This window comes from Humulus lupulus, chromosome 3 (genome assembly GCF_963169125.1).
Source record: "Humulus lupulus chromosome 3, drHumLupu1.1, whole genome shotgun sequence".
Lineage (NCBI taxonomy): Eukaryota > Viridiplantae > Streptophyta > Magnoliopsida > Rosales > Cannabaceae > Humulus > Humulus lupulus.
Genome location: NC_084795.1, coordinates 253,202,401 through 253,346,579, shown reverse-complemented (window position 1 = coordinate 253,346,579; position 144,179 = coordinate 253,202,401). Strand labels below are relative to the sequence as shown.

The following is a 144,179-nucleotide window of genomic DNA, read 5'->3' as shown; positions in this document are numbered from 1 at the left end:
GTTAAATCCCCAGAAGTGCACTTTCAGAGTTTCGTCGAGAAAATTTATGGGGTTTATAGCCAATACAAGGGGGATAGAGCCAAATCTAGAGAAAATCATATCGTTGTTGGAAATTACTTTGCCTCAGTTGCGCAAGGAAGTACAAAGTTTAATCAGAAAAGTGGCGGCCTAAACCGCTTCATTTCAAAATCCACTGACAAGTGTCTCCCATTTTACAACTTTCTCAGAGGAAATAAGAAGTTCGAGTGGATCGAAGAATGCGAACATGCATTTCATGACCTGAAAGCTCATCTGGCTAAACCCCATATACTATCAAAATCGACGTATGGGGAATGTTTGTTTCTATATCTGGTCATGATGAAAAATGCGGTTAGTTCTGTGTTAGTTCGAGAGGAAAATCGGACGCAGAAACTAATGTATTATGTAAGTAAAAGACTTCTCGGAGCTGAGTATCCATTAATAGAAAAGCTCGTGTTCTGTCTTATTTTGGCTTCAAGGAAGCTTAGAACATATTTTCAGTCCCACACTATCCACATCTTAACCGACCAACCTTTAAGGCAGGTTTTGCAAAAACCTGAAACGTCGGGACGCATACTAAAATGGGCCATCGAACTCATCCAGTTCAAAATATTATATATGCCACGTACAATAATCAAGAGACAAGCCCTCACTGACTTTGTGGCTGAGTGCACATGTTTTCAAGATGAGCCAATAAGAGAACTGGTGCAGGAATTGTGGAAAATATTCGTTGATGGATCCTCTAATTAAAACTGATCGAGAGCTGGGATAATTTTAATCTCACCTGAAGGGCATTGATTCCATACAACTCTCAGGTTCATGTTCAGGTTCGAAGCATCCAAAAACGAAGCCGAATATGAGGCCTTACTGGCAGGATTAAGGGTGGTGAATGAGCTAAAAGCAAGGGTGATTCAATGTTATAGTGATTCCCAGCTCGTAGTCAATAAGATATTGGGAGAATACCAAGCTCATGGTATCAAGATGGAAACCTACTTAGCCAAGGTTAAAGGCGAGATGTCCGAATTCAAGTTTAGCTCCGTTGAACAAGTACCCCACGAGCAGAATTCCAATGTTAATGCTTTGACTCGACTTGCTACCACCAAAGAGGCAGATACACTGAATGTAGTTCTGGTGGAATTCTTGGAAAGCCTGAGCATAATAGAAGAAACGGCTAAGGTCGTAATGTTTGACATAAAACCAACCTAGATGACCCCCATAGTGGAGTATCTCACAACCAGAAAGTTACCTGACGATCGGAAGGGTGCAAGAAAGCTGTTGTATCAAACTCCACGATATGTTATGGTTGAAGGATTCTATATCGACGAGGGCATTTGCTACCTCTCCTACGATTTCTTATGCCTGAGGAAGCATAGAATATCTTGCAAGAAATACATGAAAGCTTTTGTAGAGACCATGTTGGGGGCAAAACCTGGCTCTGAATGTACTGAGACAAGGCTATTTTTGGCCCACACTGACAAAGGGATTGATCTCGTATGTGCATAAATGTGACAAATCCCAATGCTTTGCCATAGTTGCTTGAGTAGCTCCCATCGAGCTAACCATGATCTCATCCCCTTGATCATTTGCAATATGGGGAATTGACTTGATTGGTTCTTTGCCAACAGGAAAAGGAGGAGTTCGTTATGTTGTTGTTGCCATCGATTACTTCACGAGTGGGTGGTGGCCGAACCTTTGGTAACCATCACCTCGAAGAGAGTCCTGGATTTTGTCGTAAAAAATATCATATGTCGATTTGGACTCCCAGAAAAGATCATGTCTGACAACAGAACACAGTTCGATAGTGATCTCTTCACAAACTTTTGTGAAAAATACGGCATAACCAAGAGTTTTTCGTCGGTAGCATACCCGCAGGCTAATGGGCAAATCGAGGTCGTAAACAAGACTCTAAAGGCGAGCTTAAAGAAGCGATTAGATTAAACCAAGGGACTATGGCCCAAGCAGCTCCCGCAAGTACTCTGGGCCTATAGAACCTCACAACGAACCTCCACGCGCCATACCCATTTTTCTCTGACCTTTGGAAGCAAAGCTATGCTCCTGATTTAGGCATTGGTGACGACCCACAGACAGAAGACCTTTGATCAAGATCACAACCACGAGCTACTCAGTGCATCCCTTGATCTAGTCGAGGAAAAACGAGAAGCATCACAATTACAGCTCGCCCATTATCAACAGAAAATCACTCGTTACTTCAACTCGAAGGTAAAATGACACAAGCTTGGACTAGGTGATTTGGTTCTCCGGAGGGTGTTTTTGGCAAGTAAAGATCACAAGGACGGTGTGTTAGGGCCGAACTGGGAAGGGCCACACCAGATCGTGGAGATTCTGTGCGAAGGGACCTTTAAGTTAGCCTGGTTGTAGACGCTCAATATTCCGCGCCCATAAAAGAACCAAGCCCCGCGAGACGGCCCCGCGTGCCCAAGCTCACACCCCAGCAGCATCGACCTCGCGGCTAAGCGAGGCCCCACCTCCTCCTGATGCGCGCCCCGCCTCACGTCCGAGCGAGGCCCCTGATGCACGCCCCACCTCGCGTCTGAGCGAGCCCCCACCTCGCGTCCGAGCGAGGCCCATGATGCGTGCCTCGCCTCACGTCCGAGCGAGGCCCCTGATGCGCGCCCCGCCTCGCGTCCAAGCCCACGTGGCCTTGCTAGAGCACCCTCGGCATCGCGCCCCGGCACCGTAGCCTCGCACCTCAGCAGACGTTCGGCCCCGCGCCCCGTCATCAATAGGCCTTCCAAAGGGGCCTCGCGAAGGAATAGGAGCCACGCCACCTGGTGGCCACGCGAGTGAAGCCATGCACCAAGGGAGTCGCACCACCAAGGGGGTCGCAAGGAAGGCGTCTCGCCATACATCCTTAGACATCCGTCAAGGCCACATGCCTATCGCCTAGGCTCGTGGGTGACCTCAGGGTGCTTCAGGCATCTCGTGCCAAGGACCCGAGACCCCCACCTCACGCCACGACCATTACACGCACCAAGAGTCCCATTCCTTACACCTTGAGACCCCAATGCTTAGAGGCTCCAGTACGAGTTGAATGGGACATACTTGTACGATCTAGTACTGGGTATGGACACCTGTACCAGTGGGAGAGTGGGAGTGTTGGAGTAAGAGTTATGGCCCGTACGTCTACGGCTAGGAGTCAGAGCCGACACCACTACCACCTGCGCCACTATGCCTGTCACCACTCCTCAGACATGGGTACGGACAAGTAGTGGAGGCATCCTCCTGACGCCTGCCCCTGTACTGGATGTACGACCACAACCTATGATGCCATTCTCCTGACAGAGTACTTATGTACCCCTTTGGTCCCCAGGACCACCATGTACCCAGGGCCATTAGAGCCTACTATAAAATGAACTCTAACCCCACCTGAAGGGGGGTTGGAAAATTTACTGTAGCAAAGGCTTGAGAGTGAATGAAAGATTGATTTCTCCATTGCTATTCTGTCATTGTTTTTGGGTTATTACTTAGATTTCTACAGCTCTTTTATTGACGATCCTTACTTGATAATTTTTTCCAACTCAACTTAGTTGACGAGTTCTCACCGTCAACACTGGTTAAGTGGAGAAATAGTTCCACAGACCTGGAATGCCCTACACCTCAAAATGTACTACCAATAATTTTGTTGTCTTTAATGTCTTTGGAATTACTGCTTATGTAAGGCTTATCTATAAAAGCCATTTCATTTTAATAATAATTGGATTGTTACGTAATCAATTTTATCGTTTTATTATGATAGGCTCACTTTCTAAAAGCAACCTAGAACATTTATAAGTTATGGTTGCTTAGGGGGCACATAACCCAAGAGAGCTTTTAAAAGAGTTCAGCGTATTCTTGGACAAAATCTAAAACTTAGAGTTTGGAAAAATTTATTATTCAATGGCTTTTAAAGCCCAGATTTTCAAATTTCGAACACGAACTAAGATTGGGAAATTTCTAAAACAAAACCCCTGGATATAACCAGGTCCGAGGCCAGATTCTCAACAGGTACAATGCTATTAAGCAGACTAAAACCCCTAGATATAACCAGGTCTGAGGCCTGATTCCTAACAGGTACCATGCTATTAAGCATACTGAAACCCCTGGATATGACCTGGTCCGAGGTCTAATTCCTAATAGGTATAACGCGATTAGGCAGGAAAAATCTTGGATACAACTAAGATATCGACTAAAATTAGTTAGTCGAGCCATAAAAAATCTATCTCGACCTAAATACAACCCCTAAGATTTCAAGTGTACAAGAATCCAAGAATTCACAAATATGAGAAAACAATAGACTAAGGGGAACACGGATAAATCACAAGTTAAATATGTATTCAAAAGCATATAGTTTTCTTGAGGAAAGAAAAAGCCTCGATCTGAGCCCGAAGGCGATTGTTTTAATCGCTAGTGACTTAATTAAAAATGTAAAATAAAGGAAAAAAATCATTGAGCTCCGTCGACTCGCTCGGAGGATGTCACTTCCTTGCCATAACCTTCAGCAGCATCAAAAGCCTCAACGGTCTCAGAGGGTTCTTATGAGAATCAAATCTTGAATTTGGCAAGATAAGGTTCCCAAAACCCTGGCTGCATGAAAGTGAAGTTCCCGCCCTAGTTGAAAGCCCAACACCGGTAAAGCATTTCCTCCATTTGATTCGACGACTCCACGATCTCTGACCTCACCCTCTTGACCTCATCCTTGGCTTTGGCCTTGACTTCACCAAGCTTATTTTTGAGGCCATCATTCTCAACCTGCAGCTAGTCCAATCGACGGCTCACCTCCACGTCCCGAGTCTTACCAATCTGCTCGCCTTCCTGGGAAGCAGTCAAGGCAGCTTTTGCAGACCACTCACTCTCTTGGGCGGCGAGCAGGGTGGCTTGGAGCTCATCATGCCTAGCTTAGACCCAAGCAATTCTGTAGAGTTGAGCAAGGACAAACTACAAAAGGAAAAGGCAAGTCAAGGTTAGTAAAAACAAAAGGGAGAGAAGGAAAGAAAAAGAAATGATCGAAGAATGAGAAGGGCTCATAGTGAGGTTCATGCCCATGGCGGACTCAAGGAATCCTTCGGGAGTACGCTCCTCCATGGCCCTTAGATCCTTAACATTGGCTCTATATGCATGGCCCACCATATGGCTTGCCATCTCGTATACAGCCCCCCAAAACGCTTCGGGGATCCTTGCCAGCTCGAGTGGCTTTACTGGGATTTGAACGGAGGGAGCTTCGCCTTGGATCACTTGAGGAACCAAAGGAAGTACATGTTGAGGGAGAGGAGGAGGGGCCCCGAGAAAGGTGACTATGGTCATCGGAGCTAGGGGATGAGTCTCTTGTTGCTACTTCCGGGCAGAGCTGGCACCTTTGTCTTTGGCTGGAGACTCGGTGGAAGTTCCAGTCTTGGAGGCATGTTTATTTGGCAATCTTGGCCTCTTCACCACAGGCCCAACTCTGACCCTGCCAACCTTAAAGGCACCCCTTAAACCGGAGGCATCTGGCAAGTCCATCTCTTCACCTGAAAAAGAACGAGCAGAAGATTCAGATACAAGGGATAATTAGTCAAAGTAATGCAAGGACAAGAACAAGAGCAAGAACCTTACCCTCTGATATAGGGGAGGAATGTACTACAATCAGCTCGAAGTTATGAACCGGACTAGGTATAACCTCTAACTCCTAGACTACTAGAGGTGGGGGAGAGTCTAGAGTTATTACATCTTGGGTCCTAAGGGGTTTAGGCTCTTCTTCCAAGCTAGACTCATCTATAGGCTGCCTAAATCCGGGGGCGAATACACCTCGACGTTAGGAGGGCCATGTCCTACGATTTTTCCCATATTCTTAAAAAATGGAGGACCTAAAATGGAGGGTGTTTTCAACCACAATGGTGCATCTGGGATAGTTATGGTCATAGCGTATCACCAGATGATCCACACACTAAAGGATTGTTGTCTTCAGGTCCGACTCAGTAGGATGTTGACTAACGAGCTGATGGGGGTTGAAGCGAACTAGCCTAAAACTAGCAGCAACCCGATCTAGTTCTCTATATGAGTTACCTTGGTCGGAAGTGCCGGCTGCTGCCCCGGATGCAGCTCGCTCTGGATTAGGACCCTGATCATCTTCAGGAACTCTCTTTTTGTGCACCAGTGGTGCCAAGTATTCTTCCTCCTCAGTGTCTTCAATGGTGGGCAAGACTTCTTGAGGAGGGGGGAGCTCGGGAAGAATGGGAGGTGGACCTCGAGTCTTGATAGCCAGCGTCTGGCCTTTGCTGATCAGGTCGCAGACCACCATGGTAGCATCATTCACTACCTATCAAAAATCCTTCTCCTTCGAAGGAAGATGGGACATTGTCTCGTATTGACCCACCAAGGGTCTCAGACCGATCTGTCCTCTTGAATATAGTTGCACAAGGAACGAACTCAGTTAGAGGAATTAAACTCAAAAAAAAAAATGAAAGTGATAAGAGGGTTCGCGTACAAAATTCAAAAAGTTAGGACACTTACAAGGGCGGTTGAAGTATCGGTGATTGCAGTTCTTGAACCCATTTGACATAAAGAACTGGTATTTATAGTCATTTGGGTGGCTGGGGAGGTCGATAACGGAGGCCAAGCTGGGGAAGTGAGTGAGGTAATAAAAGTCATCACCTCACCTCTTCTGATTAGGACTGGCCTTGAGGCAAAAGAAGAACATAATATCTGATGGGGTGGGGACCTCCCACTTGTGCCTCAGAAACAGATATTTCAACCCCGCCAAAGTCGATACGAGTTCAGGGGGAGCTGGAACGGAGCCAGTTCAACATAGTTCAGAAAATCTACGAAGTACTGGTCTATTGGGAGGAAGGCACTTGCCTTCAGATGCTCATCACTCTAAGCCCCAAAGTCATCTTGCAGAGGGGTGCAGCTCCGCTCTACTTCCAATGGAGGTCGGGCGAGGAGGCCATCAATTCCCATCTCGATCCCATGGCTCAACTGTATTTTGTTCACTTTCCCCTACGACGTTATTTGGGACATGGTGTGTTCAGCCTTGAAAAAAGCGTTAGGGTCGACAACAAGTTCCCTCTCCACCACTAGGTCGAAGTGAGGAATTGGAGGTTCAGCCATGATCTGTTTTCCCTTATTCTTATTCTGTGTATATGAGCTTGCAATGTTTTTCTTTGGTGGGGCCATGATCTAGCTCACCTGACGACAAAGCGACCTATTAGTGGCGACCTAAGACAATTATTAGCTACAGCGATAAAGGTATGATGACCCAAGGGATTGAGTGGTTTACTTTTGGTGATTCAAAATTGACACGAGCTAGGATATGTCCTAGCATCAACACATGGTTCCACACGTAGTCCTAGGCCACGCGCTATGAATTCGGGAAATTCCCTAATACTTCGGGATTCGTGTGTCAGATTCGTTAGACCCACTACTTTTCTTTTGAAAGCAGTTTAATGCAAATCTGCTTAAGGAATTGTGACCCTTAAGCTACCCAGAGACAAACCTAAAAACCTCTCAACTTCTACACCCAAACAAGTATCCTAATCGATTCATTAGTTACATTTTCCTTGCAAAACCCAGAAAATGTGCCCAGTTTTTGAATCTCTTATTTCTAAACAAGTCTAAGTATCACTCTTTTAGCCTAAAACGGACCCTATTTAAACTTAGACATGGCATACTGAACAAAAAATGTTTTTTGAAGTAAAAAGCTCATTGGAAAATAAAGAGGTGAAAGATTCAAGTCAGGTGAGGAAATACTTGCAGTTTATACGTTTGTTTGATGAGAATGATTGATGCATCCACATGCAGGAACTTGAGAGCTTCTGAAAACTGAAGGGTGATGAAGGTTTATGGAAAATGTTTGAGAGAAAAAAGGGATTTTTGTTTCTGAAAGGAAAGTTTTTGAATGCAAAGGTGGTAAGGTTCAGGTTTGACCCCCTATTTATATGTAAACTTTGGGAATTAATTATGACCATCTGATTGGGTCAGCTCGAGATCCAAAGGCCAAGATTAAATGACCCGAGCGGCAGCAAAAAGTTGACGGGACAGTTGTCACAATCGTTGAAACCCGAACAGACATCAATTACAGATGGCCACGTGTTCAACACTCGAGTAGTAGGCAGGCATGATTTTACTTGACAGAATCCTAAAAGCTCCTACTGTGCATGTCAGAAAGTGATGATGTCAAGCACGAGCCCGAGCTTGGGGGGAAAATGTTGTACCCTAAAAATTAGCATGGGTTTAATCACTTAACTAGGGGTACAGTTGGAAGATGAATATATGGAAAAAGCAGACGAGTAGAACATCTAGCTAATGATGATGTGAGCAGCTCGAGTTAGGACTTGACAGCATGACATTCAGGTAATTGGTAGATCGCCTCTTAGGATGATGGTCCAGTTCGAGACATGTAGCGGGAGGATCCCTTTTAGGGCACTTTGAATATGTTCAAATCATGGAAACCTGGTCATGATGCATACTGAAGAATCCCAAGAGACTTGGAGGCACTCTATACGCTCATTAATGCCTAGGCTGTATTGAACATTTATTATTTATTGTCTGAGAAGTATATTCTGTTAGGCAATCATAATCCTATGTAAATGGGAACTATCTGTATTAAATGCATACCATATTTATGCACACGGTTACCCAAACTTGTCTAGGAAATTCTACTATAAATATCATCGATAATGGACAGAAAAAGGGATTGCCTTTTTGTAATACTAAAACTCTGCAGAAATTGTGAGAGAAGATCAATAATATTGTCTCATGGACTAGGTGGATTTTAACCACTGAACCATGTAAAATTGTGCGTGTTCATATAAGTTCATTACGGTTTGCAAATAAGCACTAATACTCTTATTATATTTCTAAATCTACTGTTGGAAAAAAACCGCATCAACAGTGACAAATGAAAAATGGCCAGATGATATCGCTAGTTCTAGTCAGAACAATAGAGAGCTTCGTCAGAGTGGGAGGGTTGGTAAACAACCAGTATGCCATGAACATGAAGTTCAGATGCTTGTGTCTAACACAAATAAAGATGATCCATTGACATATAGAAATGCAATGGAAGACTCTGACAAAGAAAAATGGCTAAACGCCATGGACCTTGAAATGGAATCGATGTATTCCAATTCTGTCTGGGCTCTTGAAGATCCACCTGAAAACGTTAAACCTATTGGCTGCAAATGGATATTCAAGAAGAAGAGAGGAGCGGATGGGAAAGTAGAGACTTTCAAAGCAAGGCTACACACAGAAAGGAGTTGATTATGAAGAATTTGTTTTACCTATGGCCATGCTCAAATCTATCTGCATACTCTTATCCATAGCTTCTAGCATGGATTATGAGATTTGGCAAATGGACGTTAAAACAACTTTTCTGAATGACTATCTTGACGAAACCATTTACATGTCTCAACTAGAAGGGTTCGAAGTTAAAGGTTAGGAGCAAAAAGTTTGCAAGCTTCTTAAGTCTATTTATGGACTTAATTAAGCTTTGAGATCTTGGAATCTTAGATTTGATGAAACAATCAAAACGTTTGGTTTTGAACAAAACGTTGATGAACCTTGTGTTTACAAACAACTCAAATATAAGATTGTGGTATTCCTCATTCTTTACGTTGATGATATTCTACTCATTGTGAATGACATAGATACATTATCAAAAGTAAAGAAATGGTTAGCTGAGCAATTCCAAATGAAGGATTTGAGAGAAGCCAAATATGTTTTGGGAATTCAGGTCTGTAGAGATCGAAAGAACAAACTTTTGGCACTATCTCAAGCAACTTATATTGATAAAATGCTAGAATGATTTGGCATGCGAAACTTCAAGAAAGGCACTATGCCTACCCAATCAGGAGTTAAATTGTCTAAAGAACAATGTCCACAAACACCTCAGGAAGAGACGGACATGCGACAGTATCCCTATGCCTCTGCAGTAGGCAGTCTAATGTATGCAATGTTATGCACCAGACCTGACATCTGTTATGTAGTAGGGATAGTCAGCTGTTATCAATCTAATCCTGGATTGAGTCATTTGATAACAGTAAAGAATATTCTCAAGTATCTGAGCCATACTAGAGATTACATGCTTGTGTATTCAGGTGGAGACCTGAACCCCACTGGATATATTGATTTTGATTTTCAATCAGACAGAGATAGTCAAAAGTCAACATCTGGATCAATTTTCAAACTTGGAGGAGGTGCTGTAGTTTGGAGAAGTATTAAACAATCCAATATTGCAGACTCCACCATGAAAGCCGAATACATAGCAGCTTGTGAAGCAGCTAAAGAGGCTGTATGGCTCAAGAAGTTATATATTGGTCTGGAAGTTATTCCAGGCATGGATCAACCACTTGTTCTGTATTGTGATAACAGTGGGGCAGTAGCTAATTCAAAGGAACCCAGAAGTCACAAAAGGGGAAAGGACATCGAGAGGAAATATCACTTGATCTGAGAGATAGTCAACCGAGGAGATGTTACTGTCTTGAAGATTGCCTCTGAAGATAATCTTGCAGATCCGTTCACAAAGACTTTACCTCTTAAATCTTTTCAGGGTCATGTAAGAAGCATGGAGTTAAGGGAAATGCCTCATTTGCTTTAGGGAAAGTGAGAGATTGTTGAGAATTGTGCCCTTAAAGCAATTGAAGTTGACAATGGTTTTAATGAAATAAATGAACGAATTAAATTATTGTATATATGTAGCTTATGTCTTATATTATTGTTAATAATATTAAGTAAATATAAAAAAATTCTCAAGTTCATCTATATGGTCTCAATCTCATATTGGTATGAGATGATCAAGATTGAGATAATGAACTTAAATAGTTCGCAGTAAAATAAAGTTATGGAATCATTAGATTAATTACTGCTAGTACGCTCCACTAGTATTATGAGTACATGTGACCTAGATCTGGGTTACTAGTGTAGTAGGACACTTTAGTGGAGGTGCTTTGCATGCTGAGAGTATGTAGAACTGGACCAGATATGATTTAATAATACTTGTTTAAATACCGTTTCGTAGTATTATAAAACACATTAACCGATGATTATATACAAACTGATCTTAATCCTGAAGTTACTATGAACTCCTATATATGTCATTTAATCCTTTGATTCATGCGTTACGATTTGTCAAAATGATCAGGCTAAGAACTATTGTTTTGGGGACTCAATGATGTATAACATACATGGAATCTATACCTTCTTATAGATTAAATGATGGTCCCCTATTGGGTTGACTTTTGGAACTGAAAAGGTTATTGACGTCAAATTCATAATTAGATTATGAATTAACCTTCTCTAGTAAAGTCAATGGTACACTAGGAATCAAGATATAATTAAAAGGGTAAAACGGTAATTTTATTCCCACTTAATTATGAATCATCAATAGAGGATTAATTTGTATGTAATGATTATATCAATGGACAATTTATTGTTACAATAAAGTACTCAGTAAATATATGTGTTTAATTCTCAAGAGTGAAGTCTCATATTTATAGTGGAGTAATCATGAGATTAATAAGTATGATTATTGAATCAAAGAGTTTTGGTTAATAATCTTTTATTTAATAGAGCTTGGAATTATTGGTCCATAGGTCCACGTGGCGGCTGTATCAACACTATTCAAGGTAAGAGTTGATACAAGGGTCAAACTGTGAATGAACTATTTGAGAGAATATATATTTTTCAGGATAAATATGCAATTATGTGATAAATGAAGTTGCACAATTTATTATTGTATTCGTGCAATTTTCGAAATTGTGTAGAAATAAAAGAAATTGATTTTAATCAATTATTTTATTTAAGTATGAAATGATAAATATGGATAGTCAAAATTGGTTTTGATTATTATATTTATTTAATTAATAATAGATGATAATGAAAATTCAAAATTTGAAATTTAAGTTGTTATCTTTTCCTTAAAAAGATGATACCTTATTTGAATTTCTAATTATTAATTAATTAAAATAAAAATGCATAAAAAAATTAAATCCCATTTTTCAAGGAAAGTACTACACGCATAGGGCTTCTTGGACTGCCCTATGCGTGTACCACTACTGATGGTTATCAATTATTTGTTTTTTATTTAATTTAATTAATTAATAAAACATTTTGAAAAGAATTTTAAAATGGAATGTAAGACTTTGTCTTTAATCATATTCATTATTATTATTATTAAAGAAGATATTATTATTATTATTATTATTATTATAATGTCTATATATTCTATATGATTAAAAATAGAAGATAACTTTTTATGAAAACAGAGAAGAAATATTGATCATCTTTTTAACACAAAAAGATAAACCTTTCTCTCTAGCCTATAATCAAGAGTCTCGTGTGTTGAGAATACTTTTGATTCACAAATATTGATTTCTTTCTCTATGTGCCCACCCACATCTTGAGGTGTGTAGAACGTCTTGGAAGATCTAGGTGTGAGTACTCTAGCAAGGATAGGAAGATCGAAATATATACGAAAAGATTCAAGAATTCTTGATAGGCTACAAGAGGTAAATCATTTCGTATTATTATATACATATACATATTATATTGATTAACATATTGCATATTAAAGGATCCTCATATAAAGTTGTTTATATGAAAAAAATTTGTTGTATACAATACTACCATTACCACAATTTCCGCAATGCACTAGGAACTATTCCTAACAGGTTGAGACCCATATTATTTTTTGGAAAACTGTAATTATCTTTTTTGATGCCCTTGGGGCTTAGACAATTTATAGCTCGAGTTTGAGCTACTTATATTATCTTGTGAATGTTCATATAACTTAATAGTAGTTTTTATGTTTTCAATTTTCTATCCCGAAATTCTTTTCGCACATTATCTACTTGTAGCTTTTTGCTTTAATATTATGCATCATATTTCCATATCGAAATATTTCAAGCTTATTACTAAGGGCTTGCTTTTATACTTGTTTACTCACACAAGTACTTGTTTGAGCTTAAGTTCAAACTTCCATATAATCATACATAGTACATTCGATCGCTCATTTTCAATCTCGTTATATTCATGGTTGAACACTACTTATACCATGTATTTTTGCTTTTAAAAAAACTTTTGGCTTGTAGTCTCATTAGTCTAGTTATTTCATGCTTAGTGATAGTAACTTTTTATCTTCCTCCAGTATGGTTTCAAGGTTGCGAGGTTGAAACTATTTTGCAAAAAAAATTCCATCTCTATATCAATTTATGACTATTGTTAGTTAATCTAGAATTCCAACTTTATCCTTGTATCGATTTATTTGTGTTGGTTAATCCAAACTCGTTATTGAGTTAGGCTTGTGCTTGGTCATTGGTCCATGCACTTAAATTTATTTTTATTTTTGCTATATTTTTCGAGCTTATGGTATGATTATATACCACTTATGCCCCCTTAAATTCCTATGATTAAGAAATTTTAGGTTATTAAATATTGAGAGCTTGCAAAATATAAAAAATAAAAATAATGAAAATGAATAACATTTTATTGATTAGAAGGCCTCATTAAAACCTTCAAGAGCAAAGCTTGTGCGAAATTCTCCAGAAGGAAAAAGAGTGCATTTGGGAAAATACAAGCTTGGTCACAACTAAATAAACATCATTCCATAATTTATTGATAATATGGTCGTAGATGTTAAACGTTCCATTCTTGTGGGACCAATTCTCCATTTAGTCGAGCTAGTTTATAAACTTCAAGTCGAATGATGGATTCAATTTGGTAAGGTCCTTCCCAATTAGGTCCGAGCACGCCTGCTGTTGTATCACTTGTGGCCAAAAATTCTATTATGAGTACCAAGTCTCCCAATCCAAAGCTACTGTCTCAAACCATCTTGTTAAAGTATCTTATGGCACGTTTCTGATACGCAACATTTTTAAGCTGAGCTTTGTCTCACTTTTCCTGTATAAGATCTAACGATTCTTCGAGATAAGATTGGTTTGAGTCTTGTGTATACGCCTCGCGTCGTAGTGATGGAACCTTGACCTCAATCAACAACATGGCCTCGCAGCCGTAAGATAACGAGAAGGGCGTGTGTCCAGTCGAAGTATGAGCTATTGTTCGATAAGCCCATAACACTTGTGGTAATTCTTCTAGCCATCTTCCCTTTGCCTCATAAAGTCTTTTATTTATCGAACACTTTAGGGTCTTGTTTACAGCTTCGACCTGACCATTTTCCTGCGGATGAGCTACTAAGGAGAAGCTTTTTATTATCCCTTTCCTTTCATAAAACTGAGTGAACAGTTCACCGTCGAATTATGTCCCGTCATTCGAAACTATCCTCCTTGGTACCCTAGATAGGCATATTAAAATTCTTACCACGAAATCAAGCACTTTTTTTCAAAGTGATAGTGCGTAGAGGTTCAGCCTCGGTCCATTTGGTGAAATAGTCCACTGCCACAACTACATACTTAACAACACCTTTTCCCGTTGGTAATAATCCTATGAGGTCTATCCCCCGTACTGCAAATGGACATGGGGAGCTCATCATGGTGATCTTGGTTGGTGAAGCTTGTGGTATCGACATGAACATTTGACACTTGTCGCAACACTTTACATCCTTAAACGTGTCCACCTTTAGTGTAGCCCAGAAGTACCATTGCCTTATTACTTTTTTGGAGATATTGTGCCCCCCATCGTGATCCCCGTAGAACCCTTCATGAATTTCTTCAAGGATTATTTTGCTTTAGGTGGAATTACACATCACAATAAAGGCATGGAATATCCCCTCTGACACAACTTTCCTTCCAAGATAGTATATCTTGGTATTTGATAAATTAACTTTCGAGCTTTATTCTGGTCATCTGGGAGATTTTCAGTTTGGAGGTAATCAATTATAGGTGTGATATCGCCCAATAACTCCTAAGCGGTCGCAGTAGTAATTGGGCTATGTCGTATCCACAGAGAGGTAAAATACAAGTAAAAAGAAAGATTAGTAAATAAGAAATAATAAACTTTGAAATAACATAACGTTGAAAAAGAGTATAAACATTAAATGAATAGAATCGAGGAATTAGAATCATAAAGAAAATATGGAAGGCCTAAGTTACATTCATGCAAACATATATATATTTTAATAAAATTGATTCATTATACTCAACTATAATTCTACACCATTAATTATAGTTGGAAAATATATATAATAAAGCTCACCTTAAAATATGTTCTTTAATTAAATTATACTAACTTCTAATTTTAAAAACCTATCATATTATATACCTTAGAGCGACAAAATACCAATGACAGAATGCAGTAAAAAGCATATAATATAACAAATATCCTAAATTAAATTAAAAGCCTAAATTACATAAGAAGAGCATGACTAGACTTATGTAAAAGACACTAATAAATTTAGAATAAAAATTAGAAGAAAATAAATTTAATTGTAACAAATATATAGAAATGAAGAACAAAATAAAGAATCAATATATTAAAAATATAATGTGGAACATGAACTTCACTCTAGCCTTTCCACAAGAGAATTTAGCCTAAAATAGGCATTGTTTTCACTTAAAATAATGTAAAAGAAATGAAAGAAAAATAAGAAAAAAAATGATTTTCTCTCTCACTATACTCTCCACACTTAATTACACCATCTGATGATTTTTTACTCCATTTGGTCCTCTATTTATAGTGTAAATGAGACTCAAAAACGTGTAAAGCAGTGTACAAAATAATGGGGAAAATGGCTGCAAAATAGGTGCAAAGTGGGATAAGTGGGGACAAATGCAGCAAACACGTGGCCACGTGTCAAGCACCGATTGGCTCAGCAAGGTGTACGTCAGGCGCGTGGGAGATAGCAGCTGATCGTGGCAGCTAACCGGTCGGGTGCGTGGGGAGCATAGACTGACGAGTGGGACATGTGTCCTTCTGTGGTTGGCTCGGCAGCTGGCGTCGTGTCAGGCATCAAGCGGATGGGACGTGGCGTCAGGCTGTCAGGTGCGTGGCTTGGCTCGGCTGGCAGGCATGTGGCTCGGCTGGCCAAATGGGGGGCTGCCAAGTGGCAGCGTGACACTTGCTGAAGGCTTGGCTGGCTGAATGGCGGGCGGACACTTGCTGAAGGCTTGGGCCTGGGTGATTTGGGCTTGATTTTGGGCCTATTTCTCCTTCAAAAATACTATTTTATCATCATTTTTTTTTCAATTATATTTCTTTCTTTCTTCTTTCTTTTTGTTTGTATCAAAAATATATTTTATTTCCTGAAAATTAAACACAAATTTAAATTAAAATTAATATTTTCAAATATAAAATATATGACAATAAATCCATGAAAATATTAATTAAAACTTAATTAATTTTACACTTTTAAGACTAATAAAATGATATTTTTTAGCACTAATCACAACCCCCAACCAGCTTATTGCTAGTCTTTAGCAATTCAAGCGAAATGATAAATGTCAACATGATATATTTCCGGTCAAAAATTATAAAACAACTTAAGTATTAACACAAAATGTTAGTAATAAGTCAACAAGAGTTATCCAGTTTACTTCAAATAAATCTAGAGTTGTGAGTGTGTGCACCAAACTTGAACCTTCTTACCGCAAACTATAGCACATAAAGCCTTCGAAATTATGCCAAGTAAAGGTCTCAACTCCATTAACCTCTCATGTAATTGAAAATATTTAAAGTTTAAGGGTTTCACTCATGGAGTTGGAAAAGAAGTAAGCACTCATCAAATGAGTATATATTTAGGATAAACTCTTAAATAATTATTGAAACGAAGATAGGAAATAAACCATTTGGACAACCACCATAAAGAGTACCGCAAAACCAGTTTTTCGGGATTTTAAAGTTAAATAGACAATCTTTACATTTATTCTAAGAGCCATAAAATAAAACATGAAATTAATAAACACACATTTTTTTTTTGGACACAAGAGACAACATAATTGAAAATGATAGAAATATTGCTCTTATGTCTTTCTCCTTTTTTTTTTCTATATTTTTTTTCTTCTTCTTTTTTTTTTTTCATTTTCTTTTTCATGAACAACATAATAAAAGGCTCTCTAATAAGATTTTTCTATAGAAAATATTATCCCTAAAACATCATCCATTCATACCACAATACCTTGTCCAAATAATTATAACCATTTCTAAGAATCAATAAAAATTTATTAAAAGTTGTTTTCTCAAGTCTCACTTCTCACACAAAAGAATGAATTACTTAAACATGGAAAATTTCTAAGCAAATATGTGCTAACAACCATCTTACCACAACATTTGGCATGTGCATTAGGTAACTCTAGAGAAACTCTTAGTAATATAGATAACAAAAATTGACTTAAAAGTAACATTTTGCAAGAATAAATAAGTAATTTTTAAAAAATTTGACCGTGAAAATATTAATATGACAAAAAATCAACATGAATGTGCATGAATATGCTCACCACCCTCAACCAAAATCTGACAGTGTCCTCAATGTCTCAAAAGATAATAAATGTAAAAGAGTAGGGAAAGAGAACACCTGGATAGCGAGCGTCGAGTGACAGAGCGAATATTGATTCTCTAAAACATGAAAAATTGAAAACACGAAATGATAACAAATAAAATAAAATGACAAAAGGGAAATAAACAGAAAACAAACCTATGTACAAACAATTTGGAACACTACTCAGACTTGGTAAACCGGTTCCACAAGAGTGACTTCTTCAGGCTGGGTCACCCTCTCTATGTAGTGTTTCAGTCGCTGGCCATTTACTTTGAATTCTCTCCCATCAGTTGGGTCTATGACCTCAACAGCACCGTTGGGAAAGACAGATTTCACAACATATGGGCCAGTCCACCTTGATCTCAGCTTGCCAGGGTGGATATGCAGACGAAAGTCATAAAGATGCACTCGTTGGTTTGGCTCAAATTATTTTCTTAGGATCTGCTTGTCATGGGTCACTTTCATTTTAGCCTTGTAAATCCTAGAGTTGTCATAAGCATCATTCCTTAACTCTTCAATTTCTGACAACTGAAGCTTACGATGAGTCCTGCCACCTTGAGATCAAAATTTAGGCTTTTAACTACCCAATAAGCTTTGTGTTCCAACTCAACAGGAAGGTGGCAGGCTTTACCATAGACTAACCTATAAGGAGACATACCGAGCTGAGTTTTGTAAGCAGTGCGGTATGCCCAGAGAGCATCGAGAAGTCGTGAGGACCAATCTTTGCGGTCAGGATTAACTGTCTTTTCTAAGATTTTATTAATTTCTCGGTTGGCTAACTCAGCTTGGCCATTTGTCTGTGGGGTGATAAGGCAATGCAACCTTATGAATTACACCATATTTTTGCATTAAGGTCTCAAAAGAATAGTTGCAAAAATGGGTGCCTTGATCACTTATGATAGCCCGAGGTGTGCCAAGCCTAGATAACACATTTTCCTTTAAGAATTTCACAACAGTTGTGTTATCATTATTTTGACAAGGCACAGCTTCCACCCATTTTGAGACAGTCTATGGCGAGGAGAATGTAAAGGTAGCCAGAAGAAGGTGGAAATGGTCCCATAAAGTCTATCCCCCAACAATTGAATATTTCTATTACAAGAATTGGGTTTAATGTAAGATTTTTGCAATAGAAATAGAAATACAATAAAGACCACACTGTAAGATTTTTGCAGCAGTCTTTTTCATAGAAAAATGACCACCACAAGCTTCATTATGACAAAAGTTCAGAACACTAAAAATTTCATCATCTGGAATGCAACGTCTCATAATTTGGTCGAGGCAATACTTGAAAAGATACGGGTCGTCCCAATAGAAGTTACGAACCTCGACCAAAAATTTACGTTTATCTTATGCACTCCATGCAGTTGGAAGTTCGCCAGTCACTAAGTAATTAACGATATGAGCGTACCATGGCAACTTAGTGACTGCGAAGAGATGTTCATCAGGGAAATCATCTCGAATGGCAGGGCCATCAGCGGAATCTGAAAATTCAAGACGAGATAAGTGGTCCGCTACCACGTTTTCAACTCATTTCTTGTCTTTTATGGTCAGATCAAATTCCTGTAACAGAAGGATCCACCTAATTAAACGCGCCTTAGCATCCTTTTTGGAAAGGAGGTATTTTAAGGCGGAATGGTCCGTAAAGACTGTGATAGGTGAACCAATCAGGTAGGAACGAAACTTGTCAAGTGCAAATACTACAGCAAGTAACTCTTTTTTAGTAGTAGAATAGTTCATCTGAGCACTGTTAAGAGTTCTACTTGCGTAATAAACAACGAAGGGCTTCCCTTCCATTCTTTGACCTAAGACGACCCCTATAGCATAATTGCTAGCATCACACATGACTTCGAACGGTAAGTTCCAATCTGGTGGCTGAATGATAGGGGTGGAAGTGAGTTTTGCAACGAGCATTCGGAAAGATTCCTCACACTCAGGTGTCCAATTGAACACAACATCTTTTGCTAGGAGGTTTGACAAAGGGCGAGCAATTGTTGAGAAATTTTGTATGAACCTCCTATAGAATCCTGCATGCCCAAGAAAAGATCGAATGTCTTTAACAGTCTTGGGGGTGGGCAGCTTTGATATGAGTTCAATCTTTGATTGATCAACCTTAATTCCTCGTTCCGACACGACATGCCCCAAGACTATGCCTGATGGCACCATGAAATGACACTTTTCCCAGTTGAGTACCAAGCCCTTTTCTTTGCAACGTTTAAGCACAGACTCTAAATTGAGAAGACTTGATTCAAAGGAATCTCCAAAGATTGTCAAATCATCCATGAATACTTCCATACATTTCTCGATCATATCACTAAATATGCTCATCATGCATCGCTGGAAAGTGGCTGGAGCATTTCACAGGCCAAATGGCATGCGGTGAAAGGAAAAAGTACCAAAAGGACAAGTGAATGTGGTCTTATCCTGATCTTCTAAGGCAATCTCGATTTGGTAATACCCTGAATAACCATAGAGAAAACTATAGAAAGGATGACCTGCCACACGTTCCAATATTTGATCGATGAATGGAAGTGGAAAATGGTCTTTGCGGGTGGCTGCATTTAACTTTCTATAATCAATGCACATGTGCCACCCAGTTGTGACCTTGGTAGGAACAAGTTCCCCTTTTTCATTTTGTACCACTGTTACCCCAGATTTCTTGGGAACAACCTGAGTTGGGCTGACCCATTTATTGTCAGCAACAGGATAGATTATGCCAGAATCCAGAAGTTTCAAGACTTCAGTCTTTACTACTTCCTTCATCGTTGGGTTCAATCTTCTTTGAGGGTCATGACGCGGTATAGACCCGTCTTCCAATTGAATGTGATGGGAGAAAATTAAAGGACTAATACCTTTGATGTTAGCTATCGTCCATCCTAATGCATCTCTTTGTTCTTGCAACACATTGATGAGTTGGCGTTCTTGTGTGGCATCGATCTTGGAGGATATTATGACAGGAAAAGTGTTGTCAACTCCTAGGAAAACATGCTTAAGACCGTCAAGAAGTTGGGCCAACTTTGGTTGAGGAGCTTGTTCAATGGATGGTTATGGTGTTTCTCGATCTTGAGGGAGTTCCTCAAAGATTGGATTCCAAAACATGGTTTTTCTAGCTTGTGAGTGTTTGCCGATTTCAGGGTTGATTGCAGACTCATCAGGCTCAGAACTTTCTGAAATTTGGAAGAGGTGATTAAAATAACTAGAAGTGTATTTTGATTTGACCTCTTTCCGAAATAAGTGTATCGATCAGATAGGATTGGAAACACTCATCGTTATCAGGTGGTTGTTTGCCAATGTGGAAAACATTTACTTCTAGAGTCATGTTCCCGAAAGAGATTTTCATGAGACCATTCCTACAGTTAATGAGTGCATTTGCTGTTGCGAGGAAAGGTCTACCGAGAATTATGGGAATTTTGGACTCTATACTCACTTCAGATTGAGTGTCCAAGATGAGAAAATCAACAGGGTAATAGAATTTTTCAATTTGAATCAAAACGTCTTCTATTATTCCCCGAGGTTTCTTAACTGATCGATCAGCCAGTTGTAGCACCAAAGATGTGGGCTTGAGTTCTCCTAGACCTAATTGCAAGTATATTGAATATGGCATGAGATTTACACTTGCTCCTAAATCTAGAAGTGCTTGACCAAATTCATGTTCCCCTATTTGGCATGAGATGGTGGGACAACCAGGATCTTTGTACTTAGGCGGTGTTTTGCAGTCAATTACCGCGCTAGCTTGTTCTGCCAAGAATGCAGTTTTCTTGACATGATGCTTTCTTTTACCTTGGCATAAGTCGGCACTTGTTTGATCACATGAAACAATGGCAAGTTGATCTTCACTTGTGTTAAAAGGTCTAGGATTTCACCATGATTTTCCAGTACCTTTCCCGTGGATTTCAAAGCTTGAGGAAATGGTGCCTTTACTGGAATGCTTATTGGCACATCATCATCTGGAGCGGGCATTGACGTACTCGTTGTCTTAGTTAATGGTGAAACCGTACTTTGACCACTTCGAGTAGAGATGGCATTAACCTCTTTGAAATTTGTATCTGTAGAGGAGGAGGTTTGTGCCATGTGTTGCCCTTTTTGATGGATTAGAGGTTGAGCGAGAAGTCTCCCATGCTCTTGAATCGCCAAAGTAGTGTTTAGCTTTGTCATTTGGATTTTCATGTCCTACATTTCCTCTACCATTTGTGTGAAACAAGATTTGAGCTCTTGAGTTGAGGCTATCTAAGTTTGCGCAAGCATTTGTAAAGTATTCTCAAGAGAATTACTTGACTGCATGTTATTTTGAGGAGCAATGTATGATTTTGGTGGTTGTTGCTGCTCAGGCCTCCATTGGCTTCCAGATGCTTGGTTAGAATCCTTCCAGCTGAAATTTGGATGGTTGCGCCAACCAGGATTGTAAGTGTTTGAGAAAGGGTTATAAGGCTTCTTATAATCCCCTAAAGCATTGCAGTGTTCCTCATTTCCTCCTCTTAACTCACTAAGAGTTGGGCACTCTTGCGGTTGATGTTCCGTTCCTCCACAGATGAAGCATGGATCTCGTGTCTCTACCTTTGCAGCCATGTGGATTCCTTTACCTTCTTGAGATTTGAAAGCCTCGAATTGTTGTCTCAATGATTCAATTTGGCTTTTGACATTGTCATCTTCCCTTAATTGGTAGATTCCAGTTGATCGTGGCTTATCCATAGGACTCGGTCCATTCCATGTGTAGGACTTTTTAGCAAGATCGTCGAGGTACTCGAAAGCTTCATCGGGATCTTTTTGAAGGAATTCTCCATTGCACATCATTTGTATGAATTATCTTTGTCTGGTTGTGAGACCGTCATAGAAATAGCTGATCAGACACCAGCTTTCGTATCCATGATGTGGGCATTGATTTATCAAATCTCTAAACCTCTCCCAGACCTGATGGAAAGTTTCATGGTCTTTTTGGATGAAGGTAGAGATTTGCCTCTTAAGGCTGCTAGTCTTATGGGGCAGGAAATATTTGGCAAAGAATGCTTTTGTCATTTCGTCCCATGTTCCGATAGATCTAGGCCTTAAGGAATACAACCAGCTTTTTGCTTTGTCTTTGAGCGAGAAAGGAAAGAATTTCAATCTCACAATGTTGGTGACATCAGCTCGGTTGTTGAATGTAGCCACCACCTCTTCGAATTCACGTATATGCACGTACGGACTCTCATTTTCCAACCCATGGAAGGTTGGTAAGAGGTTAATCATGCCGGGTTTGAAATCGAAATTTGGAATATTGTTGGGATACATTATGCATGAAGGTGTGGCTGTACGCATAGGATGTAAATAATCCTCTAACGTTCTTGGTTGGACTTCATCTTGATGAGCCATCGTGGGTGGTTCAGGAAGTCTCAGTGAATCGGGAGTGTTTGAACGAATGGAAGAAAACGACGAACTAGGAGAGTTTTCTAAAGTTTCTACTTGTTGTCTCACAAATCTCCCTAGTGCGTCTCTGTTTCGTGGCATAAATATATTTTTTTATTATTTTGTAAGTATTATAAGCGTAAGTGTGTAATAATGTAATAAGTATACACCAAAATGTTCCCAGGCCAATTGAAAGGCTGCCAAGGTACCACTTTAGGCCCAAGAGCTTTTCTAGAACTCCCCGAGGTTCTTAGAAAAGATTGGAGGGTAACGCTAACACAGACCTTATTTAAGAACCAATTTTTCTAAGACAGAACAAGTTTGGTTTTTACTAATTTCCAAAATTACACAAATGTTCTCAATACTTTGTTTGATTTTTTTTTTTTTAAATTTTATGATTTAAAATTTTATGCTTTTTTTTTGGAAAAAAAACCTAAATCTAGAAAATAAAATTCTAAACTTAAAAATAAAATTAAAAAAATGAATAAATAAAATAAATAAATAAAAAACTACTAAGGAAAAATAAAATAAAAGAGAAATTAAAAATTATACTACTTTTTTTTTAATAGAAAAAAAAATAATTTACTATGCAAACCTTTAATTGTAGAATTACCTCCCCGGCAACGGCACCAAAAATTGATATCGCCCAATAACTCCTAAGCGGTCGCAGTAGTAATCGGGCTATGTCGTATCCACAGAGAGGTAAAATACAAGTAAAAAGAAAGATTAGTAAATCAGAAATAATAAACTTTGAAATAACGTAACTTTGAAAAAGAGTATAAACATTAAATGAATAGAATCGAGGAATTAGAATCATAAAGAAAATATGGAAGGCCTAAGTTACATTCATGCAAACATATATATATTTTAATAAAATTGATTCATTATACTCAACTATAATTCTACACCATTAATTATAGTTGGAAAATATATATAATAAAGCTCACCTTAAAATATGTTCTTTAATTAAATTATACTGACTTCTAATTTTAAAAACCTATCATATTATATACCTTAGAGCGACAAAATATCAATGACAGAATGCAGTAAAAAGCATATAATATAATAAATATCCTAAATTAAATTAAAAGCCTAAATTACATAAGAAGAGCATGACTAGACTTATGTAAAAGACACTAATAAATTTAGAATAAAAATTAGAAGAAAATAAATTTAATTGTAACAAATATATAGAAATGAAGAACAAAATAAAGAATCAATATATTAAAAATATAATGTGGAACATGAACTTCACTCTAGCCTTTCCACAAGAGAATTTAGCCTAAAATAGGCATTGTTTTCACTTAAAATAATGTAAAAGAAATGAAAGAAAAATAAGAAAAAAAATAATTTTCTCTCTCACTATACTCTCCACACTTAATTACACCATCTGATGATTTTTTACTCCATTTGGTCCTCTATTTATAGTGTAAATGAGACTCAAAAACGTGTAAAACCGTGTACAAAATAATGGGGAAAATGGCTGCAAAATAGGTGCAAAGTGGGATAAGTGGGGACAAATGCAGCAAACACGTGGCCACGTGTCAAGCACCGATTGGCTCAGCAAGGTGTACGTCAGGCGCGTGGGAGATAGCAGCTGATCGTGGCAGCTAACCGGTCGGGTGCGTGGGGAGCATAGACTGACGAGTGGGACATGTGTCCTTCTATGGTTGGCTCGGCAGCTGGCGTCGTGTCAGGCATCAAGCGGATGGGACGTGGCGTCAGGCTGCAGGTGCGTGGATCGGCTCGGCTGGCGTGGCTTGGCTGGGTGAATGGGGGGCTGCCAAGTGGCATCGTGACACTTGCTGAAGGCTTGGGCCTGGGTGATTTGGGCTTGATTTTGGGCCTATTTCTCCTTCAAAAATACCACTTTATCATCATTTTTTTCAATTATGTTTCTTTCTTTCTTCTTTCTTTTTGTTTGTGTCAAAAATATATTTTATTTCGTGAAAATTAAACACAAATTAAATTAAAATTAATATTTTCAAATATAAAATATATGACAATAAATCCATGAAATATTAATTAAAACTTAATTAATTTTACACTTTTAAGACTAATAAAATGATATTTTTGAGCACTAATCAAGGTGTCATCCATGTCGTTTGTGCATCAATCATGTTAACCTCATTGGCTTCAAGCTCGGTGATACTTGGTTGTGGTAAAATCTCTATTGGGACCACATTGAGCATGTCGACCTCCCTGGTTGTTGCAAGGCTATTGGCATTTGGATTTTGTTCTCTTGGGACTTTTTCGATTGTATAAATTCGAATTGGCCGAATGCTATTTTTTTGGGAATAGTGCCCTGAAAGCATTTGTATTGGACAATATTTTTAATTGAAATAAATAAATGGATTGAATTGTTATGTATATATTTTATGTCTTATATTATTCTTGATAATATTATGTAAATATCATAACATTCTCAAGTTTTTCTATGTGGTCTCAATCTCATATTGGTATGAGAGGATTGTGATTGAGATAACGAACTTAAAATAGTTCGCAGTAAAATAAAGTTATCAAATCTTTAGATTAAATACTACTAGTATAGTTCACTAGTATCATGAATACATGTGACCTAGATCCGGGTCACTAGTGTAGTAGGACACTTTAGTGGAGGTACTCTATATATTGAGAATATATAGAGCTGGACCAGATGTGTTAATTAATACTTAATTAAATATTGTTTCATTGTGTTAATTAAACACATCAATCGATGATCATATACAAGCTAATCTTAATCCCGAGGTTGCTATAAACTCTTATATATGTCATTTGATCATTTGATTCATGCATTAGGGTTTGTCAAAATGACCAGGCTAAAAATAATTGTTTTGGGGATTCAATGATATATATGGTTGGGGACATAGTAAACAAAAATTGAATCTGTACATTCTTATAGATTGAATAATGGTTCCCTATTGGGTTGACTTTTGGAACTTAAAGGTTATTGACGTCAAATTCATAAACATCATATGAATTAACCTTCACTAGTAAAGTCAATGGTACTCTAGGAAACAAGAAATAATTAAAATGGTAAAACAGTAGTTTTATTCCCGCTTAAATATGAACCATTAATGGAGGATTAATTTGTATGTAATAATTATATCAACAGACTTTACGGTTACAATAAAGTACTCAGTAAATATATGTCTATAATTGCAAGAGTGCAATCTCATATTTTTAGTGGAATAATCATGAGTTTAATAAATTATGATTATTGGGTTAAATAGATTTAATTAATAAGCTAAATTTATTAATGCTTGGAATTATAGGTCCATAGGTCCCCAAGGCAGCTCTATCAACACTATTCAAGGGAAGAGTAGATACAAGGATGAAAATGAAAAATACTTTCTGAGAGAAAATTTGTTCTTCAGGACAAATATAAAATTATATGATAATTGAGGTTGAATAATTAATTAAGAATTAATTAGTGTAATTTTAAATAATTAAGTGAAATTAATTTATACACTAAATTTCGAAATATATAAATAAAAAATGAATTGGTTTTTAAAATCAATTATTTTATTTAGTGGGAGTAATTAAATATGGTAAAAAAATAGTTTTGAATTATTATATTTATGTAATAAATAGTGATGAATTATTATATTTATTTTATAAATAATATGGCAGGGGGAGTCGCGGCTTGAGCTCGCTGTGCTGAGGCTGCCCTGATCTCGCTGGGCCTGTCCTTGGTTGTTTCTATTTCGGACATACTGTCCAAGGTAACCCCTAAAGATCAATCATTTGATCTTGTCCTTTAATTGTCTGCATTACTTAGTTATGTGACCAGCGTCCTTGTGGAATCAATAGTATTTGTTTTGATCTCATTTAGCACATTGGTTGCGCATCGTTTCAGGTCGTCGAAACGGGACCTGTGTTTCATTGGCTACATATATGTTTTCTCGAGTATCATTTAATTCAGTGTATACAGTGTAGATCAAGACATATTTATCCCCTTTTTTCTTCTTACTCCCTTCGGTCTCGGGAGCACTACCTTCATTCTTTTTCCTTTTGGAAGAGTTATTGTTTAAAGGATAATTCATGGCTGGTGCTATCGAGGTTGTCGTAGAACTGATGTTTGTCGTTGTAGTTATGAGGGCAGGAGGTGCTAACTGTAGCGCCTAGCCTCCTCTACATTGATAAACCTCTGAGCTCGGAGAGTGAAATCAGTGATAGTCCGCATTGGTTTTCTTTGTAAGTCGTCCTAGAGGGGGCTTGCTAGTAATATTCCGGCTCCAACATCCATTTAAGTAGCTGTTGTCATCGACATTTCGAGCCCTTGCTACCTCGATGCTAAATCTAGCCATATACTTTTTTAGTGATTCACCCAGTTGTTTCTTTAAGTTCGCCAGAGAGGATGCATCAGGTTTAATGTTTTTTGCAGCCCATAATTGCTTCTTGAAATCTTTTGATAATTGTTTCAATGATGAGATTGAGTGTCGTTAGAACTTATCGAACTAGCTCTTTGCCACTCTTGACAATGTTTTAGGGAAAAGCATGCACCTGAGCTCGATACCAATATTACTGGCTCTCATGATGGTGTTAAATGTGCTCAAATGACTGCTCAGGTCAGTATTTCCGTAATATGGCACTATGAGTGGTATATTAAACCCTTGGGGAAAAGGTGTGCTCAAAATGTGAGGGGTGAAAGGCTTGAGTTCCTCATCTGAGTCATACGCCTTTTCCGTATTTTTCATCTCGGAGGAGCCTGAACTGTTCCTGAAGTTGCCTTATCCTTTCTTGGACCAGATCTACCACGGGCGGAACATGTACTACTGGCGGCTGGTTATTGTTCATAGGAACTCTAGCTCCTTGTTGTAGTATTGGGTTATAGTTATTCCCGTACACAAGCTGTAAGGGCTCCTTTTGGGCATTTAAGTGTGCCCTTAGATACTGGTTCTAGGGGTTGTATTGCCCCCAGTTATGGTTCAAGTGATCTCGAAGATCTGGATTATGATTAGGACAATCCTCATAATACTCTGGGCTGGCCTTTGTGAAGCTCCCTTGTCAGTTCGCGGTCACTAGGCGCCTATGGCGGTACAACCTGAATGGGTGATGGATGTCTGATAGGAGAAGGAGGATGCATGATTGGAGATGGAGGTGGTCTCTCATTGTTCGTAGTTGCCCTCGCTGGTTCTGGGTTATTTATTTCGGGGTGCTTGTGGGGCAGCTCGGTCATTCCCAATGGTTACTGGAACCTCTCTTGGATGGTTGGTTCGCGAGGGGTTTCGAGATGATACCCTAGTCTGGTTGATTCTAGTACTCCCTCCAGATCTTGTTACTTGACTTTGTTGGGCTCTTTGTGTTGGGAAAACTTATACAAGATCTTATTTATTTTCATGTAGATCTTATATTAAACAAATTAATATAAGAAAACCTAGAACATGTTTCTAAAATTGAATTCATATAGAGATAATGATAAGAATACTTACATTATTGTGCAGCGGAATGATTGAGTCATTCTTTCAGTTTCTCTAACCCTTGTATCTTTTCTGTCGCAGGGTATCACCAAGAAACTGAACCGTTCTTCAATTTTCTTCACAGCCTTCCGAAGTATCCTTAGAATCACCTGGACTATAGTGGGCAATTCTCAACACATGAGATAGATACAATAAGAAGAAGAATATTAGAGAAAATTTGAGGCTTAGAAAATGACTTATGCTGTAGAGAGAATCTAAAAACTAGAGCATCAATACTAGATCTTTTGATCTTCTAAAAAACTTCTTATTCAAAAATCTGATTTCAACTCTCACTTAGCATTCCTTTTATAGGCTCAATTATGTCATTTATTTAATTAAAAATCAATAAAATAATAGCCAATAATCAGCCCTAGGTCGAAATTATTATGGGCTTTAGGCCCGTGAAATTTCCATTTTAATTACAAGTCTGTTGTACTTAAAATCAAGGCATGCATTATTTTCTATTGATTTAATTAATTAAATAATTATTTAAGTCCTTTATCAAATTAATTATTTATAATTTGAACCTTGATTAAAAATTATTTATTAATTTAGATACCAATTTATCTTAATTAATAAATCTGCCATAATTTCTCTTTTCTTCTCTAAATTACATAACTCTGTGAAACTATTCAAAATTGACCTGGTCAACTTTAATAATTCTAATTGATAATTAAATCAATTAATTGAGATTATCTAGGTGATTTTATCTAAGGTACAATGGGGACCACTGGCCTATGAATTCAAGCTCCAATAAGTTATCATAAATTTAACAAATAAATTTATTAACTTATTAATTTCTTGTGACTCCACTAAAGACTCAGAATTGCACTCTTGAATTCATAGAACGCTCTATAAGAAATGTAGATACGTTATTAATTATCTATTGTTACAACCATAATTGTCACTCAATCCTCTATGGACGATCTACAATGAGATGGGACTAAAATACCGTTTTACCACTCATTGTATTTTATCCTTAAAAACACTTAGTTCTTTGTAAATGATATTTCATTAAACTAATATTAATTACTGAAATGAGATCTCTATCATTTAGCACCTTGAACCAAACTAAAAGGAAACCATAATTTCACTTCTTCATCAGAAGCTATAGATGTTCATATCTATGATTAACACTCCCACTCAATTATACTACAAGTTCCCAAGATGTAAGTATGGGCTAGTCCGTAGGGTAAGTTGGTAACGAACAAGTCAAATAACTCAAATAATACACTTAGTTAGAATAATAACCACTCAGAATTGAGATTGAATTGACCTATGGTAAACTATATGATATGAATAGAATAGATAATAACAGTATGTGTACTTATCCTATCTACTGTCAATATCGGTCCAGTCCGATGTAACAAATACACCCGGTCTTATCTACTTTGCTAATGTTCTGGAAAGAACATAACACTACAATGTGTAAGTAGATCATATCCTAGATTGGCAAGTCAGTGTAAATCTTGTGCACTTAATAATCTTAGGACTAACTTATATTTGAACATATAATCATATTTATATTCTACTGTGATTACGTCACTATAAGTACGATTAGCTATATGATCGGGATTTAATAGAAGTTTATATTAAACAAATAATCATGAAAATAAAACACGTGAGCAAAGTGATTGACCAAGTCAAAAAATGATTTCAATTCTTTTATTGATAATAAATGAGATTACACAAAAATTGAGTTTTAATTAGGGCATAAAACCCCAACACTTTGTTCGGTTACCCTTGCTGCAGTACTACCTCAAGGACATCCCCTAGTTCGCCGTGGGGGCACGTGCAATTATGTAGCCTTCCTCATCATCTCTTCGTTCAGTCGCGTGGCTTCAGCCAGACTCTCTCGCAACCTTTGGTTCTCCAATGCCACCATTGGTACGTATCTCTCGCGATTATAATAATAACCTTCGTTAGGCAGTCTAGACCCTGAACAAGATCTCGCGGGGTCGATGGCGCACTCCCTTCAACAGGAGTTTCTTAATTCATTGGTTGTTTGCCAGGCCGTTGGGGATGTTCTTCTTTTTGAGGAGTATTTTCATCGAGGGTTCTGGACAATGGTTGAGCATTTCCAGATCCAGGGATGTTGCCAGCGGGTGCATCCATTGTTTGTTCAACGGAAGGTTTGAAAGAACAAGAATGCTTAATGCTCTCAATGAAAGTACCAAGTTGTTGACGACGTTTTTCGTCAACTAAAAACAAGAGCAATTAAGCAAATGTATAATTTAGAAATAAAGGAAGAACAAAGATTTTTTACGTGGTTCGATAGTTAAAATCTATCTAGTCCACAAGTCACTTTTTATTTATCTTTCTGTGTCAAAGCTTTCAGGCAATTTCACAGTGTTTTTGCATCAAATAATTGAGTGTGTCCTCTAAGGACCATCGTCCACACTATTCATAGGTATGGTACATCCAAATGTCCTCCCTTAATCTTAGGGATATTAAAATATATCAGATTTGAATTTGAAATACACATATGTACATTAAAATACAATCAATAATCAATTGAGTTGATTATACAGTTTAAATTAAATCCCCATGATTGTAGGGATTTTGCAGCTGCATACGCATTTTTGAGCATGCTTTATGTATCGAGCTCAGCGTGACTCTAATGTAAACTATCGAGTTTTCGAGACTACCATTTGGAAGAAGTCTTTGCCCTCGAGCTCACCTTAAATGCTCGGGTATGAATGATGTGGCGCCTTAACACGACTAACTATTAGCGTAAGTAGTCATGCCGACTACCCTGTACATATTTAATCTTCACACTTACGAGCCTACATTTCGATGTTGCTTTTTATATCTCAAAATTTATGGTGTAACATATATTAATATAGTTATTAAATATGTAATTTTATATTAAATGTTATTATAATAATGATATTTTATAATATTTAAATTTATATTAATATAATTAATAAATATCTATTTTTAATTGATTTTAAAGGAATTAATATGTAATTTTATATTAAATATTATTATAATAAGGACATTTTATAATATTTGAATTTGTATTAATATAATTAATAAATATCTAATTTTAATTGGTTTTGAATGTATATTCTGTAAACTATTTAGAATATTCCATTAAAGCTAACAAAAGAAACCGTTAAAACCAATAATTTTTATTTTTAATTGGTTTTGTATTAATATAAAGATATGGTATATTCTAATTTTAAAATTAAATACTTTATTTTAATATTTTTTTAGAAAAAATACCTATAAATTTCAATATAATAAAATATTAAAAAATTCAAAATTAAAACTATGAATTTAAAATTTTATTTGATCAAATTTTAATGCGAACAAAAAGTTATATATAAATATACATTATAGAATTAATGGCTGGAGAAATTAAAATAAGTAATTTCTTATTGAAAAAAATTAAACTACAAAATAAGAAAATATGTATATTTATTTTTTATTTCACTATTATATATACGTTTGGATAAACAAAATATGTTAAATGACAAAATAAATAATTAATAAAAGAAAGAAAAATAAATAAATTTAAAAACATAATTTTTTTCAATTATAGTTTTAAAAACATAAATGATAGAGTAATTTAAATACTTTAATATGAAATTTTAAAATATGCGATAATAAATGATTATGACTCATTTATTAATTTTAATTTTATTTTTCAATTTATTTACCTTTTAGATGACTTTATTATTTTTTATTTTATTTACCTTATTTAGACAACTTTAAAATTAATTAAAATAATAAAAAATTATTAAATCTAACGGAAACAACAAATTCCGTTAAACTCACCTTTATAATATATAAAGATTTATGAATATTTTTTCTATAATTATAATTATGTCAGTAAGGTGATTACATTTTTAGTGTTCTGATATAAAAAAATTAGGTTATCAATATAAATATTCTTATTTTAGATTTTAATTTTAGAATATTATTTATTAATAAAGGTAATTGTGTGATTATAATCTGAATAATAAATGTTATCCCCATTTCCTGGAAGGGCTTTGGGCCTTCGCCCTGGCCCGCGGTCAGTGGTCCGACTCGGCATTTGGGTCCGGCCCAGGAACTCCAGATTGGGCCCGTTTGGAAGGGTCCGGGATGTCCCTCCGGGTTCATCTTCAGCTTGGAATGTCCCGAGGATGTCCGGGGCGCCCGGAGCGTCGCGGCTTACGCGTCCCCGTCCCGGAGCCTGGAATGATCCGGGCCCGAGGTAAATGTAGCAAGCCAAAGGTAAACGGACCTGGATCGCCTCCTCCCCAGTTGAAGGGCCGGGCGCCCAGGATCCTGAGACCGCCTCAGTTCGCGTGGGCATTGTCCCCCCACTTTTCGCCTGCAGAAAAGGCAGCATTGGGATTGTCCATTGATGTGTCAGGACTGTGCAGCCAAGTACTCTGACCGGTCTTGTCTCCTGAATCAGCCTCGTGGCTCGAAGTGATCAGAGCCCAAGCGCCGTTTTGTCGGGCGAAGGCTTGTGTCTCAGGTCAACTAATTGGGCCTTAGCTGGTTTGTATTATGTGCATTGTATATCTTTTTGTATTGGGCCTTCACTAAAAAGGGCCCCTCTACACTTTCCTCTGATGGGCCTGGGTCGGATGCGGCCCAGACCCGATGACCCCCTCAGCTTATAAATAAAAGCTGAGGACAACATGAAAGAAGAAGAGAGAAAAAAGGGCATAGACTCTGTCTAGATATTGTTAGAAAACTCCATTGTAAAAGCTTCTTCTCGCTCTAATATATGGACTCGTGGACTAAGGTTAGTTAACGCCCCAACCACGTAAAAACATCGTGTCGATTTCCCATTTTCATTATTATCACTAGCAAATAGTATTCATTAATATAGTTGCCGAAAATCTCGGTTAACAGTTTGGTGCTTTCATTGAGAGCAGAAGGAAGCTAGCGCCAACGTCAGGCCTTTTACAGCGATGGTGAACATGCGTCACACCACCTTCGACCCTACCAACCCAGAGCAAGGTAACGGAGACCCGCTGCCTTCTCAGCCCATTCCTCAAGACCTGCCCCCTCAGACATCTCACCAAGATGAGTCGCAAGACTACGAGGGCGAGGCAGAGTACGAAGTAGAAAACGAAGAAGAGTACTACGAGGAGGAGTATCACGATGAAGCCGCGGACCCCGGGGTCCCTCGCGACGATCAGCAAGACTCGGAGGTGACTAGACTGAGGCTAAAGATCCTGGATCAGGAAGCCAGGATGGCTGAGCAGGCGGAGGCGCACCGCCGGGTGCAAGAGTCCCTGCGAGCCCTGCAAGCACTGATGGCCGCGCAGGGTCCGGCAGCCAACCCAACAGCTGGCCCGCAATCAGAGACGCAACAACCCGCTCCCCAAGCGCAAGCCGGGGGCCCCAGGGGTGCCAGCCCGATCCGTCCCCCAGAGCCTTTTCCCGACACGGCTCCGAAAGTCCCGGACAAGGGGCGACGGACGACCCGGAAAAAGACCACCCCCGTCGATAAAGCCGGGGCACGTTCCCAGCCGTTACCTAGGAAAGAGAAGGTGCGCCCTGTCCCAGGACGAGGCCGCCCAATCGATCCGCAGGGAGAACGGCCGCGGAACGATCATCCTCGGCACGCCCCAGGGGCGAACGGGCGGGAAAGGTCTTTGCACCCAAGTGCCTCGGTCAACAAGAACCGCCGGGACCGGTCTCGCCACGAGGATTGCCACGCTCTCAGCTCAGGAGACGACACTTCCCGGGTAGATCTACGTGACGGACTGAATGCCCGGAAAGAGCGGGCCCGCAAGGAAAAAATCCTTCCTCGAGACGGCGACCTCAGGAACGACATCAATGACAGGAGGAACGAGAGAAGCCCCCTGGATGATAACACGGCCAAGAGGCTCATGGAGCAAATGGCCGCATTAAAAAAGGTCACTGATCACTTGGTCCGCAAGCAGGAAGGCGCGGATACTGACTCTGACGAAGAGGATAAAGAGTCGTGCGCGAGACGCATCCTGGACGCCGTACTGTCCAAGGGGTTCAAGATGCCAAGCCTCACCGCGTACACTGGAAGCACAGATCCTAGGGATCATCTGTCCCGGTACAACCGACTCATGACCGTGGCCCACGTCAGCGACGACGGCAAATGCCTCTCATTCTCCATCACGTTGGGCGGTCCCGCCGAAGAGTGGTGGAAAAGGCTTAAACCGGGGTCCATCCAAACATGGTCCGGGCTACAGTCGGCGTTCCGGAAGCAATTCGTGGCCGCCATGAGGATGGACATGCAAATCAGCGCCCTCGCCAATATTAAGCAACTGCCCGCGGAGACGTTGAGAGCCTATATCCAGCGCTTCGCTGAAGAAGCCTCCTAGACCAAGGTCGATGACGGACAGCGCCTGGTGGCACTGCAGTCTGGGGTCCGGGCCGGGTCCCCACTCTGGGACGACATGCAGTGCAGTAAAGCCACCACTCTGGAAGAATTCATCAGAAGAGCCCAAGGATTCATCAACTGGGAGGAGGCTCAGATCCAGGCCTTCGGGTGGCCGCCGGCTCCTCACCCCATCCCTCAGACGATTCTGGGTGGTGCGGGGCAGTTCCCTGCGCAATCCTACGCGACCCCCCCCATGGTCCCGGGGGCGGCCGTCGCGCCCGGTATCAGTTACACTCCTACGGTATACGGCCCTGCTGCTTCGGGATACGCCCCGGCCCCATCGACGCATTTTTCTGGTTATGGCGTCGCGCCGGCGGGGCACGATGCGGCCCCCATCGTAGCCCAGCAATCGCAGACCGGAATAACCGAGGCAAGTGTGACTCCCTCCCGGGGGAAGCGGTCCGGCAAAGGCCAGAACCGGCCGGAGCTGGCCAAGAAAGGGAAGCAGGGATACGAGCCCCAATATTCGGAATACACCAACTTGGTGGACACCCGGGAAAACATCTACCTGGCCATAGAAAGAGCAGTCCACTACCGGAAGCCTAGCCCCATGTTTAAGGGGGGAAGGAATCCCAAAGACACCAGCAAACGATGTGCCTATCACAAAGATGTGGGCCACACCACCGACGAGTGTCGACAGCTCAAAGATGAGATTGAGAACCTCATCAAGATGGGACACCTCCATCAGTGGGTAAGAATGCCCGGGGGCATCCCGGGCGTGTCAGCTATCCCCGGACAGTCCCCGGTGCCAGTGACGACTCATGCGTACCCGCCCCAGGGAGGGTATGCACCAGGACCCCCGGCGCAGGCCCCTCAGGGGATTGTCGCCGCGCAGGCCCCCGGCTCTGGCATGCCCTACCCTTCCGGAGCGGCGCCCCCTCGAGTGGACGGGCACGTCGCGACCATATCGGGCGGACCCCACCTTGGAGGACCTTCGAAGAAGGACCAAAAGCGCTATCTGAGCGAGCTGGACCACGACCAAGAAGTTTGCGCCCTTGTCCAAGTCCCGGCTCAGCGCCCTAAACTGATGAACCTCCCCATCACGTTCACGGAGGACGACGCCCGCAACGTCCATTTCCCGCACCACGACCCGCTGGTCGTAGATGCCCAAATTGCCAACAAGCTGGTATCCCGCGTGTTGGTGGATGACGGAAGCTCCGTCAACTTGCTGTTCAAACCAGCATTTGCCGCCATTGGCCTGACGGAGGCCGATTTGGCGTCCTGCCCGACCCAAATCTACGGCTTCAACGGAGACGCGCTCCTCCCCATGGGAAAGGTCCAGCTGCCGGTGACGCTGGGGGATGAGTTGCAGCACTCGTTCAAGTTCTGCACCTTTGTTGTGGTGGATTGCCCAACCGCTTACAACGTCATCTTTGGCCGGCCGACCCTAGTCGAGTTCGGGGCCATAACCTCCATCCGCCATCTATGCATGAAGTTTCCGTGCAGCAACGGAGGAATAGGGACTGTCCGTGGAGACCAAAAACGCGCTCGGAAGTGTTACCACGTCTCTGCTCGTCCCGTTTGTATGGTCCGGGAGGAGCCCGTCGAACCTGCCCTCCGCCCGGTCGAGCGAGTGGTCCAGGATGAGGGCGATCTGGACCCGCGAATAGGAGACGAGCGTGTCCTGGAGCCAATGGACGAAGTAGAAGAGGTACGCATCAGCGAAACCGACCCGACCAGGGTCATCCAAGTGGGAAAGAGCTTACCGGCGGATATCCAGGCCGCCATTATCGCCTGAGTCCAGGAAAACCAGGATCTTCTGGCGTGGTCCCACTCCGATATGACCGGGATCGACTGCAATATCATTTGCCACGCGTTAAGTATTGACCCAAACGCAACCCCGGTCCGCCAGAAACGCAGACCTTTGGGGATGGAAAGGGCCGAGGCCCTCAAGCTGGAGGTGGAGAAGTTATCTTCCATCAATTTCATCCGCGAAGCGGTATACCCCGTATGGTTGGCCAACCCGGTCTTGGTGCCGAAGCCCAACGGAACCTGGAGAACTTGCATCGACTTCACGGACCTGAACAAAGCGTGCCCGAAGGACTGTTTCCCGCTCCCCCGAATAGACCAAATGGTGGACGCCACGTCCGGTTACGAGATCTTAAGTTTCATGGACGCATACTCGGGCTACAACCAGATCTCCATGCACGTGGCAGATCAGGAGCACACCAGTTTCCAAACCGACAAGGGCATCTATTGCTACATAGTCATGCCTTTCGGACTCAAAAATGCTGGAGCAACTTACCAGAGGCTCGTCAATCGAATGTTTCGGGCCCAGCTGGGGCGAAACATGGAAGTGTACGTTGACGATATGCTGGTCAAGTCCAAGACGTCGGGGACCATTCAGAGGATTTGGCGGAGGCTTTCGCGATTATCCAGAAGTACGGGATGAAGCTGAACCCTAAAAAGTGCATTTTCGGCGTAGCTTCCGGGAAATTCTTGGGCTTCATAGTGAGTTTCCGAGGAATCGAAGCCAACCCAGAGAAGATCAAGGCACAGATCGACATGGCCTCTCCCCGGAAGCACAAGGACGTTCAAAGCCTGACAGGGCGAGTGGCCACCCTGAGCCGTTTCGTTTCCAAGGCCACGGACAAGTGCGTCCCCTTTTTCAACATCCTTCGGGGAAGCCAGCGGTTCGAGTGGTCACCCGAGTGCGAAGAAGCCTTCCAGAAGCTGAAAGAACACTTGGCCAAGGCCCCCCATCCTGGCGAAGCCAGTCGAAGGAGAACCTTTGTACCTATACCTGGCCGTGACCGAGCATGCCATCAGCGCCGCGCTGGTACGAGAAGAGGAAAAGACACAACTCCCGGTATACTACGTGAGCAAGCGGTTACTAGACGTCGAATCTAGGTACCCGCTGATCGAAAAGCTGACTTTCTGCCTATTGATGGCATCCCGGAAGCTTCGACCCTATTTCCAGGCTCACGCCATAAAAGTCTTAACCAACCATCCCCTGCGGCAGGTGTTGCAGAAAACTGAGTCGTCGGGAAGACTCCTGAAATGGGTAATGGAGTTGAGCCAATTTGATATATCCTACGTGCCTCGGGTGTCCATAAAGGGACAGGCCCTGGCCGATTTTATCGTCGAATGTTCCGGGATCCCCCCAGAAGAGAGTATCCCCGCATTTTCCGCGGCGCCCATTTGGAAAATCTTCATGGACGGAGCCTCGAACGAGAACGGGGCCGGCGCCGGGATTATCTTGGTGTCACCACAGGGGCACCAGCTACAAAATGCCCTTCGTTTCCAGTTCAAGGCCTTGAACAAAGAGGCAGAGCACGAAGCTGTCCTAGCCGGCCTGCGTCTGGCCCGGGAAGTAGGGGTCGCGAACCTCGAAATTTACAGTGATTCTCAGCTGCTAGTCAGACAGATTTAAGGGAATATCAAACCAAGGGAGAACGGATGGCGGCATACGTATCTCAAGCGAGGGAGATGCTCCAAACGTTCGCGGCGCATACCATCCGCCAGATTCCCCGGGAGAAGAACGTGTTCGCGGATACGCTAGCGAAGCTGGCAACCGACGTAGAGGCCGAACTGGCCGGACTGGTTCCCGTCAACCATCTCCCCGTTCCAAGCATCAGGGCTCCCACCGTCAATACGGTCGACCACTCCACTTCCTGGATGGGACCGCTGATCTGATACCTGTCCACCGGGGAAATTCCGAACGATCGAGCCGCGGCCAGGAAACTCCTATACCAAGCCCACCGGTACGTCATGATGGACGGGAAACTCTATCGCCGGGGACTGTCTATGCCTTACCTCAGGTGCGTGTCCGGGACCGAATTGGGAGCCATTATGTATGAGGTCCACGAAGGCTTTTGCGGAGATCACACGGCCGGGCCCAGTTTATCCAAGAAGATTCTGCGCCAAGGATACTTCTGGCCCACCATGAAAAAAGACTGCATAGACTACGTCCGTAAGTGCGAGCAGTGCCAGAGGTACGCGAATATCCCTCGGGCCCCCCCGACAGAGATAACCTTGATGAACAGTCCCTGGCCATTTGCAGTATGGGGGATCGACCTTGTGGGATCCCTCCCGACCGGAAAGGGAGGGGTAAAATATGCCATTGTGGCGGTAGACTATTTCACAAAATGGGTCGAGGCGGAGCCCATGAACACGATCACGTCCAAGAAGGCCCTAGATTTCGTCGTCAACAACATAGTGTGTCGATATGGCCTCCCCCACAAAATCGTGTCCGACAACGGGAAGCAATTTGACAGTTTCCACTTCACAGAATTTTGCGAAAGACACGGTATAGTGAAGAGTTTCTCGGCAGTCGCCAGACCGCAAGCGAACGGGCAGGCCGAAGCCGTGAACAAAATCCTAAAAGGGACGCTGAAGAAAAAGCTCCAGGCCTGTAAGATAAAATGGCCCGAGGAACTCCCACGCGTATTGTGGGCCTACCGAACGACCGAAAGGACGTCAACCGGGCACACCCTCTACTCAATGGTTTATGGATGCGAAGCCGTCATACCAATTGAAACGACCGTCCCGTCCCATCGACGCAACACGTACGATCCTGCCCAGAACCACACCTTGCTCCAGGAATCGCTGGATCTTATTGAGGAGATCCGGGAGGAATCGCAAGTGCAGTTGAAGATGTACCATGGCAAGATCACTCGGCATTTCAACTCCAAAGTCAAGAACCGCAAGTTCGAAACCGGCGATCTAGTCCTGCGGAGGGTCTTCCCCGCCACTCAGGATCCGGGAGTAGGGATTCTGGGCCCTAATTGGGAAGGGCCGTATGAGATCCAGCACGAGGTCTGCCCCGGAATGTACCGCTTGAAGCGGCTCGATGGTTCCGCGAGCCTGGAATGCAGAGCATCTCCGCAAATACTACCAGTAGCCTGAGGGCTCGTCCCAGTTTAATGTTTACGCTGCAACATGTACGCCTTAGGGCTAATTCCCTTTTTGAACAATGAAAATGACGTGTGCAAAACGCATAGAGGGCTGTTATTTCCATGAAAATGTGTGCCTCAGGGCGAATCCTTTTCGAATTTCTTTCTCAAGTGACCCCAGACCAATCTCCGCTCACTTGCGGGGGGTGTCATCCCAGGCGCAAATATAACAAAAAGGGAACCGAGCTCAAGGCCAGTCCCACCTCGGACGAACGATGTCCGGGAGTAAAAATAAGAGGACCGAGCCCAAGGCCGGTCCCACCCCGGACGAACGACGTCCCGGGGTATGAAAAAGGGAACCGAGCTCAAGGCCGGTCCCACCCCGGACGAACGATGTCCGGGGGTAAAAATAAGAGGACCGAGCCCAAGGCCGGTCCCACCCCGGACGAACGACGTCCGGGGGGTATGAAAAAGGGAACCGAGCCCAAGGCCGGTCCCACCCCAGACGAACGATGTCCGGGGGTAAAAATAAGAGGATCGAGCCCAAGGCCGGTCCCACCCCGGACGAACGACGTCCGGGGGTATGAAAAAGAGAACCGAGCCCAAGGCCGGTCCCACCCCAGATAAACGATGTCCGGGGGTAAAAATAAGAGGACCGAGCCCAAGGCCGGTCCCACCCCGGACGAACGACGTCCGAGGGTATGAAAAAGGGAACCGAGCTCAAGGCCGGTCCCACCCCGGACGAAAGATGTCCGGGGGTAAAATTAAGAGGACCGAGCCCAAGGCCGGTCCCACCCCGGACGAACGACGTCCGAGGTTATGAAAAAGGGAACCGAGCTCAAGGCCGGTCCGACCCCGGACGAACGATGTCCGGGATTAAAAATAAGAGGACTGAGCCCAAGGCCGGTCCCACCCCGGATGAACGACGTCCGGGGGGTATGAAAAAGGGAACCGAGCCATAGTCCGGTCCCACCCCGGACGAACGATGTCCGGGGGTAAAAATAAGAGGACCGAGCCCAAGGCCGGTCCCACCCCGGACGAACGACGTCCGGGGGTATTGAAAAAGGGAACCGAGCTCAAGGCCGGTCCCACCCCGGACGAAAGATGTCCGGGGGTAAAATTAAGAGGACCGAGCCCAAGGCCGGTCCCACCCCGGACGAACGACGTCCGGGGTTATGAAAAAGGGAACCGAGCTCAAGGTCGGTCCCACCCCGAACGAACGATGTCCGGGAGTACAAATAAGAGGACTGAGCCCAAGGCCGGTCCCACCCCGGACGAACGACGTTCGGGGGTATAAAAAAGGGAACCGAGTCCAAGACCGGTCCCACCCCGGACGAACGACGTCCGGGGGTATAAAAAAGGGAACCGAGCTCAAGGCCGGTCCCACCCCGGACGAACGATGTCCGGGGGTAAAAATAAGAGGACCGAGCCCAAGGCCGGTCCCATCCCGGACGAACGACGTCCGGGGGTATGAAAAAGGGAACCGAGCTCAAGGCCGGTCCCACCCCGGACGAACGATGTCCGGGGGTAAAAATAAGAGGACCGAGCCCAAGGCCGGTCCCATCCCAGACGAACGACGCCTGGGGGTATGAAAAAGGGAACCGAGCCCAAGGCCGGTCCCACCCCGGACGAACGATGTCCGGGGGTAATGATAAAGGGAACCGAGCCCAAGGTCGGTCCCACCCCGAACGAATGACGTCCGGCGGTATGAAAAAGGGAACCGAGCTCATGGCCGGTCTCACCCCGGACGAACGATGTCCGAGAGTAAAAATAAGAGGACCGAGCCCAAGGCCGGTCCCACCCCGGACGAACGATGTCCGGGTGTAAAAATAAGAGGACCGAGCCCAAGGCCGGTCCCACCCCAGACGAACGACGTCCGGGGGTATTGAAAAAGGGAACCGAGCTCAAGGCCAGGCCCACCCCGGACGAACGATGTCCGGGGGTAAAAATAAGAGGAACAAGCCCAAGGCCGGTCCCATCCCGGACGAACGACGTCCGGGGGTATGAAAAAGGGAACCGAGCTCATGGCCGGTCCCACCCCGGACGAACGATGTCCGGGAGTAAAAATAAGAGGACCGAGCCCAAGGCCGGTCCCACCCCGGACGAATGATGTCCGGGGGTAAAAATAAGAAGACCGAGCCCAAGGCCGGTCCCACCCCAGACGAACGACGTCCGGGGGGTATTGAAAAAGAGAACCGAGCCCAAGGCCGGTCCCACCCCGGACGAACGATGTCCGGGGGTAAAAATAAGAGGATCGAGCCCAAGGCCGGTCCCACCCCGGACGAACGACGTCCGGGGGTATGAAAAAGGGAACCGAGCTCAAGGCCGGTCCCACCCCGGACGAACGATGTCCGGGGGTAAAAATAAGAGGACCGAGCCCAAGGCCGGTCCCACCCCGGACGAACGACGTTCGGGGGGTATTGAAAAAGGGAACCGAGCTCAAGGCCGGTCCCACCCCGGACGAACGATGTCCGGGGGTAAAAATAAGAGGACCGAGCCCAAGGCCGGTCCCACCCCGGACGAACGACGTCCGGGGGTATAAAAAAGGGAACCGAGCCCAAGACCGGTCCCACCCCGGATGAACGACGTCCGGGGGTATAAAAAAGGGAACCGAGCTCAAGGCCGGTCCCGCCCCGGACGAACGATGTCCGGGAGTAAAAATAACAGGACCGAGCCCAAGACCGGTCCCACCCCGGACGAACGACGTCCGGGGGGGTATTAAAAAGGGAACCGAGCTCAAGGCCGGTCCCACCCCGGACGAACAATGTCCGGGGGTAAAAATAAGAGGACCGAGCCCAAGGCCGGTCGCATCCCAGACGAACGACGCCCGGGGGTATGATAAAGGGAACCGAGCCCAAGGCCGGTCCCACCCCGGACGAACGACGTTTAGGGGTATGAATAAGAGGACCGAGCCAAAGGCCGGTCCCACCCCGGACGAACGATGTCCAGGAGTATAAAAGTAAAAGGACCGAGCCCAAGACCGGTCCCACCCTGGACGATCAACGGCCGGGGGTACACAATTAAAACGACTGAGCTCAAGGCCGGTCCCACCCCGGACGAACTACGTCCGACCCGGACAGGTCGATCTTCGGAGTACAAAAGCATCCGGTCGACCCTAGGGCAAAGCCAGGACCTAAAATTTAAGGAAAAACATGCTCCGGGTTAAACAAAGTCCCAAGGGCCCCGAGCAGTGCCGAGACTAATCGTTGGGTCCAGTCCTGGCCGTTGGAACCAGGACAAAACCCCCTGCAATCAGTTAGTCGCGACAACTTCTTACTGAACGGTGAAAGGAAAGATCTCTTAAAAACCAAAGGAAGAAGCAGTGTCTTAAAATTTAATTACAGGCTAAGAACGTTGACAAAAGAACGAGGCCGGGACAAGGGCCTACAGCGCGTCCGCCCGGAGATCCGCATCTTCCCTCTCCTTGGCCTCATACTCGGCACGCTTCGCGTCGGGATCAGGGAAGACGAGGAGGTTCATGTTCTTGTCCTTGCACCAGGCCATATAAATGGCCTCGTCAAAGGTGACATCCACTAAGTTTTCGGCCTCCTCCTTCTCCTGACGGGTGGTTTCGTGCGCCGCCTTCTCCTGAAGAAGGGAGTCGCCCAGCTCAAGGACTCGGGCTTTCAGGATCCGGATCTCCTCCTTGTCCAGGACGGACTGTGCCGCGGCCGTCTCCAAGAGAGTTTCCCTTTTGTCAGCAACTTTTGTTGTCCGGGACAACTCCTCTTCCAACCCGGTCTTGGCGCGGCTAATTTCCTCGCGCTCCGCCTTCGCGCGGGCCAACTCTTCTTGGAGGTGGGCTGTCTCCCTGCTCAGAGTCTCCTTGACGGCCTCCCTCTAGGTTCACGGCCGCCTCTATTTCCAGCTTGGCCGTCTCCATCTTAAGGGCAAGCTCGGCCACCAAGTCGGCACTCCTTTGAGATAGCAAGTCAACCTGGAGCAAACAAAAGTTAGAAAAAGAAATCGCCGCCAACAAGTGACCAAGGTACATGAGATGAAAATTACCGCGGTAGCCTGGTGGCGGAGAGCCTGAGAGATAAACAGCACATCCGGATTGGCTATCGTGGCGTACCTCTTCACCTGGAGGTTGGACATAGTGTTCCCAACCTGATCAAGCAGGTCAGCAGCCATGGGGGCAATGTCCTGGCCCAGCTTGGGGCGGAAGCCCATCTCGGCAGCTAGCCGATCCACGATCGGCTGAGGAGCGCTGAACTCGGCAGGACGATCCAAGAACTCGACCTGACGACGGATCGTCAGGGCCTTGTAAGCATCGTCTCTCCAGCTTCGGCCGGTCTCCCAGGTCCGGTTGACCAGCCGGGACTGCTCGTCCCACAGAGCAGACTCCCCCTCCTCGAGAAGGGTTGGGCGGAGGGGAAGAGCATGCGGAGCAGGGATCTCCTTCGTGGTTAGCCTGCTCTCCCCATGTGACTCCTCGGCTGTCTCTGACAACGTCGTCCGAGGCCTCTTCCCGAGTTTGCCCTCCCGGGCATCATCTCTCGGGCCTCTCTTCCCTGAGCTCCGGCTTGCGGCTTCACCCGTTTCCAAATCAATTACCGGAGGCTGATCCGAGGGGCCGTCTGCGGTCGGTTCCACGGCCCGGAATGGAACCACGGCCAGTGCCTCGCCTGGGCCGGGCGCTGTCCCGGGTTTTTCACTGGTGGGGGGGAGCTCCGTGCCGGCTGCGACATTTGACCTCCTGGCCAACTTCAAGGTCGACCTTTCCTTGATGAGCCTCCTCATCTCGCTGGCCGGATCAGACATGTCGGAATCCTCTGCAAAAATACGGGAAAACGAGGTTAGTATGGTAAGCCAGACGGGAAAACACAGCAGTAAAAAAGAATAGCCCGGGACGAACCCTCATCTAAGCCCCGGGCGAGACTCAATTCCCTTAAAGCGAATGAGTGTATCCGGTCTCCTACGTCATCCGGGGTTAGAAACCCCCCATACTGGAGGAACCCGGACAGGAACATTAGCGTCCCTGATCCCACAGGGACGGGAGATGAAGGCCTCATCTCCCCATCAGCCCCAAACACGAGGTCCAGCGGCTCTAGCCTATCCCTAGCTAAGTCCCCGACTTGGGGAGCATAAGTTAAGATTAAAGGGGAGTTACCTCGCCCCGATACACTAGCCCCGGGAGTCCCGACGTTTGGTAGGGCGTCTTCGAAAAGCTCCTCCAGCTCTTCCGAGTTGGCCTCTTCCGCCGGAAGCTGATTCTTCTTATGCTGGGCCGCCGTGAGCCGCGCCGCTCTCACCACCTCGGCGATGTGGTCGAGGGCCAACTTCTCCCGGACCTCGTTATCTTTCTCGCACGGGATGCCCCGGAAACTCGGGACGACGATGGTTTGAGTGGCCGCCAGCAACCCTACCAGCCGGAGGTTTTTATCAGTGACATAGCCCCCAACGTCCAGCTCCTCCGCGGTCAGCTTGGCATAGAACCTCCTCCTTTCCAGGAGAAACTTGGTAAGGGGGGTTTGAATGAAGGGACCTGCGACCCGGACGATACGATAAGAGATGGAAGCAAAAGATGAATAAAAGGGGGGGTCCGGGAGAATACTTACCCACTAGCTGGAAGTCTAGCAACAGCGTGGGGTTCTCGTCAATAAGGAACCCGGATGTCATGAACCAGTAATGCCTGACATCCGGAGGGTGCTTCCAGGTGCTGGTAGGAGCAGGATAGGCACTCCGCGGCTGAAGCCTGTAAAAGCCGTCCAAGCTCTTGTTTTTAACACTGACTTGCGGCATCAACTTGTAGAAGTATAAGACTTCTGCCGGAGTGGGCTCCGCGATCTCTTTCGCGACACAAAACACCTTCCACCCAGCAAGCAGACGGTACGCTTGCGGCAGCAGTTGGAAGGGTGCGATCCCCACGTATGTCAGGAACCGCACGGAGTAGGCATGAAGCGGGAGCGTAGCTCCCGCGCTAATGTGTCCGGCGCTCCAAGCCCCGAATCCATCCACGGACGTATGCGCCCGTTTCTCTAGCCTAGCCATGCGATTGTGGAAGAGGCCCGGAGTCGATTCAATGCCCAGCCTCGTCTCCAGGAGCAGCATCATCCGGTAGTTCCGGAACAAGTTGGCCGTCTCGTCCATTTCCCACCTGTTGCCTGTGGGCATCTTGGATCCGGGAGCGACCACAGGGGCCCTATTGACCTCTTTTTCGGAATGGAGTGTAACACCCGTGGCCATGATTGACGATCTGGGAACAGAGAAAGAAAGACCAAGTAGTCAGTACCTAAACCCAAAGAAGTCGGTCAAGGTACAGGGAATCTCCTAAGGACTGCTTGGAGTTCCGTCAGACCAGGCCCGGGACCCCAAAAAGCCCCGGGACCCTGATCGGGAGAGAAGGCTACTAAGGTCCACCCCTCGTCTGGGAAGCATCCGAGAACGGTGCAACCCGAACCAGACAGCCTTCCTAGCAAATTCTAAAGCACAGAGCCTAAGTACATGCGTATGGAGAGCCTAAATTCACAAAGTTGGCAATAGAATTAAAAAATGCTTACTGTGTGGTGTCGACGGTTGAGGCTGGCGGTTGTCCGATCGTAAGGATGGCAGGACCTCGTTCTTGAAGTGGCGCAGCCGGTGCAGCAGTTCGTCGGTGGGGCAAATCCAAGAAGCGCCGTCAGGTCGCAGAACGAAGGTTGAGGCCCTGGGAAACAGGCGGTGGCGCAGAACTATCAAACGGTGGAGTATTTCGTCGGCGAGGTTGGACATGCAAAGCTCTAGCGAGCGTTCTGGTTTTTCTTTTTCTCAAGCTGGTTCGGAAATGGAAAAGTGCCGAATGTTTGTTCTCAGAGTCTTTATATCAGCCCCCAAATCCTGGGCCCCGATCCAACGGTCTGATGCCTCTTCATCCGACGACCGAGGATCGCGCAGAGGACATTTATGAGCCCTTTTTGGTCTGGATCCTCAGCACCTCTAATCCGACGGTCCAGGAGTAGCGGATGCCAAAGGACGCCCCATCCTACGATCCAACTCGTTCCAGGGACATTAATGATGACTCCCCCCATGTGGATGTGACGCCTCGTGACGTGCGCTGACGCCCTAGTCTAGGCCTAGCAGCCTTTGGGAGGCCTAGGCGACCCTTCGAGGCCCTTGCAACAATCACATGGCGACACGTGGGTCGCTTTTTCCCAAAGCGGGCCAAAGGTAAACGTCCCCGGATCACGGCAAACGACCCGGGCGAAGCCACCTGCCACTGCCGCGGCCGTTCGGCCAAGCTTCCTAGCCCGGACAGGAACTAGGGAGACGACTTGGCGAGTGTCGCGAGGGTGGTGCAACCCTACTCCCGGATAGCCCGGGTGAAGGCTTGGGGGGTAAATGTTATCCCCATTTCCTGGAAGGGCTTTGGGCCTTCGTCCTGGCCCACGGTCAGTGGTCCGACTCGGCATTTGGGCCCGGCCCAGGAACTTCAGATTGGGCCTGTTTGGAAGGGTCCGGGATGTCCCTCCGGGTTCATCTTCAGCTTGGAATGTCTCGAGGATGTCCGGGGCGCCCGGAGCGTCGCGGCTTACGCGTCCCCGTCCCGGAGCCTGGAATGATCCGGGCCCGAGGTAAATGTAGCAGGCCAAAGGTAAACGGACCTGGATCGCCTCCTCCCCAGTTGAAGGGCCGGGCGCCCAGGATCCTGAGACCGCCTCAGTTCGCGTGGGCATTGTCCCCCCACTTTTCGCCTGCAGAAAAGGCAGCATTGGGATTGTCCATTGATGTGTCAGGACTGCGCAACCAAGTACTCTGACCGGTCTTGTCTCCTGAATCAGCCTCGTGACTCGAAATGATCAGAGCCCAAGTGCCGTTTTGTCGGGCGAAGGCTTGTGTCTCAGGTCAACTAATTGGGCCTTAGCTGGTTTGTATTATGTGCATTGTATATCTTTTTGTATTGGACCTTCACTAAAAAGGGCCCCTCTACACTTTCCTCTGATGGGCCTGGGTCGGATGCGGCCCAGACCCGATGACCCCCTCAGCTTATAAATAAAAGCTGAGGACAACATGAAAGAAGAAGAGAGAAAAAAGGGCAGAGACTCTGTCCAGATATAGTTAGAAAACTCCATTGTAAAAACTTCTTCTCGCTCTAATATATGGACTCGTGGACTAAGGTTAGTTAACGCCCCAACCACGTTAAAACATCGTGTCGATTTCCCATTTTCATTATTATCACTAGCAAATAGTATTCATTAATATAGTTGCCGAAAATCTCGGTTAACAATAAATAATTAGTAACATTTTTATTTCCTTTTTGTTTTTTGACATTTTAATCCTAATTTAATAATATTTAACTTTGAAATAATTAATTCTTGTTCATATATATATATATATTTGCAGTACAAATAAATATATTTTTTAAAATTCCGTTCAGTACACAATTTTGGAAAAAACTATAATGTACTCTCAAATTTAAGAAAACTAGTGTTTGGACGTTTGAGGACTTAATTGTCCATGACCAATAAACTATTTTTAACCACCTAATTGAGAAACCTCATTCAAATTTTAGATTGAGACCAAAGGCAACACTACAAAGTAAATATCATTTAATTGTTTGCAACATGCAACTTTTTTTTTTCTTCGTGAAACAAATGAGCTATCAAACAACAACTTTTTTTTTGTTATGAAACGGTATAATAATTTTAAATATCAAAATTATAATTTTGCTTTTTTTTTTTTAAATTTATCTCTATAAATATTTTGATTGAACATTTTAAATAAATCAACACTAAATGATGTAACTAAAAATATTTACTAAGAATTTAAATCTAAATTCTTTAGATTAAAAACCTAATTAAAAAATAAAAATAAATATGAATTTTAATTGCAAAAAGATTTTTATCTAATATTTCATTAAAAGATTTATTTTTGAAATAAGATAAATTTTACTTAACATTCTTTTTAAGGAAGTAATACATTATAAATAAATACTATTTGATAAAGTTAATATCAGATTATAGGTCATTAATTAATGTTCATTAGTTTTTTTAGTCAATTATAAAATTAATCATAACCATTTACTATCAGTAAAAATAGACACTAAACCATATATTTAGTTATGTATATTACCAACGTGCAATATACTTTTTTTTAGTTTAAAATTATAAATATTATTTATAATTTTAATAAAAAATTATTCACAAATATATAGTAGAATTAATTATAGTTCTATATTATATATAAATATTTATATCAATAATTTTTATATATATTTATTTTTGTTTATGTTTATATTTGTTATAATTTTTGAATTTGGCAGTGACAACAAAAGATTATATATTATATATTTACTATAATATTAAGTTTAATTAAATTTTATTTAAGTTATAAAATATATAGTTTTATTATTTTTAAATAATTATCTTTGTGAAATATCTCAAAATATTATATTTTAATTTATTTAATTATTCATTTATTTAATTTTATTTAAGTTTAAGTCATATTTATAAAAATATCCTATTAAAGTTAACAAAAAAAAATAAAAAATGATTAAAACGTTATCTGCACACTTAAATAAGATATATTCCTCAATTATTCAATTTTTTTTTTGATGATTTAATGCTCAATTATCTTTTTTTTTTTTAATAAATATGATATGAAATTTTAAGAATATAAATTTCTCCCCCAATATGCACCTATTTCTACAAATGAGTGAAATGTTCAAGTTTGTGTTCAAAATAAATAAACACCAATTCCTGTTTTTAATATATGGAACTACTTTTTGTCTATATTTGGGTTGAATAATTTTGAAGAAAAGATTGTCTTAATTTTTTCTAAATTTTTTTCTTCTCTAATTGATATGTTTGAATTGACTACTTTGGTTCATATGCATATATATCCCGAAAAGGGTTGCTGCCGACTCTTTTGATATTTGGGTTCAATCACCAAGAAAAGGACCCGAAACTTCCCATCCAATTTTATATAAAAAATATAATTTAAAAATGGGATATTTCTGTATTAAATCTGAAAAACAAAACCACCTTTTTTTAGGTATTGCTACTATTAAAGGAATATTCAATTAAGTGCTTTTTCACTCTATTAAGTCACTGTTATAAGGAGCAATGGGTAAAACTTTATTACTAGAAAACACTTAAAAATAAAAATAAATAGTGTACCATGTGAACTGACCTACTTAGTGCATGAACATAATTACAAAATACCAAACGAATAAATACATTAATATAAATAAATACATAGGATTATTTCACGAACGAATACAGTCGGTGTTAATGAAGGGTAAGAAAATGTGCGGTTGGAGGCAAAATAATGTATTAGGTTACATTTTATATATCATTCAAAAAATCTCGTATAAATTATATATGTATATATTAATAAATCAAGTCCTTGAAATTGAATTTGGATGAAATAGTTCTAAGAAATTTTTGATGAAGTACATATACATATTACATATTAGGGTAATCCAATAACTAAAAGGGGAATATAATTATTTGTATATTGTGTGTGTTTTTCTTGACAAATGGTACTTTGTGTTTTAGCTTAATACATTTTGGATCATTTGTTATGAATAATAATAATAGGTATTTTAAAATGACAAAATTTAAATAAAATAGTACCTTAATGTTATACCTCATTTTATAGGCGAATAAAATCAGCTTGGAATAGAGAATGTTACACAAACATGTACAACATCAATTGGATAAATGATAGACTGATACGTAAATAGTTTGTTAATAAATACCAACTCGGTGTGATATCTAGAGGTTTAAATGAAGGTTGAACGACTTGGCTCGAGAATGATTCACAACTTCAGCTCGAAGAAGTTTTATGTATATGAGTTAGCTTGAAAGAGCATTAGAAGCACAAAAATATCATAATGAATATCAAAATTTAAATAATAGTTTCGCTTTTAAAGGAATCTGATTAAGATATTTGTATAATGTATTTATATTGATATTTATTTTGTAATTCAAAAGAAAAAGTGATACTTTGTAACCTTCACATCTGAGGCCAGTACTATAAATAAGACAGATCATGAGTCATTTGTTTTTCATGCTCATATTTTGTACTAAAATATTATGGGAAAATAGTTTGATAGTTATAGTTTCAAAATATTCAATAAAAGTGACTCATAAATATATGTAGATTTTAACTATTATCGACGTAAAAAAAAATTTGTGTTCAATTTTATTAATTATTTAAATTGCTCTTGTTTCAATTACCAAAAATTTGTGTCAACACTTAAGTTCGATCTTGGTCAATAAATTTTTAATACTAAGTTATCTTTAGCTATAAATAATTAAGTAACAATTAAAATATTTGTTTAAAAAAATCCTAACACTTATATTATTGTTTTTTTTTAAATAACAGTTATATTATTCTAATTGGTCTAACTTATAATTTTTTAAAATTAATTTTTAAATTAATATAATAATTAAAGATATATTTTAATTCATAAAAAATAAAAAAAACTTAATTAGTTAATCAATTAATTAGATTTAATTGATTTTTTTTTCAAAAAAAGAAAAAGAAAAGAACCTCTTTTCTATCCTCTCTCCTCCCTCTCCTTCTTTATCTCTTCTTTTTCTCTATCTTCTCCTTTCCATGATAACCCAACTCATGCTTCCCAGCAGCAAGAGGTGCAAACAGCAATATTGGGGGAGGAAGCTAGGGGTTCGTTAGGTGTAGAAGGCCAAACATAGTGGTGAGAGAAGCTAAAGCCAACAAATGATGGTGAGGGGTGGGTTTGCGTAGGGTTGTGGTCGACGATGAATGACAACGAGGGGTGAGTTGGCAAAAGGCCATTCCAAATTTTGAATGTTTTGGATGTGTCTTATATTTTTTGAGATATGAGTTTTAAATTCCAATTCTTTGAATTTTTTAATGTCTTTTGAGTCCAAATATGCTTATTGAGATAGTGTAATTTTTCAATATGCCAACCTAAATAATCCTTACATTTGTATGCCCCAACCATCCTTTGGTTCAAAAAACCCCTCCCATTTACAGTCAATCCATTTCTCTATCTCTCTCAAACTTCTCTCAAACTCTCTCAATCTCTCTCCCTTTCTCTACCACCATGGCACCACCATCACCACCTTCCCACAGTGGCAGAGCACACCACCTCCCCATGTTACCACTATCATTGACGTCCCCACCTCTCACCATCATTGAAGCTGCCATCTTGTACCACTATTGAAGCACTCCATTGAAACTCTTTCTTCATTTTTTTAAAAATTTTATTGATGAAAAATCCAATCCAAAACATTTTTTTTCAGATCTAAAACTTAAAAAATTACAGAAAAACAATGCCTAGCGATTCATTAATGATGCATATGCGATGGTGGCTTGAAAACATAGTTTTTAGGCCAAAAAAGTGATGCTTAATAATTCATAACGATGCATTTGTGATGGTGTGTTGAAAACATAATTTTAGGCCCAAAAATAATGCTTAACGATGCATTTGCGATGACATATTGAAAACATAGTGTTAGGCCAAAAAACGATGCTTAACGATGCTCTACGCTGAAATTTGATTAAAACTTTGATGATGCATAACTTTTCACTCGGATGTCAGTTTGAAGTATTTTAAAGTCTAAATTTGGGACGTATAGAACACAAAAGTTTAATTATTAAAGTCTCAAAAAGTATTTGAAACTTTAATAATTAAATTTTTGTGTTCTATACATCATAAATTTGGACTTTTAAACATTCCAACACATGTAGATATAAAAAAAAAATACTAAAATTAAAAAAAAAGTACCTCAAATTGACATCTGAGTTAAAAATTATGCATCACCAAAGTTTTCATCAAATTTCAGCATAGAGCATCGTTAAGCATTATTATTTTTTGCCTACATTCATGTTTTCAAGCCACCATCATAAATGTTGTGGATGCCAAAAATCAACCAAAAAGAAACTCTTTAGTCCTTGATTGGAACATAGGGATAAGGGTCGCTTATTCATGCTATTGGGCTCGAGCCTGTTGGCCTTGTTGAATACAGGAGATCATCTCATGAGAAATGTTGATGCTCATAATCCCATCAAGAGAAAGTATGAGGCCGAGGCAAGGCCCTAAGGCCACCGTCGTCTCGGGAAGCCATCGCGCCATCACAACACGAGTCTGGGTTCGTTTCTCGTGGAGTCAATGCCAAGTGGCCCACGTTGGCAAGGCATAGGTGCCAAGACTCAGTAGCCTCGCGAGGCCCCTCTCGCCCATGCACTCGGCCCCACGGCCTCGCCCCATGGCCTCGGCCCCATGGCCTCCTCCATGGCCACGCCCATGGCCTCCTCCATGGCCTCGCCCATGGCATCCTCCATGGCCTCGCCCATGGCCTCCTCCATGGCCTCGCCCATGGCCTCCTCCATGGCCTCGCCCATGGCCTCCTCCATGGCCTCCTCCATGGCCTCACCCATGGCCTCCTCCATGGCCTCGGCCCCATGGCCTCCTCCACGGCCTCGCCCATGGCCTCCTCCACGGCCTCGCCCATGGCCTCCTCCACGGCCTCGCCCATGGCCTCCTCCATGGCCTCGGCCCCATGGCCTCCTCCATGGCCTCGGCCCCATGGCCTCCTCCATGGCCTCGCCCATGGCCTCCTCCATGGCCTCGGCCCCATGGCCTCCTCCATGGCCTCGGCCCCATGGCCTCCTCCATGGCCTCCTCCATGGCCTCGGCCCCATAGCCTCCTCCATGGCCTCGCCCATGGCCTCCTCCATGGCCTTGGCCCCATGGCCTGCTCCATGGCCTCGCCCCATGGCCTCCTCCATGGCCTCGCCCATGGCCTCCTCCATGGCCTCGGCCCCATGGCCTCCTCCATGGCCTCGGCCCCGTGGCCTCCTCCATGGCCTTGGCCCCGTGGCCTCCTCCATGGCCTCCTCCATGGCCTCGGCCCCATGGCCTCCTCCATGGCCTCGCCCATGGCCTCCTCCATGGCCTCGCCCATGGCCTCCTCCATGGCCTCGGCCCCATGGCCTCCTCCATGGCCTCGGCCCCATGGCCTCCTCCATGGCCTCGCCCATGGCCTCCTCCATGGCCTCGGCCCCATGGCCTCCTCCATGGCCTCGCCCATGGCCTCCTCCATGGCCTCGGCCCCATGGCCTCCTCCATGGCCTCGCCCATGGCCTCCTCCATGGCCTCGCCCATGGCCTCCTCCATGGCCTCGGCCCCATGGCCTCCTCCATGGCCTCGCCCATGGCCTCCTCCATGGCCTCGCCCATGGCCTCCTCCATGGCCTCGCCCATGGCCTCCTCCATGGCCTCGCCCATGGCCTCCTCCATGGCCTCGACCCCATGGCCTCCTCCATGGCCTCGCCCATGGCCTCCTCCATGGCCTCGCCCATGGCCTCCTCCATGGCCTCGCCCATGGCCTCCTCCATGGCCTTGCCCATGGCCTTGGAGGTGAGAATACTCACAAGGGGCAAGGTACACGCATGAATATGGAATGTACCTACGAACCTAAAGAAGTCAGAGTACGGATATAGTACCCCTACCAGACAAGTAGTGGGAATGCCTGGAGTGGGTATGCAAGGATAGGAGTTATGGTCCGTACATCTACGACCATAGGTCAGAGCCGACACCACTACCTCCTGCGCCACTACGCCTGCCACCACGCATCAGACAAGGATACAGACAGGTAGTGGAGACATCCTCCTGACACCTGCTCCTGTACGGGGTGTACGACCACAGCCTCTGGAGCCACTCCCCTGACACAGTACGTATGTACAACTTGGTCCCCTGGACCACTATGTACCTAAGGCCATTAGAGCCTACTATAAAATGAACTCTAAAACCACCTGAATGGGGGTTGGAAAATTCATTGTATGCAGAGGCCATTGAGAAATATACATTTTTTTACTCCATATTTCATCTGTGTTTATCCTTTCATAAGTTAATTCTAAGTTCTTATCTAGGGATCGCTGCATTTACCTTTGAGTTTTCTGACCTAATTTCGTTGACGAGATTTCACCATCAACAGTTTGGCGCCGTCTGTGGGAAGAACAAGCATCAAGCCAGTGTCCTTCCATTATTCCCAGCAAAGAAAGATGCTAAGACGTTCAAAACGCCTATGGCAAATACAAGATGATGAGGTTCTCCGGGATGAAGTAGAGCGGAGGGCTACCCAGAAAGACCCCCCTCCGCCTAAACATGGAGGCAGACCGGAGGAGTCTCTTCCCCCAAGGGAGGAGAAGGAAGCCTCATCTCCGACCATCTGGCCCGACGGAGGTCATTTGGAGCCGCCAGTGCATTCACTTCATCGACCTCCTGTAGCACCACGCTCAGGCCACCAAGACCTAGGTCCATCAACGCACGGGCCAAGCAAGAGTCTTGGGGTACGCTCGGTAAGTTCAGGCTCAAGGACTCGCCTCTATAGGGATGAGATTCAAGAGTTACATAAAAAGACTCGAAAGCTGGAAACCCAGATAGAGACCATGCAAGAGGTTTTAAATGACCTATTGCGAGGAAAGTCAAGCGCACCCCCTCCTGCGCGTAAAGGGAAGGAGCATGAAAAATGGGAAAGCACTGTCCCCGTAGATGATGGGGGAACCCAACTTTCCGCCAGTAAAACCCCCCAGACAAGGTATCAGGGGGGACCTAGGCCAACGAAATGTCCCCAGAAGCAAAGGCGGAGGGAAGGTGATGGTCGTAAGTACGAGGCCAAAGTCCCCTCAAAAGAAGCACCCCGTGGCCTAAGAAAAGAGCCCCATGGAGAGAGGTCATAAGTATGAGACGTACCCCCCGCGGTTCCCCCGAGGGACACAACCAAGGCAAGGGATCAGCCCGAGAACCTCCAAAACTCCTTATACAAAAAGAGGAGGGGACGAGACACTGAAATACGAAGCCCTCGAGGCAAGATCACCACTGCACTTGGGGGGCACATGGATGACAAATAATTTGACCGTGATATACCTTTCACAAGGGAGATTCAGGCTGAGCAGATGCCCTCTGGCTTCAGAGAGCCTCGAATGACTTCGTACGAGGGTACTACTGACCCAAAATATCATTTAGACACCTTCAATAACTTGATGAGGTTAAGAGGGGTCAACAACAGGGCAAAGTGTCATTGCTTCGTCGTTACACTTAAAGGAGTGGCGTACAAGTGGTTCAAGAGGTTGAGGCCAGGGACAATTGAGTCATGGCAACAATTCTCTGATGAATTTCTTCAGCAACACCATATAGCCTGTGATTACGTCATGCCAACCACCAGCCTCGCTAACATAAAACAAGGCGAGAATGAAAGTCTGAAGGACTACATCCATAGGTTCAGTATAGAAGCAACAAAGGTGAAAGGTTTAACCAAAGCGGAGCACAAGATGGCTATTACAGTTGGAGTTCGTCCAGGAAGCAAGTTGTGGGGGAGCATGCTCAAAAGAGAAATTTCGAATTTGGACGACTTCGAGAGAGAGCACAGAAGTACATACGTGTGGAAGAGGGCCATAAGAACTTCTACGTGGAAGAAATAGAACCTTCCTTCAGTTGCCCTACTACCAATACGTATGAAGATTCCATATAGAATGGGGTGTCGTGCTAGAGGGGTCGCTGACCAAGCTCGAGATTGAACGAAGACCATCTAGCCATGAAAGCCCCGACCCGAGGGGAGATCAACTCAAAAGTTGCAAAAAGGGCCTTCAAAGTAGGCGCCTGCAAAAAGGGCCTCCAAAGTAGGCGCCTGCAAAAAGGGCTTCCAAAGTAGAGGCATGCAAAAAGGGCCTCCAAAGTAGACGCCTGCAAAAAGGGCCTCCAAAGTAGGTGCCTGCAAAAAGGGCCTCCAAAGTAGACGCCTGCGAAAAGGGTCTCCAAAGTAGACGCTATCGAAAAGGGTCTCGAAGTAGACGCTTCCGAAAAGGGCCTCAAGGAAGACGCTTGCAAAAAGGGTCTCAAAGAAGACGCTTGCAAAAATAGTACTATGCCTAATGACGAGAAGGACGCTTCTCGCAAGATATAATAAGCGCGCGCAAAAATATATAAAAGGATAACTAGAACCCAAGGGGTCAATATATCCTTATAGGTGCAACCAAGGTGCACCAAAGAGAGACCTATCGAACCCCCTTTCGTGTGGGTTCCAAAGGACCTTGAGCATAAAAAAAAAAAAGAAAAAAGAAAAAAAAAAAGGAAAAAGAAAAAAATATATATATACACAGAATAGAAAATCAAAAGAAAGAGAAGAGTCTACAAGAACACCTAAAGGCCTCCCTATAGACTGGGGGGCAAGTGTGGATGCCAAAAATCAACCAAAAAGAAACTCTTTAGTCCCTGATTGGAACATAGGGATAAGGGTCGCTTATTCATGCTATTGGGCTCGAGCCTGTTGGCCTTGTTGAATACAGGAGGAGGCCATGGAGGAGGCCATGGGGCCGAGGCCATGGAGGAGGCCATGGGGCCGAGGCCATGGAGGAGGCCATGGGCGAGGCCATGGAGGAGGCCATGGGGCCGAGGCCATGGAGGAGGCCATGGGTGAGGCCATGGAGGAGGCCATGGAGGAGGCCATGGCCGAGGCCATGGAGGATGCCATGGGCGAGGCCATGGAGGAGGCCATGGGCGTGGCCATGGAGGAGGCCATGGGGCGAGGCCGTGGGGCCGAGTGCATGGGCGAGAGGGGCCTCGCGAGGCTACTGAGCCTTGGCACCTATGCCTTGCCAACGTGGGCCACTTGGCATCGACTCCACGAGAAACGAACCCAGACTCGTGTTGTGATGGCGCGATGGCTTCCCGAGACGACGGTGGCCTTAGGGCCTTGCCTCGGCCTCATACTTTCTCTTGATGGGATTATGAGCATCAACAAATGTATAGTTAGATTTTGTTTTATTTGTTTTGGGTTTGTTTATTGTTCAGATCTGGTATAAATTGTTTGTTTTCCAATTTTTTTGTTTTAATTCAGACCTATGAAACAATGGGGAAAAGGAGAAAGGAATGACAATGAAAGAGAAGGAAAATAATTTAAAATATATATATATATATAATAAATTAATTTATTTAATAAGTTTTCATTTAATTTGAGAGTTTTCTCTATTTATTTTATATATTAATTTTAATTCATAAAAAAACATCATAAAGAAATTAAAATCATTACAACTAAATGTAGTTTGGTTATATTGAAAATTTGTGGATGAAAATCAAGCATGAGGTACTATTTTATATCAATTTTATTATTTTAAGATACTATATAAGTATTATTCGTATCAAAGAATCTAAACGGTATTACGTTAAAGTATAGAATACCAAATAAATATAAATCTATTAAAACATAAAATCATGACAGTAGTATAAGCATGAGCGTACTCAATGAGACTGTGGGATACAATTTTTTTTAAAGGTAAATGAAATATTCATTAATAGCTCAATCAGACAAAATCTATTATAATGTGATAGTGCTCATAGAGCAAAATCAACCAACATAGGCATACCAAGCCGTTTACAATAAACAAAAGAAAGAAAACCCTAACAACCACTTAAAATAAATGTCTAATAAGCCACAAACAATCAAGCATCCAACGAGTGCGAAGTGAACTAGATATCCTCTTCAAATGAGCAGTTGATAGATCATTCCCATCAATGACTATCAGCCAATGATCTTCTGATAATAATTGGAAAATAATAACCCCGTTATTTAAATAAGAAATAAGGGAAATAAAACAACGACCAACTAAGTTCAAGAATTCCGACCACATAGGGCAGGATACCATGAAACAAATGGTCAATAGAGATTGGGTCCACCAAGATAATATCCACAACCTGTTAACAAAGAAGACCGACCACGAACAATCTAAGATGAACACACCAACCAGGATAATCTCCACCAAAAACATCATTAGTCCCACCAGTAGACAAATGGAATGACGAAGGTTGTATATCAACATTATTGGGAACATAAAAGCAAATAATATTAAAATAAACACGCAAAATGACAAACTAGGCAAACTAGAAATCAACAACGCATGATCCAACGACAACAAAGTCTCAACAGCCCCAAATGATCACCTGAACCCTTGGCCCCATACGAAAGCCAAGAGGTATATGATCCAACCCAATCCTCCCAGTCCCTTGCTTGAATCGCAGACCCCGCTAGAGACACATAGCCTCCACCAGAGATCCACGCTAATCGTGAGGTCGTGAGGGAGTCCATTGCCGGAGCACCATCCTCTGCTACAGGAAGCCTGGGCTAAGACCACCAACCATCATGGGTTGTAGATGCCACACAGAGACGAGGAGACCTGACGCCGGGAAACAGAGCGGGCGTTGTTATGCAGATCAACAAAGCCTCTCGGTCGAAGCTTTACCGAACCCGGAGGCAGTCCAACAAAGCCCCAACCGAGAGGAAAACTATACGGTGACTAGGGTTGTGTGTAGGGGTATTGAGTTATATAACCTTCTTCACCGAACACTTTAACAATATAACCCTCTTATGATTCAAATATATATATATTTTTATTAATTTTTTTTACGACTTTAGTAATAAAATTACTAATATATCCCTACTCTAAAAATTAATATTAATATTAGCATCTCACACAACGCCAAAGCAAACTCTCGGATCATCTCATTCTCTCTATCTCAGCTAACTCAAGTGCTCTCCATTTGAGCTAGATTGATATTTTTTAAGAGTCCAAGCTTGTCTAGCCATTTGATCACACTATTTATCTCCTTCAATTGTTTTTCTTCAGTTTTTCTTCAAACAAATGTATGTAATTTTAAATCTTAAATAAGAACAAATTATAACTTGTTTCTACAAGTGGATTAAAAAAACTTGATAGACAACTACTTTGATTTTTGTTCTTTGCTAGAGTTTTGCTATTAGTGGGTAAGTTTGTTTTTTTCTTTATATATTCTTAATGATATTAAAGAATGCAAACTATATGTTTGTGAAAATGCTTCAATGAACTAACATTATTAAATTAGATTGAGATTTTCAACTCATATACAATATGTGTTGTTGCTTATGGTTTGATATTTGAAATGAAATTTATATTATTTGTACTACTTCATTATCTTTTTTTGTTAAAAAAATATATTGGATATGTGATGTAGAGTGTACATATTAGCTTAGTTTTATAATTGATATGTTAACAATTGTTTTTATTGAAGATTTCAGTCATGGTGCATAATCACTTCAAGTCAATTTCCTTAGACCCATATATTTAAATAGATCTTATTATAGTGTTTGGGTAATGATATTTTTTATGTAATTTGCTTTCTATTAGCGTTTTTAGGTGGATCTACTATCCAATTACCCAAGCTCAACTCTTATACACTCTATTTCTTGGATTCCATGGCATGGACGAAAGTACCAAACATTAGAGATCCACAACAATCGATTCAACGACGGTTGATTATTCACGAATCTAGTCCGGAGTCGTGCTCAAAATTGTCGAATTCTAGTGTGCCATCAATACCTCCAACAAACACAACAACGACTCAATCAAATAATGAGGTAAATGAAGTTAAATACATTTTTTTTCCATTCTTGTACTTTTTTTATTAGATAATATATTTAATTGAAATCAATTGGCTATAAATTTAGAGCACCAAAAGGCATGATTTGAAAAATATTGGTCTGAAATGTAGAACTCAACCAAAACAAGTAGAGCTTAAGTGGTTATGGTCGAAATTTTAAAAAATGCAATGAACTTTCAATTTAGAGCTCGACTAGCTTGAGTCGAGATTTGCAAAGTCTAATTGATAGAATAAAGCTCGAACATATATAGTTGAGATTTCCAAAGTCTAATCGATAGCATAGAGCTCGATCGGTGAGTAGAACTCGACCATATATTGTTGAGATTTCCAAAGTCTAATTAAAATTATAGCATAGAGCTCGACTGATGTGAGTAGAGCTCAACCGATGAGAGTAGAGTTCGACTGATGAGAGTAGAGCTCAACCATACAATGTGGATATTTCCAAAGTCTAATTGAAATTGCAGAATGGATCTCAACTAGTGTGAGTCAATAAATACCATAAATAGTCGAGATTTCCAAAACATAATTGAAATTGTACCATAGAGCTTGACTAGTGTGAGTAAAGTTCTACAGATGTGAGTAGAGCTCGACCATACATAGTAGAGATTTCCAAAGTCTAATTCGTTGTAGAAAAGAGCTCAACTGGTATGAGTAGAGCTCGATTGGTGTGAGTAGAGCTCGACCATACATAGTCGAGATTTCAAGGCTTAAGTAGAGCTCTACCAAACATGGTTGAGATTCCAAAATTTTAATGAAATTTTCATAGGTCTTCTCAACTGGAGTAGGTAGAGCTCGCCTAACATGTGTTTCACTTTATTGATTAAAATTTTATCTTTCTCTTGTATTTAATTACTAGCTACATAATGAATAAGAGTCAGTGACATGTTCTGAAGAACAATCAGAATCACATGTTGATGAACAATCAAATTCTTCCTCTGTGTCATGACAGAATACACTTCTATTAAGTTTTATTTTGTAAAATATTTAATTTTTTATGTTATTTATTATTGAGAAATATGATATTTAATTTATTGCAGATCGAAAAGATTCCTCGATTGAAGCCTATATTAGAGGAGAATGAACACTTTGAGTGCAAGATAGGAGACAAAACTTATTGAATGATGTGTTAGAGATTGGAGGTACAATTAATTGGGCCGATGACACTGATAGGCAAGACACTTGTGACAATGTTGATGTTACAAATGAAGGTCAAGCTACAGAAATTGGTAACAAGAATCATGTACAATCTATTAATGAAGTCATAAGAGATGATACTGATAGGCAAGATACTTGTGACAATGTTGATGTTATAAATGAAGGTCAAGCTACAGAAATTGGTAATAAGAATCATGTACAATCTATGAACGAAGTCATAAGAGATGATACTGATAGGCATGGGACTTGTGACATTGGTGTTACAAATGAAGATCAAGCTATTGGTCAAGCTACAGAAGTTGGACCAGAAGAGAGACAATGTGACAAATTTGACTGGTTTGCTCTCAAGGCTCACATAGATCAACAATTTTCATTGATAAGATCTGAAATTGCAATGTAGCCTTCAAAGATAATTTTCTTACTTCAACAACAAAATATTATACCAATGCCCCAATGTGATGATGGCCATGGTGGAAACTGTACTGGTAATTTGTATATTTTAAAATGTTTGGATAGTTTGCAGAATGACAATGTTTTAAAAACTTTATATATAGTTGAGTTCTACTAAGATCATCATCATGACATACAGTAAATGCTCTCAAAACTCAACCATGTATAGTCGAGCTCTACTCATATCAATTGAGCTCTACACATATCAGTTGAGCCATATTATAAAGGTTCTACCAAACTCAACCATGTATAGTTGAGCTCTACTCATGTTATTCGAGCCATGCAGTAAAGGCTCTCAAAACTCAACCATGTACAGTCGAGCTTTACTCATATCACTTGAGCTCTACTCATATCAGTTGAGCCATATTGTAAAGGTCTACCAAACTCAACCATGTATAGTTGAGCTCTACTCATGTTAGTCGAGCCATACAGTAAAGGTTCTCAAAACTCAACCATGTATAGTCGAGCTCTACTCATATCAGTTGAGCCATATTGTAAAGGTTCTACCAAACTCAATCATGTATAGTTGAGCTCTACTCATGTCAGTTGAGCCATATTATAAAGGTTCTACCAAACTCAACCATGTATAGTTGAGCTCTACTCATGTGAGTCGAGCCATACAATAAAGGCTCTCAAAACTCAACCATGTATAGTCGAGCTGTACTCATATTAGTCGAGCTCTACTCATATTAGTTTAGTCATATTGTAAAGCTTCTACCAAACTAACCATGTATAGTTGAGCTCTATTCATGTCAGTCGAGCCATACAGTAAAGGCACTCAAAACTCTACTCATATCAGTCGAGCTCTACTCATATCAGTCGAGCTCTACTTAAATTAGTTGAGCCATATTGTAAAGGTTCTACTAAACACAACCATGTATAGTTGAGCTCTACTATACATAAATTATAACTTTTAATGAATACTATTGACCCAGATTTTGGGCAACTGACACGAAGTCAAAATACGCTTGACGTGGATGAACACGTTGAAAAGAATGTGATGACGAAAGTAATAAGAACACAAGATTTTATAGTGGTTCGGCCCCAGGATCTGGTAATAACCTACGTCCACTTAGATTGTTATTGATATAAGATCCAAAGGAGTGATCAAAGAACTCTGGTTCAATGAGTTTCACCCACCTCTGAAGAACAATACAATATAGCTAGTTTGATTACTCTAATCCCAAGTGGTCTCAAAATAAGAGAAGAAAAAAGAGATCCCCTTCCCTGAGCCTTCTTCTTCTATTTATAAGCTAAGGGAAGATTTACATTGATTTGTTACAGATATTCTTTCCTAAATAATCGGATACTCAGGAAATCATGGGAGATAATTTCGGATTCCATCATAACTGCCTAAGATTTCCTCCGCGTGTAATGTGCATACGACCAGTCTGGTCGTATAAAGAAACCGATCGAATGATACCGAATATCCTCCTGGTCGATAGTCAAGCACAGATTCTGCCAGGTGTCAGCCACGTGCAATTAATGCCTGCCATGTCATTCACTTCTGATTTTTGGGATAACATTTTCCCCCCAAGTTTGTTTAGTGCGACCAGCAATAAAGAAACTTAAGGGAACAACCGTTCACATCCCCATGATGTCTGTCAGAATCCCCGTGCATTTTTGAAAACCGTGATATAATTATGTCTAATCAAGCCTCTGCGGTTTCCAAAAAGGCAATTTGACGGCTTATACACTTCCCCGCGTTTCGAAAGTAGGAAGTGATGATTACCGCCTTTTGGCTATCCATTCGATACCTATAAGTAGGCTTTTTGTCTCCTTTAAAATTTTTTTACTCATCACCTTTGCCAATATTTTCAAGAACTTGCACCAGAATCCAGAGCTTCAAAAACCAGTCTGACGTCTAGCCGAAGGTCTTCCGGTTCGATTTTCCGTATTCTTTCGAATCTCCATCTTTGCCCAGGTAAGAACTTAGTTCTTTAAGTTTTCTATTACGCCATGCATGCCGTTTCTGTGCTCTGTGACTTCTGTGTTCTTGAATAGGGTTTTAAGGGATTTTTGGTATAAACTGCCTAGTGCTTGGTCAAAATGCGTTTTTATGCTTTGTATAGGTTAAGACTATAGTTTGATAGTTAGGATCTCTGGTTTGGGACGTTAGGTTGACGAAAGATTCAACCTTTAAACTAGGTGAAAAAACCGAAATTTTTTCCCGCCCTTCAGGAGTCGAAAAAGTTATCTCTTCAGAAAACAGTTTTACTTTCCTTTTTGTTTTTATTCGCCTTTCAAACTACCCACGTTGAACTTAAAGTAGGATTAGGATGCTACTGGTTATTTAGGCACGAGCAACGTCATCCCATTCTCCTATACTACTTTGCGGGTTATGTCTTATCTCCTCCATTGTCTGTTTGCAGTTCATATGCAAGACCCTTGGGGAGGAGAAAGACCTATCGAAGACGAACTCTTGGACCAACTGCTCGAAGGCGAAGAGAATCCTTCTACGTTGATCCCAGAAATCCCCTTTTCTCGTCCTAGCCCAAATCCTCCACCAATTCCCACTCAGAAAATGGCCAGGACAAAAACCAAAGCTAGAAAAAGACGCAACCTTAACTCTCCAAGTCAGCCTTCTGCTGATACCCCTTCGACCGGTGGTCGAGGTGAATTCCCCCTTGAAACTGAAGTTCAGAGGCGTGCCCGTCCTCGCCACGCCGACCAGCCGTCTGTCGGGTGGCACGTTGTTTCCCCAAGTTCAGTGATGCTTCGCATGATTAACAACTATTTAAACAAATATAATTTGACAGGGGTGACCCTGGTCAGACCTTCCATTGACCAGCGAACCAACCTGCCAGGGGGGGCTTATAGCGCCTGGTCGAGGTACCACATCGAGACAGGTGCCACCCTGCCTCTTCATTCATTCTTTCAAGGGGTGGCAAACTACTTTGGGGTGGCCCCTTTTCAAATTAACCCAAACAGGTATAGGATGCTGGCCGCGCTCTATATCCTCTATAAGCTCAGGAAATGGCTAGCTCCTTCTCCTCATGAGGTCAATTTTCTGTTTGACTTCAAGTCCAACCCCAACCAAGACGGTACGGGGTTCTTTAATTTCTACCACCAGGAGACCGGTCGCACCTTTCTGTCCGACACCACTCACATCTCCAACGTGGGGAAGTACCATCAAGAGTACTTCCTTACGCCCGACATTGCCGCGGATAATCTGGCCTTCACTCGAGGAGGTAAAGAAGATAATAATCCTTGAACCAGTAGTTTCTGTACATTAATCCTTTCTTATCATAATACTTCACTGTTCCATTGTATTCCAGGTCCATGGTTACGCCCGACCCCCACTCCAGGAATGGAGTCGAGGGCATCACTCTTAGCCAGTATGTCAAGTGCTGCTAAGAGTGTGAAAAACTTAATTAATGAGGTCAACCTTAGGCTGGCTGGCCTTTAGGGCTCCCAACCTGTGACTAACGAACCTGCGGCGAGTGGTGCCCAGGCCGATGTGGAACTTGAGCAGGAACCCGAGCAGCAACCTCAGGCACCCCCTCCTCGGAGGAGGCCAACTGGGGTTACAATCAGGGAACCTGCTGTTCCCCATCGAGCAGCGGAATCATCGGTCCCCAAGGGCAAGGGGAAACAAAAGGTTGCTGAACCTACCGAACTGTCTGACGACTCGTCGAAAGTAAACGGCACATCATTCTCATTTTTGAATAATTTTCCAATTCCTTCCCATCTATTTGATGGGGATGGCAACTTTAGGAACACCCCTTCTTTAAACTCAGATTTCTTCCAGGAACTAGGTAGTTCAGTAGATAATGTTACGACCAGTAGGTGTAGCTCGGGTATTTAACTTGTAATCCTTTTACTTTGATCTCTGTTTCCCGTGATCCTTTAATCTAACTGTTTGAATTGTTTTTCTTTGTGCAGGTATGGACTCTAAGGACTTCTTCGAGCATTACCAAACTGCTGCTGCCGCTTCTGCCCCGAAGGACAGCAAAAGGGCTCGAGGGGAAAGTAGCAAGACCCCTTCAAAGAAGGCTCGAACGGAGGACACTCCCGGTGCCGGCTCTTCTAAGGAAAACATGACACCTCCACCTCCCACCGGACATTCGATGCCTGCACCTGAGAATCCATAGCCCTCTTCTAGGGCTGCTAGCAGAGAAACTCTGGACAACTTGTCCGAAGGCTCCCTGTCCAGTCTTGTGGTCGGGTCGGCTAGGGAGAGAATATATAAGCTCTCGAAGCACAGAAGCAGCTAGGCCGCCATCAACAAAACTGCCTCAATGGAGGCCGACCAAATCATCAACAGAGGGTTGAATGAAATAGTCAGCGTAAGTCACTTTCTGCTGTTTCATCATTTATTCTGACTTCTATTCCTTACTTTTTCGTTTTTTATTTTTAGGGACTGCTGTCTTTAACTGCTGGCTGGCGCCGTACTGGGGCGTTGGTTTCTCGCGGACAGAACTTTGACTCCAGGCTTACTCAGGCTAAGCAAGTACTCGAGGATGAGAAGAAAAAGCTGCTCGAGGAAAACAAGGAGCTGTCCAAGCTGAATGAACAACTATGTGAGGACCAAGCCACCCTTACCCAGGAGCTTCAGGAAAGTCAAGGGGCCCTGAAGAAAGCCATCGATGAGCGGCACAGATGGAGGGAGAGCTCTGTACTCCACACCCAAGAGTGTAAACAGCTCACACTCGATCTGACCGCCAGCAGGGATGAGGCAAAGAAGCTTAAGGAGCGGGTGCGAGAGCTCGAGGGGCGAGTGCAGGAGCTAGAGGAGGATAGGGCCAAAACTTTGAAGAAGTACAAGGAAGCCACCTTCCTTTGTTTCTACGACTTCTGGAAGCACAATCGGGAGGCCAACATTAACTATTTTTTTGAGCGGTTGCAAAGGACGCTGATGGCGCAGTGTGCTTTGGTTGGAGGCAGAGGAGAGAGCTAAGGCCAAAACCCCTGCTGCTGATGCTGCAGCTGATCCTCCGGCTGATCAGAGTGCTCCTAATCCAGAAGACCCTCCTGCTCCCCAGTAAAATTAGTATTTTTTATTTATTTTTTCAGCTTTTATGGCCCACGGGTCTATTTGTAAAGACAATTTTTTCTTTTATTGCTGCGAGGGCAGCTTTTTTACTTATACTTGAACAATTACATCCGAACAGTACTGCTCGCGGTGTAAAGGTCCTTTTCTTTTAATTTCATATTTACATCCGAGCACTAATGCTTGCGGTGTAAATGATTGCCTTACTGATATTATAATGTTTCTTTTATTATAATACCTGTTCGCATGACCGAACTTAGCATAGTACTTTGGTTTGATTTTACAAAACATAAATTTTGAAAAATGCTCTAAGTACCGTAGCATGCTTTCACTTATTTTGTTCATGTGTTTACATACTGTTGACGGTGAAATCTCGTCAACGAAATTAGATCGGAAAACTCAAAGGTAAGTCAGGTGATGTTTATATAAGAACTGAGAATAAACTTTAAGGAAAAGTAAACACAGATAAATGATGGAGCAAGTCTTGGTATATTTCTCAATAGCCTCTGCTTACAATCAATTTTCCAACCCCTCATTCTGAGGGCTCAAGCTCCTTTTATAGCTGGGCTCTAATGGCCCCTTATACATGGTGGTCCCTTGGGACAAAATAGTACATAAGTACACTGTCAGGGTAATAGCACAGGTGGTAGTGGTATGGGAAGAGTGGTGGAGCAGAAGATCATAGTGTCAGCCTGGTACATAGTCAGAGGCATGCATATAGTGCCTCCACTCTCTATACAAATCCATACCTCCACTACCTGTGTGATACAGGTGTCAGGGTCATGCTTCTGTCCTCCTCATGGTTGTACGTCATGCACCCGTACACGTACGGGTACTATGTACCCGATGGTTATTCTCGCCTCTCCAAGGCATGTATCTGCTCAAGGCTATTCCACGTCCTACTAAGTGTAGGGAAGCTAGTGTGTTGACATGAACGATATACTCAGTCATCTATTCCCCTATTGGCTCTATACCTAATAGTTATTGGGTCTCTCCTATTGCTCTTCATCTCATGTGACTCATAGGGAGAGTGGTGCCCCGTTGGTGGCACTTACCTCAGGAAGAGAGTTAAGGCCTCTTGAACGGGGCCTGCTGCGTGTGTGATGAAGCATGATGCCTACAAATGGGATGAGGGTCTCATCTTGTGAAACCATCACTTTGCAGCCCCCACACTACGAGGCCCCTGGTATATGGCCGAAGGGTGTTTAGTGGAGGCTATGTCTCTTGAGGCCTTTGACGTGGCCGGTGCGCAAGGCGAGGCACACGAGGCCACTAGGTATGCGTGGCCCTTGGGGGCGAGGCCTTTGGGGGTGAGGCTCCTTTGACACGTGCCCCCATTCGCATGGCCACCTGATGCTGCGGGCGTGGCTGCGTGAGGCTGAGGGCCTGCTGGGGCGCGAGGCCACCTGGTGTGCAGGCGTGGCTGCACGAGGCCGAGGGCCTGCTGGGGCACAAGGCCACCTGGTGTGCGGGCGTGGCTTCATGAGGCCAAGGGCCTGCTGGGGCGCGAGGCCGCCTGGTGTGCGGGCATGGCTGCGCGAGGCCGAGGGCCTGTAGTGGCGTGAGGCCGCCTGGTGTGCGGGCGTGGCCGCACGAGGTCGAGGGCCTGCTGGGGCGTGAGGATGCCTGGTGTGTGGGCGTGGCTGCGCGAGGCCGTGGTGCGGGGCCTTGGTGGCGTGCGAGGCCATGGTGCGGGGGCACGTGAGGCCGTGTCGTGCATGGGCGCGAGATGGGTCCCTAAAATAGTTGGTGCGATATGCCCGTAGCATATCGGACGTACCCACGAGGTGTTTATGGGAGCCTATCACGCGCTTTTGGCCTTTTTATAACTGTTGAATTTCGAGCATCCACATTTCTCATGAGACAATCTCCTGTATTAAAAAAGGGCCTACAAGCTCGAATCCAATTGCATGATTAAGTGGCCTTTATCCCTCTGTTCTAATCAGAGACTAGAGATTTCTTATTTGGTGGATTTTTGGCATCCACACTTGCCCCCCAGTCTATAGGGAGGCCTTTAGGCGTTCTTGTAGACTCTTCCGTTCCTTTTTATTATTCTCTTATTCTTCTTCTTTTTTTTTTTTTATATATATTTATCATGTTCGAGGTCCTTTGGAACCCACGCGAAAGGGGGTTCGGTAGGTCTCTCTGTGGTGTGCTTTAGTTGCACCTATAAGGATATATTGACCCCTTAGGTTCTAGTTATCCTTTTATATATTTTCGCGTGCGCTTATTATATCTTGCGAGAAGCGTCCTTCTCGTCATTAGGCATAGTACTATTTTTGCAAGCGTCTTCTTTGAGACCCTTTTTGCAAGCGTCTTCTTTGAGACCCTTTTCAGAAGCGTCTACTTTGAGACCCTTTTGGATAGCGTCTACTTTTGAGACCCTTTTTTCAAGCGTCTACTTTGGAGACCCTTTTTGGAGGCGTCTACTTTGGAGACCCTTTTTGGAGGTGTCTACTTTGGAGACCCTTTTTGGAGGTGTCTACTTTGGAGACCCCTTTTGGTGGCGTCTACTTTGGAGACCCTTTTTGGAGGCGTCTACTTTGGAGACCCTTTTTGGAGGCATCTACTTTGGAGACCCTTTTTGGAGGTGTCTACTTTGGAGACCCCTTTTGGTGGCGTCTACTTTGGAGACCCTTTTTGGAGGCGTCTACTTTGGAGACCCTTTTTGGAGGCATCTACTTTGGAGACCCTTTTTGGAGTCGTCTGTTTTTTAGGTGATTTCCCCTCGAGTGGGGACTTTCATGGCTAGAGGGTCTTCGTTTGATCTCAAACATGGTCTGCGACCCCTCTAGCACGAGGCCCCCTTCTATATGGAATCTCTAGACGTATTGGTAGTATGGCCACTGGAGGAAGGTTCACTTTCTTTGACATGGAAGTTCTTATGGCCCTCTTCCACATGTATGTACTTCTGTGCTCTCTCTCGAAGTCATCCAAATTCGAAACTTCTCTTTTGAGCATGCTCCCCTATAACTTGTTTCCTGGACGAACTCCGGCTATAATAGCCATCTTGAGCTCCGCTTTGGTTAAATCTCCCACCTTTGTTGCCTCCATACTGAACCTATGGACGTAGTCCTTCAGACTTTCATTCTCGCCTTGTTTTATGTTAGCGAGGTTGGTAGTTGGCATGACGTAATCACAGGCTGCATGGTGCTGCTAAAGAAATTCATCAGAGAATTGTTGCCATGACTCAATTGTTCCTAGCCCTAACCTCTTGAACCACTTGTACGCCACTCCTTTAAGCGTAACGACAAAGCAATGACACTTTGCCCTGTTTTTGACCCCTCTTAACCTCATCAAGTTATTGAAGGAGTCTATGTGATATTTTGGGTCTGTCGTACCCTCGTACGGAGTCATGCGAGGCTCTCTGAAGCCAGTGGGCACTTGCTCAGCCTGAATCTCCCTTGTGAAGGGTGAGTCATGGTCGAATTCTTCGTCATCCATGTGCCCCCCAAGGGTAGTGGTGATCTTGCCCCGAGGGCTTCGCATTTTGGTGTCTAGTCCCCTCCTCTTTTTGCATAAGGAGTCTTGCGGGTTCTTGGGCTGATCCCTTGCCTTGGTCGTGTTCCTTGGGGGAACCGCGGGGGGTGCATGTCTTACTTCTGACCTCTTCCCATGGAGCTCTTTTCTTAGGCCAGGGGGTGCCTCTTTTGAGGGGACTTCGGTCTCGTTCTTACGACCATCATCTTCTCTTTGCCTATGCTCCTGGGGACATTTCGTCGGCCTAGGTTCCCCATGGTACTTTGCATGGGGGGTTTTACTGGTGGAAAGTTGGGTTCCCCCATCGTCTATGGGGACAGTGTTTTCCCCTTTTCCATACTCCTTCCCTTTACGCTTTGGGAGGGGTATGCTTGACTTCCCTTGCAGTAGATCGTTTAAAACCTCCTGCATGTTCTCTATCATGGTTTCCAGCCTTCTAGTCTTTTTATACAACTCGTGAATCTCATCCTTGTAGAAGCGCGTCCTTGAGCTGGAGCTTACCGAGCATACCCCGGGACCCTTGCCTGGCTAGTGCGTCGAGGGACCGGGGTCCTGGTGGCCTAAGCGTTGGGTCAACCGGGGCCGGTTAAGTGGACACACTAGTGGCTCTGAATGACCTCCGTCGGGCTCGATAGCTGGGGACGATGCTTCCCTCTCCTCCCCTGGGGGAAGAGGTTCTTCTGGCCCACCTCCATGCTCGGGTGGAGGGGGGTCTTTCTTAGAGGTCCTCCGCTCTACTTCGTCTCGGTGAACCTCAACCTCTTGTATTTGCCGTAGGCGTTTTGAACGTCTTAGCATCTTTCTTTGTTGGAAGTGGTGGAAGAGCACTGGCTTGATGCTTGTCCTTCCCACAGACGGCGCCAAACTGTTGAAGGTGAAATCTCGTCAACGAAATTATATCGGAAAACTCAAAGGTAAGTCAGGTGATGTTTATATAAGAACTGAGAATAAACTTTAAGGAAAAGTAAACACAGATAAATGATGGAGCAAGTCTTGGTATATTTCTCAATAGCCTCTGCTTACAATCAATTTTCCAACCCCTCATTTTGAGGGGTCAAGCTCCTTTTATAGCTGGGCTCTAATGGCCCCTTATACATGGTGGTCCCTTGAGACAAAATAGTACATAAGTACACTGTCAGGGTAATAGCACAGGTGGTAGTGGTATGGGAATAGTGGTGGAGCAGAAGATCATAGTGTCAGCCTGGTACATAGTCAGAGGCATGCATATAGTGCCTCCACTCTCTATACAAATCCATACCTCCACTACCTGTGTGATACAGGTGTCAGGGTCATGCTTCTGTCCTCCTCATGGTTATACGTCATGCACCCGTACACGTACGGGTACTATGTACCCGATGGTTATTCTCGCCTCTCCAAGGCATGTATCTGCTCAAGGCTATTCCACGTCCTCCTAAGTGTAGGGAAGCTAGTGTGTTGACATGAACGATATACTCAGTCATCTATTCCCCTATTGGCTCTATACCTAATAGTTATTGGGTCTCTCCTATTGCTCTTCATCTCATGTGACTCATAGGGAGAGTGGTGCCCCGTTGGTGGCACTTACCTCAGGAAGAGAGTTAAGGCCTCTTGAACGGGGCCTGCTGCGTGTGTGATGAAGCATGATGCCTACAAATGGGATGAGGGTCTCATCTTGTGAAACCATCACTTTACAGCCCCCACACTACGAGGCCCCTGGTATATGGTCGAAGGGTGTTTAATAGAGGCTATGTCTCTTGAGGCCTTTGACGTGGCTGGTGCGCAAGGCAAGGCAAACGAGGCCACTAGGTATGCGTGGCCCTTGGGGGCGAGGCTCCTTTGACTCGGGCCCCCATTCGCATGGCCATCTGATGCTGCGGGCGTGGCTGCGCGAGGCCGAGGGCCTGCTGGGGCGCGAGGCCACCTAGTGTGTAGGCGTGGCTACATGAGGCTGAGGGCCTGCTGGGGCACGAGGCCACCTGGTGTGCGGGCGTGGCTGCACGAGGCCGAGGGCCTGCTGGGGCGCGAGGCTGCCTGGTGTGCGGGCATGGCTGCGCGAGGCCGAGGGCCTGTTGGGGTGCGAGGCTGCCTGGTGTGCGGGCGTGGCTACGCGAGGCCGCCTGGTGTGTGGGCGTGGCTGCGCGAGGCCGTGGTGCGGGGCCTTGGTGGCGCGCGAGGCCATGGTACGGGGGCACGCGAGGCCGTGTCGTGCATGGGCGAGAGATGGGTCCTTAAAACAGTTGGTGCGATATGCCCGTAGCATATCGGGCGTACCCACGAGGCGTTTATGGGAGCCTATCACGCGCTTTTGGCCTTTTTATAACTGTTGAATTTCGAGCATCCACATTTCTCATGAGACAATCTCCTGTATTCAAAAAGGGCCTACAGGCTCGAGTCCAATTGCATGATTAAGTGGCCTTTATCCCTCTGTTCTAATCAGGGACTAGAGATTTCTTATTTGGTGGATTTTTGGCATCCACACATACCTCATGGTACACTTTTCTATCGATGTTCCTTATATGCCCCCCAAGTGATCGAGGAGCTTTAGGTCCTTGGTCACTTGCCTTGACTATAACCTTTTCGAACATTATTGCTCGTTGCAAAATTCAACACTTGTAATACAGCAAAACAACACACGTAATGAACAAATACTTGTAAAAATAAATTTACACAGGTTGGCAAGAATGATTGGCTGCACACAGTCCCTTATAATCTCGTATTAAAAATGGACTAAACATGTCTGTACGAGGGATCTTAAAAAGATCTTACACTTATAAGCGATTAGCCATACAACGTGGCTAACCCTTTTTCGAAACTTGTAAAAAGTAAAAATTAATACAAGCCAGTCCTTTAAGAAGGACTGTTCACTGATAATACTTGCGCAGGTGTTCTCCATTCCAATAGCGTGGAACGAGATCTCCATTCATGCATGCAAGTTTGTAGGTGCCCGGGTGAAGGACGTCTTCAATTTGGTAAGGTCTTTCCCAGTTTGGTTCGAGTACTCTAGCAGTGGGGTCGCAGGTATTTAAGAAAACTCGTCGTAGCACTAGGTCACCGACGTTGAATTTTCTTTCCTTTACCTTCGAGTTAAAGTACCGGGTGACCTTTTGCTGGTACGCAGCAACTCGGAGTTGGGCTTTTTCTCATAATTCATCAATTGAGTCTAGGGACTCCATCATTAGTTGGCTGTTCTGGCCCTGGTCGTATGTAATGCGTCGATGTGAGGGGGGATTTAATTCGACAGGCAACATGGCCTCATATCCATAAGCTAAGGAAAATGGGGTATGACCTGTCGCTGTTCTGTGGGAAGTTCTGTACGGCCAGAGGACTTCAGGCAGTTGCTCTGGCCATGCTCCTTTAGCATCTTCAAGCCTCTTCTTCAGGGTGTCCTTAAGAGTTTTATTCACTGCCTCGACCTACCCGTTTGCTTGTGGATGCGCAACTGAAGAAAAGATTTTGATAATCTCGTGCCTTTCGCAGAAGTCGGTGAATAAGTCGCTGTCAAATTGGGTTCCGTTGTCTGAAACAATCTTTTGGGGCAAAGCATACTGGAAAACAATGTTCTTGATGACAAAGTCAAGAACTTTCTTGGTCGTTATGGTAGCGAGTGGTTCAACTTCGGCCCATTTGGTGAAGTAGTCAACTGCCACAACTGCGTACTTTACTCCGCCTTTTCCCGTGGGCAGGGATCCAATCAAGTCGATACCCCATACTGCAAAAGGCCAAGGACTCTACATCTGTTTTAACTCGTTTGGGGCTGCTCGTGGAATTTTGGAAAACCTTTGACATTTATTGCATTTTCGTACAAACTCCATCGAATCTTTGTTCATAGTTGGCCAGAAGTATCATTGCCTTAGAATATTTTTTGCCAAACTTTTCCCTCCAGCGTGATCCCTGCAGAAGCCTTCATGTACTTCCTTCATTAGCTCCTTAGCTTTTTCTGGTGTAATGCACCTGAGTAGTGGCATGGAATATCCTCTTCGGTACATAACACCATCAACCAGTATGTACCTAGCAACTTGCCTTTGTAGAGTTCTGGCCTTGTTTCTATCTGTTGGCAGTACACCATTCGTCAGATACTCCAAGTAAGGCGCCATCCATGTATTTTCCATTCGGATTTCCATACTGGCTTCTATTGCTCGTATGCTTAGCTCACTTAATCTTTCTACTGGCACAATGTTCAAAGTGTCAGCATCTTTTACGCTCGCGAGTTTGGCTAAGGCATCTGCATTTGAATTCTGACCACGCGGTATTTGCTGGAGGGTATACTTCGTGAACTGGGCTAACAGGTCTTTAGTTTTATTCAAGTAGGCCACCATTTTTAGGCCTTGTGCTTGATATTCCCCTAGAACTTGATTCACTACCAGCTGTGAATCAATGTAAAAATCAAGCACCTTTATGCTCATGTCTTTTGCTATTCTCAATCCAGCGAGGAGTGCTTTGTATTCGGCTTCATTATTTGACGCAGTGAAGTCGAACCTGATGGCGCAGTGAAATCGATGCCCTTCTGGAGTTATCAATATCACTCCCGCTCCTACGTGGGATTCGTTGGACAACCCATCCGTGAATAACTTCCATGAAGGAGCTTCATCTTGGGGCTCAGGCGCACTAGGCTGTTCACACTACTCGTTGTCCGGAAGTTCGGTGAACTCTGTAATAAGATCAGCCAAGACTTGCCCTTTTACTGCTGCCCTCGGTGAATATGTAATGTCGAACTGTCCTAATTCGACTGCCCATTTTAACAAACGCCCAGCCGCCTCTGGTTTTTGGAGAACTTGCCGAAGGAGCTGGTCAGTTAAGACTGTAATTGGATGGGCTTGGAAGTAAGGACGTAGTTTCCTTGAGGCCAAGATTAAACAGTATGCTAACCTCTCGATGGGAGGATACCTCAGTTCTGCTCCAATCAGCCTCTTGCTTACATAGTAAACCACTTTTTGTACGCCTCCTTCCTCTCGTATTAGTACTGCACTAGCATCAACTTCAGTGATCGCCAGGTATATGAACAAAGTTTCTCCTTCGATCGGCTTTGATAAAATGGGAGGCTGTGCCATGTGGGCTTTCAAGGCCTGGAAAGCTTGCTCGCAGTCTCCTGTCCATTCAAATTTCTTATTGCCCCTAAGTAGATTGAAAAAAGGGATGCATTTGTCTGTTGATTTTGAAATAAATCTACTTAGGGCTGCAATCCTCCCGGTTAAACTTTGTACATCTTTGATCTTTTTTGGCGATTTCATGTCGATCAGGGCTTTTATCTTGTCGGGGTTGGCCTCGATTCCTCTTGAATTTACAATGAACCCCAAAAGCTTCCCTGATCCAACTCCGAAGGAACATTTGAGAGGATTTAGTTTCATCTGATACTTGTTCAATACATCGAAACACTCTTGCAAATCCTTCACATGTCCTTCTTCCTTTTTCGACTTTACCAGCATGTCGTCCACGTATACTTCCATGTTTACTCCGATTAACTCTGTAAACATGTGGTTAACTAGTCGCTGGTAAGTCGCACCTGCGTTTTTCAGTCCAAAGGGCATTACTCTATAACAGTATAAGCCCGTATCGATCCGAAAGCTGGTGTGATCCTCATCAGGGGGATGCATGCTAATATGATTGTAGCCCGAATATGCATCCATGAAGGAGAGGATCTCGTGTCCTGCAGTGGCATCGACCAACTGGTCGATTCTTGGGAGTGGGAAGCAATCCTTTGGGCAGGATTTATTGAGGTCTGTAAAATCCACACAGGTTCGCCATTTGCCGTTAGGCTTGGGAACCAGCACTGGATTGGAGACCCACGATGGATAAAACGCTACCCTGATGAACCCATTCTCCTTTAGTCTTTCAACTTCTTCTTTTAAGGCTCTCGATCGATCCTTATTGAGCAGCCTTCTTTTTTGTTGCACGGGTGGAAAAGTCTTGTCTATGTTCAGGACATGGATGATAACTGCAGGGTCTATCCCAGCCATGTCTTTGTGCGACCAGGCAAAGACTTCCTGGCTCTTCTGCAAAAATTCCACCAGTGCATGCTTCGTGGTTGGCTCTAGGTTTTTTCCCGACCTTCACGACTCTGGTCGGGTCTTTTTCATCAAGTTGGACCTCTTCCAGGTCCTCGACGTGTCCAACGTTTTCTTCAAAATCCCCAAAGCGAGGATCTAAATCTCTATCCTCACTTTGGGCAACACCCTATTTGGTGGCTTCATCACCGGATTGGGCTTATGTATCAATTGCCATCTACAACTTATCTGAGGCAGTGCTCTTTGACGTTCCTTTTCTTGCCTTCGTGACTGAGGCGTTGTAGCACTCCCTGGCTTCCCTCTGGTTTCCCAACACGCGTCCCACCCCTGCGTCTGTTGGGAATTTCATAGCTAAGTGCCACATAGAGGTGACGGCCCGTAGATCAACCAGTATAGGCCTCCCAATGAAGGCATTGTACGCCTAAGGACAATCGACTACTATAAAAGTAGCGAGTAATGTCCTGGTAGCAGGCGCTGTACCCGCTGTCACTGGTAGTCTGATTGACCCTGCGGGGGCGAGTCCTTCACCAGAGAAGCTGTATATTGTTTGGTTGCAGGGCTCCAGGTCCTTAACGGACAACTTCATGCGTTCCAGCGAAGACTTATACAGGATATTCACCAAACTTCCTGTATCGACCAGCACTCTCTTCACCATCATGTTGGCCATTTGGATATCCACGACCAGCGGATCGAAATGTGGGAACCGGACATGTTGGGCATCGCTATCAGAGAAGGTTATCTCGCCCTCCTCTGACCGAGCCTTCTTCGGCACGCGGTCATCCACAGTCATCATCTCGATGTCCTGGTCGTGGCGTAGAGTCCGAGCGTATCGTTCTCTGGCTTTTCCGCTGTTTCCCGCGAGGTGCGGGCCTCTGCAGATGGTTAACAATGTGCCAGTCACGGGGGCAGGCTGCAAAGGTGGCGAGCGTTGGCGCGTGGGCGCCTGCTCATTGCCGCCTGGAGCTTCTCGTTGGGAATTTCCCGAGGCCCGTACATATATTCTCAAGTGTCCTTGTCTAATAAGGAACTCGATTTCATCCTTCAGCTGGTTGCATTCATTGGTATCATGTTCGTAGTCGTTATGATAACGACAGAACTTGGTGGTGTCTCTTTTCGAAATTTCCTTTCGAATGGGGGCAGGCTTCTTATAAGGCACGCTGGAACTTGTGGCCTGATAAACCTCTCCCCGTGACTCAACTAGGACAGTATAGTTAGTGAATCGAGGTTCATAACGGTTACCCTTGGCTCATTTATTGTCAGAGGCGGAAGGCTAATTGTGTGACCGTTTCCCCCCATTCTTGCCATTGCCGTTTCTGTTGTCGTTGCCTTTGCTGTTGCCATTGGGCTTGGACCCATTGGCGGCTTTGGTGGTCTCGGCAGTCCCTTTGCCCTTGCCTTGGGGCTTCTCTTTGTCGGCGATGGCGTCTTCGAGCTTGATGTAATGATCACCCGATCCAAAAATTCCTGGGTACTTCTAACCCCATGTTTTCGGAGGCTTTCCCAGAGAGGCGTGCGGCTCTTAACTCATGCGGTTATGGCCATCATTTTTCCTTCATCTCCCACTGTCTTTGCTCCAGCAGCTGCTCGCATAAAGCACTGGACGTAGTCTTTCAGTGGCTCTCCATCTTGCTGGTGTATTTCGACCAGCTGGTTTGCCTCAGTCGGGTGCACACGACCCACGTAGAACTGTCCGTAAAACTCCTTTACGAACATCTCCCAAGAAACTATACTTGCAGGAGGGTATTTAAAAAACCACTCCTGTGCGGCATCAGAAAGTGTTGTAGGGAAGATCCTGCACCGAGCATCCTCGGACACTTTCTGAATGTCCATTTGTATCTCGAACTTGTTGACGTGAGATACCGGGTCACCATACCCATCAAAGTTTGGAAGCGTAGGTATTTTAAACTTGCTAGGAGTTTCTACCATAGCTATCCTCTGGACAAAAGGAGTGCCTTTTCTCTTGTCGTGATCGATGTAAGATGTTCTTCCCCCGACCAGCTTCTACACTGCCTGGTTGAGGGCATCTATCTGGGCCTACACAGCGCTAGGAATCGCCGTGGGATCTGGTGCTGGGGGGACATACTCGCCGTGCCGTTCGTGGTGATCGTTGAGTACATCTCTCAAGTCCTCGTCTCTCCTCCGCTGCTTGCTAGCTCCGAGCCGGTCGAAGACGTTATTTTGTTTGGGCTGCCCCCCAGCATCCCGTTTGTCGGGTTGGTCATCTTGAGGTGGCTGGCTCCTGCCTCCACCTCTTTCTTCATTCCTCCGACTGGCATTCCCTTTGCCTGAGTCGGCCTCATTATAACCATGGCCATCTCTGAATCTTGATTTGCTATGGTGGGATCGACTATTCCCTCGATTGCCCTCCCGGGCTGGAAACTCCCGAGCGTTAAAGGGTGGTCCGCGTCGGTCGTTAGGTCCCCGTGCATTATCATGCCGTGGGGGGCCTCGGATCGGAGAGCCTAACTCTGAGTTCCTCATGTTGCTAGGATGATGCTAACCTCTGCTCGGAGGGTTTGGCTCGTCTCCCCTATGGCGTCTAGGACTGCGAGGCTGCTGCCCGGTCCTATTCTACCTCTGCTGTGGGGGATTGCCGCGACCAGCTTCGGAAGGAGGATGTGCCTTAGGGTCTCCTAGTGGGACATCGTCCTGAGGCGCCGGTGGCTGCTCGGCCCTTTGTGGACTCGAGGGTTGGATAGGCGGGCTAGGATTGGGACTCCTGTGGGGTGGCCCATTCGCGGGTTGATCAGGCTGCGAGGGAGGTGCAACCTGATTCCTGGCCAATTACAAGGCTACCTCGAGGGCTGCCATGGCCTCGCTCTGGTGACGGTCCATCTCTGCCTGCCTTTCACTCAGCTCCGCATGCTGCCGTTCAATTTCTTGTTGTTGCCGCGCCATGTTTTCGGCAGCACTTTCCTGGCCGGCCCTCAGATTGGCCAGCTCTTCGTGCAATGCCCCTAGAGTGTTCTTCAGCGTCGTGTCATCCATTTCTTCCTCATCAAATTCCAAATGTGGCTCATCCTCAGCCACATTGGGAGGAGGCGGGTTTGATGGTGTAGCGCCAGCCACCTGTCCAGTTTTCCTGGTAGTTTTCGCCATTGGTTTTCTCAACGATGTTATGTCAAGCTCTCAATGAAAGCACCAGAATGTTGACCCAGATTTTAGGCAACTGACATGGAGTCAAAATACGCTTGACGTGGATGAACACGTTGAAAAGAATGTGATGAAGAAAGTAATAAGAACACATGATTTTATAGTGGTTCGGTCCCAGGATCTGGTAATAACCTACGTCCACTTAGATTGTTATTGATATAAGATCCAAAGGAGTGATCAAAGAACTCGGGTTCAATGAGTTTCACCCACCTCTGAAGAACAATACAATATAGCTAGTTTGATTACTCTAATCCCAAGTGGTCTCAAAATAAGAGAAGAAAAAAGAGATCCCCTTCCCTGAGTCTTCTTCTTCTATTTATAAGCTCAGGGAAGATTTACATTGATTTATTACAGATATTCTTTCCTAAATAATCGGATACTCAGGAAATCATGGGAGATAATTTCGGATTCCATCATAACTGCCTAAGATTTCCTCCACGTGTAATGTGCATACGACCAGTCTAGTCGTATAAAGAAACCGATCGCATGATACCGAATATCCTCCTGGTCGATAGTCGAGCACGGATTCTGCCAGGTGTCAGCCACGTGCAATTAATGCCTGCCATGTCATTTACTTCTGATTTTTGGGATAACAAATACAATAATGTCCATGCCAATATTTTACTAATAAATAAAATTGTTAATATACTTAATAAATTAATTGTACAAAAATATTTGTATTTTCATAATTTTCCTAGACTAAATTATCACACTTATTCTTATCAAACACATTGTCACATCTCATATCTACTATACATAAATTATCGCATTTAATGAATACAATAATGTTCATGCCAATATTTTACTAATAAATAAAATTATCAATATACTTAATAAATTAATTGTACAAAAATATTATATTTTCATAATTTTCCTAAACTAAATTGTCACATTTATTAAGATTCAGTTATTCTTATCAAACACATTGTCACGTCTCCTATCTAATATACATAAATTATCGCATTTAATGAATACAATAATGTTCATGCCAATATTTTACTAATAAATAAAATTTTCAATATACTTAATAAATTAATTGTACAAAAATATTTGTATTTTCATAATTTTTCTAGACTAAATTGTCACATTTATTAAGATTCAGTTATTCTTATCAAACACATTGTCACATCTCATATCTACTATACATAAATTATCGCATTTAATGAATACAATAATGTTCATGCCAATATTTTACTAATAAATAAAATTATCAATATGCTTAATAAATTAATTGTACAAAAATATTATATTTTCATAATTTTCCTAGACTAAATTGTCACACTTATTAAGATTCAGTTATTCTTATCAAACACATTGTCACGTCTCCTATCTACTATACATAAATTATCGCATTTAATGAATACAATAATGTTCATGCCAATATTTTACTAATAAATAAAATTATCAATATGCTTAATAAATTAATTGTACAAAAATATTATATTTTCATAATTTTCTTAAACTAAATTGTCACATTTATTAAGATTCAGTTATTCTTATCAAACACATTGTCACGTCTCCTATCTACTATACATAAATTATCACATTTAATTAATACAATAATGTTCATGCCAATATTTTACTAATACATAAAATTGTCAATATACTTAATAAATTAATTGTACAAAAATATTTGTATTTTCATAATTTTCCTAGACTAAATTGTCACATTTATTAAGATTCAATTATTATTATCAAAACATTGTCACGACTCCTATCTACTATACATAAATTATCGCATTTAATGAATACAATAATGTTCATGCCAATATTTTACTAATAAATAAAATTGTCAATATACTTAAAAAATTAATTGTACAAAAATATTTGTATTTTCATAATTTTCCTAGACTAATTTGTCACATTTATTAAGATTCAATTATTCTTATCAAACACATTGTCACGTCTCCTATCTACTATACATAAATTATCACATTTAATTAATACAATAATGTTCATGCCAATATTTTACTAATAAATAAAATTGTCAATATACTTAATAAATTAATTGTACAAAAATATTTGTATTTTCATAATTTTCCTAGACTAAATTGTCACATTTATTAAGATTCAATTATTATTATCAAAGCATTGTCACGACTCCTATCTACTATACATAAATTATCGCATTTAATGAATACAATAATGTTCATGCCGATATTTTACTAATAAATAAAATTGTCGATATACTTAAGTAATTCATTGTACAAAAATATTTGTATTTTCATAATTTTTCTAGACTAATTTGTCACATTTATTTAGATTCTGTTATTCTTATCAAATCCATTGTCACGTCTCTTATCTACTATACATAAATTATTGCATTTAATGAATACAATAATGTTCATGCCATTATTTTACTAATAAATAAATTTGTCAATATACTTAATAAATTAATTGTACAAAAATATTTGTATTTTCATAATTTTCCTAGACTAAATTGTCACATTTATTAAGATTCAGTTATTCTTATCAAACACATTGTCACGTCTCCTGTCTACTATACATAAATTATCGCATTTAATGAATACAATAATGTTCATGCCGATATTTTACTAATAAATAAAATTGTCAATATAATTAATAAATTAATTGTACAAAAATATTTGTATTTTCATAATTTTGCTAGACTAAATTGTCACATTTATTAAGATTCAGTTATTCTTATCAAACACATTGTCACGTCTCATATATACTATACATAAATTATCGCATTTAATGAATACAATAATGTTCATGCCAATATTTTACTAATAAATAAAATTGTCAATATACTTAATATATTAATTGTACAAAAATATTTGTATTTTCATAATTTTCCTAGACAAAATTGTCACATTTATTAAGATTCAATTATTCTTATCAAACACATTGTCACAAGCTCGATCACCCATGGTTGAGCTCTACTCATGTCAGTTGAGCTCTAAGATGAAATTATCATTAGTTTTCCAAATCTCGATCGTTAACAGTTGAGCTCTACTCACATCAGTTGAGCTTTATGGTAAAATATTTATCAATCTTCGCAAAGTTCAACCATCCATGGTCGAGCTCTACTCATGTTAGCTGACCTCTATGATGAAATTATCATTAGTCTTCCAAATCTCGACCATTGACAGTTGAGCTCTACTCACATCAATAGAGCTCTATGTTGAAATATTTATCAATCTTTGCAAAGCTCAACCATCCATGGTCGAGCTCTACTCATGTCAGATGAGTTCTATAATGGAATATTTATCAATCTTTGCAAAGCTTAACCATGTATCAAAGTTTCTACTCATGGAAGTTGAGGTTCATGTCAAGTGAACACAAGAAAATTTAAATTAATTCAAATACAATTATATAAGTTAACCATAGTAATTCAAACATAGGCATATGCAATAACCATTACAATTTAGATGTTGTGGCTCGTAAGGGGCATGTTTTTTTTTTTTTGGAGTGACCAGGCTGCCCACATAAACCACACATTTTTATCCATTTTTTGCCATTGCCAACTAATAGGAATCTTTTCAATTTTGTTCTACCACGCATGATTGGGACATTTGGAGGCAATACCTTCGGCAATAAGGGAACAAGTGTGAGTGTTACAATAAGTTCGTATTGAGCAACGCTCTGAGTTGGTAACTTTTGCTGCATGCACTGACCAATTGCATGACTTTTTAATACATTTTGTCACATATAATGACTTGGTAGATTTATTAATTTCCATCTCAAAGAAAAGCCTTTATTGCAATATGATTCAACTTAGTTTTTACCTCGTCCTTGTTCTTGAATTCTTAACCAATTGCCAAATCTGATCCATCTGGGAAACTAAACGGGTCTTCACTAGTGACTTGATTTTGTTCGTCGTGGTGGTCTGATGGATCATAGTAGTTGAGTGGGTCAATGTCATCTGGAGTTAGAGATGGTGATGCTGCCTCCATCTGGAGTTGTTAAGAGCGTCCATAGGTTCATAACCTAGATTAACAGAACATTAGAAAATATATTTGATGTTAAAATTATAATTAATAAGTTTAAAGATTACAAATACAAATCTCAACCAAGTCTAGTTAGGCTCTAATAGTATCTCAACCCATTATAGTTGAGCTCTACTAATATCTTAACCAGCTATAGTTGAGCATTAGTTGAGCTCTACTAATATCTCAACCAACTATAGTTGAGCAACAATTGAGCTCTACTACTTGAATTAACATATCACACTCTTCTTTTTGCAAATAATGTAATATCTCTTTTGACAAAAATGTAGATCGAACAATTTTATAGATTAAAATTATAATTCTCAACAAAGTTCTGTTGAGCTCTACCAGTATCTCAACCAACAACAGTTGAGCTCTACCATTATCTCGATCATCTCTACCTAGTTGAGCTCGATTATACCAAGCCAATAAATAAGTAATATCATCTTTTTCATGGGTCTCACTTTGCAAAATAACTATTTTTAACTCAAAAACCATAAAATGGCAATGACATGTGTAACATTATACTTTCATTGTTATTTTTACCACATGTTTATGAAGAAAAAAAATATGTAAATAAGCAAAATGCAAATATTTAGTTCGAACATTCAAATGTAGAAAGATTTGAAATTTAAAATACTAATGTCGACTAAGCCCAGGTGAGCTCAACTACTATTTTAACCATAAATAATTGAGCAACAATTGAGCTCATCCATGTTTGGTTGAGCTCAACTGTACATAGTCGAACTAGTATCTCACCCATGTTTGGTCGAGCTCTACTGTAACTATCATCTCGACATAACCCAATCGAGCTCAACTATACATAGTCTATAACCATTTTCTGGTTTTTGAGTTGAAAATGTCAATTTTTCGAAGTGAAACTCACGAAGAAGATGATACGTAGATCTCGACTGTGTACAGTTGAGCTTGATTGTGCACAGTTGAGCTCTCAACTATGTACAGTTGAGCTCGACTATGCACAGTTGAGCTCTCATTTGGCACAGTCGAGCTCAAATGTGCACAGTTGAGATCTACGTATCATCTTCTTCGTGAGTGCTCTCAACTGTGCATAGTCGAGCTCAACTGTACACAGTCGAGATCTGCGTATCATCTTCATCGTGAGTTTCACTTCGAAAAATCGTTATTTTCAACTCAAAAACCATAAAATGGTTATAATATGGCTAAGAATGTACTTATATTGTTGTTTTTTTTTTATCACATTTACATGAAAAAACAAACATCTATGCTAATAAAATACAACTTTCTTTATTTTCACATTCAAATAAAAAATTAAAAAGTTAGGGTTTTTCACTTTACCTTAATGTAATTGCTTTTTTCCAACAATGTCACTGAAATAGATATATAAGTGTGTCACAACATAATCCTTCTATAGATTTGGAGAGATTTTGAAGAAGAAATGGTGGATGGAGAAGAAAAGGATGAACCCTGTTTTTTTTAGATTTTTTTTTGGAACATCTGATTTGTTTTTCTTCTTTTAATTAAAAATAAATATAAAAATAAAAGGGGCATTATTGGAATACCAAAGTTTCATTAAATGAGGAGGTTAGTGCAGCTAAAATTTGAAAAATAGAGGTTACAAAGCTAATAGAAAAACTTTTTAAGATTATATATAGCTTAATTATCCTTGTGCGTAACCCTATGCAAGAGAGAATATTACTAGTTTGATTGTGGGATACAATTTACAAATTAAACACCAAAAATAATAGAAGATTATAATATATATTTATGTTGGGGCAACAATTTGCCTTTCTATATATGGAGGTAAAGACTCGACAATGTTTGGCAACTTGCTTCTTCTCCGGTGATGAAATCTGCCTTTGACTCGTCGGGATTTCCTGCAAGAAAGACACTCTGATGCTTAAGTCAGTTCAAATTTCGATCCCTTTTTTCTCCCCAAAATCTCATATTTATAGGATGAAATATATAAGACAGTTAGTTGGTTCAAGTGGACCCTGAAAATGAGGAAGGAGAATAACTAAATTTCCCTCCAAAAATACCAACTTTTAAGATGTCTTGCACAGAGGTCAGAGGCGCGGATTGCCTCTGACCTACAGCTTCTGCCTTTGGAACATCCCTTTGTCTAAACGCTCCGTTTTGAATATTTGATAAATGAGGCAAGTGTTTTCGGGCCGAACATTTTGGGCCCAACAGATGCCCCGTGGCCCAAGCTTTGAACAGATGTGGTATGTTAATCTGTTAGAATCTTGGGCCGACTCTTCAACACCAAAAGGTTCGCCTAAAGCCGTCGTTCTCCGTAAACCGAGGCAATCCGTAGGTACATGATCATTCGATTACCTAACAGGTTATACTTAATGCGCACACAGTTACCGAGTAAAACGTTTGGTTCAAAATTTCACCTCTCATTTAAGTAGTTTTTGTTTCAAAATAATTCTTCATTCTGATTACCAAACTTTGTTCCATCTTCCAGAGAGAAGCTTCAAAGAAAACCCTAGAGATTTTCTCCAGCTCAAATCTTCGTCAATCATTCCATTCGGTGCGATAATGTCTTCTCGTTCATCTCCCGAGCCTATGGATCGTGATGGATACAAAAATGCGTTCGAACGCATGCGCAAATCGTTCGATATTCCAGACAATGTGACGGTGAGGATGCTCTCGGAGGCCGAGCTTCGAGAATGGCGATTTAAAGACGTAGTGAAGCCTACTGAGATAGTCATGAGCTTGAGACATATCGAATGGCTCCGCTTCCCTCTCCCGGCGCTGCTTGTTCAGATAATTTCAAACTCCGGGGCTCACATTTCGCAATTCCTTCCAAATGCCATTCAATCTATAGTCGGGGCCCAGATGATAGGGAGTCTTAGGAATGTCAATATTCAATCGGACGACATTTACGCGTGCTTCACCAAGTCTACGAACAAGGTGATAGAGGGAAAGCCTTGGAAAACTTTCTACCTCTCTCCCAAAAAGGATCGGACAATGTTCACCGATTTCGATAGCTCCCATCGAAATTGGGATAAGTACTTCTTTGCTGTTGGAGGAGCATGGTACCCTGAGTACGTGCCTCAGGAAATTTTTCCCCTGGCCAGGGTGTTTATAAAAGGTGAATCATGTTTTTCATTAATTTTAATGTGAATTAATCTTATCTGGATGATTGTCGAGTATTTTAACTTTCTGTACTGCTGCTTCAGTTTTTCGTGCCAGATTTTTCTTAGCCTCAGGTCAGCATGAGTTCTGAGCGACAGAGCAAGCTGACAGAGAAGGGGCTTCTTCACGAATCTAAGGAGAATGCCATTAGTATCAGGGGTGTACTGAACTCCTACTGTATGCAGATTATGACTCAGCTCTGCTTCGTGGATCGAGTCGACCCTGGAGCTGTGCGGGTTAGATCGCAGAAGGGTGACATGGCCCTAGGTAAGATTACTGCGGCATGCGCGAAGCAGCTGGGAACTTTCCTGAAGAAATCTCCTTTTACTCCTTCAACTTTGTCACTGACGAAAGCTGAGTTCGAAAGGGCGTGCACTAAAACCTTCAACGCGTGTGCCAAGCGTCAAGGGGTCCCAGAGGGTAAAAAGAAGGAGGGTTCTGGCCTAGCTACAGAGTCTTCCCCTGACAAGTCTGGCTTATCGCGCAGGTCTTCTCGCATCCAAGGGCGGTCGTCCACGCCTTCTGACGCTCTGCAAATCAAGCCTCTTTAGCAAGTGCCTTTGCCTACAGACGCCTTGGGAAAAAGAAAGGAGCGTGAGGAGTCCTCTTCCGAAGATTCGGACGACAGGAAGTGCATTTCGTCGAAGCTTCGGATCCTGAAAGGCTCTGTCCCCCCTCCTCAAGGATCTGCTCTAGCAATCCCCAAACTTTCCCCTGGTAAATTGCCAACAGGTCAGGCCCTCTCGTTGTGCAAAAAGCCACGGGGATTTACCCCTGCTGGGCGTTTACCTGGGGCATCTTCTGTTACTCCTGCAACTGGATCTTTCTTGGTAGCGGGCTCAGAAGGAGTGGCTCATGTAGAGGGCGCTTCCTCTAATCCTTCCAAATTACCAGGAGAGGCGACTGGAGACGGAGTGCAGGATGGCTTACTGATGGAGGTGAAGTCGCCTGCTGTTTGCGCGAAGCTGTCAGAGGCATTGACCTCTGCTTCTGATTTAGCTGAAGGGTCTGCCGTTTGCCATAAATGTGGCTCAGAGGGCAGGCGCCCTTCCTCTGCCTCTCGTAAGAACAAGCTTCTAGAGGATGCTTTCGGGGAGGGTTTTGAATCTGCGGATATTATTTCTCTGCCAGTTGAGGCAAGTAAGGTCGTTGAGCCCGAAGCTATCCTTGGGGGCCAGGAATCAGGGGTTGTCAAAGTAACAAGTGTTGACAGTCTCTGTGTTGACGTTTCTTCATTACTGCCTGCCGCTTCTGAGTTTCATCCAAGAGATGCACTGCTATGTCCCCGAAGGGTACTAACACTTTTGAATCTCCTAGCGCTTTCTTGGAGCAGCTCACGTCTTCTGCCGTGCAGACGCCAGTGTACCTCCCTAGTGATTTGGGTGAGGATGATCGCTTGTTTGTACGTCCTTTGAAGACACATTCTTTTGGCGCGGGGACAGTTGCGTTGGCGTCTGATAGCATTATGGTATCGACGTTAGCAGAAGGTGAGAAGCCAGTCGCCCCCGTTGCTTCTGCGGCTGCATCTGCAGGGGGAGAAGCAAGTGACAGAACAGGAGTAATGTCGGAATATGGCCCCTCTGCATCTAACGAAGTCATGGAGGAAATGCTACGCATAAGCAGACCCCATCTACCTACAGAAGCAATTGGATCTTTAAGTGGACAAGGCGATTTGTTGCAGCAAGTATCAGACCATATCTGGATGGTGAGTTAATTAAAAAATTAGGCTCTTTTCACATTTTGTTATATGTGTGTAATGTTATTTGTAATGGGCATAATCGATTTGTCACAGAGTTATGTATGTGCTTCGGCTGCAAGGCGAGAGTATGCGTCGGCTATGCAGAATGGAGCCAAACTGGCAGAGCAGATGGTGAAATTAGAAGAGGAGTGGTTAGGGAGAAAGATGGCTGAGGCGAATCGAGATGTGCTGGTGGAGGCCATCAAGAGGCTAGAAGCAGAGTTGGCAGAGGCGAAAAAGAGGGTGGCCGCCACGGAGGAGAAGCTGGTAAGCACTGTCGGGCTTGAAGTAGAGCGAGACAAACTGAAAGCTGACTTGGTGCATATGACCAATAAGTGGATGGAAAAAAGCCAATTCTGCGTTCAGCATGAAGCCCGCATGGAGAAGCTTAACAGTATGATGAGCGACCTTGAAGAAGATATTGTATCGTTGCAGTCCGATAAGGAGACTTTAGAGAAAGAGAAAAAAGAGCTGGAGCAAAGGGCGAACAGTCTTGAGGCCAGCGCAGCAGAGGCCAAGAAGCAGAAGTTAGAAACTGAACTTCTGTTTGGGAAGAAGTTGAAGGAAGCAGAAGAGGTACGCGACTCATCTTTTGTTATTGATGCATTAGAAAAGTAATGGGCCCATAAAACACGTGTGTTGATTCCGTGATGTTTTTTGTTTTTGCAGAGGGCAGCAGAGGCAGCTGTTGAAGCCACTAGGCAGCGTATTCGAGATCGAGAGATCATCGAACGCAAGCTTGCGAGAGTGGCAGAGGTGGACACTGCCAAGTATTTGGATTTGGCATTACGTAATAAGAAGCAGACCCCAGAGGAGAAATGGGCAAAACTGGAGATGTACTGTAAGAACGTTGATGTAAAGATAGGAGAGTATGACGTCGACAAGTATTTGAATGAGCTTGGAGATTTGCAGATTTCTTATCCGCCGTGTCATCTGGAGAAATTGAAGCTGAGGGGCGATACGCTGGGATCGATATATAATGCCAACGGGGAAGCTGCTGAAGATAGTGTTGTCAACGTGGCTTCTAATAAAAAAGCATCAGGTTCTGCCTCTGTAGCTGAGGGCAAGTCAGAGGGTGAAAGAGGTGCCATAGAATAAACGACTCACTTTTTTTTTGTTTCCCTTTGTCATTAACTTCTGTAAATAAATTCTTTGGGCTCTCCAGGCCGTTAGTCTGTAATTGATTGTAATAGAACACATTGCTAATACAAGTTGAACTTTGTTTCCTGTTAGTTGCCTTGGTATGTGTACTGTATGGGTTTGTTGTCGTTTTAGGGCTTAATTGAATGCGTGTTGACAGGCGTATGTCGTATGACGTACTTGGATCAGGAGCTTCATAGATCCTTTAGGCCTTTGCGTGCGAAATACAGCGAAAGATTATACAGATGGTGGGAGAGAATGCCCAGTTAAGTGTTGTATGATTGTTCCATCTTTGTGTTTTGGTGATGGGTTGGGGCTGACAACATTGTCGTTGCAGGTGAGCACCGTGAGTGGACGAAGGTTCCCTTTTTAAGGAGAATCTTTGACAACCCACAGTGGCTTTACTCAACGTGGGCTCTGGAAGAGCTTATCAGAAGTGGCATTCCGTACTATATATCTTGTGAACGCTACGGGTTAGGCTATCCGATGCTAGAGAGTGCAATGCCAGAGTACATACGTCGTATTGAATGGGATTAATTATGGACAAGAGAATAGAGCAATTATGAAGTCAGGGGTGGATATTTCCATTAATGTAATATAACTTATAAATAACAACTTCTGATTTATTGCTATTTTTTGAGTGTATATCGACTTTTGATTCCATGCATAGCATTTGTCAATTGAAGTTACTGTACAAATATTGAGAGAGGAATTGAGTAAATGTGTGTGTGCCCGCACTTAGCATCTGCTAATTTAAGTTGCTGTGATAACTGTGTCTTACACCCGCGATGTGGGCAATATTGCTGGGTGGTGCACCTCCTTACGCATGTGTAGTAGTTGTAGTGGTCTTGTTCGGGTCTGGTCATGCCCCTGGGGATGGAAACTTTCCCATTAGATCAGAGGGGTTGACATGATCCGGACCGAGTGCGGAGGTCATAGCGTAGAATAGGGCATCGAAGCAGATGCAAAAAGGTCAAGATTGTGGGGCGGGTTTCTTTCCAGTGCACTCATACCGTGTAGTGTGGTGGGGGGAGCTTGGGCTTCCGTGCATCCTGCCAGAGGCACTCATTGTGCAGGATATGGGTGCGACTGCGGGAAAAGTTCCTCCCGGCCTTGGATTGCCAAACCAGTTGGTGTATATTGGAGAGGAATCCGAAGCATGACAGCAGGTGGTTCTGCTATGATAGTCAGGGAAGATCAGACGGCTGGAGGCGCTCCTCTTATGCGGGTAAGAGGATAGGGTTTGCAGTGCACCTCCGTTGGTCGGCCAGATTAGCATAGTCAGGGCAGATTAGACTGCGAAATGGCTGGCCGTAGCTCCCTGTGAGCTTAGTCAAGTCAGATTAGAATGCGGTACAAAATCCAGTGAAGCGTGCACGCAGAAATGGTAGGATCTTGTATATATGCTGTGTGTAGTGGCCTTGTTGCCATGAACTGTTGAGATTCAGTCTGGTTCCAATGTGCAGGGTGCGAACCTTGCTATTTCTTATCATCGCTTTTTGTTTATTGAAGCGTAGGCATGTGTTTTGAGATGTAAGTCATGCGTTGTATGTGGTGGCAACTTCATGTATTAGATGATTGTTTATTTATAGCCATTGTGGTAGGTGATTTTTGAGTACACGTGATTAACGTTACAAAGTTAGGTGAGGATGTAATTGAGGAACCCCCTTGAGTAAAAAGTGAATTACCACGTGTCGGACTTGGTGTAATGTGGTTGAAAATAACGTCAAGGAATTGAATACATAAGAAAAAAATTTAAAAGCATGTGAAAAAATGGAAAGTTGTTGTATTACTTTTGAATCGCACAGTACAGCTATTAGCAATAGTATTGCTTTAAAGACATTGAATTCCAAGTACGGGGTACGATTTTCCCACTACGTACATTCTTTAGAGTGTAAGACCCTCTGCCTAATACTTTGATGATTTGGAAAGGCCCTTCCCAGTTAGGCTCTAGCTTCTTTTTGTTGCCAGTGACCTTACGCAGAACCCAATCCCCTTCTTGAAATGTTCGTAATTGGACCCTTTTGTTGTAGTAGCGTTCTGCTGCCTTCTGATAATTTTCCAGTCTCATTTGGGCCATTGTACGTGTTTCTTCTAGAAGGTCTAGGTTGTGCAGTAATTGAATGGTGTTCGTTGTTGGGTCAGATGCAATCTCTGTCCGAAGTGTAGGCAGACCGACTTCTGTTGGGATGATAGCTTCTGTTCCATAAACCATGGCGTAGGGAGACTCCCCCGTGGAGGATCTTTTTGTTGTTCTATAAGCCCATAACACTTTCGGTAATTCTTCTACCCATGCTCCTTTTTTGTCTTCCAAATTCTTCTTAATGTTGGCAAAGATGACTTTGTTGGAAGCCTCTGCTTGACCATTGCCCTGTGGGTAAGTAACAGAGGCGAAGCTTAGCTTGATCTTGTACGTGTCGCATAGTTCTTGTACCTTTGCATTTTGGAACGGAGTGCCGTTGTCGACGACTATCTCCCAGGGTATTCCAAATTGACATATAATATGCTTCCAGATGAATGACATAGTGTCTGTTTTGCTGACCGTGACGTACGCCTCTGCCACAACCCATTTTGTGAAATAGTCAGTGGCTACAAGAGCATACCGTCGTCCTCCAACGACCTTAGGTAGTTCACCTACCACATCCATACCCCATTTTGCAAATGGCCAAGGTGCAACGATGGAGTGTAAGGTTTGAGCAGGTTGATGGATGGTGGGTGCAAATCGTTGGCATTTGTCGCATTTTTTGGCATAATCCCGCGCTTCTGTCATCATGTATGGCCAGTAGTACCCTGCTGTAAGTGCCTTGTGTGCCAAGCTCCGTCCCCCTGTGTGATTTCCACATGTCCCCTCATGTATTTCTTCTAACAATTTTTTAGCTTCTGATGGGCACAAACATCGTAGGTATGGTCCATTGAAGGATTTTCGGTACAACGTTCAATGGATCATGGAATAGCGTTGTGCCCGAAGTCGCAGAAGTTTTGCATCTTTTGGATTAGGTGGGAGCTCGGAGGTGGTCAAGTACTTGATGATCGGATCTATCCAGCATTCAGGTTCTGGCGAGGTGGAATAGACTTCCATATTTTTACTTGATCGGCTTATGGATATGGAGGACTGGCGTGTGCATCCTCCTGCAGAAGCTAATTTGGCAAGAGCGTCGGCCTTCTGATTTTGCTCCCTGGGTACTAGTATGAGTTCAAACTGGCGAAAATGCGATCGCAAGTCAGTTACCTTCTGTAGAAGGCTAACCAGATGGGGTGCTTTGGTGTCAAAATTTCCAGCCATTTGTTCTATCATAAGCTGCGAATCGCCTCTGACGTTCAGACGTTGGATTCCCATTTCTCGTGCGAGTTCCAAACCATAGATTAGTGCCTCATATTCTGCTTCATTATTCGTTGCGGATTGCTCTAAGCGGATAACTTCTTCAATTTTGAGTCCTGAGGGAGCTTCTAATACAACGCCAATACCATATCCTTGGGAATTGGATGCTCCGTCAGTGTACATTGTCCACAGCCATTGATCTTCTGATTCTAGTAATTTTGGCAGGGCGTCAGGAGTGAATGACTGAATTTCAACCAGGAAGTCAGCGAGTACCTGCCCCTTTTTAGCTTTTCGCGGCAAAAACTGAATATCGTATGTCCCAAGCTCAATGGCCCATTTAGATAATCTTCCAGAAAGGTCGGGATTGCTCAGTACCTGCTTTAATGGATAGTCCGTATATACGATGATCGTGTGGCTTTCGAAGTATTGTCGTAACTTCTTTTTGGCTGTGAGGAGTGCGAGTGCCAATTTTTCCATCATACTGTATCGGGTTTCAGCATCTAACAACATCTTGCTGCAGTAGAACACTGGCCTCTGACGATTGGCTTCTTCTCGAAAAAGAACGGAACTTACAGCGAATCGCGAGACAGACAAATATAAGGATAAATCTTCATTAGCAATAGGAGAGCTCAATATAGGAGGTGCACTCAAATAAGTCTTCAACTCGTCCAATGCTTTTTGCTGTTCTGGTCCCCAGGTGGTGTTCGTATACTTCTTTATGCACTGTAAGAAGGGTTGGCAGCGGTCCGACATTCGTGATATGAATCGACTTAATGCTACTATTTTGCCGGTCAGAGCCTGTATGTCTCGGATGGTTCGGGGTTCCTTAACTTCTGAGAGGGACGCAATCTGAGTTGGGCTCGCCTCGATGCCCCTCTGACTGACGATGTATCCCAAGAACTGTCCGGAGGATACCCCAAAGACACATTTCGTGGGGTTTAATTTCATTTTATAGGCATCAAGGATGTCGAAACATTCCGTCAGGTCGTCTATATGTGAAGAGCTTTGTTTGGACTTGATGACCATATCGTCAATATAAACCTCCATATTTCTCCCGAGTAATGAGGAAAATAGCTTGTGCATCAACCTCTGATATGTCGCGCCTGCATTCTTTAGACCGAAGGGCATAACTTTGTAGCAGTATAAGCCATCTTCTGTTACGAATGCTGTATGAATCCTATCCTCTGATTTCATGGGGATCTGATTGTAGCCTGAGTAGGCGTCGAGGAAGCTCATCCTTTCATATCCTGCAGTGGCGTCTATCATCTGATCGATCTTTGGTAGAGGGTAGCTATCTTTGGGACAGGCTTTGTTTAGATTTGTGTAGTCTATGCATACTCTCTTTTTCCCATTCTTCTTTGGGACCACGACGGGGTTGGCAAGCCAACTGGGGTATAAACATTCTTTGATTGCCCCCGTGCTCAGGAGCCGTTGGACTTCCTCTTGTATGACTTGATTCACCTCTGGAGCGAATCTCCTCTGCTTCTGTTTAACGGGTGGGAAGTAGTTGGAGATATTCAAGCTGTGGCTCATGACAGAAGGGTCTATTCCGGGTATGTCGTGTGGTGTCCAGACAAAAGTTCTCATTCTGGTTTGGAGAAATCGTACGAGGGTCTGCCTCTCATCTTCAGAGAGCTTGGTACTTACCAGGACCGTTTTTGTAGGGTCAGCGTCGTCCAGACCTACTTGTTCTAAGGTATCTAGTGTAACTTGGGGTTTTTCTTGGTCTTCTTCTAGATTGATTTCTTTTAGGCATGCTGGTAGGTACTGCTGTAATTGCTATTTGTCGGGAGAGTCTTCATGGGAGGCAGAGCTATTTATTTCTTTTAAGGTAAGGAAGCACTTTTTGGCCTGCTTCTGGCAGCCTTTGATGTCGACAGTGTATCGGCCGTTGAGTGATTGACATCGCATCACCTGATGTAGAGTGGATACTACCCCCTGCATCCGGTGGATCCAACCTCTCCCCATGATGGCGTTATAGCTCGTGGTGGAGTCTATAATGAGGAAGTCTACTGGAAGGGCGCGTTCTGCAGCTACCACAGTTAATCGAACGACGCCCTTCGGATAGACTCTGTGGCTATTGAATCCCAGAATGGGCATGGTGGAGGGTCGGATCTGATCCTCCTCTAGTCCCATTTTCTGGAAGGCTTCCCAGAAGAGGATGTCGACCCCACTACCCCCATCGATCAGAACTCTGCCCAGCTGGCAGTGGTCAACTTGTAAGGAAATGAGGAGTGGATCGTCATGAGGCAGGTGGACGCCCTTCAGGTCTTCGTCAGAGAAGGTGATAGCAGAGGCTGTGTAGCTTCTTTCTTCTGAAGTGACGAGATTGACTACGTGGCCTAATGATTTATACCGCTTCACTCGTTCTTCCATCCTCTTATGGATTTTAGTCGTGTGCTCTTGATTATCGGTGGGTTCTACGATTCCGTGGATCATAGGGACTTGTTTAAGAGGCTCCGGGGTACTGTCAGAGGCGGTGTGTACGGGGGCTGACGCCGGCGGAGCGGGGGCAGAAGCTGTGTTCTGCCGCGAGGCGGCTGGTCTGCCTGTCTCCTTGATGTATTGGGTAAGCCGCCCACTCCTCATGAGGGCTTGGATTTGATTGTTCAGATTGTGGCATTCAGCGATCGTATGACCGTGATCTTTGTGGAAGAGACAGTATCTGCTTTTATCCCTTCTGTCAAATGGAGTGTTAATTTTGTAGGGCTCTCGCCAGATAGGCCTATCTTTATTTTCTTCATAAATGACTTCTTGCGGGACGGTGTATTCGAAGGATGGGTACCGCGATGGCTGTCGATCCTGTCTTGGCCTTTTTCCTTCCTTCGTATGATCTGTTTGGTTCCGTTTCCTCTTGTCACCCCTGGCAGGTGGTGGAGGGTTATTTGCTGGGGGAGTAGAAATGAGTGCAGTCTTCTTCTGTGTGCGCTCTCGAAATTCTAGGACCCTGAAGACGCCATCGGCTCAGGTCTGCACGTCTGCCATGTCGTATGGTGGTGTCATAGTGAGATTCTCATGCAAGAGTGACCCCACCTGCAAGCTTTTGACGAAGAGATTTGCTGCGGTGAGTGGATCGACGTCGTGGATTTGATGCATGAGGTCAATGAAACGCTGTAAGTATGCCTTTGGATGTTCATTCTCCCCTTGTTCAATTCGATAGAGATCGGCCATTGTTCTGGGAGCCTCTCGGTTCGCGCTGTACTGCTGTAAGAAGGACCGTCGGAGATCATTAAAACTGTTGAGTGATCCGGCCTTTAATTGTCGGAACCATAACAGAGCCGGCCCGGAGAAAGTTGTTGAAAAGACTTTGCATTGTATGGCTTCGTTATTAGCTTCTAATGCCATCTTTTGTTGAAATTGAAATAGGTGGTTTAGCGGGTCTCCCTTTCCATTGAATGCAGGCAGGGAAGGGATGATGAAGTCCCGTGGCTTTGGCTCATTCAGAATCCATTCCGAGAAAGGCGATTTTTCAGTGGTTCTTGATACAAGATCCAAATGGTCGGTGGCGTAGGCGGATCGCCCATCTGAGAACTTCTGCATCATTTCCCTCATCATGTCCTCTTTCCAGCTGTCCAAGAAACAGATCGAGGGAACGCGACCTTCAGAGGGAGAATCGTGTGCGACTTGAGGTACGGTGTGTTGAGGCTGGACGTCGGTTGTTGGCTGAGCGGGTCCAGCGGGCTCTGCTTCGGCCCGCCCTTGCGTGCCAGAGGTTGGGGCTTGTCGCCCGTCGGTCCCAGAGGATGGGGGGATGGGTTGTGATTGCCCGTTACCCGGGTTCGTGTTGTGAGGTGGGGGATTAACACGGTCGACTAGAACGTCAGATCTGTTAGAATCAAGATTCTCGTGGGCTTGGGTGTTGCGAGTTGCGCCAGCGGACCTGCGCAACTCAACAATCTCTGCTTCGAGCCTAGCTTGGGCTTCGGTTAATGTCTTGATTGCCTCGTCGGACCGCTGCTGGCTTGCCTCCAACAGACGACACATCCTTTCGATCTGGTCGCTCATGTCCGTCGGAGGGATGCTTTGTGCAACTGGGCCCGAAACTCCGTTGCCTTTGGGTGGCATAACTTCTGGGATTGCAGTGGATCTTGATTTCTTGGTTCGACGACGTGGCTAAGGACGATACGTTTATCGAGTTCCCACAGACGACGCCAATTGTTGGGGCAACAATTTGCCTTTCTATATATGGAGGTAAAGACCCGACAATGTTTGGCAACTTGCTTCTTCTCCGGTGATGAAATCTGCCTTTGACTCGTCGGGATTTCCTGCAAGAAAGACACTCCGATGCTTAAGTCAGTTCAAATTTCGATCCCTTTTTTCTCCCCAAAATCTCATATTTATAGGATGAAATATATAAGACAGTTAGTTGGTTCAAGTGGACCCTGAAAATGAGGAAGGAGAATAACTAAATTTCCCTCCAAAAATACCAACTTTTAAGATGTCTTGCACAGAGGTCAGAGGCGCGGATTGCCTCTGACCTACAGCTTCTGCCTTTGGAACATCCCTTTGTCTAAACGCTCCGTTTTGAATATTTAATAAATGAGGCAAGTGTTTTCGGGCCGAACATTTTTTGCCCAACAATTTATATACTAATTCACAAAATAAAAGCTATTACATTCCGAGTAAAAACTAATCGAGTAGACTATAAATTAAAACTTTAAATATGAAAACTAGTTTTGGAATTTTAAAACAAATAATAAACTAAAATTGATTAAAAAAAATCTTACTTTTAGTCATAATATACTTTGTGACTAAAAAAATATGATCATAAATATACCGTCACTATTAAGTTTTTGACTAAGAGTATTAGTCACAACAAATTAATTGGAAGAAAAAATGTGACTAAATGTGTTAGTCATAATAATCTGTATCATAAGTGTAATAGATTTTAACTGAAATTATATTTGTGAAAATTTATAATTAAATCTTACTTTTTAATCGTAAGTAATTTTTTATTGTGAATAAAAGTACATTTAGTCACAACAGTTTATGTGATTATTAAATTATATATATATATACATTTTAAATTATATATTGTTGGAAATCAGTGTTATTATTTAAAAGTGACATTTTGAGGCATGATTTTTATTGTGACTCACTTGTTATTAGTGAGATGTCTTTGAAGATTTGTGTTCTTTTTTATTAGTACATTAAAATCTAGTATTAATATGTTCAAAATGGTTATAGGGTTAAGAAGAAATTGTCACCTAAATTTGGCAAAATGAGAAGGAAAAATAGTGAGATTTGTAGTAGTCCCATTTGAGTATCGTTTGTAAGTTGATAAGCAAGGAGTTTCTCCCTTGTGCGTGCAAGGAGGTGCAAATCATCACGAATGGAGTAAAAACACATGCGACTTGTGTACTCTCGTGTGTCCTACAAGCCTAAAAGCTTAGTCCCCGTTGGGCTTCTTTTGAAACCCAAAAAATATTTTTTCATATATAAAACATGGAGAATATTCCCTGAATAATCTCTAGAATATTATTTTATGCCAATCACACGAAATCAAAAGAATTTCATGACTTTGTGACAATTAATCAAGATTTTGTTGATTGTGTGAGAATCAAGCAGATTTGCTTGATTTACAAGAAGGAATATGAACATGAACGTGATTATAGTTAATTTTCTTATTTATTTGTCATAATATATGTCTGTATTAAATTATTTTCTTTAATAAGCAATATAACATATATTATCTAAGTTATGTATTTTCTTAATTTCACATATCATTATTGGTAATTCCTTTTGTAATCTCTTTGAGTATATTGTGATTTATATACTCTTTTTATTACTTAATTTTATAGCATTATTTTAGCTTTCTTTTTAATATAATAATTTAATTTGAAGTATAAATACTTATAAATATACTTATTCATTTTTGGTGATTTTTGAAAATTTTAAATAATTATATATATAAATAATAATTTTTTTGTTATATAAATTTAGATTTTTATAATTTAATGTGCCAATCGTTAAATAATTAAAAAAAAAATTACTATTTTAATCCCTATCTTTTTAGCTAAACATCCTATTTGACATTCTCTTGTCAAAACTATTCTAATGATACACCTCTATTTTTTAAAACATACTAAAATTAACCATGTACCTCATTTCAATCAAACTTTTTTTTAAAAATTAATTATTTTTTTAATCGTAATTAATAAAATTTTAGGACACGACTACAATGGTGCATGTTTTTGGGCACTACTATAGTGAATCGTACATTTTTACACACAAGGATCCCATTTTTTTTAATATAATAGTGTTCATTATAGTCATAACGAACCTCATGCATTTAAGGAAAATCTAAATAATTTAGGGTGCTAAAAATAGAGTCTAATTTTTTTTTTGCACGTGTGACGATATAGAAAGTTTGGAACCTTGTTTGAGCATCCTAAATTATTCAGATTTCTTGAAAATTTGCAGAAAGTTTGTTGTAACTACAATGAATAATGTCATATAAAAATATTGGGATCATAAACGTGTGTAAAAATATACAATTCACCATAGCAGTGCCTAAAAAATGTACACCATTATAGTTATACCCTAAATTTTAATTAGTTTATTATATATTTCTTAAAGCAAAAAGTAAAGGGTAAATTTTCGTAAGTTTTGTAAAATAAATGGTTATTACTGAAATTTTAAAAATAGGCCGTCAAGTTTGGTATTTAATTAAAATGTTAAGGACAAAAATAGTTTTTTTTTCTTTCTTAAATAGTATTTTTGTTCTATGTTTATATATTTCTTAAAGGGTTTATAAATTTTTGGATACTGTGTTTTGTCTCATTAACTATTTGGATCCTGTGCTTTGACAAATTACTTTTTGCACCTTGTATTTTGTAAAATAGTTCAGATAGATCCCTAAACCCAATTTCGATAAAGAGAAAATTGAATATAACAACACAGTTGTTGAATATAATGATTGTGCTTTTGTTATGAATTGTTAGTTTGGTGAATTATTTGTGATTTTAGTTCAAAAGACTTTGACCAAAATCGAGTTTACAAATCAATAAAATGTCTTTACATGCTTTTAGGGCATTAATCCGAACAATCTCCCACTTGCCTTCAAAGCAAGTGAGACAGCTCCCTTAATCTCATGTTGCATACATGACCCATAAACGACTTTGCAGGAAGTGTTTTGGTAAACGAGTCTGCCAGGTTTTGTTTCGACGTTATCTTCATAACAGTCACATCACCTCGGTGCACAATCTCTCTGACTAGATGGTATTTCCTTTCTATATGCTGCCCTCTCTTGTGGGTTCTAGGTTCTTAGGAGTTAGCTATTGCTCCACTGTTGTCACAGTACATGATTAATGGCTTATCCATTTATGGAACTACTTCCAGATCAGTGTAGAACTTCCTCAACCAAACCACTTCCTTAGCTGCTTCACAAGTCGGTATATACTCAGCTTCCATGGTTGAATTTGCAATACTAGATTGTTTAGTACTTCTCTAGACTAAAACTCCTCCACCAAGAGTGAACACTGATCCAGACGTCAACTTACGACTGTCTTTGTTGGATTGGAAATCAGAATCAGTGTATCCAGTAGAATTTAACTCACACCCTGAATATACAAGCACATATTCTCTTGTTCTCTTGATATTTGAGAATGTGCTTTAGTGCATTCAAGTGTTCCAAACCAGGATTTGATTGATAATGACTCACAATTCCTACTGCATAGCATATGTCAGGCCTAGTATACAACATAACATACATCAAACTCCCAACTGTTGAATCATAGGGATACTTTCTCATGTCCTCTTCCTCCTGAGGTGTCTTTGGACATTGCTCTTTGGAAAGAGTAATTCCATGTCTGGTCGGTAACTGACCTTTCTTGGAATTCTCCATAGAGAAACTTTCAAGCACCTTATCTATATAATTAGCTTGAGAAAGTGCCAAGAGCTTGTTCTTCCTATCCCTTAGGATTTGGATTCTCATAACATAGCTTGCCTTGCCCAAATATTTCATTTGGAACTTTTTGGCTAACCTCTTCTTTACATTTGACAGTGTCTCTACTTCGTTTCCAATGAGGAGAATGTCATTCATGTAAAGAACTAGGAAAACCACCACTTTTCCTTTCATATATTTATATACACATGCTTCATCAATATTCTGTTCAAAGCCATATGTTTTAATTGTTTCATCACAGGTGATATTCCCAGATCTAGATGCTTGCTTTAAACCATAAATGAATTTCAGGAACTTACACACCTTTTGATCTTCCCCATTCTTGATGAACCCTTTTGGTTGTACCATACGAATACTTTAATCAAGATAGCCATTAAGGATGGCTGTCTTGACGTCCATCTGCCATATCTCATAATCATACGTGGCAGCTATGGATAAGAGGATGTGAATGGATTTAAGCATGGCCACAGGAGAAATTTTTTCTTTATAATCAACACATTCTCTCTGAGTGTAACCTTTGGCTACTAGCCTTTCTTTGAAAGTCTCTACTTTCCCATCTACACCTCTTTTTTTTCTTGTAGATCCATTTGTACCCAATGGGCCTGACATCTTCAGGTGGGTCTACAAGTGCCCAAACAGAATTGGAATAGATAGATTCCCTTTTTGGTTCATGGCTTCTTGCCATTTCTCATTTTGAGGATCATCCATAGCCTCTTTGAAGGTTAATGAATCATCCTTGTCTATATAAGAAACAAGGACATGTGCCTCATGTTCGTAGCGAACAACTTGTCTCACAATCCTCCCATTACGACGTTGCATTGGGGTTTCCTTTTCAGGAATAGTGGTTTCCTTGGTTTTTTGTTTATCATTTAATGATGATGATGAATGTGATGGAATCTTATCAGCTGTGAGTTCCTCCAAAACTACTTTGCTATGAGGTTTATAGTTATTCATATAGTCGTGTTCAAGGAAGGTCGCATTTGATGAAACAAATACCTTTTGGTCCTTGGAAATATAGAAGTAACTGCCTCTTATTTCTAGAGCATAGCCAACGAAAATGCATACTTCAGACCTCAAATCAAGTTTCCCTGATTTAGGTCTAAGAACATGAGCAGGACAACCCCAAATGCAAAAATGGTGCAAACTAGGTTTGTTTCCATTCTATGGTTCTAGTGACATTTTACTTATTGTCTTAGATGGGACCACATTCAAAATGTAAGTCATCATTTGAAGTGCATATCCTCATAATGAGAGAGGAAGTGAAGAGTAGCTTAACATAGTCTTGACCATATCCAATAATGCCCTGTTTTTTCGTTCTGAAACACCATTTTGCTGTGGCATTCCAGGTGCTGTGAGTTGGGATAGAATACCATGTTCCAACATGAAATCTTTGAATTCTAAATCCAAATATTCACCACCTTGATCTGATCAAAGTGTTTTAAGAGAATTTCCTAGTTGCTTCTCAGCCTCAGCTTTGAATTCTTGAAACTTACCAAAGGTTTCAGATTTCCTAAGCATTAGATAAGTATGACCATATCTTGAGCAATTTATAATAAAAGTGACGAAGTAATCATACCCACCTCTTGCTTATACATTGATTGGACCACATACATCATTGTGTACAAGATCCAAAGGTTATTTAGTTCTATTTTCTTTCACAAAGAAATTTCGTTTGTTCATTTTGCCTTCTAGACAAGATTCACAAATCGGAAGAGTTCCAACTCATAGTTCTCTCAAAGGTCCATCTTTTGTTAACCAGTTTATTCTGTTTAGTCCTATATGACAAAGTCTAAGATGCCAAAGATATATGTCATCCTCATTTGAAACTTTTTGTTTTGTTTCCTTTCAGTTTTGCTACTTTAAATAACTTCGAGTTACTTAGCGTTTGTTCAATAAATGAAAGGGTTAAAGTCCGAATATTCATTTGCATATCTAAAGAAAAATTAAGAATAATCAAATTATAATAAGAATTTTATAAAGTCAATACATGCAATAAAATTCAAAATACTAAAAGAAACAAACTAAAACATTATTCAAACAACAATAAAAAACTAAAGAACTTTAAAATTAAAGGACTTTCTTCAATGCTTTCTTGAACTAGACGCTTTATCTCTCTTTGACTTCATGATCATCATCAACCTTCTCTAAATTGTAAGATTCAATTATCTACATAGAAGAATAAATATTGTTAGTGGACCCTAAGTGTAAAATTTAGGATGACATATCTTTTTCAACTTAGTTATAAGAATGAATAAATCATATTTATCTCCCTTATTCTTCATAATATCAGCGATTATTTCATGCTTGGCCGATAGGATTTCTGTAACGACCCAAATTCACTAATAAGGCTTAAGGGCCTTGATTAGTGTGCCGGGAGGGCATTACTGGAATAATTGAGATTTAATGAGTTATTATATGTTTAATGATGTTTATATGATAATTGATTGTATTATGTGGTAATATGATTTGTGATATATGCGAGAACCACATTATGATGTGGATAAATCTGCAGCCGGCGACTTGAGGCGATCCTAGGGCTAGATAGCGGGAAAAGTCACAACGGGGTATTATAATTGACTTTAGGCAAGTCAGGGGTATTTTAGGTATCGGGTAGTGATTTAGACTATCGGGTGATGAAAATAAATAATTGGAGATATATTTGAGGTTAGGGTGTCTAGGCGGGATTATTGGGGGATTTTACCGTTTTGGCCTCGGGGACGTTTCCGGCACCCCGAGCTTTGGGATTAGTTTAATAAACTAAGGGTATACTTTGAAGACTTAGGAAAATGCTAGATAGAAAAGTGTAAACCGACCTTAACTTTCCTTTTCTCTCTCTCTTTTCTCTTGGCTAAGGAAGAACTTCTGAACTTGAGAGGAAATAGCTGGAATTGAGCTGTGTTTTTGGGAATTGAAGGGAATAAATAGGAGGATTAGCTCAGGAACTGATCAAGGTCTGAGCTAGTGCTAAGGTAAGTATTGAATTTTTCGTTTCTAAGGTTAGGAATTCAAAGAAAATGGCTGAATTTTAAATATCTGTGGTTTTTGGAATTTAAGGTGGGATTGAGGCTTGAAACTTTGAAGATAGGTCAGGGGACTCTTGGAAAATCGATTCTACAGCTGAAGTAAGGTTTAATTTACAGTTTGATGGTTGAATTTGAGAGTTTTCATGGCTGGTTTTGAGTTCTATAGGTTGAAATTTCAGAAGTTGGAATTGGGGTTTTGGTGAGTCTTAGGCTGGATTTTTGGTTGGATTGTGTTGTCTAAATCATTCTAATGTTGTTATTATTAATTGGTTTTGAGTTGGGGGCTTTGGGATGGTTTAAGGTGAGGTTTAGAGTTTGAAAATGGTGGTTTTTTCTGGGTTCGAAGGGTCGGGTCGCGGCATGGTTCTTGGTGAGCCGCGACCCTTTGAAGAGGTTGCATGCTGAAGAAGAAGGGCGGGCCGCGGCATGGCCCAAGCAATGCCGCGGCCCTTACCTGTTTTTGAGCCTTTGGAGGTTCTGTTTGGGGGCCATGCTGCGGCATGGGTGGCCTATGCCGCGGCGCTTAAGGGATTTTGGGATTTTAAGATTTTAGGCTTGGAAATTTAACCTAAGGTGCTCGGGGTTTAGTCTTTTACTATATTTGGTGAAGTTCAATGTTCCGAGTACTAGAACTTGGCTTAGAAACTCATTTAAGGTTGTAATTGTGTCTTTCCTTATGGTTGTGACTAGGTGTCTAGCTAGGAATCGAGGATCAGATCGCGCTCAAGGAGTGTCGCCCGTAGCTAATTCATCTAAAAGCTAAAGGTAAGAAAACTGCACCCGATTATATGTTTGTGATGGGACTAAGTGCTCCCGAGTATTGTATTGTGTCAATGTTGGTATTACGCCATGGGACATGTAAAAGCGGCCTAAGGGTGTCGTACATACTATTAGCGCACAGAGCGCGATTTGGCCACTGGGAGCCATGAACACTGGGATAACGGAGGGAGCAGCCTGTGAGCGCTAGCCCTGGTTATCGTTTATAAACTGTACATGTTATGAGTTGATATGCCTAGTATGTGGAATACTTGACTATATTGAATGGTTATTTGACTAAGGCTATGTGATGCAACGTGAGATATTGACTTGTCTGATAGTTTCTTATGCTCTGTTGACACTGTGTTTTCTTGCTGGGCCTTGGCTCACGGGTGCTACATGGTGCAGGTAAAGGCAAGGGCAAGCTGGACCAAGCCTGAGGTGGAGAGCTCCAAGGTGGAATGTACATAGCCAGCCGTTCGATCACCACGATCGAGGAGTGGACCAGGACAGGGACTACCTAACTGCTTGTTTTGCCTTAGTATGGTTGGTTACTGTATCTGAGTCTTACAACTTCTATAAACGGTCTTAAAACTTGTATTTTTGGGATCCCGTGTAACCAGATAATGTTTCTTAATGAAAAATATGGCTTTTGAGACCAAAACGCTTTTAACCCTAGCTCCTTTGTAGCTTCTGCAACACGATTTTAATTAAATGACTTGATTAGCAAGTCTGGCACTTTATAAACACATAGTGTAACGGTCTTGGCTATCTAGGGCGTTACAATTTCATTCTCATAAAACCACTTATCATATATGTGTCCATATGTAGTATGGATGGCCTCCCATATATCATATGCAGATTTAAGGCTTTGTAGTGTATTTTTGGTCTCTATATTTACTGATTGAAGCAAATAATACCTTTCCATATGATTTATTCTCAACCACTTGGCATACTCAAGCTGATCATTCACTGAAATTTCTATTGGTGGTTCTTGAATTGGTGGTTTTTGATGCGGTTTTTCGCCAACAGTGGATAAGAAATCTGACAACAAAGATATTAGTGCTGTTACACCCAGATTTCGAGACCAGAGATTATGACCTCAAAAACTGGATTCATCAAGTATGAGCTCGAAATATATGAAAAACATTGCATGGTCCAGTTGTAAAACCTCCGAAGTAAAATGGTAGTCTTGAAGACGTAACCTCGGGATTCTTTCTAGGCTCGAAATTGCATGACATCGGGATACATCCGTTATCGAGTGCCTTCAGATTGAGCAACCCGAGCTTAAGAAGTGCAAGCTCAAGTGTGATAGCCTCGATAGTATTTATCTGCTCTGAGCAGGTCTTGGAGTAAGATGGCAAGTTCATAACAAGTCCGTAAGTCTTGACGGTCACGATGCTGATCGCTGACCTCAAAGATTCGATGAGTCACCTAAGATAACCCATTGTGTATGTGTGAACATATTTATTGTTGTAAAATACCAATATTAAAGGGATATTATTTAGTTTGTTATTCATTCCCGGGTCTTCAGGGGACGTTTCCTTGTATATAGAAGATATAGCATTTAATGTCATTATTTTAAATTGATATACATAATATTGTCCCGAAATATGTGGGAACGGACTCTGTAACCTTCCCTATAAATAGAGAAGGAAGGACCATTTGTAAGGGGATCGATAATCTGAGATCTTGAGAGAAAACTCTGGGTAATTCATCCTTGAAGAATTTTCAGAAAACTCTAAGTCTTAATAACACAGACTCGTGGACTAGGCAGATTTAACTGCTGAACCACGCAAAAACCTTCTTGTTCCTCTTCACTATTCGTTCGCATTGTAGTTTATATTGTTTAATTTCTCTGCGATTTAAGTTGACGAAAAACGGCGTCAACAAGTGCTTTCTTTCTAAATCGTAATTAATCAAATGAAAAATATCTCAAATACTCACACTTTAACATGGTTCAGTGGTTAAAATCCACCTAGTTCACGAGACAATCTTATTAATCTCTTAGAGGCTCTAGATGAAATTGTTTCTTACAATTTCAGCAGAGTTTCTGTATATCAAGAAGCAACCCTTTTTTCTGTTCATTTCCCTGATATTTATAGTGGGTTTTCCTGAATAGCTTTAGGTAACCGTGTGCATAAATATGGTAAATAATCAATCAGAATAATCTCCCATTTACATAGGGATATGATTGCATATGAAATTTACATATGTTATCTCAGGTAATAAATGTGTAATAAAATTTGGGCATTAATGAGTGTATAAGGAGTCTCTGAGTTTTTTGGGATCCTTCACTGTGCGTCATGATTAGGCTTCTGCGAGTTGAACACTTATGCTCACACCGAAGTTAGCTAGATGATTTACATGTTTGCTTTCTCCATGCACTTATCTGCCAGCTGTAACCTAAATTGAGTGATTCAGTTCGTCTTTATTTCCGGGTGCAACATTTTCCCCCAAGCTCCTTCTTGTGCATGACGTCACCTCTGACACGCACAGTAGGGGATTTTAGGCTTCTGCCATATGAAATCGTGCCCACCCACTACTTGAGTGCTAAACACCAGTCCTTTTGTAATAGGTACCTTTTTAGGTTTCAAGTACTGTGCAATTCTCTTGTAAAATTTTTGCCACTACAGGGGTTATTTAATCTTTGCCTTTGGATCCCAAAATAACCTAATCGAGTGGCCCAAATTGGTTCCCTACTGCATAAACTCATTCCTCTTAGCAGTCTGGGCCACATCACAGTAATACCTTTCATTGAACAGCTGCCTAAATTCTTTCCAATCCATCACAACTGTATCTCGTGTCTAGGATATTACTTCCCACCACGTTCGGGCATCATCTCGCTATACATATGTAGCACAGATCACCCTATCGTGATCTACCAGCCCCATACAATCAAGAATGGAACTGATCATGCCCATCCATTGCTTAGCTCTAAATGGATCTAGGCCTCCCTCAAAGACTGGAGGGTAATACTCGTGGAATCTTCCACAAAGAAATTCCCATCTACTCTTAACCCTAGTCTGAGCCAAAACTGGTGCCACTCCTGGCATAAGAAAGGAAGAGGTGTTCCTCGATAGATTCTGCTGTTGCTTCAAACACCTAATCTCTTCCTCTTACCTCTGCAATCTTGATTGCACATCTGTAAACATTTTCTGAAAATTCGGAGGGGCAGATGAAGAACTCAAACCCTAGCTAAAACTCTCAGCCTCGGTATAACCACCATCAGGCCTCATTATCTGCCTTGGATACATACCTGCTGATTGAATCTGCAATCAATAACTTGGCCCATTAAATATGATGAGAATATCAAGAGCTTTCCCCACGGGAACAATCTTACCACACTACAATCACAAACCACTGCACTGCTACAAACATGCCCATGGAATTTGTTCATCAATTCATACCCCTGCTTCCAACATACATACCATGCTTCCAACACCAGCATGAAAATATCACATTCATATAATCACGGAGTAGGTAATCATATAATCACATTAATAGTCAAGAGCCAGGCTCTATCAGAATCTCATGCTCCCTAATACAATGTGTAGGTAAAGCATTTACATTCTATTTAAGCAGTACAATACATAACTATAGAAATAGTAACCATTCCCTGAGTGAAGCTATCTTCAGTGACGAGTGTACATGCCCAGCTTGTCTTCAGGAACCCTTAACCTTGGCTCGCTCTGATACCAAGTTGTAATGCCCTAATCTCCAGGGACCGTTACAGTGTGCATTTTGAACAGTGTGAAACTCGCTAACCGAGCCATTTGGCCAAAATTGTGTAACTAAGTATGATTAACAATTTAGGGTTAAATTTTTTGGTTAAGATACAACGTTTCACTAAAACATTTACCATATACATTGGAATCCCAAAAATACAATTAAGAGGTTAATTACAACAAAATATTTACAACCAGCCGACCTAAGTGGTAAAATAGGGTTTAACCCTAGTTCCTCTTTAAACGCTCGGCCGTGGCGGTCGAGCAGCCGCATATGTACACATCATCACCCAAGCTCTCCAACTCAAGGATGGTCCAGCTTTCTTTTGCCTTTACCTGCACCATAAAGCACCCGTGAGCCGAAGCCCAGCAAGAAAACTCAATATGCTCATGAACAAGTAATAACATGTTACTAAGTCATAATAGGCATGCCTAGTAGTAATAACCCTACTCATGCATGCAAGCAGGTACGAATAAATGTTTGTGAAGTCCTGCACTCTGATTAGATGCTAATAAGTCTCCCGCTCTGAGGTAGATGACTAATAAGTCATTCTTTAAATATATAACTGATAAGTCTATCTCAATTAGATGACTGATAAGTCTATCTCGATCAGATGGCAGATAAGTCTATCTCGGTTAGATGACTAATAAGTCTATCTCGGTCAGATGACTGATAAGTCTATCTCAATCAGATGACTGATAAGTCTATCACAATTAGATGACTGATAAGTCTATCTCGGTCAGATGACGGATAAGTCTATCTCTATCAGATGACTAATAAGTCTTTCTCGGTTAGTTGACTAATAAGTCTATCTCCGAGGTCCCATACCCTCCTAGCCATGTGACGTGTAGGTCACCTTAGCCTTTCTGGCTCTGGCTCTAAATAACTAGCCTTTAGACTAGACAAGCACTTTTAGTTTTCATCGAACTTAAGGTCGGTCAAGCATTTCATGCTTCTGATGATAATGCTTATGTCGATTAGATCTAATCTTTTCGGCTTGCGTTAAACGCGCTAATACCATTCTTGACTCATAAGCCAATACCATACGACCAGTGCTCAGTACTACTGCCGATCTTGACTGATAAGTCATAGCTTCACCATCAATACTGACACCATTGTCGTTCCCTGACTAATAAGTCAGTGCTTCCTCAATGAGGTAATGCAAACAGACATATATCATATGTCAAATATTAAGATATAAGGCATTTAGCATCCTTAATCAATAATTAGAAGCATAGTTATAATCATGCACAAATACAGAGACTCAAGCTCTGATCATTCTCATATTCAACATTCATGCCATGCCCTAATCTAATGTATCTTATGCATCACATGCACCACATACTGGGTGCAGTTTTCTTACCTTTGGTCCAAGCACAGGTTACCAATAAACAAGCCATAAGCACGATCCTGATTCCAAGCCCCTAGTCACAACCATAATATAAAACCTCATCAAAATGAGTAAATAAATACTTCTAGACTCAAACCTTGCCTCCGCGACGTCGAATCCTACTCATCTGGGTAGTAGAATCGATCCCAAGCCCTTAGAGTTAAGTTCTCATGACTTAAAACCAAATCTAGGCAAAACTGCCCTCTAGCACCGTGGCCCCACACCAGACCTGCGCCGCGGCCCTAACTGTCCATCAGCAACCTTCACCTTCTTCGTCAAGCTTGGGCGGCAGCCCGACCACGAACCCAGCCAAAAATCTTGTTTTCTCCATTTAAAAACCTTCCAAAAACCTATCCAAACATCTCCAAATCCCAAAATCAAAGTTCCCAAACATCCCCATGATCCAAAATCAACAAAACCCAAGCCTCAATCAAATAAAAAACTCATCAAATCACAAAATCCAATCCAAGCTTATAAACTTTAAAAACTTAGAACTTAAAACTTGAATTACCTCCGATTATGTCATTTCCCAACTAAATCCTCCTGCTAATAAGCTTTTAATCTTCCCTAGAATCGCTATGCCTCAATCCTCGCTTGAATCCGAGTCCTACAACTCAAGTTTCCTTCGAAAATGTGATCGGGAAACAAAAATGGAACTTTGAGGGAGAGAGAACATTCTGAACGTTCTTTTTATTTCTTAACAGGTTACTTCAAGCTTAAGTAGCCTCAAGAAAATCTTAATGCTCGGGGTCCCGAAAATGCCCCCGGGGGAAAAATAGTCAAAACTCCCATAATTTCCCCCTGATCTTACTAACTCCTAATTTATCTTCAAATATTTATTCCCATTACCCAATAACTCACTCTGAGTCAAGTATAAATCCCGTTGTGACTTTCCCACTAGCTTACCTAGGATCGTCTTGTGCGGAGTAACCCTAGCATAACCAAATAATAATGAAGCACCACACACATGCCAAATATGCCCAAAATGGCCAAAATATGAAAATCACCCCATTAATCATAAATGAGTTCACATGCATATTTAATACACCTAAACATGCATATAATCATTTAGTTGCATAATAAAACAATTACGGACCTCCCGACCTCCTAATCAAGGTCCTAAACCTTATTAGGAAATTTGGGTCATTAAATTTTAGGTTAAGTTCTGGGTAGCTTAAGGGTTACGATTCCCTGAGCGGATTTGCATTAAACCGCCTTAAAAAAGCTATTGGGTCTGACACGCAAATCCAAACGTATCATGGGATTTCCTAAATTTATAGCGCATGGCTATTGAGCGCGCGTGGACACAAACATTGTTGCTAGGAGATATCTTAGCTCGTGTATATTTTTTAGGTTGAATAAATTGAATTCAATCCCTCGGGTCGCTGTACCTTTATTGTCGTAGCAAGATTTTGTCTTAGGACGCCTCTAACAGGCCGCTTTGTTGTCAACCGAGCTAGATCATAGCCCATCAGAAGAATTCAGTCGTGAGCTCCTCTTCTCAAAGCAAGAGTAAGGGCAAGCAGATTGCATCTGAGACCCCTATTCCCCACTTCGGCACGATGGTGGATATGAAGATCGTAGTTGACCCCAACACCTTTTTTGAGCCTGAGTGCATCGAATCCAAAATAAAGACTCAGGGAAAGGTGAACAAAATTTTCTTGAGCCATGGGATTGAATTGGGGTCTGAGGGCCTTGTTGCCTGACCTCCACTGGAGGGAGAGTGGAGTTGTACTCAACTTCAGGGCCTAGAGTGACAAGCACCTGAAGGCAGGTGCCTTTCTCCCAGTGTGCTAGTATTTCGTGGATATGTCTAATAAGTTAGACATGTCTCATTTCAACACCTATACCAGTAATACTCAGTCATCACTTCACACAAGTAATACATTAACTTACTTTCGGGATAAAGCAGCTAATATACTATAATTTAATCGCCGAAAGTAATTCACACTACAGAGTAATTCAGTAAATAACATTTATCACCTCGATTCATTCAATAATTTACAAATTGTTTCCATGTTCAAATCAGGATCGCAAAATCAATAGAAGTGATTTCTTTGTCGATAACATTTAATAAGTTTGACTTTCATCATCAGAGAGGATAGTGTAACACATTAAACAAGATAAAATCTGTGATATCTATCTTGAAAACAAACAAATTCAAGGATCCAATGACCCAACAGTTCAACGCATTTTATATAAATAAAATTCATCACATACACACTAAAACACAATCAATCTCAAGCTTTTGAAAACCAAATCATTATTACTTCTGTCCATTACTCAAGCTAAGCAACCCATGGCATCCTCATCATCTCAGGTGAACTTAGACCTAACTTTAGCTTTACCTGAGCCAAATCTACCCACTATCGACCCTTCACCAAAAATTTCTGCACCCCTACCACAGCTAATGGTGTATCCTACGGTACACATCCCAGAACGAAATACTCAATTTCCCAGAGTTTGGCTTCCCAAATTTTATTATGATATTGGCCTTGTCACAGTGGAGGATTCAGCTATGCTCGATAAAAAGGTGGCCATTAGTATAGGTCAAAGCATACTCACCCCTAAAGACCAAACAATTTTATCCCATAGGTCGGACCTACAAGCTGTAAAAGATTCCTTAGTTTTTACCATTCAGGCGGCAGCATCGGTCTCAAACCTAGGCCAACGGGTTCTTGCAAGAGAACAAGAGGTTGACCACTTGAAAAGGTATATAGAAACACAAAAACAAGAGATGCTATCCATTAGAAATGCTAACAAGGGATTGACTCGAGAGAAGGAGAAGTTGGTTAAGGAGAATGGGACTTTAACTAAACTTCTTGCTAACTACTCAGTCGATATGAAGGAAAAATTTTGGACACTGCAAACTACTGGGGAGACCCTTAGAGTTGAACAACAAAAGTTGATCAATGAGGTAGAACGTGTCCAAAACCCCAATCCTTAATGTATTATGTATTTTTTTTCTATATATTACTACTGTTTCACTAAAGTTTCTTATTGTGTGTGCTCTCAACGACAACCTAAAACTCTGCTCTCCAAAACACTAACCTGACATATTAACCCTTAACACACTTACTGAACTGATAGGTCACTTTCAAAGCTTGAGAATATCAAATAACAATCCAAACATCGACATCGATAAATCATCAATTATTTATCACATCAATAATAAAGGCATGCATTTAGATAAATAACAAACTTCATTTTCTCTACCGTGCATGAGAATATTCATTTAATCCAAACTCATACTTATATCATGGAAACTCAAACACACAATGAGTTGCTAATACAATTATACAACATCATTAACATACATTAACTAAAATATGGATAGATTATACTAACCATTAATGTGTGGCTTTTCTTGTGGCGGAACTCAGTAGCATATCGGATCCCAAAATTTAATAACATAACGAGTATACGACATCTACAAACTCAAAGCTCTGATACCATTTGTAACGTCCCTAAGGTAGGGTACGTTCGCCACATACTCGTAATTCTAGAGTTTACGAGTATGTTAGGCACTTGACCAAAAGAATTAAATAAAATGATACGAAGAAATACAAAAAAATTTAAAACTTTTATATAAACTTATTAGTAGAAATTATTACACGTATGAATACTTTAAATTTAAGGCAGCCATATGAAAACTCTAAACCATTATTGCATTGCTACTGAGTCCGTGCTCCACAAGTTGCTCAACATCTAAAGCCACACCTGGAAAATGTTGGAAAATAACATAATGAGCTAACGCTCAGTAAGCAAATCTCATGCATACACATACACATGAATGTCGTGAGTTTGTAGTGCACATATACTAATATGCTGACTTATATACTTATGCAGTTCACTTATTGCTCATGCACTTTCAAACTTTACTTTTATGCTCTTTCTTTTACTTTCACATTTTTATGGGCCCGATTTCACTTGTGCACACTGTTTGATTTAGCCAATGCCTGCAGGGCTTGTTACACATATCATATAGAATCCCATGGGTTCTCCTCCGGCTAGCCATCATCTCAGCTAGGCTCATCATAACACTCATTTCATCGTTGCCATAGCTGCCATACTTATTACACATATGGAGGAGAAAGACGGAAACATGGCAAACATATCTGAATTGTCAACTCTGACCTAGCCCACACTAGTGGGCAGCCACTATAAGTCTTATAGACCTCCGTCTTCATCATTGCACTTACTTAATTGCTTCATCGAAACAGTGGCACCCTTTTTAACATCTTATTATCACTTTGCTTAAGCCTTGTGTCATTAAAATGTTCACTTCACATAAGACATTTCAAGGCATTTCACAATTTTCCTCATATTTATATGCATGGTCTTATATCACATAATAATTTATCACATAACTGTACATGCCATGCATACATGCTGATGCTGAAATGTCAATGTTCATGTTTGTTGGTATTCAATCAAGGCATTGTATCACATTTCATATAACTCAAAACATCTTTAGTCATAATACATGAAGCTTTGGGTTGGTGGCGTTGTTATACCTTAACGTAGAGCTATGGCTCAGGTCTAAGGTTTCCAGCCTAAAAACTTAAACGCTTCATATATCATAACATATAACAAATCATGAACATAAAGTAATCCACATATCCATCAACATAAGAACACATACTTGCACATAATTCATATCATTCTTAACCAAGTAAGACATCTTTCACATATCACGGAATTCATCAATTACATATCACACAACACCCTTATGGTGTTCATATAACCATTCTTCACATACTTATCATATGCATCATCATCATACCATACTTAACTCATTAGATGTACACATTCAATGTAGTCATGCATCTTACACTTAAGCATAAAAGGTGAGATTTACTTACCTTAGGTCCTTAGCTTATTTTAAAATTGCTCAGCAAGAGTCAATCAATCAAATCCATACAAATCCTATTCAAGGCACATCATTTATTAAATTCTATCAAAATCGTAAATATACACTATTGATAGTGTATATTAACAATACCATAAACTATATGAATGATAATAATAATTATTATCAACGTAATACAAATAACTCTTCATATAAAACATTGCTCATTTAATAATGTACTCTCATGATAATAATAATAATAACAACAACAACAATAATAATTATCATCTATAAATAAACTTATTTCAATAATAATAACAAAATACCTCAATAACAATACATATATGAATGTATATATATTCAAATAGTCATTTTATAAAAGAAATCATATTTTTAACATAAAATTGTAATAATCAATATAATGATAATAATATAAATATAAATATTTATATTATTATTAATTAGTCATAATATCAATTCCAGTGATATAATAAATATACTTTCTCCAAAATTCACTGGTCTTACAAATATCAATAACTGTAAGAAACTAATATTTGATATTATTTTAATATTCAAATATTAATAAAAATATTAATATACAATAATAATGGTTAAATAATAGGTTTACTATAAATCACACTTTTCATATATATATATATATGAATCTGTATTCTTGATTTACTTAACAAAACAATAACAATAATAATTAAAATTAATTAATCATAATAATTTCCATATTAATGGAAAATCAATTAAATATGTATTTTTATAATTTATTTAATATTTAATATTTTCTAGAAAATTGGACAGCACAACGGCTATAAAGTGGACAATTCCAAAATCAAAACCTGTATAAAAAAAATACATATAATCCCAGACAGCCAGTATAATTACAGAAAATATTCAATATATCAAGAATATATAATTATATATTATAAATACACATAATAACAATTACTCTAATCAATAACAATATAGGTCAAAGAATTTATACCACAATGATCGAGTTCCACAACAAGTCAAACGATGATTTTCTGAGACTCAAAACGTACTTCGGAACCTCGAACACTAAGTTTCGACCGTCGGTCTACGGTGGATGCGGTGGCTCGTGGTGGGCCCACCACCCAACTATGGTAGATGTAGGAAAAAGTTATTGGGTTTTGAAGCGCACAACACGAGGAGCACGATGGTGGTGACGGATCGGCAAACGGATGCCCGAGGTGGCCGAATTGCAACTTTGAAGTCGCGGGGTGGCCGAACTTAAATCGACCAGTTGAGGTGTTTAATCGGAGAGTGAGCTATAGATTCCCGCATGGTCGATAGTTCGGAGGCCTCTGAATCCAACGGTCCAGCACGTGGCTATAAACGGTGATCGCCGGTGGACGTTTGGTGGTCGGGCAGACGCACGCGCGCGCGCGAGAGAGAGAGAGAGAGAGAGAGAGAGAGAGAGAGAGAGAGAGAGAGAGAGAGAGAGAGAGAGAGAGAGAGAGAGATTTTCTCAGGAGAGAGAGAGAGGGGCTCGGGTAAAAAAAGAAAGGCTGAAGCCTTTTCTTTTCTTTTTTTTTTAATTTATTTTTAAAATTACACTTGGACCCAAAATACTAAAATTCTTTTCAAATAAGCCCTTTAGCAAAACTTTCTTAATTTTATAAAAATCCCCAATTAAAATTATATGACATTTGGGTCCAATACTTGGCTACTCAAGTTTCTCTCTCTTTAATCTCATTAAAAACATAAAATGATATTTTAAACACTATTTTTTCATTACTATTTCTTAAATTTGTAAACTTATACATTTTATGTATTAAAACTCTGATTTATAATAAAAAAATGTATAATGAAAATGTTGGATATTACAGTCCTCCCCTCGGGCTCCCTCCTTCTCAACATGTCCTCCCTTCCGTCGAAGACATCGAAGAGGAAGAAGAAGTCGCGCAACTGGTGCGCAAAAGAAAGGTACCTGAAGATGGGCAACATCCTGACTCAGATCAAGCTGAATCGGGGGCAGCAGCCGACACTTTAGGCAAAGGTTACCCTTATAGAAAATTAAACTGAGTTGCTGCCAATTTTAAGTGTAACGTCCCAAATTACCTAATAAGGCTAAGAGCCTTGATTAGGGGGCCAGGATGGCAAATTATGAAAAAATATTTGAATATATGTGATTTAATTATGAAATATGTGTTTATGTGATATATGTGTATCATTATATGATTACATGAGTGATATTATAATGTAACTAGATATGCATGTTTGGGTGTATTAAATATGCATGTGGGCCCGTTTCTTATTAGAAGGGAAATTTTCGTAATTTAGCCCGTTACGGAAATATTTGGAATATATGTGCATATATATGATATATGTGTGAGACCAAATTATTATGTGGATATATTTGGATTACTCGGCACGAGGCGATCCTAGGGAGGAAGTTAGCGGTCTAGTCATAACGAGATCAAATACCTGGCTCGGGGTGAGCCTAGGGGTATTATGGTAATTTAGTATATTACCGAGAATTATCGGGTAATGGGAAATTGTATAGTGACTATTCAAGGATATTGGAAATAACGGGAATTATGAGGCGTGTGACAAAAGACCATTTTGCCCTTGGGGGTGTGATGAGCAAGTTAGTGGGCAAGGGTATTTAAGACATTTCCCAACCTTAGGAAGAGATATACTCAGCCTTGGTTTGAACCTAGCAGAATCAACATAATTTTTTTCACCCAGTAGCTCTCTCTTCTCTCTCTCTCTCATGTCCCTTGAGGAGTTTGTTTGAATTTTGAGGAGGAAAAGATTGAAAACTTGGGAAATTGAAGCTGGAAGTTGGGCTTAGGCAACTTAGGATTGCAGCTTAGCAACTAAGGTAAGCATTAATCCTTGTTTTGATTAAATTCTGTTTTGGTTTTAAGGTGTTCTTGAGCTCTGAGGCTCAAGGTGTTGAATTGTGAGTTTTGGTGGGGTTTTGGTTAAGTTTAGGCTTGGGTTTTGTTGGTGTCAAAGTCCTGAGGATGTTTGGGGGATTGAATTATGGTTTTTGGATTTATTTGGTATGATTTTGGTAGGATTTGGCTGAGGAAGAAAGCTGGAAAATCTGGGTTCATAGGGTCACGCCGCGACTCGCGTGAACCCAGGGCCTAGGGTTTTTTGTTTTGCCTAGGCGTGCCATGGCCCCTCAGGGCTGAGTCGCGGCACGTGTCCTTGGGAATGTAGAGGCTGGGATCCTTTAACTTGAGGCACCCCACGACCCATTAGGGAGTGCCACAACGCGCATAGATAGAAATGGATTTTACTACCTGGGTTAGTGGAATTCGAGGTCACGGGGGATAGGACTCGGTCTGAAAGCCTTTATTTACTAGATATTGATGAATATCATTTATTATAGTTATGAATAGGGTACCGCTAGGGCTTGGAGCTATGATCGTGGTCGAGGGTCATTCTTATTATACGTTGCACTCAAACTAGAGGTAAGAAAACTACATCCAGTACATGCTAAATGTTATTATTTGCGTGATTAGGGCTCGGACCCATTAAGGAACATGATTATTACCGCGTTTGTATTTAATTGGCTGAGATATATGATTAATATGTATGTATACTTGTATTATCTGAAGTATGCTTATCTGTATCTGGTTATCTATTTATCTAGTTGTTAAATATAAATATGAATAGGGCTCGGGCCCCTGAGAATGAACATGATTATGATTATGCCTGTGATCGTTGATTAAGCATTCTTGAATGCTTTGTACTCGATAATTTTTAAATGATTTATGCTTGTTTGCATTATTTGCTCGAAAAACATTGACTTATAAGTCAAGGGCAGCAATAGCGCGCTAAGCGCTGGTCGATATGGTTAGGCCTAATCAGGAGCGCATCATATGCTTGTCCGACCCAATTGTCGTGGAAAATTCAAAGCGTCAGGTACAGTGAGCCAGCTCCAAGGCTGGTTATACAGAGGATAGGGCAATGGGCCCCTGGTAGACTTATTAGTCCCATATCTTAGGGCATGGCCCTGGTATGACTTATTAATCATTTAATTAGGGCAGCGGGCCCCGTTATGACATGGTAGTTGTTAGGAACAATACCTAGTGTGCAACATAAATTGCAGTAATGGTAGTATTGTATACAACAAAAAAATTTCATATAAACAACTTTATATGAGGATCCTTTAATATGCACTATGTTAATAAATATATAATGTGTATATGAAAAATAATGCGAAATGATTTACCTCTTGTAGCCTATCAAGAATCCTTGAATCTTTTCATATATATTTCGATCTTCCTGTCATCGATAGAGTACTCACACCTAGATCTTCCAAGATGTTCTCTACACCTCAAGATGTGGATGGACACATAGAGAATAATGATCAATTTTGTGAATCAAAAGTATCCTCAATTCACGAGACTCTTGATTATAGGCTAGAGAGAAAGGGTTTTTGTTTTGTGAAAAAGATGATAGTTTTTCTTCTCTATAAAAACTTGTTCTTTCTATTTCCTATCATATAGAATATATAGACATAATAATAATAATAATAATAATAATAATAATAATAATAATAAATCAATTATCTTTAATAATAATAATAATGATAAAAGACAAAGTCTAACATTCCATTTTAAAACCCCTTTAAAAAAATTACTAATGAATTAAAAATAAAAATAAAAAACCAATAACTGATTACACCAAAATTGCCACACACATAGAGCAGTCTAAGCCCTATGCATGTGGCATATCCCTGAAAATGAGATTTAATTTTTTCATGTGTTTTTATTTTAAATAATCAATAATTAGAAATTCAAATAAGGTATCAGAAAAGAGAACAACTTAATTTTCAAAATTCAAAATTCAAAATTTGAATATCCATTATCATCTTATTATTAATTAAATAAATATAACAACAAAACCAATTTTGACTATCCATATTTATAAATTCACACTTAAATAAAATAATTGATTAAAATCAATTTCTACTATTTGTACAAAATTTCAAAAATTGCACAAATGCAATAATAAATTGTGCAGCTTCAATTATCACCTAATTGCACATTTATCCCAAAGACTAAATATTCTCTCAAATAGCTCATTCACAGTTTAACCCTTGTATTAACTCTTACCTTGATTAGTGTTGATAGAGCCGCCCCAGGGACCTATAGACCAATAATTCCAAGCTCCAATTAATAAAAGATTATTACCAAAACTCTTTGATTCAATAATCATATTTATTAATCTCATGATTATTCAACTATAAATATGAGACTGAACTCTTGAGAAGTAAAGACATATATTTACTGAGTACTTTATTGTAACTATAAATGGTGCATTGATATAATCATTACATACAAATTATTCCTCTATTGATGACTCATAATTAAGTGGGAATAAAATTACTGTTTTACCCTTTTAATTATATCTTGATTCCTAGTGTACCATCGAATTTACTAGTGAAGGTTAATTCATAATCTGATTATGAATTTGACGTCAATAACCTTTTCAGTTCCCAAAGCCAACGCAATAGGGAATCATCATTCAATCTATAAGAAGGTATAGATTCCATGTAACGCCCTGGATAGCCAAGACCGTTACACTGTGTATTTATAAAAGTGCAAGACTTGCTAATCAAGTCATTTAGTTAGAAACGTGTTACTGAAACTATAATTGAACTAGGGTTAAAAGATTTTGGTCACAAAAGTTGCATTTCATATAATTAAACATTTTAGTACATGGGATCCCAAACGAAATAGCATTTAAAAGACATTTTACAAAATTTCAAGTTATAGGTACAACTACTAGCCACTCTAAGGGCAAAACAGACATTTAGGCTTTCCTGTCCTGTACCACTCCTCGGTCTTGGCGGCCGATCAGCCGACTATGTACATTTAGCTTCAAAGCACTCCCACTCAGGACTGTTCCATCTTACCCTTGCCTTTATCTGCACCACGTAGCACCCGTGAGCCAACACCCAGCAAGAAAACAGAATAACAGAGCATAATCATCAATTAAACAATCAGATAACTCAAACAGTATCATCATATAATTAACAACCCAAAATATCGATATAATTAGGCATTCAACATACCAAGCTACTCAATTAACATTAATAACCAAATCACATATAATAGACATGGTTGATGCCCTTAGGTCGCAACCCTAAATCATCCGACTGGCTCTGGCCCGCCTAAACCGGGCTCAATGAATAATAAGTTGTCCTCAGCTACCAGTGGCCGAGCCGCACCCTGTGCGCAAATATTGATCCCGACAATCTTAGGCCATTTATCATATGCCCCATGGCATAATACCATCTATGACATCATACAGATATAGGGAGCTCTTAGTCCCAACATAATCACATAACCGGGTGCAGTTTTCTTACCTTTGGATTCCGGTAGCTTTGATCAATGATGACAACCCTCAAGCACGATCCCTTTCGAGCCCTAGCGTACACCTAGTCACGGTCACAAGTTAGAACCATTAAAAAACCTCAATCCCGAAACCTAACCTCTGGACCAATCCCGAGCCCTTGGGAAGCCCTAATTCCACCAAACGAGGTGGTGGAATCGAATCCCAAGCCCCCGGGCAAAAACCCTAAGAAATAACCCAAAAACCCCCTTCTGGAAACAGGGTAGTGCTACAACGCCATAAAGAGGGCGCTATAGCGCTACAAGAAGAGCCAAAAGGCTCTAAAACAACAGGGCCTAGCGCTGTAGCGCCCGATGACTAGCGCTACAGCGCTAGTCACAGCACAACCAAACCCAGACTTTCTTCCTTCAATTTTCCCCGAGCCAAACCTCTCCAAAACTCATACAAACCTCAACCATATCCCAAAACAAGCCTACCAACATCTTTAACACATCCCATAAGACCCAACCATTTGAAAATCAACCACATACACCCCAAGATAAAGAATTCACCATGATTGAGCTTTAAGCTCAAAACTCAGCAGAACAACAGAAATTCAAGAGTTTGAAGCTAGAACTTCTTACCTTTGATGGAGGATTTCGACCTAGGTTATCTTCCACACCTTCTTAGCTTTCACTCCTCAAAACCACAGGTTTAATTCCCTAGAATTCCCATCAAAACTCAGCTTAGAACAACCATTTCAACACCAAAAACCAGAACTGAAAAACACTTTGAAACTTACCTCAAATGGTCTGAATTACTCTTGCTAACTCCTCAAACCAAATCAAGGGGCCAAGTGTGAAGTCTTAGCCTATAGTTCCTCAGAATTTCAGCCTCAAATTCCAGCAGAAAGGGTAAGAGAAACCTAAACTGTGAGAGAGAAAGCAAGACTTCGGTTTTTCCTTCTTTCCTTTTCTTTTCCTTTTCTCTCTTTCCTTCCTTCAGACTTCTAAAGTTTTCTACACATTCCACTAAAGCAATAAAGCAAAAGTAATACTTATCTCTGATTTTTTTTTTAAAAATGACCAATTCGCCCTCCCATAATTCCTAAGCCTTTAAATCAATCTAGGGGCATTTTGGTCATTTGCACCCAATTCCCGCTAATTCTTCGAATGTCTCTAATATTTACCGCTTACTTCCCGAAACTTAACTAATAACCAATTATATTTCTCAATATCAAATAGACTACAATATATTTCCTAAATTCCCATAAATACCCCCAGGCTCACCCCTAGCCGGGTATAAATTCCCACTATAACTTTTTCGCTAAACCGCTCACTAGGATCGCCTCGAGTCACAAGCTGCAAATATATCCACATAATTGTAACGCCCTACTTCCTTAGAGCCGTTACTAAGTGAGTTTAAAACGTGCTTCTAACTTGCTAACTGAGGTTTTAAGATAAACATGTAATTAAATCATAAACAGAGACATAAACTTTGAAAATAATTCCATTTACTGAGATTCATAAGACAATTAACATTAGGGATCCCAAAATTCTGTTTATAAGTATTTACAACTCAAAATATATTTGACTTTCTCCATACTCATGGTCAGTTGACTTCCTCTTTGCCTTTACCTGCACCACAGAGCACCCGTGAGCCGAAGCCCAGCAAGAAAACTCCACATAAATATAACCTATGCATACAAACTACTCAGCATATAAGAAATTCACCAACAATCTAAACACGTACGGCCAAGCCGTCCCAGGCGCTTTACCATGCGCTGGGTTGCGGTCCACACCGTAAGGATATCCCAGGTATCCTTTAGGGTCTTACCCTGGCAACTCGCACCCCGCGTGCTAAACGCTCCTCCTGGCCCCTTGTCGTTCTCGGCCTTCGCCATTCCCGGCCTTCGCCGTACCCGACCTTTGCCGTTCCCGGCCCTCGCCGATCATTCATATACAAGCATACTCAGCATAATTAAAACATAAATCAAACATATTCTAACATAATCAATGGGCTACACCCAACACATACTCATATAGGGCCGTGCCCTGCAACACAACTATGGGGCCTCTCCCTCCTCTATGGGTACACCAGTTTTCTTACTGTGTCCCAAGCTTCTTGAGCACTGAACCCTCGAGCACGGTCCTCTAATCCGAGCCTCTCCGAGAACCTAGTCACAACACACAAATATCATCCCCATTACTAACCAATTCAAAAGCATCTCCCGGAACCAATCCCGAGCTCTTGAGACCTCTCGGAACCCCACACAAAGTGGCGGAAATGTTCCCCGTGCCCCCTGGGCAAAAGCCTAAAAACCACAATTTTCCCCTGCCCAGAAATGGCCTAGCGTCGCGACGCCACCCAATGAGGGCCGTGGCGCCGAGAAGGGCCCCCGTCCTCTGCTGCAGCTTAGCGCCACGGCGCAAAAGAACAGGGCCGCAGTGCCCCTTCGCAAACCCAGAAATCTGGGTTTCTCCAAATGTTTTCCCCGAGCTAAAACACTCCCAAATCACTACCAAGACTTACCTAAGTCCCAAATTCAATTCAAAACCTCACATAGATCGTCTAACAATTCAAAATCATCAATAGTAAGCTCAATCACACAATCAAACCTACAATTCACAATTTGGTTTAAAACTTCAGAAACTTAAACCAAGCCTTTCAAAACTTAAACCAGAACTTGTAAAACTTAAACCATCCCTCAGAATTCTTAAACCACACCAGCAATCGACCAAACAGAGATGCATGAAATTCATACCTCAAGATGGAATTCGACCTTGAGCCACAACCAAATCCACTTCCAAGCTTGACGCCCTTTGATTCTCTGGCTGGATTCCACAATTACTAAGCCAAAACCAGCTTTCAATATTCAACCTAAAATCCAAAATAAAACTTACAAGAAGCTAAAATTCAGAGATGATGCCTTACCTCTGGACCAATCTTTGCCTAAGCTTGACTCTAGCTGCCCTAAACTCAGCTTTGAACTCCCTCCTTGAACTCAAGAAACTAGCTGATCGCCAAAATGTAACACGCAAGTATACGCGGTCTAATCAAGTAATATATGATAAGTAAAGTGTCGATCCCACGAAGACTGCTATTAATTACAAATAATTAACCTCTATTTCTAATTGATTTAAATAATAATTTCAGATTGATAAATAAAATAATATTTACTAAAAATTAAGAAAACTACTAAAAACTTAAAGAAATGCAGAGATGAAATTTGATTTAATTCAATAGATGTAAAAGTTAGGGCTTTAGCTTCATCAACCATCCACTTATGATTTCTAACCAATTCTCAAGATTTCTTAATTCTATTGTGGTAGCAGATTATAATTATCTATTATAGTCTTGTTAGGATCTATAATTCTCTACAATATAATGTCTCCTACATCTTTGTGGTAAATCAATATATTGCAGGCTTTAAACACATAATCCCTAAACTACACAATTCATAAAAGTACTTTCGTCTAATATAAAATTGTGATTATTTACCTATAGCATAATTATCCTTCTCTTTTCAGAGTATAGGTTAAAATCATATAAACATGTAAATGATGATCAAACATTCACAAGCATTAAGCATATGATAAATAATCCACAGTAGAAGAAAGAAACTCAGGAAAATTTCATTAAGAGATCAAAAGTTTCAAGAAGAATCCACTAAAACCCTAATAACAAGATTAGTTCAAAGCAGACATAATGAAATCAATCAAATTAAATATAAACATAAACACCAGTAAGAGATTACATAAGAAAATAAGAAATAAAACTCTAGGTCTTCAATGTTCTTCTTCTGCCTCTAATGACTTCTCTACACTTCTAATTATGAATAGAATAGAATAATTAACTCTTAAAACGTATTTAAACAAAAACCCTAAAATATCTAACAAATTTGACACTTCTGCAGGTCACCATCAGCCACACATGCCGCGGCCCTAGCATCCAAGCGCCGCGGCGCGCCTCTATGCTCCAGCGCGGCCTCGTTCTCTGACTTCAGCGAGCGCCACGACACTTCCTCAGGCGCTGCGGCCCTTCAAAAATCTAGAAACTAGCCTTCTCTGCTTCTCCCTTGCGCCGCAACTCTTCATTCAAGCGCCGTGACCCCTCTAATTTTTCCAAAAAAAACTTGATTCCAAACTCCAAATCGACCAATTATCTCCGCAAATGAGTCTTCAACTTTCTTTTTGTCAACTTTTAGCACAAATTTCCCAATTTCAGCTGATTTTTCAGTCATTTGCCAAACTTCCCGTTTTCTTCTCCTATTTCCTGCAAACATACCAAAACAAGCATAATACCGCATAACACTCCACCAAAATGACTCAAACTTACCCTAAACACATGTTAAAACCATGCTGAAAACAGACTCATCACTAGCCCTTCCTCCCCTTTCCTTTTTGCTCTTAGCTTTTCCTTCACTTTCAGCAACAGCTGAATTTGCCCAAGTATAGGGAACTTGAATAACTTTCCACCCAGCTATAGTTATTTAAATCCCAGCCAAAAGACCCATTTACCCTTCCATTTAACCCTTACTCTAACTAATCCTCAAGGGCAACTTAGACCTTTCCTATCCTTTTACAAATATACCATTTTCTCATTGAGAGTAACTATCCTCAATGGTTACCTATGGTTACCCAAGTTACCAAAATGTCACTAACCATTACTTACAAATTCCCAAAATCAAGTTATAATATTCCCAAAATACCCCTAGGCTCCTCCCGAGCTGGGTATTTAATCCCGTTGTGACTTTAAGTGGAATGGCTCTCTAGGACCGTCTCGGAATGTGCATCACAAATAAATCACAATTATATCAACAATATCACATATACGACATTTATGCCCTCAACGGGCTAGAATTACCAATTTTCCCCTAACAACCAAAAGGGGCCAACATGCGTATTTATTTCACCTAAACATGCATTCTAACCACATATTCATTAAATTCACATAAATTAATACAGTATAACAACTATTGCCCTCCAGGCACACTAATCAAGGCTCCAAGCCTTATTAGCAAATTTGGGTCGCTACAATAATAATGTGGTCTCAACAATTAACACAAATATTTACATTTATGCGCTCAACGGGCCAAAATTAGGAATATGCCCTTAGAACCTAATCAGGGCCTACATGCATACTAGTACACATAGTCATGCATCACATATATTCGAATAATCATATAAACATGCTTTTAATCATTTAAATCACAATAATCCAGTTATGCCCTCCCGACACACTAATCAAGACCCTCAAGCGTGATTAGTAAATTTGGGTCGTTACAACTATCCCCTCCTAATGAGAATTTCGTCCTCGAAATTTACCTGAATAACTCGGGATACTGATCCCGCATCGCTGACTCAAGCTCCCAAGTCGCCTCCTCGACCCTACTATTCCTCCACAACACTTTAACAAGAGGAATCATCTTTTTCCGTAGTACTTTATCCTTCCGATCCAAAATATGAACCGGTCGCTCCTCATAAGCTAAATGTGTCCGCAATTCCAAGTCTTCATACCTCAGCACGTGTGTCGTATCTGAGACGTACTTCCGGAGCATAGAAACATGGAATATGTCATGAACTCCTGATAACGACTGTGGCAAAGCTAACCTGTAAGCCACTTGACCGATCCTTTCCAAGATCTCTAAAGGTTCGATGAAACTAGGGCTTAGGTTGCCCTTCTTTCCAAACCTCCTCACCCCTCGCAGTGGTGAAACTCGGAGAAACACGTGGTCCTCAACCTGGAACTCCACATCCCTACGCTTGGGATCAGCGTAGCTCTTCTGTCTGCTCTGTGAGGCGAGCATCCTAGCTCGAATCTTCTCAATATCTTCATTTGTCTTCTGAACCATATCTGGCCCAAAATACTTCCTCTCACCCATCTTATCCCAATGAATGGGTGATCTACATCTCCTCCCATACAACATTTCATAAGGCGCTACACCAATCGTCGATTGGTAACTATTGTTATATGAAAACTCAATCAACGGAAGATACTTACTCCACGACCCTTCAAAATTGATCACACACGCTCGGAGCATATCCTCCAATACCTGAATCGTCCTCTCAGATTGTCCATCAGTCTGAGGATGAAAGGTTGTGCTGAACTTCAGCTGAGTTCCCATAGCCTTCTGCAAACTACCCCAAAACTTGGAGGTAAAGATGGGATCCCAGTCCGATACTATTGACTTAGGAACCCCATGGAGACGTACGATCTCCCTCACATACAACTCTGCATACTGATCCACAGTATATGTTGTCTTCACGGGAAGAAAATGAGCTGACTTGGTGTATCTGTCCACTATCACCCACACCGAGTCATGAAGCCCTACTTTCCTGGGTAAACCTCCCACAAAATCCATCGTAATATCCTCCCATTTCCACTTAGGAACACCCAAAGGCTGAAGCAACCCTACAGGTCACTGATGCTCAGCCTTCACCTGCTGACAGGTTAAACCTCTGGCTATGTACTCCACCACATCCTTCTTCATCGTGGGCCACCAATATAACGTCCGTAGGTCCTGATACATCTTCGTGGTACCCGGATGAAGTGAGTACGGTGTAGCATGTGACTCATCCAATATCTCTCGTCTGATCCCTTCATCAGCTGGAACACAAATCCGTCCCTGATACCGTAGCAAGCCAACCTCAGAAATAGAATAGTCCTTAGCTACTCCAGCTAAGACATTCTCCCTAACCTCCTATAACTGAGCATCTACCAATTGACCTTCCTTAATTCGTTCTAGCAGGGTTGACTGCAGAGTAATGTTGGCCAACCGGCCCACCACCAATTCTATCCCTGCTCTAGCCATCTCATCAGCTAACTCTCTCGAGATCTGGGTGGAACTATACCACTAACCCGGGTCCCTCCGGCTCAACGCATTCGCCACTACATTGGCTTTCCCCAGATGGTAAAGAATATCACAATCATAGTCCTTTACCAACTCCAGCCAACGTCTCTGCCTCATGTTCAGGTGCTTCTGTGTGAAAAAGTACTTCAAATTCTTGTGATCGGTGAATATCTCGCACTTCTCCCCATATAGATAATGCCGCCAAACCTTCAGTGCGAACACCACCGTTGCTAACTCTAGATCATGGGTGGGGTACCGCTGCTCATACTCCTTCAGCTGTCGTGATGCATAAGCTATGATGTTCTCGTTCTGCATCAACACAAAACCTAAACCCAACCTTGATGCATCACAATAAACCACAAACTTTCCTTCCTCCGAAGGGAAGACTCAACACAGGTGCGGTAATAAGTCGTGGCTTCAATTCTTGGAAACTGTTCTCACACTTGTCTGTCCAGATAAACTTCAAATTCCTTCGTGTCAGTTCTGTCATTGGCGCTGCTATCTTCGAGAAGCCTTCCATAAATCGTCTGTAGTAACCCGCTAAACCAAGAAAACTCCGAACCTCCGAGGCGTTCCTTGGCCTCGGCTAATCCCTGACTTTCTCCACCTTAATCCCATATGCACCAACAATATGTCAAAGGAATGTCACTTCTGGAAGCCAAAATTCACATTTCTTAAACTTGGCGTACAACTGATGCTCCCTCAATCTCTGTAGAACCTGTCGTAGATGCCGGTCATGCTCTGCCTCTGAACTTGAGTACACTAAGATGTCATTGATGAAGACAATGACAAACTGATCCAGAAAATCCTTAAACTCCCTGTTCACTAGTCCATGAAGGATGTCGAGGCATTGGTCAAACCAATCGACATGACCAAAAACTCATAGTGCCCATACCTCGTTCGGAAGGTCATCTTTGGTATGTCCTCGTCCTTGATCCTCAGCTGGTGATAATCAGATCGAAGATCAATCTTCGAGAACACCGTCTTACCCTACAGTTGAATGAGCAAGTCGTCAATCCTTGGTAGGGGATGCTTATTCTTGATAGTTAACTTGTTCAATTCCCTATAGTCTATACACATTATTAGAGTCCCGTCCTTCTTCTTCACAAACAAAACTAGAGCACTCCATGGCAAGTAGCTAGGCTTGATGAACCCCAAATCCAGAAGCTCCTGCAACTGTATCTTCAATTCCTTCAGTTCTACCGGTGCCATTCTATATGGTGCCCTCGACACTGGCTCTATCCTTGGCACCAACTCAATAACAAACTGAATCTCCCTACGCGGCGGCAATCTAGGTAAGTCCTCAGGAAACACATCCAAGAACTCGCAAACCAATGTGGTCTCCTCTAGTATTGTTGGCAAAACCCTAGTGGTATCTACAACACTAGCTAGGAAACCTATACATCCTTCCTGTAATAGGTCCCTAGCTCTCAACGCTGAAATCCTGGGTATGTGGGGTCCATGCACCGCTCCCACAAAGACAAAGGGATCCTCGCCCTCCGGGTCAATGGTCACCATCTTCTTCCTGCAGTCAATATTAGCTCCGTATCTAACCAGCCAATCCATGCCTAAAATCATGTCAAAGTCCTCCATACCCAACTCAATCAAGTCTACTGAAAATTTCCTACCATCAACCATCACTGGCAGGGCTCTAATCCACCTCCTAGAAACTACCAATTCTCCTGTAGGAAAAATAGTCCCAAATCTCGAAGTATAATACTCACTAGGTCTACACAGTATATTAATCACCTTACTAGAAACAAACGAATGTGTAGCACCAGAGTCAATCAATACAGTAAAAGGAGAGCCAGCGCTAGAAAGTGGACATGTCATCACTGAGAGACTAGCCTTGGCCTCCGCCTGCGTCAGGGTGAACACTCGAGCTGGAGTCAAGCTGCCCACCTTCCCTGCATCTCCTTTCTTCACTGTTGGGCAATCCTTCTTGAGGTGTCCCACTACCCCGCACACATAACAGGCCTTAGCCCGACATTTTCCCTGATGGCATCTTTTGCACCTCGTGCACTCAGGATAGCTCCTCCATGAATCACCGCCTCCCTGATGGCCACCCTGAGTACCCTTACCTCTCCTATCAGGACCAGGAGCGGTCGAAGCATCATGGGTCTTTCTCTTTAGATCACTGGGGCCTCCGCCCCTACCATAACCAGAATATGGAGGCACCACCTTGCGGCCTTCCGGCCTTGCTACACTCTCTCTTCATATCGTATTCTTCGCTTCCTCAGTGGTAACAGCCTTCTCAACAGCCTGGGCATAAGTTGTTCCCCTAGGAACTGTTGTAATCCTCACATCTCGGGCTATCACAACATTAAGCCCTCTGATAAATCTGTCCTGCCTAGCTGCATCAATAGGCACAAGATCTGGTGCAAACTTCAAAAGTCTGTCAAACTTCAAGACATATTCTATAATTGTCATGCTGCCTTGAACTAGCCCCATGAACTCATTTACCTTTGCTGACCTGATGGCAACATTATAGTATTTCTGACTGAATAGATCCTTGAATCCTTCCCAACTCAGAGTGGTAACATCCTTAGTCTGTGATGCCACTTTCCACCAGATACAGGCATCCTCTCTCAGCATATATGTGGCACAGGCCGCTCTGTCATGTCCTTTTACCCTCATGAAATCCAAGATAGTAGTGTTCGGCCTTCAGTGGATCAGGTCCTCCCTCAAAGATTGGGCCCTGCTGCTTCCTGAACAATTCATACAACGACTCCCATCTGTTCCCAACCTTTACTGGCTATACAACTGGTACCACTGCAGGTGGCACAATAGGGGCAACACTCCCTGATGGAGCCTGCTGTCACAGATACGGATCTACTCATCCTGGCTCTGTAGCCGTGCTTGCATGTCTGCCATAAGTTGTTGCCAGTTCTCAGGGACTGGCGGAGGAGTCTGGCCCTGGTCATCATCCCTTGCCTCAGACCTACTGCCGGTAAGTCATACAGATCATCTTGGACGCATAGCTATCCAAGTTAATCCTTCCATGATCCACAATTGGAACTCAAACATTCATAAACAATCAAGATATACAAGTTTATTCAAATATTCATTCACATACACAACAATGCAAATAAGCACGCCTCAATATCACCACACAGCAGTCAAGGGCTAGGCTCTATCAGTATCTCATGCTCCCTATTAATCAAACAAATACCAGCATTCATATTCCATTCTAATCATTTAAGCATATAAACACGTATGCACAATTACCAAACCCTGAGTCGAGCTTGTCTTTAACGGTGAATGTACATGTCCAGCCAGTCTTCAGGAACCCTTAAACCTAGGATGCTCTGATACCAAGTTGTAACGCCCTGGATAGCCAAGACCGTTACACTGTATATTTATAAAAGTGCAAGCCTTGCTAATCAAGTCATTTAGTTAGAAACGTGTTACTGAAACTATAATTGAACTAGGGTTAAAAGATTTTGGTCACAAAAGTTGCATTTCATATAATTACACATTTTAGTACATGGGATCCCAAAAGAAATAGCATTTAAAAGAAAATTTACAAAATTTTAGGTTATAGGTACAACGACTAGCTACTTTAAGGGTAAAACAGACATTTAGGCTTTCCCATCCTATACCACTCCTCGGCCGTGGTGGTCGATTAGCTGACTATGTACATTCAGCCTCAAAGCTCTCCCACTCAGAACTGGTCCATCTTACCCTTGACTTTACCAGCACCACGTAGCACCCGTGAGCCAAGGCCCAGTAAGAAAACAGAATAACAGAGCATAATCATCAATTAAACAATCAGATAACTCAAACAATATCATCATATACTTAACAAACCAAAATATCCATATAATTAGGCATTCAGCATACCAAGCAACTCAATTAACATTAATAACCAAATTACATATAATAGACATGGTCGACGCCCTTAGGTCGCAACCCCAAATCATCCCACTGACTCCGACCCGCTTAAACCGAGCTCAGTGAATATTAAGCTGTCCTCAGCTACTAGTGGCCGAGCCGCGCCCTGTGCGCAAATATTGATCTCGGCACTCTTAGGTCGTTTATCACATGTCCCATGACATAATACCATCTATGACATCATACAGATATAGGGAGCTCTTAGTCCCAACATAATCACATAACCAGGTGTAGTTTTCTTACCTTTGGATTCTGTTAGCTTTGATCAAAGATGACAACCCTAAACCACGATCCCTTCCGAGTCCTAGCATACACCTAGTCACGGTCATAAGTTAGAACCATTACCAAACTTCAATCCCAAAACCTAACCTCGGGACCAATCCTGAGCCCTCGGGAAGCCCTAATTCCACCAAACGGGGTGGTGGAATCGAATCCCAAGCCCCCGGGCAAAAACCCTAAGAAATAACCCAAAAACCCCTTTCTGGAAACAGGGTAGTGCTACAACGCCATAAAGAGGGCACTATAGCGCTACAAGTAGAGCCAAAAAGCTCTGAAACAACAGGGCCTAGCGATGTAGCGCTCTATGACTAGCGCTACAGCACTAGTCACAACACAGCCAAACCCAAACTTTCTTCCTTCTATTTTCCCCGAGAAAAACCTCTCCAAAACTCATCCAAACCTCAACCATATCCCAAAACAAGCCTACCAACATCTTTAACACATCCCATAAGACCCAACCATATGAAAATCAACCACATGCACCCCAAGATAAAGAATTACCCATGATTGAGCTTTAAGCACAAAACTCAGCAGAACAACAGAAATTCAAGAGTTTGAAGCTAGAACTTCTTACCTTTGATGGAGGATTTCAACCTAGGTTATCTTCCACACCTTCTTAGCTTTCACTCCTCAAAACCACAGGCTTAATTCCCTAGAATTCCCATCAAAACTCAGCTTAGAACAACCATTTCAACACCAAAAACCAGAACTGAAAAACACTTTGAAACTGACCTCAAATGGACTGAATTACTCTTGCTAACTCCTCAAACCAAATCAAGGGGCCAAGTGTGAAGTCTTAGCCTAAAGTTCCTCATAATTTTAGCCTCAAATTCCAATAGAAAGGGTGAGAGAAACCTAAACTGTGAGAGAGAAAGCAAGACTTCGGTTTTTCCTTCTTTCCTTTTCTTTTCCTTTTGTCTCTTTCCTTCCCCTTCCTTCAGACTTCTAAAGTTTTCTACACATTCCACTAAAGAAATAAAGCAAAAGTAATACTTATCTCTGATTTTTAAACAAAATGACCAATTTTCCCTCCCATAATTCTTAAGCCTTTAAATCAATCTAGGGGCATTTTGGTCATTTGCTCCCAATTCCCGCTAATTCCTTGAATGTCTCTAATTTTTACCGCTTACTTCCCGACACCTAACTAATCACCAATTATATTTCTCAATATCAAATAGACTCCAATATATTTCCTAAATTCCCAAAAATACCCCCAGGCTCGCCCCGAGCTGGGTATAAATTCCCACCGTGACTTTTTCGCTAGGCTGCTCACTAGGATCGCCTCGAGTCACAAGCTGCAAATATATCCACATAATAACGTGGTCTCAACAATTAACACAAATATTTACATTTATGCGCTCAACGGGCCAAAATTTGGAATATGCCCTTATAACTTAATCAGGGCCTACATGCATACTAGTACACATAGTCATACATCACATATATCCAAATAATCATATAAACATGCTTTTAATCATTTAAATCACATATAATCTAGTTATGCCCTTCCGACACACTAATCAAGGCCCTTAAGCCTTATTACTAAATTTGGGGCGTAACATTCAATGTCTGTTAAGCTATGTCCCCAGCCATATACATCATTGAGTCCCTAAAACAATTGTTTTTAGCTTGATCATTCTGACTAACCGCAACGAAAGAATCAAAGGATCAAATGACATATATAGGAGTTCATAGTAACTTCAGGATTAAGATCTGTTTGTATATGATCATCAGTTGATGTGTTTTATAATACTATGAAACAGTATTTAAACAAGTATTATGAAATCACATCTGGTCCAGTTCTACATACTCTCAGCATGTAAAGTACCTCCACTAAAGTGTCCTACTACACTAGTAACCCAAATCTAGGTCACATGTATTCATAAATCTAGTGGATTGTACTAGTAGTAAATAATCTAAAGATTAAATAACTTTATTTTACTGCGAACTATTTAAGTTCATTATCTCAATCTTGATCCTCTCATACCAATATTAGATTGAGACCACATAGATGAACTTGGGATTATTTTGATATTTACTTAATATTATTAACAATAATATAGTACATAAGCTGCATATATACAACAATTCAATTCATTTATTTATTTCATTAAAACCATTGTCTACTACAATTGCTTTAAAGGCACAATTTCCAACCGTAGTCACTTATCTGCATAGAATGGATGCATGAGTAGGGTTGTTACTGCTGGGCATGTTAGATATGCATCTTGAATCTATATTTACTGTTCATGCACATGTTTAAGTTTTATTGTTGAGCCTCGGCTCACGGGTGCTATGTGGTGCAGATAAAGGGAAAGGGAAGTTGGACCAGCCATAAGTTAGAGAGCTTCGGTGGCGTCGTGTACATATGCGACTGCTCGACCACCACGACCGGGGTTATCTTGGAGGAACTAGGGTTGTATACCTTATTTTGCCACCTAGGTCGGCTTGGATTGTATTTTAACTTGTATATAACCTTTTAAACATGTATTTATGTTATTTTTGGATCCCATGTATATACTATACTTTTAAATGAAAAGCAACATTTCCTTTTGACCAAAATTTTTAACCCTAACCCTTGTTGTTTTAACCTTAACCCTTGTCATTAGCCTTAGTTACATGCTTATAACAAAGGGACTTGATTAACAAGTCTAGCACTATTTAAAGTACATAATGTAACAGTCCTAGATTTGGAGGACGTTACAACTTGGTATCAGAGCTGCCAAGGTTTATGAGTTCCTAAAGACTGGCTGGGCATGTACACTCGTCACTAAAGACAAGCTTGACTCAGGGTTTGGTGACTATTTATGTGACTTAGTGCTTAGCTGTTTAGTAACTATTACACCAAATACAATCACTAGCTCCAGTAACTACAGTTTGTTGGGAAAACTTATACATGATCTTTATTTATTTACGTATAGATTTAATATTAAACAAATTAATATGAGATAACCTAGAACATGTTTCTAAAATTGAATTCAAAGGGAAACAACGATAAGAATACTTATAGTATATGCAGTGGAATTAGTGAGTCATTCTTTCAGTTTCTCTAACCCTTGTATCCTTTCTGTCGCAGAGTATTATCAAGGAAAAGAACCGTTCTTCTATAATCTTCACAGTCTTCCAAAGTATCCTTAGAATCACCTAGACTAGAGTGGGAAATACTCAACACATGAGATAGATAGAAAGAGAATAAGAGAAAATAACAAAGAGGCTTAGAAAAAGACTTGTGTTTAGAGAGAATCTAAAACTATCAAAAAACCAGTGATTAAACTTATGTTTCATCTTATGTTTTCAACTCTCTCTCCTTTTATAGACTCAATTAGGCCATTTAATTTAATTAAAAAATCAATAAAATAATAGCCAATTTGAAGCCCTAGGTTGAAATTATCATGGGCTTTAGGCCCGTGAAATTTAGCATTTGATTATAAGTCCATTGGACTTAAAATCAAGGCCTGTATTATTTTCTATTGATTTAATTAATTAAATAATTATTTAAATCCTTTATCAAATAAATTATTTATAATTTGAACCTTGATTTAAACTTATTTATTAATTTAGATACCAATTTATCTTAATTAATAAATCTTCCCTAATTTCTCTTTTCTTCTCAAAATTACATAACTCTGTGAAACTATCCAAAATTGACCTGGTCAACTTTGATAATTCTAATTGATAATTAAATCAATTAATTGAGACTATCTAGATGATTTTATCCAAGGTACAATGGGGACCATGGGCCTATGAAATCAAGCTCCAATAAGTTATCATAAATCTAACAAATAAATTTACTAACTTATTAATTCCTCGTGACTCCACTATGGACTTGGAATTGCACTCTTGAATTCATAGAACGCTCCATAACAAATATAGATACGCTATTGATTATCCATTGTTACAGCCACAATTGTCACTCAATCCTCTATAGATGGTCTACAATGAGATGGGACTAAAATACAGTTTTACCCCTCATTGTATTTTATCCTTAAAACACTTAGTTCCTTGTAAATGATATTTCAGTAAACTAATTTAATTACTGAAATGAGATCTCTATCATTTAACACCTTGAACCAAACTGAAAGGAAACCATCGTTTCACTTATTCATCAGAAGCTATAGATGTTCATATCTATGATTAACACTCCCACTCAATTATACTACCGAGTTCCCAAGATGTAAGTATGGGCTAGTCCTTTGGGTGAGCTGGTAACGAACAAGTCAAAGAACTCAAATAATACAATCAGTTAGAATACTAACCACTCAGAATTGATATTGAATTGTCCTATGGTCAACTATATGATATGAATAGTAGATAATAATGGTATGTTTACTTATCTTATCAACTGTCAATATTCGTCCAGTCCGATGTAACAAATACATCCGATCTTATCTACTTTTCTAATGTTCTGGAAAGAACATAACACTGCAATGTGTAAGTAGATCATATTATAGATTGGCAAGTCAGTGTAAATCATGTGCACTGACTAATCTTAGGACTAACTTATTTTGAACATATAATCATATTTATATTCCATTGTGATTACGTCACTATAATAATATTAGTTATATGCTTGGGATTTAATAGAAAGTTTATATTAAACAAATAATCATGAAAATAAAACATGTGAGCAAAGTGATTGACCAAGTCAAAAAAAGATTTCTATTCTTTTATTGTTAATAAAATGAGATTACAAAGAATTTTTGGTTTTAATTAGGGCATAAAACCCCAACAAACTCCCACTTGCACTAATTGAAACTAATGCCTTAATTCTACTAATCCCATTTCCTTGATATGATTATCAAATGTAACTTCTGGTAGTGTCTTTGTAAACATATCTGCAAGATTGTCTTCAATTGCAATCTTCATAACCTTCACATCTCCCCTGGCCACATATTCTTGAATAATGTGATACTTCCTTTCTATATGCTTACTCCTCTTGTGACTTCGAGGATCTTTCGAGTTGGCTATCGCTCCTGTATTGTCACAAAACAACACAAGCGGTTTATCCATTTCTGGAATGACACCAAGATCTGAATAAAACTTCTTTAGCCAAACTATTTCCTTAGCTGCTTCTGATGCGGCTATGTATTCAGCCTCCATGGTGGAATCTGAGATTGTAGACTGCTTTACGCTTCTCCAAATCACAGCTCCACCCCAAGAGTAAACACCATTCCAGAAGTAGACTTCCTGTCATCGACATCAGTCTGAAAATCTGAATTGGTGTAGCCTGCATGGTTCAGAACACCACCCTTGTAGACTAACATATAATCCCTAGCCCGTCTTAAATACTTAAGGATATGCTTAATTGCTATCCAATGTTCCGGTCCTGGGTTTGACTGATACCTACTCACTACTCCCACTGCATAGCAGATATCTGGTCTAGTACACAACAAGGCATACATCAGACTTTCAACTACAGATGCATAAAGAACTTTTCTCATTGCATCTTCCTCTTCAGGAGTCTGGGGAGACTGCTTCTTTGAAAGATGAATTCCATGGCGGGACGGTAGACGCCCTTTCTTGGAATTTTTCATTGAGAAATGTTCAAGCACTTTCTCTATGTAAGCTGCTTGAGATAGAGCTAAAAGTTTGTTCTTTCTATCCCTGATGATCTGGATACCTCGAACATAACTTGCTTCACCCAAATCCTTCATCTGGAATTGAGTGCTCAACCAATTCTTCACATCTGATAATTTTTTAACATTGTTTCCAATGAGTAAGATATCATTTACATAAAGAACCAGGAATACCACTATTTGATTTGCCTTCAGTTGGTAAACACAGGTGTTATCCCCAAAATTTGAAAATGATGACGTGGCAATAGAAGTGACAAATGGCAAGGAATGGCTAGGTAATCTAGCTTAGGAATGATCCATTAGATCAGTGAAGATTCTTCTGACCAGTCAGGTGCTTGTCCGACAAGTCATGTGCTTGTCCGACCAGTCATGTGCTTGTCCGACCAGTCAGGTGCTTGTCCGACCCGTCAGGTGTTTTTCCGACCAGTTAAGTGTTTGGCCGACCAGTGAAGTATTTGGCCGACCAGTGGAGTGCATGGCCGACCAGTGGAGTGCATGGCCGACCAGTCATTTGTTTTGCCCGACCAGTAGAGTGTTTTGCTAGACCAGAGGTGTGCTAGAGGAGTGCTTTGCCTACGAGAGGTGCTTGCCTATTTCCTCAGTAACAGCTTCAACCCGAATCATTCTCAATTGCCGCGGGAATCTCTCAAATATCCCGGAATAATAGCTATATTATTGTAATTTAAGTTCATTTATATTTTATTAAAGTTTGTTGGAAGAACTAAGGACCCGGTCAAAGGGAGATATTTAATGTACGATCCATGAGCCTATAAATAAAGGGCTCATGGCATCATTTAAAGGGGGATCTAATCTTTTTAGACTGAAAAAAAACTCCCTAGTTTGGAGACTTTGGGACTGTTACTTGGGGTATTCTTGGGGCATTTTCTAAGAGAGTTTAGAGAGAGAAACTATGTATTTTTCTACTTACACTTAAGAAACTCAGTTGGCTCAAGTTCATCTGATCTTAAGTGTAGGATATATATCACAACTCCAAGTGGATTAGGCTATTACCAATAAATTGGGGCTGAACCACTATAAAATTATCTGTGTCCTATTTTTCTCTTGAAGGTTCATTGTAGTTTTGACGTCTATTCGTCGTTGGCCAAAATCATGGTCAACAACAGGGCTCATCAATATTTTGTTCAAAGCCATAGGTTTTAATTATTTCTTCAAACCTAAGATTCTAGGAACGAGAAGCTTGCTTAATTCCATAGATGGACCTATTCAACTTGCAAACTTTTCCTTCTTGTCCAGCTACTTTAAATCATTTTGGCTGATCCATATAAATGACTTTGTCAAGCTTTCCATTAAGAAAACCTATCTTGACGTCCATTTGCCAGATCTCATAGTCGAGAGCGTCTGCTATGGATAGGAGGATGCGAATGGATTTGAGCATGGCTACCAGACTAAAAGTTTCCTCATAGTCCACACCTTCTCTTTGGGTATAACCCTTTGCCACTAATCGAGCTTTATAAGTCTCGATATTTCCATCAAAACCTCGTTTCTTCTTGTAGATCCATTTGCACCTTGTTGACGCCGTTTTTCGTCAACAGTGAAAGAAGAGCACGAAAACAATAATCAGTAATGGCCAAAAAATATGAAAATACAAACGAGATTTTTTATGTGGTTCAGCAGTTAAATCTGCCTAGTCCACGAGTCTTTGTTATTAAAACTTAAGATGATCTCTGGAAATTCTTTAAGAATGAATTCTCCAGAGTTTTCTCCCTAGATCACAAAAATTCGGTCCCTTACAATGGTGCATGACCTCTCTATTTATAGAGAAGATTTGAGAATACTCTCCCACATATTTCGGGAAGTTACTCTATATTTGCAAATAAATTAAATGGCATTAAATGCCTGCAATCTGATATAAAAGGAAACGTCCCCTGAAGATCAGGGGGTGTATAACTGATCAAATAATATTCCTTGATTGTAGGGGATTTTCAGTAATAAATGTAGACCGCGTCTCTTATAGATGACTCATTAGGATATTAAAAGTTGTTATCCTATATCACCAAGGCCCTATTCTCCCAGATTTCTTATTGACTTTCGAGCTATAACATCTCCCGAGGCCACATGACTTCGAGCTCGTACGTTGATACATTAACTTTCGAGCCTGGTTCTGATCTTTTGGAAGGACTCTGTTCTCAAGATATTCAACTATTGGGGTCATCCAGGTAGGCTCTGTTTCAATCATACACACATCTTCCTCCTCTGGCTCGTTAATGCTAGGTGCCGATAGGTGTTCAATGGGCACAACGTTCAGTTCTTCATTTTCAGCGGAGGTGGCGAGCCGAGCTAAGGCATCTGCATTTGAGTTCCGCTCTCGGGGAACCTGTTCGATTGTATAAAATTTGAAACACTCCAATGCAGATTTTTCCTTCTCCAAATAAGCTGCCATTCTCGTGCCACGAGCCTGGTATTCTCTTAATATTTGGTTAACCACGAGCTGGGAGTCGCTGTGGAAATGTATTGCTTTAGCTTTGTGCTCCTTGGCTATACGAAGCCCCGCCAGTAAAGCCTCCTACTCGACTTCATTATTCGACGCCTTGAAGTTGAATCTTAAGGCAGAATGAAATCTGCTTCCTGCGGGGGTAATCAAAATGATTCCTGCCCCCGATCCATTTTCATTGGATGAGCCATCGACGTATAGTTTCCACAGCTCGTGGGCCGGGGCTATGACTTCGTCGTTGGTCATGCTAGTACATTCTACTATAAAGTCCGCTAACCCCTGTGCCCTAATGGTCGTCCTCGAGTGGTAGGTGATCTCGAACTGTCCGAGTTCAACCGCCCATTTAAGAAGTCGACCTGAAGCTTCTAGTTTAGACAAGACTTGCATAAGTGGTTGATCAGTCAACACATGAATGGGATGCGCTTGAAAGTAGGGGCAGAGCTTACGAGATGAATGAACTAGACTAAGCGCCAGCTTCTCCATCAGGGGGTATCTTAACTCTGCCCCCAGTAATCTTTTACTGATGTAGTAAATGGGTCTTTGTACCTTCTCTTCTTCTCAAACGAGTACTGCGCTTATTGCGTGTTCGGTGGTGGAAAGGTATAGGTACAGTACTTCTCCCGTTTCAGGTTTTGATAAGATAGGGGGTTCGGTGAGGTGTTTCTTAAGTTCCTGGAATGCCAGCTCGCACTCCTCTGTCCATTCAAATTTCTTTCCTCCCCTCAAAAGGTTGAAAAACGGGAGACAACAGTCCGTAGATTTTGAAATAAACCTGCTTAGGGCCGCCATCCTGCCGGTTAAACTTTGGACATCCTTGTGTCTTCGAGGTGAGGGCATGTCAATCAGGGCCTTGATCTTGTCGGGGTTGGCTTCTATTCCACGAGCGTTCACGATAAAGCCCAAGAATTTTCTTGAAGATACCCCGAAAGTGCACTTCTGAGGATTCAGTTTCATGTTATACTTTCGGAGCATGCCAAAGCACTCTTCGAGGTCATCAACATGGTTATTGTTAAGTTGAGACTTGAGAAGCATGTCGTCAACATAAACCTCCATGTTGTTGCCTATCTGTTATGAAAACATCATGTTCACGAGCCGCGGGTATGTGGCCCCAGCATTTTTGAGCCCGAATGGCATGACATTGTAACAGTATAGCCCCTTATCCGTTATGAAGCTCGTATGTTCTTGGTTGGGGGCATGCATGGGAATCTGGTTATATCCAGAATAGGCATCCATGAAGGACATCAGGTCATGCCCCGCCGTGGCATCCACGAGCTGGTCAATCCTTGGTAATGGGAAACAGTCTTTCGGGCAAGCTTTGTTGAGGTCTGAATAGTCAATACAGGTCCACCACGTCCCATTGGGTTTTGGGACCAACACCGGATTGGCTACCCAATCAGGGTAAAAGGCATCCCTAATGAATCGGTTTGCCTTTAACCTGTCAACCTCCTCCTTTAGTGCCTTCTTTCTGTCTTCGTCCAGCTGTCTTCGCTTTTGTTGCTTCGGAGGGAAGCTTTTGTCTATATTCAGTGCGTGGCTAGCTATATTTGGACTTATTCCCACCATGTCCGAGTGTGACCACGCGAAGACGTCCTAGTTCTTCTTCAAAAAGCAAATTAGTTGCTATTTTGTCTCATCTTGGAGGTGTTTTCCAACCTTCACCTTTTTCGAGGGATCGTTTTCCTCGAGCTGAATCTCTTCGAGCTCTTCTAAGGGTTCGAGGTCAGCTTTCTCCTTAACCCTTGGATTGAGCTCTTCATCAATCTCTAAGACTGTCCTGTCTTTATTTTGAATAATGACGAGTGTTTGTGCGCTCGTCTGTTTCTTTCCTCTCAAGGAAATGCTGTAGCATTCCCTCCCAGCCAATTGATCTCCCTTCAATGTTCCAACGCCACTTGGGGTCAGGAACTTAAGGGCCAGATGCCTTACTGATGAGACTGCCCCCAGTCCAACTAGGGCGGGTCTCCCGAGCAGCACATTGTAGGCTGAAGGTAGATCTACTACTACGAACTCCATCATCTTGGTTGCCGAGACTGGGTAGTCTCCCAAGGTTACGGGGAGCTCGATGGATCCCATGCAGGCGGTCCCTTCTCCTGAAAAGCCGTATAAAGTAGTTGTACACGCTTTCAGGTCGCGAAGGGAGAGTCCCATCTTCTCGAGGGTTGCCTTATAGAGAATGTTGACTAAGCTCCCATTGTCTACGAGAACTCGGTGGATCCTTTTATTTGCCAGCTGGAGAGTGATGACCAGCGGATCATGGTGAGGAAACTGGACATGGGACGCGTCTTCCTCAGTGAAGGTTATTGGTTGGGATTCAATCCTCTGGCGTTTTGGAACCCTAGGTTCGGGTTCATAGGGAGACCCGCCCCCAGTCTTTAGCTCATTAATGTATCTCTTTTGGGCATTCCTGCCCATTCCTGTAGGATGGGGCCCTCTCGAGATGGTTATTACATCATCTCCATCTATCGGCGGGGGCCTATCTTCTTCCCGAGCTCAAGAATTATTGTTTTGTGCGGGTGGAGGCGCGACTACTTTCTGGCTCGCGGCCGCCTGACTAGTACTCTGGTTCTTGACATATTTTCTGAAGTAACCTCTCGAGATCAATCCTTCGATTTCATCTTTCAGCTGTCGACATTCATCGGTAGTATGTCCAGTGTCTCTGTGAAATCGGCAATACTTATTGGAGTCCCTCTTGGACTTTTGATTTCTCATCGGGTCCGGACGCCTAAAGGGGACCTAGTTTTCATTGGCCAGGTATATGTTCTCCCGAGACTCGTTGAGCTCGGTGTACACTCTGTACACGGAGAAATATCTCTCCCCTTTCTTTTTCTTTCCTCCCTCGGCCTCGGGGTTACTCCCTTCGTTCTTTTTTCTCTTGGAGGGGTTTTCTACAACAGGCTTTGAAGCTACTGGGTCCGCCGAGGTTGAGGCAGAGTTGACGTTTATCGCTGTAGTTTCGGGCTGGGAAGTCACATTAAGTGTCGACCTCGCTTCCTCTACATTGACAAACCTCTGCGCTCGTCTGTTAAACTCGGTTATGGACCTCACCGGTTTCCTTTACATGTCGTCCCAGAGGGCACTCCCTGGCATTACTCCGGCTTGGACAGCCATTAGGTGTCCACTGTCATCTACGTTCCGAGCTCGGGCAACTTCCAGGTTAAACCTTGTGAGGTAACTTTTTAACGTTTCGCCCGGTTGTTGCCGAACGTTAGTTAGGGTTGATGCCTCTGGTCTAACCCCCATCATGGCTCTGAACTGCTTCTTAAAGTCTTTAGACAGCTGCTCCCAAGAAGTTATTGAGTGTCTCTTATATTTTTCGAACCAGCTTTTGGCTGGTCCTGTCAATGATGCTGGAAACAACATGCATCTGAGCTCGTAGCCCACGTTACTGGCTCTCATTATGGTGTTGAACGTACTCAGATGACTATACGGGTCGGTCTTTCCCTCAAACGTTGGGACATGAGGAATCCGAAACCCTTGGGGAAATGGAGTGTTGGAAATATGGGGAGCAAACGGCTCAAGATCCTCGTTAGAATCTTCATATCGGTCGTGTTCTTGCTCGTTTTTCGAAAGCCTAAAGGCCTTTTCAAGCTGATCAATTCTTTCTTGGACTGGGTCCGCAAGAGGTACTGTCTGGAATCAGTTGTCATCGATCACAATTCCAGGCTCGCGCCTCCGTAAGGGATCTTTATGCCTATTCAAGCGATCCCTCAGGTCCTGATTTATCGGGTCAACATTACCCCGACTCTGATTCAAGTGTTCTCGCAGGTCGGGGCGATTTCTGTGGCTTCCAGTATTCTTACGACCTCGATCATGCTTGCTGACTGAGCTGGTATCTCCAGAGTCGTCACTAGTAAAACCCATCACATAGTTATTTCAAGATGGATCCCTTCCATGCCGCCTCGTCTCCGCCGTGCGAGACCGAGATGTTTGACTTCTTTCTGATGGGGCGCCTCTCCGCTCCTTCAAAGCTTCCCCGTAACCTTGTCTCCCTCCCGCACGCCTCTCGCCTTGATCTCGAACTGGTTGAGCATTCCTGCGAGGGGGTGAAGGATATCTTATAGGTGATGGAGGGAACCATATGGGTGATGGTGGCTACCATCCATTTCGCGGCCTAGACGGTCCGGAGTTTGCCCGAGATGGGTTGGTGGCATTTGGTGCGCTGCTAGGGATTTGAGTCCGAGCCTCTGCAGGGGCTCGGTTGTTCTCAGTTCCTACTGGTACTTCCACAGGTGGATTAACCGGGGCCCTAGCCCGAGTACTTCTCTAGGGCCTAGGGGGAGGAGATGGCTCTGCTGGTGCCGGAGGTTGAGCCGGCCTTCTTGTGGCAGCATCTTTTCATGGACGCCCACGGGGTCTGCGGGGAGGAACGTGTACGTCCCTTGGAGGAGGGGCTTGGTTTTCACGCGGAGGCGGGGGCTGAGCCACCTGCGCCTCTACGGCTATCCTTGCCAACTCCTCATTTCGTTTGTTGGCCTCTGCCAACTGCTGTTTCAGTTGCCGGTTCTCAAGTTCCACAATGGGAACATACCGCTCAGGATTGTAATACATATCCTCATCCCTTGGTGGAGCAGGTGGTCCCCGAGAATCGGAAGATCCACTTCTTTCTTCGACATCTGGGTTTTCCATTGGTTGTTTCCCAGGACGTCTTGGGTAATTCTCTTCAGGAGCGTCCTGATTATTAGTGGCCATAACTTACTCAGGGACTGAATGCTTAATGCTCTCAATGAAAGCACCAAACTTTTGACGCCGTTTTTCGTCAACAGTGAAAGAAGAGCACGAAAACAATAATCAGTAATGGCCAAAAAATACGAAA

General features: G+C 41.9%; 1 non-coding gene across 1 annotated transcript; it reads left to right on the top strand.

Moving 5' to 3' along the window:
• Nucleotides 1-22,268: 22,268 nt before the first annotated feature.
• LOC133827788 (small nucleolar RNA R71) lies at nucleotides 22,269-22,375 on the top strand. The gene has a single exon (XR_009890439.1). It is a non-coding gene; the product is annotated as a small nucleolar RNA R71 (small nucleolar RNA).
• Nucleotides 22,376-144,179: the final 121,804 nt, after the last annotated feature.